General features: G+C 41.5%; 2 protein-coding genes across 10 annotated transcripts; both read left to right on the top strand.

Moving 5' to 3' along the window:
- The first annotated feature begins 26102 nt into the window (after positions 1–26102).
- LOC101067630 (uncharacterized) lies at positions 26103–32743 on the top strand. 2 transcript variants are annotated; one of them, XM_029825785.1, is made up of 6 exons: positions 26103–26315; positions 30441–30655; positions 30742–30811; positions 30925–31015; positions 31270–31379; positions 31620–32743. In XM_029825785.1, the coding sequence occupies exons 2-6, from the start codon at positions 30458–30460 to the stop codon at positions 31973–31975; spliced, it is 825 nt and encodes a 274-aa protein (XP_029681645.1). In that variant the 5' UTR covers positions 26103–26315; positions 30441–30457; the 3' UTR covers positions 31976–32743. The 2 variants fall into 2 exon arrangements, with proteins under 2 accessions (XP_029681645.1, XP_011611455.2); XM_011613153.2 differs by lacking the exon at positions 26103–26315 and adding an exon at positions 29370–29646.
- Positions 32744–39524: 6781 nt separating this feature from the next.
- kcnc2 (potassium voltage-gated channel, Shaw-related subfamily, member 2) lies at positions 39525–100110 on the top strand. 8 transcript variants are annotated; one of them, XR_003885758.1, is made up of 5 exons: positions 39525–40648; positions 89714–90647; positions 92534–92695; positions 94796–96311; positions 97642–99929. XR_003885758.1 is itself a non-coding variant. In XM_029825660.1 (5 exons), exons 1-4 carry the CDS (start codon positions 40094–40096, stop codon positions 95643–95645), a joined length of 1713 nt encoding a protein of 570 aa, XP_029681520.1. In that variant the 5' UTR covers positions 39525–40093; the 3' UTR covers positions 95646–95679; positions 99964–99982. The 8 variants fall into 8 exon arrangements, 7 of the variants coding, with proteins under 7 accessions (XP_029681520.1, XP_029681519.1, XP_029681522.1 ...); XM_029825660.1 differs by lacking the exon at positions 97642–99929 and adding an exon at positions 99964–99982 and having other exon boundaries at positions 95584–95679; XM_029825659.1 differs by having other exon boundaries at positions 95584–95679; positions 97642–99922.
- Positions 100111–102898: the final 2788 nt, after the last annotated feature.

Below are 102898 nucleotides of genomic sequence, written 5' to 3'. Positions count from 1 at the left end.
TTTGAGCCTATAAACAGCAATAAACCTGTCAAATAGGGTGCACATTAAGTGAAGCACAAACACTGCAGCCACTACAATCACTTGTAACAGGTGGGGAACTCACACACAGGAGCCTATAAACAACGAGAAGCATGTCAAACAGACATAAGACTAGGTGAATCACTAAACACTGGAGCCATTGTACTCACCTGCAACAGGTGGGGAACTCACATCCGGAATGTGGCAAGAAGCCGAAGAGCAATAAGGAAACAAACAGACAGATTTCTCTTCCATAAGATGCTCTCCAGTCCAGAAACTGCAATAATGATAGGAAAGTGAAGACTGTTTTCCCGGCTACAGTCTACCACCATCTTTGACATCATCACCCCAATGATAGGTGTACAAAACTAGTCCAAGTGCCAAAAAAGGTCAGCAACAACATGACCTATGAGAAGGTTCAACCACTGGTCTCAAAGCTCAATGAATGTGGAATCCTGACCTTTGTTTGTCTGTTGTTTATCACAGGGTGTCTTCTCTGGTATTGGTGAGGACCGATGGTAACGATGGTCCTTGGGCCAATGTCCATGGTCAACTCCCTAACAATGGGCTCCGTGACAGGTCTAACCTAGCGTAAGCAACTATAGATTCTGGAAATAACTGTTGTGGGGTCAATCGAGCTACAGCGGTACGATTATCAATGGGTTCAATGGTGTAAACTAACCTCAATCCCTTGGTGCTTTAAGATTCTGATATACCACTGAGCTCCATAGATGTTGAATCTTAAGACACCCTTTAGCACAACAGTTTTACAAGAACAACAACTGACCATCCTTTAGTGGAACGCCTCGAACATAGGTCATAATTTTTCTTCTGTGCTCTACAGCAACCTTCTCCCGAGCTCCCTAAAAAGCTATCTGCAACCAGAGCTGATTCTTCTGAATCCACTAATGGAAATCTCCTCCAATAGCTTTTTTAACCTGACCCAACAGAAAGTCAACTGGGAGCATGGGGTCTTGCCCACATATTGGGAAAAAAGGAGATTGGCTGGTTTCCTGATGGAGAATGGTATTATATGTAGCATTTGTTTCTCTCCTCCTCTTCTTTGCTGGGGTCTTGTTTTTTTGAGGTCCTGGTGAAGGCCCAGTCTGGGTAACCACATATTTTGAGAGCTGTCTTAGTATGATCCTGTTCCTTCTTCCTGCCTTGGGATGTGGTGGGTATTTCTTTGGCCCAGTGTTGGAGGGTTTTGATCACTCTGAAATTGTGTTCCAGTGGGTGGTGGGAGTCATACTGAAGGTACTGATTGGTATGTGTTGGCTTTCTGTAGACTTCAATAGTGAGGTTTCTGTCCTCAGTGATCTTGACTGCACAGTCCAGAAAGACTAGACTGTTTCCTTATACATCTTCCAATGTGAATTTTACATGCTCATCTGCTTTGTTGAGGTGATTTGAGAACACTTCCAATTCCTGTGTTCGAATTTTGACATAGATGTCATCCACATATCTGAGCCAATGGTTTTGTGAGGTTCCTGTGAAGGGCCTGGGATCTCCACATATAGACAACTATGGGAGTTGGCAACTATAGGGGATACTGGTGAACCCATGACTTAGTCATGTTTCTGCCTGTAGAAGCCTTCTCTGGACTGGAAATAGGTGGTGTTCAAACACAGGTCCAGCATTGTGCAGATTTGGGCCAGTGTTAAGGCTGTTCTTTCTGGACTGTTCTTGTTGAATAGAAGGCGCTTATGGATGGTGTCTATTGCGTCGGTGGTAGGGATGCACGTGAAGAGTGAGTTGACGTCATAGCCATACCATGGTCTCTTCTGGTTTTAGTCTGAGACAACAAACCTTTTTTCGTAAAGTCTTTTTTTCAAGGGAAGTTTGAACGACCTGCATAATGAGTGGTGGAGCAACCAACAACCAGGTGACCGAAACTTCAAAAAAGTAATTGGCTTCAGAAGCATATAATTATCTGGAACTCCCAAACAGTCAGCTAGAACTAATCAAGCCTCTTGAATGAGAAGAGAGATGTCTTCATGAAACTGAAACAGTCCAGTTACTATGATTGCTAAAACCAGAATAGCTAAGTGGATGGTGCTGATGTAGTGGTCCTCTTACCTTCTATGGCAATACTGAGAGGGGCTGACCAGAGTTATTATATATAGGATTTAGAAATAAGAACTATTTACTGCAATGATTAATTAAATGTGTCATTTAAAAAAAAAAATTCTGTATATACTGTACAATGTACATAACATAAGAGTGTTTTTATTTTTTCCTTTAGTACGTTTCTGTATTGTACACCACGGGCTACCGCTGTAACGTGCAATTTCCCCGATGTGGGATCAATAAAGTCTTTTATCCTTATCCTTATAAAACCTTTGCCCGTCTCACACCTTTATGCTTGTCATCTCACTCCTTTGTCTCATCAAGACTTGTTTTAGCCCCACAAGACTTTGTTGATTCTGGTGGCATTTTGCTATCGGATCGGTAACGTCCACCCAGTCCCATTAGCCACCTAGCTGGCAAGCCTTCCTAAACAGAAATGAGTGGTTTGCCCAGTTCAAGAAAACTTTCAATGGTGGGGATGGCTACATCTCCAAAATAACATGCACACAGTGGATTGCCCAATAGTCAGCTTTGAGCCTATAAACAGCAATAAACCTGTCAAACGGGGTGCACATTAAGTGAAGCACAAACACTGCAGCCACTACAATCACTTGTAACAGGTGGGGAACTCACACACAGGAGCCTATAAACAACGAGAAGCGTGTCAAACAGACATAAGACTAGGTGAATCACTAAACAGTGGAGCCATTGTACTCACCTGCAACAGGTGGGGAACTCACATCCGGAATGTTGTAAGAAGCCAAAGAGCAATAAGGAGACGAACAGACAGATTTCTCTTTCATATAACAAAGAGCTTGTTCTGAAGAAGGCAAACACACTGAACGTGTTCCTCCCTTGTCACAGAGAAGTTGAGGATGTCAAAGACAAACTGATTAATCATGTCAAGAAGAATATAGTTTTCCAATGACTGGAACACCATAGGGGTGTTGGTTAGACCAAAGGATATAACCAGATATTTATAATGCCCCAATGGGTTGTTGAAAGCGGTCTTCCACTCATCACCTTGACAAATCCGGACCAGATGGTAAGCTTTTGGAGGGTCGGGTTGTAGAAGATCCGGGCTCGATGGAGTGGACCAAAAGCGAGTCGAGAAGGGGTGAAGGGTATTTATTTTTGGAGGTGATGTCATTGAGGCCTAGATGAGAGGGTCATTCTTCTTCTGGACAAAGAAGAAACTTGCCCCCCACGGGGATGAAGTTGGTTCAATCACCCAAGCCTCCAGTGATTTTCCAATGTATTTCTCCATGGACTCCCACCCCGGTTGAGATAGGTTGTACAGTTGGCTGGATGGCAAGGGAGCCAAGAGAAGCAGGTTGATGCCTGGTTGTAGGGTCGATGAGGGGGTAGAGAGATAGCATGCTGCTTGCTGAATACATCACCAAGGTTGTGGTATTCGACAGGTACAGTGGAGAGATCTGGGACCTCAGGTAGTGCCTCCGAGCTGCTCGGGGAGGAGGAGAGAGCTGAAGGGAGACAGTTTAAATGACAGGTAGTGAGACTCCCAGTCGACCATGGGGCTAGCCATGGGACACCCAGAACTTCTGGGGAGGAAGACAAATGAATAAAAAAAAATTGGATAGTCTCCCTGTGATTACCTGACGTGATGGGTCATGGGTGCTGTACGATGGGTTACCTTACCATCCAAACCCAGGATGATCTTTGTCTCGGATAGGGTCTTGACGGGGTTGTTGGCTTGCTCGGCCTTATCCTGGTCGATTATATTGACATCAGCATCAATTAAGAAAGAGAGAGTGATGGAGATGTGAAGGCAGAGGAATGTACCAAGAACTGTGAGGTGAGAGGACATTTAACAAGAAGTTTAGTCTTTAAGCCAGACTGGACATCCGGCGATGAAATGGCCTGGTTGCCCACAATCCAAGCTGCTTCTCTCAGAAAATCTCATCTGCCTCTGAGAGCAGGTGAGTCTGTCCCTGACCAGCTGCATGGGGTCATCTGCTGCAGCTGACAGTGATGGGGTAGGCATAGGTTCAAGCGGACTGACCGCAGTTGATGACGTAAGGAGAGAAACTTAGCTGCTGCCTCCCCGCCCTGGACCGGGTGCTCAAGCACACGCCTGAAACGAGTCAAAATGCATGGAGGTGGGAGTCTGGTTCTTAATTACTGCAGTGGCCCACTGCGCAGCCCTCCATCATGCTAAATTAATAATTAAACCTTTCTTAGCCCTGTCAGTAGGGTAAGTGAAGGAGCATTGCAACAAAAAACTATAGCATCTGCCCTATTCACCTGAGTAACAGGAACGGAGACATATGGCTCGCGCTGTGAGGCCAAAAATGAGATGCCGAATGCAGAGGGTGGAAGCTCCGGACAGCGCTAAAGCGGCAGGAAGCTGCTCAGGAGGGGCTGGATTTTCACACCCTAGGAGACTCACATGACGACACGAAAGTCTCTGAGGGAAGCACCATAAATCAGAGAAAAGCTTCTTGTGCTGCCACATAAGCATGACCTGTGCAAATTAAGTTTGCCAAACAGTGTCATTGTCCACCAGGTCCATAATGGTCTGATCGTAATGTTACGCATGCACTTCCGACTCTACCCAAAAAAAACAAAAACAAACAACAGCTGATGGAATTCAAACTAGGCTTTAATAAGCAAAAGAAAGATAATAGTTACAGTGTGGTGAAAAGGTGAGGTTCGTAAAGTGCAGGTTGTTTCTCTGAATGAGAGGTATGTGGTGACCTAGCAAGGGAAGTTGAGAACAAAAGGGGAGTGAGAAAAATACTACAAGATTCAAGTCACAAAAGACGCTACCGAACCAGGTTTACCACTATGATCAAATCAGACAAAATGATCAGAACAGAAGGCAGCAGCTTATGAAAGACTGGCGATTTGTATCCAGCCGCAGGTGTAAAGGTCATCAGCGAACATGGCACAAAAGTGAATCCACCACACTGCCTAGAGAGAAACAAAGAAAACAAACAGCACAAAATACACAAGTCTATGACAAACACACCAACCATAAGGATTGTTTTATTGCAGAATAAGGCTGTTATTCTGCACATAGATTCAGCAGAAGGCAGAACTGTGCAGGTGAAGCTATGATTGGTCGATGATATTTCTCCACAGTGTTGGATTGCAGTACCTCTCGTGTGTCACTGCTCATCCGCATGTTCTTTGAATAAAGACTTCAAGAAGAAAAATGCCAATTTCAAAATGTATTTAGCAATAGAACCAATTCAAGATACAAATATTACAGAGCTCCGGGCCAGTTCATAACCCTACAATAACAGAGTCCATTGCCAGGGCATGAAGTCTGACAACCTAACTATCCCTTGACCCAGTCTTTTATAGAAACACATATGTAAATTATTGATGCTCATTCAGTCCAATCCAGTCCTTCTTCTTGGATGACCTCGTCTTCTTCTTCCCGTCCCATTGGATGCTGACACAGTCCTTGTTCTCCGTTGTCTAACAAATGGCCAGTTCATAGTTTACCTTCTTCCAGAGGAACTTATCAACACCAGTAAACTATGCTGTCAAGTTTTAGGATGTGGTTTAACACTGCCCGTCTGAGTGTCTCCTGCTGATTGCAACTATCTAAACAACAATTGTGTCAAGGAAGGGTCAACTGACCTTTATTACACTTACTAAACATTCTACCATTCCTAACTTCTAAAGTGCTTCTAACAGAAAACAGAAACATATGGTACAACACATGATAATAAAATAAACACAATTCTCTTCAATGGATATACACATATATAGTATGGTATATGTACCTTGTGACGGCTCTGTCGTGCCTCACTGGCTGGCTGGAGGGGCGATTTCCTGGCTGACCTGCAGGGGGAGTGCCAAGCGTTTCCAGTCGACCCAGCATATTCACCTGCTCACCTGTGGCTTATCTGCTGGGATTGGCTGCCTGACGGGTTCAGGTATAAACACCTATCTGGAGAGCGTCAAAAGAGGAGCCTCTCGTCCTATCTGGTGTGCTGCAGTGGAGCTTGTCACGTTCCGTAGCCTGACGGCCGCAGGAGTTTGGGGTTTTCCCTCTTTGTGATTACTTGGACTTTCCTGTTTTATATTCCACTTGGTTCTTTAATAAATATTATTTTGGGTTCGAAATCCTCATCTTTAGTCTCCCCATTTTATGTCATGGCTACCTTGAGCCAAGTATTCGTGACAACGTATATGTTTCCTCGATCGATTTAAAATAAATAAATCTTTCACTTACAAACAAACCAAAATATGAAATTTAACTCAGTATTTCGATTTTCATTTTTATGTATTTAAATTGAAAATTAAACATTAGACAGGCTTGATTAGGTCTGCGCAGCTCATTTATATGTTTGAGTGTATTGTTGTGACGGGTGCAGTTTGGACCCAAATGCAGCACTCTGGAAAGCTGGACCGTAGTACTGTAATGCCTTTTATTAACACACGGGCAAACAGGAACTCAGGCAGACAAGGAAACACAGGAAATAGTCCGTTCTTCAGGCTCCGGGCCCACACAAAGTCTATGGGTTGCAGGCTCGGGGAGTGGGACGAGCAGAGAAGTCAAAACCAGGTGAGCAGACAGGAACCAGAGACGCTGAGGCAGAAGTCGTTGTCAGAAAGCAGGTAGGTTGTCTGGGGAACAGGCAAGGCAGGCAGAACGAAGACAGGCAGCGTCGGTAACGGGTAATCCGGCAGGGAAACAACGCTGGAAAGTCTCGCATGAAAGCAGAAGAACAATCTGGCACTGAGTGAGTGTGAGGCTGGAGAATATATACTGGTAGGTGAGCTGATTGATGAGTGAGGGCAGGTGTGTGATCAGTGACTGAGAGCAGGTGTGTGATCAGTGACTGAGAGCAGGTGTGGTGATCAGAGGGTGTGGTGTGAGCAGGGCAGTGGAAAAGTACTGGGAAAGGAGGGAACTGGGGAAAAGGGGCTGTGACAATTGTAGCTCTTTTCAACACTGTTCTCCTACACTTTGTCTTTCACCAAATCTCACGATTAGTCACAAATACAGTTTAATGTTTGGCCACCTAAAACAAACAGTACCACAACAATATCTGTCATTTCTAAGTGGTAAAAATAAGCATTTTGGGTTTAACCAATTATGCCTATGGCCACCGAAAGCCTGGCAGTGTCCCTGGAGCTCATGGTTAAAGATATGATACGTTACTATAATAGTATAAATGGTACTGATAACTGCAATAATACTGCATTTTTTTCATTCTCTTAGTTAACTATTGAAAATTTGAAGGATCCTGATTTTTTAGCTATCAGTCAAGGCAGAAAAATAACCAACTTCCTGTGGTTTTATTTTTTTTTTTTAATGTAATTTTCTTATTTTAAATATATTGGAAGTTAATGACAAAGTAAAAAAAAAAACTATTTTAAAAAGTCAGCTTTTAAAACTAGCAAAAACACCATTTTCTTGATAGCGACAGGATTTTGTCTACGTGATTCTGTTGGAAATTAATCACTTCCTAAAGACACAAAAATTGCACTAATCTCAAATTCCATCCAATATCAAATCATTACATAATGGACTCCTAATGGCGGTATGCGAAAGATGGAAGATAAGGATAACACAATTGTGAACATGAAATTCAATAGGAAGAATACTGTTTCAACCAGTAACATATTATGCAACCTTGTATTACTACTGCCCCCCCCCCCTTCCCACACACACGCTCGCCCGCATGTGCGCACAGTGGTTGTCCTTTCTATTTACATGGCTTGTTTAGCTGTTCACGTAGATTACTGCCTGACAGGGTGTTTATTAAAAAAAAAAGAGCACATTGGTTAATGAAAGCATTATAATAATCCTTTCTTATTCTGGGATAATATATGAAATGATAATAAAAATATTTTGAGATACATATTGCGGGTATGAGATTATTAATTGACTGGAGCGCTCCCTTCTTAGTACCCGGAGTTACGCCATCTCCCTGTCAGATCGTTGATTGTGCTTCTGATGACTTTCCAGCGTTTTCCTGTTTGCCTGCCTGCCCGGTTCCGACCTGGCCTGCTCCTAACCATTCTATTCTGTCTGCTCCCCAGTAAATTCTGTCTGCTTTCTGCCCAGTCTCGACTCTGCCTGTACCCGACTATTCTATCCTGCTGGTGAATCCGGTCTATTGTCTGTTCCTGCTGTGTTCAGTCAAACTCTGGTGTAGCATTTGGGTTCTCGTCTGGTTTGTGACAAACAACAGGACCTGGTCCAGGTTCGATGAGAGGACAGCCAGTTAGCATGAACACACCAGGTCCATCTCAGAGCGCTGAGAACCTGCAACAGATGAAAAAGCTCATGGAGCAAGAGCTGAAGAGCGACAAGTACAAAGCCAACAGTAACAAAGGCTATGTGTTCACTCTGATGCCTCTGTACGCCATCGGGGTGGGCATGTTTGCAGCATACAAGTTTTTAAAGGTGAAGCAAGTATAAAACATGACAATGAAGAGAGTTTCTGACAGATTATCAACGTAGGGAATCATTTTGTCCTCCTACACGTAAAACTCGTAAAAGAGGCCAAAACGTCCGTGGAGGCAGGTGTGTGTGGCAGTCAGTTACGCCTCTGGTTTTGTGCTTTGCATATCAGTGCTTTCTGTATTCAAACATATTTTTTTGAATATGGGCGACAAATAATTATCATCTTCGTGTGCAGAAAACCAGTTGAACGAGCTGGAACAAAGGCTCGCTCAGACGGAGAAGATGCTCAGTTCCATTCTCACTAACTGGTGAGTGGCTAGTTTGCATATGATCTGGTTTCCAGTTGTGTGAGCACCACTCCTTGTTTAAACAATGGTGTCTGCTTCATGTTTATAATGAAGACTTGAATGCATCTGTTAATGAAAAACGTTAGAATAATCCTTTCCTATTCTTAGATAATATATGAGTAGATGCAAAAATATTTCGAGGTACATTTCGAGGTCAATTACTGCATATTGTGGATATGCAGTAATTGACTGTGGTACCTTGCCGATAAATGGCTGTGGCTTGGAAAAAGAAGGATGAGATTGTGTCTCAACACGAGGACCATCCAGTACCTGATGAAGCGAGGGATGAAAAGTTTGCCCCTGATCATCAACGCTGAGGTTTTTTCTCTCTGGTGCTTAAAAATTCACACATTTTTAATGTTGTAAGGTTTGCAACACCATGAATCAGATTGCGTTTGATCTCTACACATACGACATGCACTAACGCATTCCATTAATTCTATTCAAATGTTATATGATGTGTTCACAAAACTAAAAATCAGAGCATCTGCATTAAGATACGCTTTAAAATCACTGAATTGGTGAGCGCTGTTGTCCTGTGGGCGTAACCGTGAGTCCCTCGGAGCCAGTGAAAAGTCCGTAGTGGATGAACATATAATTCAACAAGGATACATTTACAAGTTGCTCCTATGCCCAATATGTGTATATATGTCCATATTCCACAACTGGAGCTGTTGATACCGACCCAAATCAAACAACAATTTTACTATTAAGGAGGGGTTATTATTAAGGTCTCTTTAATGACAGAAATTTGGTCACATGGTCAACCTGACTGACCCAGCAGCCAGTAGCTCTATCTTTTAAGGACCAAGAAAGCTTTGATATTTTTATGTTCAGTGATAAAATGTCAAACTACAGAATAAAATGTACATGGAGAGCACAGACATCTGCCAAGGTCATTTCCTTCTATATTATGAACTGTGAGAAGAATTATTGTTATTGTTGTTATTAGTATTATCTTTAAATGCTATAGTATGTAGATTTTGAGTGTTGAGGAATGTTGACAGGAGAAGAAGAACATGAGAATGCAAAAGTACTGATGCTGCTTACAACCAAGCCCAGCATCCAGATGGTTGGTCAAAATTAGAGAAGTTCGTTAAAATGGGTGGAGATGTCAGAAGGCAATGAGATATGAGATCTTGTTTGGACAAGATTCTGTTTGCACCAATAAAAGAGGTGAGCGAGCAGCAGACGAACAGAGTTGACAGAGGAAGCTTGAACTGCTGCTCGACTCTCCCTTGCAAGGAACTCCTGTTGTTTGCGTGGTTACTCTGAGTCTAGTGAACGAACAGCGCGGGTGACCAAAACTTCACCCTCACAAAATTTGGTCCTTCGAGCCGGATCCCAAGACCTGGAGAGGAGCGCCGTGGGACGACCGAACGCCGAAGTCTGCGCAGCCGGAGTCAAAAAGACATCCGAAGTGAAAGACCTTTCATCACGAGTTGACGGAAGGCCGGTCTTCGTCCCTCCCAGGGCGACCATCTCCAGTGACGGGAAGAAGGCACCAAAACAACTCAGAGAGAAACCATAGAGACAACGGAGTGAGTATAAGACACGAAAAGCGCTACACAGAAAATACCGCGGTATTACCTGCCTGGTCATCGGGAGAGAAGCAGAGGCAAGATACACCCGCCTCCTCGGAGGTAGAAGCTTGGTGTATACTCTCCTGATTAAAAAAGAGGGGTTATAAGGCCACGGCGGAGGGACTGAACTAGATATCCTGTAGGGATTGAGGGTTGTTCAGTCGGGAGATCAGGCGTCTCCACTCAAATACATAAAAACTGATAAAATAAAGTGCAAACATGGGCAACCAACATTCCACAAAAGGTGCTGAATTCGAAATCCCAGCATCATGTAAACACATGGAAGACAAATATCCAGGTTCATGCTCATATGTTCAGCTGTGGATGACTAAGTTCGATTGGGATGGTAACTTAGACAGGCCAGGCAATATTATAAAATTAAAAGAAGATTTAATAGAATATGGAAAGAAACATCCAAAAGTAAATGTTGGGTTGACACAATGTCATCTCTGGCTCACTGAATCAAAATATAGAAGAGAAAAACAAAATCGAGAAAAAGAGAAACGAAAAATAGAGAAAGAAGAGAATAATAAGAACTCCTTATACCCATCGCTGAGTGCGTAAGTGAGGGCGGAGGACAACGAAACAGGATGCAGGAGTCAATTGATAAACGTGCCTCCCCCGTATATTCCTCCACCTCCTGTTCCACTAGCTCCCCCTCAGGCGGTCCCATTGGACCCGCCCGTAGCCTTAGCCCCCCTTGCTCCAAACACTAATCCTTTTTTGGGCCCCTCTCCATCGGGAGCCCAGTACAGAAATTACCACATGCAGGACAACACTGTGCAGATGTACCCATTGATCCAGGTTGCAAATCCACAAGCCGGTGTGCAGGGTCAAGATCCTACTATCTTGGTGTATAGAACCTGGACTCCAGAAGACTGTAAAAAAGCTTGTGATGACATAACCTCGCCCCAAATGGACGTAGAGTCGTGCATCCAAGACATAAGACAGTTACTAAGAAGTTACCATACTAACGGTACTGAAACCCAGCAAGTCCTCATGTGCGTTAATGGCAAAAAATGGGGCACTGTTAGAGGAGATTGGGTCCCAGTGGATCCAGCCACTCAACAACCATGGCAGCCTGGCAGCCAAGAACTAAATGACAGACTTGACAGACTGTACGAGCGCATGCGAACTACTTTTACTAGACGAGCTGACTACAGCGCCATTACGGCCACGAGACAAAAGACTGACGAAAGTTTTGAAGACTATAGCATGAGAATGAAAGATGTGTTCCGGAAAAATAGTGGAATTCCGTATGCGGAAGAACCAGAAGGTCCCTACCAACAGCAGTTAAAGCAAGCTATACATGGGGGATCAAAATCAGAGATAAAATCATGGGTAGAGAGACAATTAGTTGTTTTCGGAACTTGTACCCTAAGCCGCTATGAACAACATGCTATGCATGCTGAAAGACAATGCCAAAAAAGTAAGAACCAATTAACAGGCATGTTTTTCAATGCCAATCCTTTCCCAAGCCGAGGCCGAGGGCGTGGGCGAGGCCGAGGCAGAAGGGGAGGAGGAGGCAATTCCCGTGAAAATGATCGGTGTCATTATTGTAAAAATTATGGACACTGGGAACGTGATTGCAGAAAGAAACAACGTGACCAGAGATACAATAGAGGACAGCAGCAAGGTTCTAATCCACCCCAGCAATGACTAGAACCAGAAAAAGAAGTCACAACAATTAAAACAAATCAGGGCACAAAATTTGACCAATTTAAAAAAGATGACCTAGAAGATGTTTTAGACTTAGAAACCATCTTCCTGTTTGCTGAAGGCAAACCAGAAATACAATTGACCGTGTTAGGCAATTCTTTAACATTCTTAGTAGATACAGGTGCAGGTAAATCAGTAATTAGAGATCCAATAGCTCTAAAGCCAACTTCTACACAGATTTTTGTGAGATCAGCAAATGGTCTCGTAACTAAAGAAAGAATGTCAGTTCCTGTAGATGTTTGTGACCCTGTAAGTGGAATCACACTTAAAGCCCCTTTTGTGATCTCCACCACATGTCCCGTAAATCTATTAGGAAGAGATCTTATCTCTCAGCTTCAGTTGATGATTCGTACCACACCCCAAGGGATGTGGTATGTAGATAGAATGGTTAATCTGTGGGTAAGGGAAGGAGGGACGTGCAGTAAATATTGGTCACTCGACATTCCCGAAAAGCAGCCCCCTCCATTCTCTGAGCCAATCACTATGATATATGGTAAAGCTCTGTCATACTTACAGCCTGAAGCCCAACTCCACAATCAAGCTGACTTGCATGTAACCATGCACGTGGAGTGCACTGGTGGATTCTGTAAATCAGACCCACACGGCACATCAAGCTATGCAGAGCAGTTTGTTAAACTTAAAGATCCACAAATGATTGTAATTATGCACCTATATGTGTGTGGTCAGACAGCTGTCTGCACGGCAGGAAGTTTTTCCGCCGAAGCAGCAGCGCTATTCAAAGTGTCAGGTTCTGTACCACATGTTTCTATTGCTAAACCGCTTAAGAAAAGATGGCAAGACTTGGGATGTGACGTAAAACACTGGAGCAGCCTGCCCTATAGGCCTAAGGGTGAGGTTGATTTTAATGATCAGTTCCAGGTGTGGCGTATTCCCCTTAAAACATGGTTGCTGACACATCCAGCAACGCACCTCACAGACCAGAGTTCATGAGAAGAAAACATCTTCCTCACGCAGGAGGAAGAGGAGAAGCTGAAAGAGCTTCCCCCTGAATTATGGTCGGAAGGACCTGCAGATGTAGGTCTTATAAAAGGAGCAGAACCTGTAAAAATAATCCCTAAATCAGATTATAGACCATTCCAGAGACAATATCCCCTTAAGACTGACGCACAGGAGGGTATTGTTCCGATATTTAACTCACTGCTTAAAGCAGGAGTCATCAGAGAGTGTCCTGAGTCTCCTGTAAATACACCCCTATTTCCAGTAAGGAAGTCACCACCATCTACCGGCTGGCGGATGGTGCAAGACCTGCAAGCTGTAAACGCTGCAGTGGTCCCTAGGTCTCCCTTAGTCGCAGATCCATACACCCTGCTGAATGACTTAAACCCTGAACATCAGTGGTACACGGTGATCGATGTATCCAATGCATTTTTCTCTGTACCAGTACATCCAGACAGCCAGTTTTGGTTTGCATTTACGTTTCAAGGACGGAGGTACACCTGGACAAGGTTACCTCAGGGCTACTGTGAGAGTCCCACAATCTTCTCTCAGTTAATGATGTCATCATTAGCTAAGTTTAAACCTCCGTGTGGAAGTCAAATCCTCGTCTACGTGGATGACATCCTCATGGCGTCAAAAACAGAGGCAGATTGTTGGTCAGACACACTAGCATTGCTACACTGGCTAGCCTCACAAGGCCATAAATTAAGCAAAAGCAAACTGCAACTGTTGAAGCAGGAAGTGGTTTATCTGGGCCATGTTCTGACACACAATGGAAGAGCTATTCTTGAGTCGAGGAAAACAGCAGTACTTGATGCTCCGAAACCAAAAACAAAGAAGCAGATGATGTCATTCTTAGGACTAGTGAATTTTTGCAGATCATGGATCTTAGATTATGCGAAAATAACTGCCCCTTTACAAGCATTGATGTATGATAATCCCTTAGCAATGACTGATGTGTTAACTTGGACCCCTGAAGCTGAAGAAGCATTTATGTACATAAAACAGGCCCTTGTAAGTGCTGGAGTGTTAAAGCTGCCAGACTATCAGAAGCCTTTTGAGCAGGTTGTTGACTGCAAGGGTGGTTTTATGACTTCAGTTCTATTGCAGAATCACGGAGATAAGAGGCAGCCAGTAGCCTACTACTCCCACAAGCTAGATCCCGTAGCTTGTGCACTCCCGCCATGCGTTAAAGCAGTGGTGGCAGCATCTGAAGCAGTAAAAGCCTCCGCAGGAGTGGTGCTATATCATGAGCTAACTTTGCTAGTGCCACATGCAGTGTCAATACTGCTGCTACAAAGTAAGATAGCATTCCTGTCGCCCGCACGTCATCTTTCCTGCATGGCAGTGTTGCTGTCTCAGCCGAATCTGACGATTCGTCGCTGCACGACCTTAAACCCAGCAACGCTGCTACCCACCGCAGAAGAGGGACACCAGCACAACTGCCTGGATGAGGTCTCCATTACGGTCCTGCCGCGACCAGATCTCAGTGATGTCGCGTTGACTACAGGACAGACACTCTTTGTGGATGGATCATCGAGAAAGGATGACTGTGGACGCACTAGAACTGCCTATGCAGTAGTTACAGCAACCGAGGTGGTGGAGGCGAAATCACTTCCCTCCTCCTATTCTGCTCAAGCTGCAGAACTCGTCGCACTCACACGTGCTTGTGAATTAAGCAAAGGACAAGATGTTACCATCTACACAGATAGTCAATATGCATTTTCCACGCTGTTTGTGTTTGCTCAACAATGGAATTTGAGAGGGATGAAAACGTCGACCGGCAAACCGGTCATGCATGCAGAACTGTTAAAAAAGTTATTAGCTGCAATACAGCAGCCACGTAAAATAGCTGTATGTAAATGCACTGCACATACTAACAACACAGACGCAGTCTCACAAGGCAATGCCTTTGCTGACAGAGCCGCAAAGGCTGCAGCAAATAACAACACACTTCTTGATAATGGTGAGGAAGAATCATTTAACTTAGAACCTGCAGATAATGATATTCTGAAAGAAATGCAACAAAGTGCTCCAGAAAAGGAAAAGGCCACGTGGAAGAAGCGAGGAGCCAAACTGGATGACAAAGGACTGTTAACCATAGGAAACAAGCCAATCCTTCCCCGGAATATGCATAAATGGGCAGCATTAGTGAGCCATGGGCCATGCCATGTCTCAACAGGAGGGATGGCACAGATGGTTAATGAACATTATTACACTATAGGATTTCATACATACTCAAAAAAATTTTGTTCACAATGTGCTATTTGTGTAAAACACAGCCCACAGGGAGCCCTTAAGGCCCCTGCAGGCACTACACCATTGCCAAATCATCCATTTCACACAGTTTTTCTAGATTTTATTCAGCTAACACCATGTGAAGGTAAACAATATTGTCTAGTAGTACTAGATGGATTTACTAGGTGGGTAGAAATCTTCCCCACGGCAAAAGCAGATGCACTAACAGTGGCAAAAGTCCTATGTAGAGAAATCATTCCCAGGTTTGGCATCCCGAAGGTCATCTGGAGCGACAATGGAAGCCATTTTGTAAATGAGGTAGTGAAAACTGTAGGAGTAACTTTGGAAATTGATTTGAAGAATCATCGTGCATACCACCCTCAAAGTGCAGGATTAGTTGAAAGAGTCAACGGTACTATCAAGAACAGACTGAAGAAGTGTATGGACGAGACAGGAAAGAACTGGATGTTTTGTCTCAACCTGGTGAAATTCAACCGATGTGTGAATGCTGTAAATGTTCTGCCTAGTCCTGTGTCTTCCACAGATTCCACCCCCCAGGAACCCATTCAACCGGGCGACTACGTGTGGGTGAAGAAGTTTGTGCGAAAGAGGTGGACCACGCCTAGATGGGAAGGTCCTTATCAAGTACAGCTGACCACAAAGACTGCAGTTCGAGTGGACGGGAAACTGTCGTGGATACACCTTTCCCATTGTAAGAAACAGAAAATTCTTCCAGGTGAAGGCGAGGGAGCAGTGGCGGACTCTCCGTAAACGGCTGACGGCCTGTATAGGTCCAGCAACGGCTGAACCCCGTCGGAACCTGAGAAGGAGAGTTAAAAGGAAATGAAGTTGTTCTTCCTAATTGTGGTGAGTGCTGTGACGGCAGGACTTGTGAGTTTCGGCCTGTGGAACTTCCGACAGGAGGGAGGTAATCAGGGACAGAAAGATGCTCTGAGACAGGATAAAAGCTACGTGCGCGCTAAACGCACCGTAGTTAGCCACTTAGGACATTCATGGTTAGAACAAGATCCAGAGTCCCCACACATTTATGGCTTGAATACATGGTGGCGCTATGCTAATTTCACAGCTCGGACACAGAATCATTCTCGTTGTTATGTTTGTTCTATGCTACCAGTTTCTGTGCATACACCGCGAGTAACTGCTGAACCGATGACAGGGAGTGAAGGACAGTGTTTTGTCCACATAGGGCTCAGCTGTGACACGAATTTCGCACTGAAGTTGTTGGATGGAACGTGGTTCGCTCGCAGCAACTGCACCCAAGAGCCACTACGGACAATGGCAGGGAAAGCCAATAGATTCAGATTCCCTGTGCTAGGTGCGACAAACCACACATCCTGTTATGCACGGAGTGGTGGTAGAGACTTGGGTCGTTACACAAGGATGTCTGTAAAGTTGTTTATACGGCATGCATACTTGGAATTAATGAAGATGTGGAATCAAACTCTACAACTAATCGGTATTATCGGAAAACGTGTTTACAGCAGCATAAAAGTTCCGAGCAATGCGAACAGGAGTGTATTGATGACCCCCGGCACCTCTGTGGTTTATTTACCTTCGATGAATCAACACAGAGGTGTCCAGAAGGTTATAACTGTACATGCAACTATCCCACTTTCACGCCAGAAGACAAAGGTACGCAATTAGTGTTGTGTAGTACCTCTTGTTCGGGGTTGCATTGGCCGGCTCGTGGGATCAGTTGTTACTAGTACTATGCTGCAGGTGGAAGAACGATCTCTACTGGACGACGATGAAGAGGAATCAGAAGAAGAATGGATCAATGTAATACAATATGTAAAAGAACTGTTTAAGATGTCTTAAGCTGTACCCATGTTGAACTCTGAGTGTAAGAAATGTGTTTCTAGGAAAATGAAGTACGTAATGCATTTAAATTTCATGAAAATGTAAAGATGTAATACTGATGATGAAAATCTAGACGCATTTAACGATAAACAGGAGGGAAATGTGAGAAGAATTATTGTTATTGTTGTTATTAGTATTATCTTTAAATGCTATTGTATGTAGATTTTGAGTGTTGAGGAATCTTGACAGGAGAAGAAGAACATGAGAATGCAAAAGTACTGATGCTGCTTACAACCAAGCCCAGCATCCAGATGTATCCTGTTGGTCAAGATTAGAGAAATTCGTTAAGATGGGTGGAGAGGTCAGAAGGCGATGAGATATGAGATCTTGTTTGGACACACATTCTGTTTGCACCAATAAGAGGTGAGCGAGCAGCAGACGAACGGAGTTGACAGAGGAAGCTTGAACTGCTGCTCGACTCTCCCTTGCAAGGAACTCCTGTTGTTTGCGTGGTTACTCTGAGTCTAGTGAACGAACAGCGCGGGTGACCAAAACTTCACCCTCACAGAACAAAGCCCCTTGGATTTCAACCAAGGTTGGTTGAAACAGTATTTAGTATATTGTGGTTTTACATGAACAAGTCCACACTTTGAGGTGAATTTAGAATTATTGTGGTGTATTGATTATCAACCCCATAGATTGGTTGACTGATCAGGTTGATCAGTTTGGTGGTAATGACTGTGGGGGTTTACAGGGCATTGTTGACTCCACCATAAAGTCACCAGAGCCCCCGGAGTCTGAAACTGTGGCTCTGAGGCGCTGTTAGATCCATTATATTAAAGTTATCTCTTATTTGCTTTTACCTTGTTATATTCTTTATTCTCGTTATATTGTTTCTCATTACTTAATGTTTCCTATTATTTGCTAATGCTTAATGTTCATGATGCTTGATATGTCAACTCGAACTTCTCTGGTCAAGGGCGACAGAAATGCAGCGGCTGTTGGAGAAGTGGCATTGACTGGAGACAGAGCTGCAGAGCATGACACAGGAGCTGTTCTTTTAATCTGTCTGATATAGAAGAATGTGCTGTTTGTGAGCTAAGCTAATCAAATCAGTGAAGGCCTACGTATAATCTCACCATTATGATTTACAGTCTCTTGCTCTGTTTGAGACCTGCTATCTTGTGTTTTCCCCCTCCCTTAGACACATTTGACTTCTGTAACTAGGGACCTCCTAATCTCAATAAAACAAGGATGGCGGGAGGTGTGCGTCAGGACGTGTTGGAGATCTGTAACTGAGCACATCTCCCCGTTCTCCTTGCAAGTAAAATTCAAACTGTTGTCTTTGCCTCATTTGTGTTTCTCGTGTTTCAGGTTGTTTGAACCTAATATTTTGGTCCTTCGGGCCGGATTCCAACACACCTGAAGGGTCCAGTGGGTGAGGCTGAACCTCAGGAAAGACTGTGGCCACGGCAGGCCGCCTCAAAGCGACCTATGATACCCTTTGCGGGACTGGGCTTCAGCTCACTGATTGGACCCTGACGGTTGATGGAATTCCAGGAGGAAAGACAACAGTGGTGAGCATGTCTTGAATTCAAAAGTGTGTGCGTGTGTGTGATGATTGTCGGGGACTTAATGTAAAAATTGCGATAGACACTAAGGCAGTGTTTTGGGAGAGAGGAACCCGAAAGTCCTCTGTAAGACGAAATGAGAAACAAACCCTGTGAATACTAGTCAATGGCAGGTAAACAAGAGTACTAAGGGAAGTACCAAGGCAGGGCGAGGGAGTCCTGGCCACGTGAAAAAGAAATTAAGTCACGACAAATCATCCAAAAGAGTGATTGTGAGTGTGAAAGGATTGTTAAATACCACTAGGTATTTTCAATCATACCAAAGCAGTGGGACAGGAAGTGATAAGGCCCTTGTGGATGCAGAGGCAAGACTCTCCACTCGAAAGAGTTGAAGTGAGAAGTACCACAACGGTTTGATTAATTATCACCCCACTGAGATCAACATCCCAGTTTTAGGTCACCCTATGTGCAAGACTGGACCAAATTCTTAATAAAAAAACAAACAAACAAAAAAAAAAACCCGGTAAATTAGGATAAGGCTAACTCATAAAATAAAAAAAATCGTAATAAAAAGCAGATTGAAAAGTAGAGCTAAGAGTAAAAATCGAAATCCTCAAAAGAAAAAAAAAAGAAAAAAAAAGAAAATAAAATGGGGACAAGTAAAAGTAAACAAAGGCCCAGAGATGAATTGCGGTGTAAGGATTGGAAATTCATCGACGGACAAAATCCAAAGAAACTCGCGTATTTAGACAAGTGGATAACTGATTATGGGTTCAAAGGACAGCTAAATTCACAACAAATAACAGCCCTACAAGATGAAATAAAAGAGCGAACTAAAAATAATCCGAAAAAGATGAAAAAATGCGGTTATGAGGATACTGAGTTTTGGTTGCAGTTAGCGTTAAGGAGAGAGAAGGGACAAAGTAAGTTGAAAATGGAGGCAAAGGAGGGAAAGGACGAGGTTGAGAACAAACAGTTAATGTTTCACAGGAAAGAGGATGATGAGACAGGCGCAGTGAGCAGACGCGCGCACAGACAGACAGAGCAGGCAACAGATAAGTCGGCAGAGAAAGGGGAAGCGGATGTAGAACAGAGAGCAGCAGGGGTGGGAGGCTTGTATCCTGACCTTCGTGAATCGTGTGCATTGCCACCAACATATACACCACAGACATTAGACCCTCCACCCACTGATACACTTAAAATTACACGCTCAGCGCACCCCCATGGGTATGCGTGGTCAAAGACATTAGGACAAGCACTGACTCCAGCAGTCCCAAAATTGAATAATCTAAGTGAAACGAGCATTCCTCCAATGGAAGATATGTACCCCATGATTGAAGTAGCTAATCCAAATGCTGAAACAAACCAACCTGTAATGCTAGTCTATAGAACTTGGACAATGGAGGATGTTAAAAAAGCCATAGAAGGTGTGCCTTCCCATAAGGAAGACATAGAACTCTTTATAGAAGGTATGGAAAATGTGAGAAGAGCCTATCACCTTAATGGTGCAGAGGTTCAACAGATCTGGATGGCAGCTCTGGGTTCTAACTGGACTCATGTAAGAGGAGACTGGAATCCAAAACAAAATAATGAGGTGCTGAAACATGATGATGGTGAATTGACAAACAGAGTCAATGCTCTTGTATTAAGAACTCGAAATCGTTTCGCTAAGAGAGCAAATTATGTGGAAATTAACCGTGTTAAACAAAGAGAGGATGAGCTTTTCGAAGAATATCAAGCCAGAATGACTAAAGTTTTCAGAGCAAACAGTGGACTGCATGATGACAACACAGATGCAGGTGCATATAGACAACAGTTGAAAAATGCCCTCCATGCAGGCTCCAGAGAGCCTATTCGTGGATGGGTAGAGCGGCATAACATTAACATGTCCACATGCACACTGGATGATTCAAACATTACACTTACACCAGATTACCCCAAGGTTATTGTGAAAGCCCAACTATTTATTCTCAGATGATGACAGCAAGTATGGCTAAATTTCACCCTCCCAGTAGGAGTCAAGTATTGATTTATGTAGATGATGTTTTATTAGCATCTGAAACCTTAGAAGCATGTAAAATAGACACCGTAGCGCTTCTTAAACATCTAGCAGAAGAAGGCCATAAAGTAAGCAAAAGTAAACTACATCTGTGCAAAACTGAAGTAAAGTACTTGGGTCACAACCTGAGTGCAGGAGGAAGAACTATCATAGAAGGCCGTAAAACAGCTATTTTGCAAGCTCCAAAACCACAAACTAAAAAGCAAATGATGTCCTTTTTAGGACTAACTAATTATTGCCGCAACTGGGTGCCAAATTATGCTGAAATTACAGCACCGTTGCAAAAAATGATGTATGAAGAAGATTTAAAAATGACTTCTTCACTAAAATGGACTGAAAACGCAGCAAAAGCCTTCCGTGACATGAAGAAGCTTTAGTGTCGAGCACAGCTTTAGCTTTAGCCTTAGATTACAGCAAACCTTTGGTTCAGATGGTTGATTGCAAAGGACATTTTATGACCTCGGTCTTAGCTCAACAATGTGGGACTAAAATGAAACCAATAGCATATTTCTCGTCTAAACTTGACCCTGTAGCATGTGCTCTTCCACACTGTGTGAAAGCTGTAATCACAACATCTATGGCTGTGGAAACGAGTGCTTCTATAGTGTTGTTTATACTTAGCCATTAATTAAGTAGGTGATAACTTAGCCATAATTAAGTTAAGAAAATAGGAAATTGTGTTTGTGTGTGAATGGAGGACTAAGCCATTGAAAGAGTTGATAGGAGAACTCTGCTAGTCCTGTGTTTTATTATTTTGCCTCATAAGAAAACAAAGTAAGTTGAGAGACACATAGATGGAACAAAGTAAGTTGAGAGATATAGCCATAGGAAAGACATAGGAAAGGCACAAAACAGATGACAACCACATGACTGCCAAGAATTAGCTGAACAAACTGCAAAAAGTAGAAGTGATTTAGATCAACCTTTAAAAGCTGGAGCATTTTTGTTTGTAGACGGCTCATCAAAGAAAAATGAGCAACCTTAAAAGAAGAATCTATGTATGACCAGCAGGAAAATCTATCCTACCAGAAAATCTGTGTAAATATGCTGCTATATTGAGCCATGGTGTAACACATGTCTCAACAGGAGGGACGGTAGGACAGATACAGCAGCTTTATACAACCTATGGATTTAATTCTTATTCAAAAAATTTTTGTAGAACATGTCTGACGTGTGCGAAACACAATTCACAGGGAAATCTGAGACCCAGGAGAGGAAAATTTCCTGCTCCCCAATATCCATTCCAAACTATACATATGGACTTCATAGAATTAAATAAAAGTGAAGGGAAGAAATACTGTCTAGTCATAATAGATGCATTTTCAAAATGGATAGAACTATTTCCAACAAAAAACCCAGATGCGCTAACAGTTGCTAAAGCACTCTGCAAAGATATCATACCCAGATATGGTATCCCAGAAAAAATTTACTGTGATAATGGTACTCATTTTGTAAATCAAGTTGTTAAAAAGATCAGTGTTATGTGTCATATTGATTTAAAACACCATTGCTCCTATCATCCTCAGAGCGCAGGCTTAGTTGAAAGAACTAATGGCACTATTAAAAACAGACTGAAGAAATGCATGGAAGAGACGGGGAGACCGTGGACACAATGTGTTGATTTGGCTAAGCTCTATATAAACATTACAAGCACTGCAGGCCTAACTCCTTATGAGATCTTATTTGGAAGACCGTACAGGCTTCCTCAGTTCAAAAACTACTAGGAGACAAATGATGAGTCTAATCTAGCTGATTACATGAGAAGAATGTTAGAAAAACAAAAGCAAGGTCATGAGACCTCTGTCTCCCGACAGAAATTCCAACCGGTGGAGCCAGGAGACTGGGTCCTAGTGAGAAGCGTAAAAAAAACCAACAAAAAAAACACTGGTATTCTCCTAAGTGGGAAGGACCTGACCAAGTTCTTTTGTCTACACCTACTGCTGCTAAAATAGCTGAAAGATCAACCTGGGTACACCTCAGTCATTGCAAGAAGGTCATTTCTGTTGAAAACTCCAAACGGGAAGGTGATGCAACGTCTGATAATAGGGTGGACTTAGACGAATAGAGTCTGGGTAGACCCGAAAGTCAGTGAAGGTTTCAGAGCCGCCGACTCACTTAGGGAGGCTACTTCAACAGGTTATGGTCCATAAATAGTGTACCGATTTCATAAACATCACAAGGACAGCAGCGGGTAAAATAAACAAAAGATAATTTTTAGGGGAAAAAAAAGAAAAAAAAAGGGAAATACAGAGGATTGGCTGATGCTGTAGCATATTAGCCTCGGTGCTAACTGTAATCATAGTATTCCTGACAATCACAATAGTTATACAAAGTCTCCAACTCAGTTGAAATCAAATAAGTTAAAATGACTCCCAAGTGGCTGCAGAATGCAATTAAATGTTTGGGAGTGTGTATTTTCTTCATATGTTTGTTTTTATTTGTATGATACCTCTGGAAACCCCCAGGTTTAAGATTGAATGTTACCAAAATACGGCATGACAAGCGAAGTGCAAATAACAACCTAAAGGACCAATGTGGCAGCAGCAGGTCAGCTCTTACGCTGTATTTGACCTGTAAACTTTTCATTCACCTGAAGCTCACCAGCTCCATTATTTCAGCTTCACTTCTTCTTTAACACCTCTTTAATCGCTTGTTCGTTCTGAAAGTAGCTCTGATACAATTTTCAATGCAAAACGATGTTCTTACTGTAAAATGATGTATGTTTTTTGTCTGTTGGAAAGTTCATTTTTTGCACCCTGCTGTTCATGCATGCATTATAGTGTTCTGAAGTTGTGTCTCTGTTATTTATTTTATTTCTGGTGGTGTGGGAATGAGAGACTGTTTGATACAGGACTATGTGCTTAAAAACACTTCTTATGCTAATTTCTGTGTTCCCTACGTCAGCTGGTCAATTAGTCACTCACATGCATAGATTTATGCCTGAACAGATGTCGTAATAAAAGATCTGCATGGCAATCTGAAAATGTTCCTACGTATAATGTTCCTACATGTATTGATGCTATCGGTGTTCCACGCAGTGTTCCAGATGGCTATAAATTAGTGGATCAAGTAGCTGCTGGTTTTGAATCTTCTATTTGTTGGTGGTGTACAATAAATAAGAACGTAGACAGAATCAACTACATCCATTACAATGTTCAACGTTTAGGAAATTGGACTCAGAGCGGTTTTGAGGCTGTTCACAGCCAACTGTCGGCTACTTCCCTTATGGCATTCCAGAACAGGATCGCAGTGGATATGTTGTTGGCTGAGAAAGGTGGTGTGTGTGCTGTGTTCGGAGATCAATGTTGCACCTTCATTCCTAACAACACTGCGTCGGATGGGAGTCTCACACTGGCCATAGAAGGCCTTCGCACCCTGAACAGCAAGATGAAAGAGCAAAGACCGCGATGTGGGACGAATGGATGAATGTGTTTGGGAAGTATAAGACATTGGTTACATCTATCCTGATTTCTGTAGCTGTTTTTGCTGCAATCCTTACCTTGTGTGGATGTTGTTGTATTCCCTGCCTGCGTTCTCTTATTAACCGCCTTATCACCACAGCTATCGCTCCCATGGAAAAACCGTATGGCTGAATCCCTTAATTTACAGACGAGCTGGATTTGACTACAGACTCTGAAGACTACGAGTGAATTGAGCTAATTTTCCCCTGAGTGTAAATGTATTTGTGTTCATAAACATGACTTTGAAAATCTACTGGAAGAGATTGTTAAATGACTATGAGAATTTGAAGCAAATATGTGATAAACAGGAGGGAAATGTTAGATCCATTATATTAAAGTTATCTCTTATTTGCTTTTACCTTGTTATATTCTTTATTCTCGTTATATTGTTTCTCATTACTTAATGTTTCCTATTATTTGCTAATGCTTAATGTTCATGATGCTTGATATGTCAACTTGAACTTCTCTGATCAAGGGCGACAGAAATGCAGCGGCTGTTGGAGAAGTGGCATTGACTGGAGACAGAGCTGCAGAGCATGACACAGGAGCTGTTCTTTTAATCTGTCTGATATAGAAGAATGTGCTGTTTGTGAGCTAAGCTAATCAAATCAGTGAAGGCCTACGTATAATCTCACCATTATGATTTACAGTCTCTTGCTCTGTTTGAGACCTGCTATCTTGTGTTTTCCCCCTCCCTTAGACACATTTGACTTCTGTTGAGAATTGTCTTTATCTTGTTATGTGTTTCACCATATGTTTCTGTCTTCTCTTAGAAGTTAGGCAAGGTAGACTCATTGGTAAATGTAATAAAGAACAGAGACATTCCATTTGCAGGATTGTTGTTTGTTCTATTGTTATCTCAGGAGCCAGTCAGGCAGGGGGTGTCAAACACTCATTGTAAACGCGACATCAGGGGGGTTGATGATCACATTTGCATGAAGAATGGGATCTGGCTACCTGGGAAAACAATGGAAAAGAAGAACTCTACCAACACCAAATGGGACTGGAGGAAGAGGACGAGGCCATCCCAGCAGGGGATCTGGATTGGATTGCATGAACATTGAGAATTTGCATGTGTGTTTCTATAAAAGACTGGGCCAAGGGATAGTTAGGTTGTCAGACTTCATGCCCTGACAATTAACTCTGTTGTTGCTAGGGTTATGAACTGGCCCGGAGCTCTGTAATATTTGTATCTGGAATTGGTTCTATTAAATACATTTTGAAATTGGTACTTTTCTTCTCGAAGTCTTCATTCAAAGAACACGCGGATCGGCAGCTACACTTGAAAGGTATCGCGATCCAACACTTCTGTAACTAGGGACCTCCTAATCTCAATAAAACAAGGATGGCGGGAGGTGTGCGTCAGGACGTGTTGGAGATCTGTAACTGAGCACATCTCCCCGTTCTCCTTGCAAGTAAAATTCAAACTGTTGTCTTTGCCTCATTTGTGTTTCTCGTGTTTCAGGTTGTTTGAACCTAACAGTGAGTAAACCACCCGAGAGATACAGGTCTTGAGTCTGTAAATCTACACTGTGCACTGATGATGTTCATTGTTTTCCTAATACAGACACACTCATCCTCTATGATGTTAAAGGCATTAGGCCAAGATGTTATTTGAGTTTAATGGAAGCTAAATGTTGTATGGTGTCGTCTGACAGTTGTTCACTGACATAAAACAAAGGAAAAAGAAAATTTATGTCATGGTTATTTCTATGGTTACTCCCCAGTGATGAGTGAATTTATTATGTTGGACTTATTTTAGTTGATTGTATTCTCAGCTAAAAAGGGGGATTGTTACGTGTCTGGGGAGTTCTTGGTGTTCTTTGTTTCCTGTGACCTCCCAGAGTGGCGCCATCTAGAGGCTGAGAGAACTGGCGGAACACCGAAAGGCAGGCAGTGCTGGTGATGAGGAAGATTGACGCCACCTGTGGACTCCCGGGGTATCTTAGGATTGGCTCCCCTGTGTCTATCTGACCAATCACCAGCGGTGACCAGCGGCTCTCCTCCCTTATTTCATGGGGGCTCTCTCTCGCTCACGGCTGGACAGGAAGCGTTTATGGAGGGCAGGTGGGACTAGGTAAGGACGGGGTACCCCATACATTGCCGCACGTAGACATTCTGTTTGTTATTTACACTAGGTTATGGGCTGTGACTAGTGATGTCCAAATGAGGCTTCATGAATCTTTGAACTCTTTTGGACCATTGTTTTGAAAATTGGTTCATTACTCGAAGCTTCAATCATTTCGAACGCGGGGGTCATCTGCTGGCGCATTGGTTGTACTGCAGCCATGCAAAGGGTTGATGACCCAGCAAGCGTGCACTTTTGATGTATTATTATGATTATTATTATTATATATTTTAGGAACAGGTGGGGGGTATGGGCCTAAGGTGCTTGGGTGAACTGGTGTGCTTATGCATTTTTATTTAAAATATAAAGTATAGGGCTTTGTTTGTCGTCCAGTACACCAGAGGGTCCTGTGATTGTTCAAGTGGAAGGGCTGACAGATAACGCTGCACCTCCACTATGGCATCAGCAATGGCATTCCTGTCCAACAGCTTCCACAGATCAATGACTTAAAATAAAACATTACATAAAGTTTAGTCCGTACATGAATCAATGCAAATAAATCTATTGATCCAAATTCTATAATTTTTGTACCTTGGGAAGAAGCAGCTGGTTCTGGCTGTGCTGTTGAAGTGGATGGCAGGTCCTCTTCAGTGGGTGCATTCCGCAACAATGCCGCACACCGATTTTAACCGGTGCACAGCTGACTCGGCATTTGAAGGGCTTTGGAATCCGAGTGTTTTATATCTTGGGTCAAGTAATGATGATAAAGATAAGATACTTGTGGTTTCTATTCCACTGAGTTTATCGTTCATAATTCTATTCAGGTTTATGTCTAGGTCTTTTGCCATTTTGTTTGAGTTCTGTGCCATCAGCTCACTCAACGCATGCTTCAGCATTTTTATCAGGGGTATTATTTTGATCCTGACACCCTCTTTTCATGTGAGACCTCTAAGGTGGCAGCATGAAAAGGTGACAGTATCTTCATACACTCAGATGCACACTCAAAGTCATTTTCAGTCAATAGGTCAAAATCTGTGGGCAGAGTGGGCAGAGCAGCTGCATCCCTCTGCTCATAAAAACGCTGCAGCATCTCATAGGTGCTATTCCATCTTGTGTCTACTTCAATTATAAGTTTTGTGACAGGACGGCCCATTTGCACCTGGATCTGCTGCAGCTTCTCTTTAGCGGTGGTGCTTGATTTAAAATAGGTGATCATCCGCCTCGTTTTTGATCTTATATTATCTAGCCCAGGAGTAGCATCCATGGCCTTTTTGACAATCAAGTTTAGTGCGTGAGCCAGGCAGACGGCATGCCACACCCGCAGAATATTTGCTGCAGCATCAGTCACCATGCACTTCACCTTCTCTTCAAGAGCCCATTCCCTTAAAAGCTCTCGAGCAGTTCCAGCGACGTTCTCTGCTGTGTGACTGATAGGAAAAGGCCGAACTCCCAACAGGGTGGTGGAGAGTTCACCTGCATGAATAGCATGACAGGTGACAGCGAGATACGCATCCATGTTGATGGAAGTCCACATGTCTGCGGTCAAGCTGACACTGTCAACATTCTGCAGGGCTGCCTTGGCCTTCTCCTATTCTTCCACATACCTCCTCTCCACCATGGCTTTAACTGTCTGCCTTGATGGAAGGGTGTATGTGGGATCCAGTTTAGCCACCAGAGCACGGAAGCCAGGATCAGACACCACCGTGAAAGGCTGGGAATCTTTCACTATGAAATCCACTAGAGCTTCATCAAGCTCCTGCTTCCTGCTACCTAAAATATGGAAGTTAGCAGAACAAGATTAATTTAGTTAATTAACTAATTTTATACACCCAAACCTGCGCAGTAAAGTTTAAAAGTTACTCTTAATATTGCCTGGAACAGCACCCACTCACCTGGTGGAAACATCATCACAGCAGCACCACCAGCTTCATTCTCATGTTTGGCTCGGTAATGCCTCATCATTCATGACGTGTTGTTATTATATGTCGGGAACAAAGCAAACACTTCACCTGCAAATTAAAAATGAGATGTGTGTGTGGTTTATTATTTGTTACTGTGTGAATAAGAGTTTAAAAATACGTTTGTAACACTTGTTCGGCGGCACCATTTCAAAGTGGTCCCAGACTTGAGATCTCTTCCTGGTTGGTTCCATTGCAAAGCAATAAGAAAGCAAACCGAAAGCAATACGAACGCTAATCGAATCAATCCAAAAAGGTATTGACCAGATAGGCAACGTATTGCGCTGTTTCATCCATTTTTAAACACAACTGAGACCCGCCAATTGTTCAAAGCCCCGCCCATTGAACCGAACCAATCAGCTGATTCAGATAGAATGAAGCAGTGCAGTGGTTTAAACGTCATCAGTCACGTGATTTGAAGCGAGCTCCGGAGCAGTGCTTCAGAAAAACTCTACCGAGTTTTGGGGCGTGGTTCGAAGCCCCGTGTCAGAGGGAACATCACTAGCTGTGGCCACCGTTGTGTTTTTGATGTTTTAAGATGCCCTGTTTTTTTTAACTTTTGTTTTGGCACAGACCCGTTTGTTCCACCTCTCCCTCCACTCCTGATATATGCACGTGTTTACTGTTAAGAAATAAAGCACTATCTTGACAGGCTGTATCAGTCTTTCCCTGGTGGTCTGTTAGTCTTTACGTTAACCCCCCCCAAAAGGGTTTAACAGGGATAACGTGGTGTGTTGATTAACAACCACATAGATAGTATAGAAACTGTTTATTTGGACTGTTGGATATGTGTTATCCATTTCTATGTGAGCTCTGTGAGAGTGTTTGTAGCGCGCATGCGCATTGCACTTTTCACCTTGAAGTTGATTGAGTAAACTAAGAAACAGCACGTCGGTGTCCTGTCTTATCAATAAATATCAATTATTTTGCTGACTTTTATGTTATAAATATGTGACGTTCTTTGTTTTAACTTTTAAAATACTTTGAACTATATAAGAAAGGTAAATGCAGGAGAGGTAATGTAACACTAACCGTTTTCTTGCGTCCTTCAGTGTTTCGATTTAATTTATTTTGAAATTCTTTCCCCGGACATCCTGTTGTTCTTCCTGTTTGAGGAGGCGGAGCGGAAACAGCTGTTTGGAGGCGCATAGTCTGCGCGTCCCATCTATTTATTGGATTATACAGCCGCGGAGCTGTCGTTTGCTCCTTTCGTGTTTGCTTTCTGCTGTCTTTGTCCCTGTCCCGGAGGATGGTTCTGTCCACGTCCCAGCAGACTGCCATGGCCTTCACCGCCGTGCTGCTAATGTTTGTCGTCCTGCCCCGATTGTTTGGCGTCGGGACTGTGGGTGAAAACACGTTTGACCCCCGTTACTCTAGAAAAGGTAAATTAATCTGGATCGGCGAGGAACTGAATGATCTTTGCGTGATGGGCTTTCTGCCCCGACATTCGGGTCCTGTTTATGATGTAAACCTGGTGCACAGGAAGCGTTTGGCGTTATCATTTAAGCAATTCTTTGTTTTTCCGAGACTATAGTGAAAAGACAACACATGATTAGATGTTGGGTTTATGCCACACCCAGTGTTTTCTTACAGGTTTTTTAAAAATAAGCTCTCTTGCTCCTTTAGGTGTAGGTTTATAGTTCTGTTAAAATAAAACCTTCAGTTGGAGCTGTACTGAAGTAGTTTTAACTCAAATTAAGTTGGTACTGAAATGTCTTTTTTTTTTTTTAAGGGAGCAATATCATGACCTCATCAATTAATTAAAAACATTTGACTACACATTCACTATATGCATGATCTCTGATTTCATTAGTTATTTCTTTAACGTTTTTTTCAATGGATTTCTCATAATGAGAACACAGTTACTTTTATTGATTATTAGTATAAATCAAACAACTTTATTAAACCAGACTGGGATTCATAGAAATCTCACACAGCACGTACAAGAAATATAGGAATCAGTACGCAATAAAAAGAATTGCTTCAGGAAAAACATGACTTATCCAGTTATACAGAGCATCAATTGTTTGTGTGCTCCATGTTTTACTATATTTTCATAGTTGAATTAATAAGTGCTCATTGTAGTTAAAATCATGTTCATAGACATCACATGGAGCTTTATGTATACACGCTTAATGACACATGTTTTACAACTTTTTTGGTTTGGTAACAACAGGACCTGGTCCAGGTTCGATGAGAGGACAGCCAGTTAGCATGAACGCACCAGGTGCATCTCAGAGCGCTGAGAACCTGCAACAGATGAAGAAGCTCATGGAGCAAGAGCTGAAGAACGACAAGTACAAAGCCAACAGTAACAAAGGCTATGTGTTCACTCTGATGCCTCTGTACGCCATCGGGGTGGGCGTGTTTGCAGCATACAAGTTTTTAAAGGTGAAGCAAGTATAAAACATGACAATGAAGAGAGTTTCTGACAGTTTATCAACTTAGGGAATCATTTTGTCCTCCTACACCCACAGATCAAGACTGCGGATGATCAGGTGCAAAAAACCAGTTTCGTAAAAGGGGCCAAAAAGTCCGTGGAAGCAGGTGTGTGTCAGTCAGTCACGCCTCTGGTTTTGTGCTTTGCATATCAGTGCTTTCTGTATTCAAACATATTTTTTTGAATATGGGTGACAAATAATTATCATCTTCGTGTGCAGAAAACCAGTTGAACGAGCTGGAACAAAGGCTCGCTCAGACGGAGAAGATGCTCAATTCCATTCTCACACAACTGGACCCGCTCACTAACTGGTGAGTGGCCAGTTTGCATGTGATCTGGTTTCCAGTTGTGTGAGCACCACTCCTTGTTTAAACAATGGTGTCTGCTTCATGTTTATAATGAAGACTTGAATGCATCTGTTAATGAAAAACATTTGAATAATCCTTTCCTATTCTTAGATAATATGAGTAGATGCAAAAATATTTCGAGGTACATATTGTGGATATGCAGTAATTGACTGTGGTACCATGCCGGTAAATGGCTGTGGCTTTCTTCTTGTCTTCAGTGTGAAGTCGGTGGCTCGGGAACAGAAGGATGAGATTGTGTCTCAACTCCAGACCATCCGGTACCTGATGAAGAAGCGAGGGATGAAAAGCTCCCACCTGACCACCACCGGTGAGCTTTATTCTCTCTCTGGCACTTAAAAATTCACACATTTTCAATGTTGTAAGGTTTGCAACACCGTGAATCAGATTCAGTTCGACCTCTACACACATGACATGCACTAACGCATCCCATTAATTCTATTCAAATGTTATGTGATGTGTTCATGAAACTAGTTTGAAAATCAGAGCATCTGTACTGAGATATACTCATTAAAATTACTGAATTGATGGGCATCTTTCACCTACACAGAGGCCTCCTGTGGACGTAACCTTGACGACCTGATTGAGTCTCTTGGAGCCAGTGAAGCGTCCTCGATGGAAGCCTCTCCACTGGACAAGCAGAATTTAGCTGAGTCAGCTGAACAGGTTTGCCCGGCAGCCCCGGAAGAGCTTGAAGAAGAAGCTGCGGTGGATGGTGAAAAGGTGAAGGAGCTTCTGTCAGAAGAAGTCAACACGCCGGCAGAGGAGGTTAGGAGTCAGAAAGAGATGGAGGAGGAGGACAGAGAGCTCATGCCTTCCCTGGATCAGTCATCTGAGAGAGATCTTGAGGATGTTGGACCAGTGGAGCCTGTTTCAGGCCTCAGACGACGCAACAGGCCCGAATGAACTCTAAAAGTGTGACAGATTATTATTTATTATATGAAAGGTATAAAATTCTCCTCTTTATCAACTCTGCATCGAACCATGAACTTTTAAAAGACCCCGACCCATTAAAATAACATATAGATAGTCTTTCTTATGTTGACATGTCAAATACATCTGGACTAATGATATATCTTGTCTTTATCTTTTAAACTTTTCTGACTTTTTAACATCTTTGTTTCAGCCTGATGATTTTTAAACCTGTTTGTTTTAGGCAGTGCTTCCAGCCCTTCAAGCCTTGTAGCGTCTTTTGATTTTTAAATCAGAAATCTCAAAGACAATGTGCTTTCTTATTTAGTCAGACTAAGTAAATGTCTTTGGGGGTTTGTTCTAAAAACCAAAGCAGAAAATGACCTTCAGACTTTCATTTTCTGCAGCTGTGATATCAGATTCTGATGAAAAATCACTGTGATGACACTGATTCTGTGGTTCTAAGAGCTATTTTGGACAACTTTCACAGGGGCTTGTTCATAATTCTCTCTTTTCCTAATACTGGGAAATACCTGAGGTCTCTTTCAAAATGAAATTCAACTATCATTCAATAATATCAACATATGATAAATCACACGGCCACCTGATACAGATTCTTAGCACAGCACTGTTAATGTAACCTTGCTTTTCTTACCTTGATAACTACCCTTTGTGAAATTCAAGCATGAACTCTTTGTCTTTTTAACTTATGAATGGGAACTGACTTCCAAATAAATTTTGGTGTGTAGACACTGCATCAGCTATGTGTATTCATGGGATTTTCCTATGTCATGTCAACAGATGCATGTTAAGAACCACAACATTTGCCTTCATTTGAATGTTTTATTTCAGTTCTTCCCTTTTATTTACATTCAGTGTCTGTTTAATGTAAGAATTAGTTGTCAAAGTTGTGATCTTGAATATCTTTCCTGATAAAAAGTAGGTGATGTATTAGTAACAAAATGATGCCACATAATTTGATAGAAATGAAAATGATCACCCTATAGAGGGGGGAAATCAAAGACACCCCAAAAATGATGCAGCAGACTGGTCCATTTTGCCAAAATCTCATTTTAGCAACTCAAAATGATTCTCAGTAGTTTGTGTGGCCCCCACGTGCTTGTACGCGTGCCTGACAACGTCGGGGCTCCTAATGAGATGACGAATGGTGTCCTGGGGAATCTCCTCCCAGATCTGGACCAGGGCATCACTGAGCTCCTGGACAGTCTGAGGATCAACCTGGCGGTACTGGATGGATCTAAACATAATGTCCCAGAGGTGTTCTATTGGGTTTAGGTCAGGTGAACGTGGGGGCCAGTCAATGGTTTCAAATCCTTCATCCTCCAGGAACTGCCTGCATACTCTACCCACATGAGGTCGGGCATTGTCGTGGACCAGGAGGAACCCAGGTCCCACTGCTGTCCCAGTCAGGGTGCCATTACCTGTAGAGGTCTCTGCGTCCTTCCAGGGATATGCCTAACCAGACCATCACTGACCCACCACCAAACCGGTCATGCTGAGTGATGTTGCCGGCAGCATGACGTTCTCCACGGCATCTCCAGACCCTTTCACGTCTGTCGCATGTGCTCAGGTTGAACCTGCTCTCATCGGTGAAGAGCACAGGGCGCCAGTGGCGTAGTTGCCAATTCTGGTGGTCTATGGCAAATGCCAATTGAGCTCTACGGTTCCGGGCAGTGAGCACAGGGCCCACTACAGGACGTCGGGCCCTCAGGCCACCCTAATGGAACCTGTTTCTGATTGTTTGGTCAGAAACATGCACACCAGTGGCCTGCTGGAGGTCATTTTGTAGGGCTCTGGCAGTGCTCATCCTGTTCCTGCTAACTCAAAGGAGCAGATACCGATCCTGCTGAGGGTTTAAGGACCTTCTACAGCCCTGTCCAGCTCTCCTGGAGTAACTAACTGTCTCCTGGAATCTCCTCCATGCTCTTGAGACCATCTTGCAACGGCACATATTGATGTGCCATCCTGGAGGAGTTGGACTACTTGTGCAACCTCTGTAGCATCCAGGTACCACACCATACCATCAGTGGCCTCAACCTGGAAAGCCATTCCTGTTTTGGTGGCCGGTTCATTGTTGCCCCTCTGATGCAACTGTTGTTGATTTCATTAACAACAAAGCAGCAGAAACTGATTAACAACCCCCTCTGCTACTTAACTGACCAGATCAATATCCCAGAAGTTTGATAGGTCGCTATACTCTGATTAAAAAGTGTTCCTCTAATTTTTTTGAGCAGTGTATTTAAAATAAAGTGATATTGGAGTTGAAACACTACAAAGGTGAAAATGGTCAGTTTTGCGTCATTTAAAAAAAATGTAACATAAAAATAATTTATGGCTAAATTGAATTAAACCCAACAAATATTAGTTTATCTCATGTGGTTTGTAGGTTACTGTTCCCATCACATCCCATTACAGTTTGTTCCATCTCCTGCAGGTGGCGCCACAAGAACACTGATATTTCTGTTGGGCAAACAAGTGAAAACTTTATGAGTGCACATTAAACATGTTCGAAAGCTCATGTGGTTTAAGGTTCAGTTAATTGACTTGTTGCTTTGTGATTGTTTGCTGCGTGGCATCCATGTGTGGGAGCAATCTTGAACGCACCATAGATGATTGTTCTACATTGGTTCATTAATATGCGTAAAGGTGAATTTAAAACCTTGTATTTAGGCTGACTGTTAATCTGTTCAATAGTTCTAAATTAATCTTATTCATCATTGATATTCTGAAAAAATTACCAAGTATCATGCTGTTAGCAGATATTTGTATTGTCCCTTCGTGCTATTTGACCAGAAGACTACATCATCTACAATGGTTCCACTCCAATACAACCAGTTTCTGGAGACAGCAAAAGCTTCTCCATTTTAATAGTATAATCACTAATTTGCTTATTATTTCAATGCATTGATATAAATACAGAATTAAAAATCAGTGATAGCTGCTTAATTAGTTTTGTCTTAGATGTTTATGATACGAGATTTTTTTTATTTTGAACATGCAAGTGCAAAAGACAAATGAATGTGAGAGATGGCTAATAAATAAAAACAAACAAGTAGCTCCACATACATTTTTTACACATAATACAGATGTTCAAAAAAAGAATAGGAAGATGAAAATACTTATATCTTTGTACACCTTGTTAATTGACTCATGTCAATGATAAAATGACAATTCTTGCAATGAATATTAATTAAACATATAGGCTTTATATCCCCCCAGACTCAGCTGAGGAATAATCATCATATTAAAAAAAAAAAGTATTTCTCTCAAACTAGTTTGCCTCTCCTAATTAAGAATGCAATATTTAATCAGCTCAAATTCTCTACTGGGATTCTTACCTAATTGCAACAAAGAGCCTGTATTTAACTCTGTGTGTGAGCGTGCGTGTGTGTGTGAGTGCAAGTGAATAATTATAAAATGAGCTTAAGAGCTAAATTCCTCCACAGTTCCTTTTGGGACTACATGGAACTTTTAAATACACCCCTTTTAAGACTTACATAGGTGGCAAACTCTCCGACCATTTGCACAATGCTGGCTCCTTTAACTGGCTCTCTGAGAATATATATGACAGTCTGCTGTTAGGTTTGAGGGGTTTTAACAGAACCCGAGAGCAGGCCAGAACACGGTGGTAAGAGGGTCCAAAATGAGTTTGACGGGGGGACAACACAAGGAAGCTCGGGAGTCAAGTTCTGCACTTCGTGGGGTCCAGCGGTGAGTCCTCAAACCGGAAGCAGTCCCACTGGACTGCAGAGAACTCAGGAGTCCGACTCAGCACGCTCACTGGCCCAGCAGACGGCATGAAGACCTCGAACGCGCCGTGGAGACACAGAAGGCAGAAGCAGTCCTCCCGGGCTGCAGGGAGTTCAGGTGAGTCCTCAGTCGGAAGCAGTCCTTCAGGCTTGCAGAGAACCAGAGAACAGAAGCAGGACTGCAGAGAACTCGGGAACAGAAGCAGGGCTGCAGAGATCTCAAGAGCAGAAGCAGTCCTCCAAAATTGCAGGGAGCACGGGAGTCGACGTCGGCATTTGTTGGAGGTCCCATTTCGATGGTGCCAGAAGAACCACGTCATCCGCAAAAAGCAGCGATGAGATCTTCTGCCCACCAAACTCAACACCCTCCCCTTCCCGGCTGCGCCTAGAAATTCTGTCCATAAAAGTTATGAACAGAACCGATGACAAAGGGCAGCCCTGGCGGAGTCCAACCCTCACTGGGAACGAGTCCGACTCAACCGTTTATCGTATGGACAGACCAAAGAACCTCACATACCTCTGGAACGCCAAGAGGCTCAACTCCTGGCATGCTCGGTGGGCTGTGTTCCTAGGAAGATTTCGGTTCAGGCTAACATACCGCCCTGGCTCGCATAACCAGAAGCCTGACGCCCTGTCCCGCCAGTTCGCCTCCGAGCCAGGGGAAGCAGACACGGACCCCATATTACCCCTCTCCTGCATCCTGGCAGGTGGAGGAGAAAGTCCGCAAGGCCCTGCAATCAGCCCTGGATCCGGGTGGAGGCCCACCAAACCAGCTCTTCGTCGCGGAGGCAATGCGTTCGTAGGTCCTGCACTGGACCCATTCCTCGAGATTGACCTGCCACCCAGGGAAAACCCTCTCGTTACAGTTCCTCCAGCAGCAGTTCTGGTGGCCCTCCATGGCCTGGGACACGAGAGAATACATAGCTGCCTGCCCCGTGTATGCTAGGGGGAAAGCATCCCATCAGCCACCGGCAGGACTCCTCCAGCCCCTGGGAATTCCTCGGTGGCCGTGGTCGCACATCGCAGTGAACTTTGTCACTGGCCTTCCCCCTTCCGAGGGTCATCAGGTCGTTCTCACCGTGGTCGATCGTTTCTCCAAGTCGGCCCACTTCATTCCCCTACCTAAACGCCCGTGACCAGCAGACTGGAGAGCACCTGGTTCAGCACATTTTCCGGTTCCACGGGTTTCCTAAAGACATTGCGTCCGACCGTGGTCGACAGTTCTGCTCGCAGGTATGGAGGGCTTTCTGTTCTGCACTGGGAGCTTCGGTCAGCCTTACGTCGGGGTACCACCCACAGGCCAACGAGCAGGTGGAGAGAACAAACAAGAGCCTGGAGGACGCCCTGAGGTGTGTGGCGGCTCAAAACCCATCCTCCTGGAGCACCTACCTGCCGTGGGTGCAGTACGCCCACAATTCCTTGATCTCTGCTTCCACTGGTCTGTGATGGCTTCCCTGGGTTACCAGCCTCCGTTATTTGAGGTCCAGGAGGACGCAGTTGCAGTACCTTCGGTGCAGGCTAACATGCGCCGTTGCAGGAGGGTGTGGAGGCAGGTCCGCGCAGCACTCCTGCGGACCTCTCGTCGCTCGCAACTACAGGCCAATCGACACCGGACACCAGCTCCCTCCTATCAGCCAGGACAGAAGGTCTGGTTGTCCACCAAGGACCTCCCACTCCAGGTCTAGTCCCAGAAACTGGCTCCTCGCTTCGCGGGGCCCTTTGAGGTGGAGCGGATGGTGAACCTCACAGCCGTCTGAAGCTTCCTCCGGCGTTTAAAATACACCCCACCTTCCATGTTTGCAAAGTGAAGCCAGTCGCGGAGTCAGATCTGGTTCCCTCCACCCCCTCCCTGCATTGTGGATGGAGGGCCTGCCTATACAGTTCGGAGTATTCTGGACGTCCACCGACGAGGTCGCAGTTTCCAGTTCCTGGTTGACTGGGAGGGGTATGGTCCGGAGGAGCAATCGTGAGTTCCTCGCAGGTTCATCCTGGACAACAGCCTCCTCCGTGACTTCTACCATGCCCACCCAGACAAGCCTGGAAGGACGCCCGGAGGCACCCGTTGAGGGGGGGGGGGGGGGGGGGGGGGGGGGGGCGGTAATGTTAGGTTCCCAGCTTCTGGGAGCTTCGTTGCAGGTTTCTTCCTGACAATTTTGGACTGAAACAAAACTTTTATTGAATTAAATACACCACCGTCATATTTCCAACAACTGCAGTTTTAATGGAACTCTTAAAAATTTTGAATGAAGCCAGTACTGTAACATTGCACGATCCCCATGGGCTCACTTTCTGGGATAGCATAATTTTACATCAGAGTCTCATAACTAAGTCAAAGTGTAAAGTGCAAAAATTATTGAGTGTTGTGTTAAAATACCATTGTGATGCATGCGTGCAGTAGTTCGCTTTCACAGAAGAATCTGCGCATGACAGGAATCTTAGTGAATGAGCTTTCGGATCTGACTCAGCACAGTTTACGTAGAAATGCATGTTTTAATGAGGACAATGATCAGATAATAGAATAATTAATCCAATGTGAGTGTGATATTTTGGTTCTTGTCCATTAGGTACATAAAATATGAGTGTAAAGAACAAACACAGCTGAGCTCGTGCAGAACCACAAGGTGCAGCTCTGCTGTTAGTTCAGACCAAATTAATCTAGCATTTGTTTTCTTCATGATTGCTCAGGATGAATATATGTTTTACCAATACGCCTTATGTCAGGAATAATGATGCATGTAATTATAAGCGAGCTGCATTTTCTTGTGTTGAATAACTCTGAATGAACTCTCATCACATTTCTGAAAATTCTATGATTTCTCCCTGATGCTGTGTGCTGAACGGTGCCATCATCCCCATTGTTTTCTGAAGATGTAATTTGCGAGAGCACAAATGATCTTATCTCAACCATATATATTTGATCAATGAATAACTCCCTCACTAGTGGGAGAATATTAGATAATACAGACCATAAAGTTTGACAGAACGTACAGGCTGCACTTTGGTTAAATCAATTTAGAACCTGTGATGATTGGGCGCACACACACACACACACACACACACACACACACACACACACACACACACACACACACACACACACACGCACACACACACACACACACACAAACAATTCCAAGAACCAATCAGTCACCAGAAGTGACCACTTGGTGGCAATAACATGGTAACATGGTTACCTCTAGAGGGCGCTCGTTACACGGCTTACCTTAATTACAGGACAACAATAAAGGGATATCTCACGCCTTCATTTCATACTTTTGGTTTAAAATCTGAGCATACATATTTTAACTTGCACCTTTTGCATTGTACTTTGCTCCTTTGGGTTTCTCATTTGGAAAAAAAAAAAAGATGTTTAAGCGAACATGTCGGGTAAAGTAAATCTGATAAAAGTTTGTCTGGTCCCCCAGCATGGTTGTCCTTAGAGGACAATGTACTTTACATTCATCAAATGCGTTGTGTTTATTTATTTAACGAACATATTCTCAGTCAATCCTGAAAAAATTGGGGGAAATACTATTCCATTATGTTTCATGTCTTGTTGGCCAATTTAATATTATTAGTTATTATTACTTGTGCGCCTACGAAGAAATAATCGCCATTTTTCTAAAAACAAGCGGAATCACTGCTTCTTCCTATCCTCGTGTAATGCTCTTGAACAAGATGCAATCAACTGAATCTCTTTGTCGGCTGTTTGGATCATGGACGCTACTTTTTTTTTAACTATCTCTCCTCTGATTCGTTTTGTCGAGCTCAAATCGTGACAGCAACCCTGAAGATCAGCGCTGATTCATCTTCCTGAAGTTCTCCCACATTCACTAAATCAAACGCGCAGCATCGGCTTCTGATGTTTCGTGCGAGAGTGAATGAGACCGCCATTCGTTTTATTAATGTGTTATCTCAGTGAAGACTTAAATGCTTTGGAAAGACGAATTCGACGCTGACGAACGTCTGCGCGTCTTGGAGAGGGCAGGGACGCCGGAGACGCGCAACAACAACAGCAGCGCAGCGAGGTTCGAGCCACATCGTTCTTCATTCCGACTGCCGATTGTCTGAACGTAGTTTTGGATACAAACCGACGACCTTGAAATCCTCACCGTCTTATTAAGTGGACCATGGGGGATATTTTGGCCACCGCACGGGAATTCTACGAGAGCGTTTGGTGAGCACAGCCGGAGATGTTGCGCCCCGCAACCCCGGAGCTTCTGTAAGCAGAACTGTGGGTGTGCGCGCGTTGGGCTTGCGGCTGTAAACCTCCAGACTGCACTCACCAACTTAACCCCCCCACCCCCCCCGCTTTCCAACAAGTCATGTCTGATACGGAGCGATGGGCAAGTTTGACGACAACGAGAGAATAATCCTCAACGTCGGGGGCACCAGACACGAAACCTACAAAACCACCCTAAAGACGCTGCCTGGGACCAGATTGGCCCTGCTCGCCTCCGACTCGGACATTGATTCCGTGCTGGATCAGCTGCAACAAGTCCCCGGCTTCATCGAGTACAACGCGCGGACCAACGAGTACTTCTTTGACCGCCACCCGGGCGTTTTCGCATACGTGCTCAACTACTACCGCACCGGGAAACTCCACTGCCCGGCGGATGTGTGCGGACCCCTGTTTGAAGAAGAACTCTCCTTCTGGGGCATCGATGAGACGGACGTGGAGCCCTGTTGTTGGATGACCTACCGGCAGCACCGGGACGCAGAAGAGGCGCTGGACGTTTTCGAGCTCAACGTGGACAACGGCGACGAGGACGAGGAGATAGGGAAGCGCCTCGGCATCGAAGACGTTGCTGCTGACGGACAGGGCAGCCTGTGGAGAAAGTGGCAACCGGTGATTTGGAATCTATTTGAAGACCCCTACTCCTCCAGGGCAGCGAGGGTAAGGGCGCACGGCTGCCTTCTCGACCTCTCAAAACACGCACAACCTTTCCCCCGTATACAGAAAACACACGCACACAAGACTAAGTCTGCATATAAATCTTTGAGAAAATAATACAATTTCAAACTGTTCTGCAGCTCTACTTTTCTACATCAATTTTCTGCTCTCTTCATTCATAATTTGCGAATGTTATCATATCTGTAAAAGCATCATGCTTCCACTTGTCAGAAGCAAATCAAGGTGTTAATGCAGATCCCTGCCTCAGCAATAAAGAGTAAAGTGAGGTATGAAACTGTTACCTTTTCCCCAAATGAGCACAGTGTCTCCTATTGGAATTAGGAGAGATGTATCTGTTTTTCCTTTTTAGTCAGCTTGTACATATTTTGTCTTTTATTCCCCCCTTCAAGCACAACTTGAACGTGTCACCAACATTTCATTTTATTAAGCGAGTTGCGGCATGAATACTTGCTGAATTTTATTCAATATGGTTACATAAAAACAGTAAATGCATAATAATTGGCAGAGAAGTGAACAGAACTGATTTGTCTGCTTTAAACCTGACCTCTGTCCCTTCAGCGGGAGAGTTCACAGCGATTTGTTCTTTCACTGGCAGTCCGACAACACAAGATCAATTTAAACACAAATGTCACAGATACAATGTTTTACCATATAATGAAAGAACACACATTTCCTAAAAACCAGCCCAGTTCATTTTTGACTGTTCTGATTTATTTTAAAGCCCAGATTAATTGTTTTAGTTCATAGGTCATTCTAAAGCATCTTCTTAGAACCAAATTAATGGCCTTTTAAAGTCTTATAGGCAGACCAGGATCCACAGTGTCTTCGCGATGAACCACACATCATTTGTATGAATATTCGATCATGAATATTCATATTAACATCCATTTTAGCTCCTTGCGATTATGGATTTTAGGTTCAACTGAGATTGCTGAAGGATCACAGTCTAATCTTTTATAAAGCTTTTTTGGGGGGAGGGGGCAAACAACAATTCAACGCCTAAGGTCAGTTTAGAGTCACCAGTTCCCTTACCCCCTAAATACAAATCTTTGAATTGTGGGCTCAAGCTGGAGTACCCGGAGAGTACCCACTCAGAGAATGTGCAAACTTGGTGCTACAGTATAAGCCACTGCCCCCCAAAAAATCGAATGACACGAATATACAGATGGAGCCAGTGAATACAGCTCATTGATGAGATAAGAAGAGGGGAAGCATAAAATCTCTTCTTGCTGCCTGGCAACCCAGCCTATACAGGTTTTTACTACTAACCTGTCCAAACACAGAAAGGCTGGTTCTTTTTTTTTTACATGAAACATATCATAATCAAATCCATAAACCATAAACTGTTTGTGACATCCCGTTTAGATGAGCAGAGCAGAAGTTGCCAAAACGGTCACATCTCCAATCCCTAGCACTTGATTTAAGTGAATAGAAGTGCCGTAAAAACCCACCACTCTTCCCGGCAGCAAGCCATATTACAGATCAGTAAAAAAAGAGCGTGTAATACCAATGAGCTACTAAAATAGCCGAGTTTCTTTTCTGCTGTGGTTACATCATTCCTCCTCTTCATTCAGCTACAGTCGGCTGCTGCTTGGGAAGAAGTGCATGAACTTTAAAGCAAACTTAAGGGAAAATGCCATAATTGTTAAAGGTTTGTTGTATTTGTATTTACTTGTTTCTAATCAGTACTTTCGCAGTTTCAGAATATGACAGAGGGCAGCGGTTAAGCAAAAATTAATCACAATTCTAAACATGAACTTGCATTAAAATGCAATTAGTTCTAACACAAACTCACATAGAGGGTGGCAGTGTATGCCATGGAATTCTCACATGTAATCACAAATTAAGAAAAATGAGGGGCAAAGTTTTAAATTGTTCCTTTTGGGTGGCAGAAACATGATAAGGTGGGAAGGGGGGGGTGGGGGGGCGGGGGATTATGACAGATAGAATGCCCTTTTTATTTAGTAAAGGTGATAAAATAATGCAAATTGCATTGTAGGTTGCCTTTACCCTGACTCAACCTACTCTTCTTTATGACTAAAACAAGAAACTTTTTCAATGGATTTAACAAGATTAATGTAATAAGCTAACTCCCAATACATAACATATGATGCACACAAGGGTGCACTTTAGGTACAAAAATGGCTCCATCTTTTCCAAAAATAGATGATAAGGGTGTGTATATATATAGATCAAGGGTGCCCTCTAATGGGAAAAAAATAATAAGTGCCCTCGATGCAATCTTTCTATTGGTAAAACAATGATGGAGTATCCCTGTATAAAACATTATAACTTACTCTCCAGGATCACCTTCCAGTCCTTTAGACAATGTAGAGTACTTGATTAATTACAAAAATAATTGTTTAAAAGTGTATATTACATCCTTTAATCAGATTAGAAATAATGAATTATATTTCTTTGTGTAGTCTGAATTCACTGACTTTGATTCATTTCAAAGGAGAATTTGTCAAGTTTGATACGTGACGCCTCACATATAGAAGGGCGTTGGTGCGGTTGCCTTTGATTTGATGCCCTTTTGATTTTACATCTTTCATTTATTCTCGTGTCCCTTTTGAGCTTTGATAATCAATCAATCAATCAATCAATCTTTATTTATATAGCGTATGTTACAATCAAAATGGTTTCTAGGCACTTTGCAGAATCCCAGGGCCTGACCCCCAACAAGCAACAGTGGCAAGGAAAAACTCCCCTTTAACAGGAAGAAACCTTGAGCAGGACCAGGATGATATAGGGGGACCCTCCTGCTGATGGGGGACTGGGTAGAGAGAGAGGAGAAGGGGGAAGGAGGACAGGTAGAGGAGAGAATAAGTAGAGACGTCACTGACTCTGATTCTGAGACGACTGGGGGCTGAAGCTTGCCACACACTGCACAAACTTCAGTTCAAACCTGACCTTTCCGGCTTTACTTTTTCTCCACACATTAGTATGGATTCTCTCCATATGTCCCAACGTTCCTCAAGCAGGCGATGTTTGCGAACATCTATGGATTTGTATCCATGTCTCATCATCTTTGACCACAAGCATTTTTCTTCATAAATTTGCATTAAAGCATTCCCTTTCACACAGTTGTGACAGAGACTACCTCTGAAGGAACCACCTGACAACCCTTAGAATGAAAATCATGCACATTCAGTATCCTCCTCAAGGACACTTTGGCATTGAGACTGCAGAGGGTCTGGATTGAACCAATGACAACACAAATGACTGTTTTACTAATAGCAGACATTTTAGCGCCCTTCACAAGCTTTAGTGGAAAAAAGCACAAAAGTCTCGTTGATCCCCTTACCAGCTCATCTGGTTGTTGATGTGTCAGCGGTCGTCATTCTCCAAGCCCCCCCTCACTGTTGCTGCTGCTCTCTACCTGATCTCTTTAATCTGCATGCTGTGTCCAGGGTGAGAGCTTCTGCTTAATGTTCCTGTCTGTTTGTGATTCTGTGTATCCTGTATATGTTTGAAGGTGTTTCTCCTTATGTGTTAATCTGTTTGTCCCTCTCATGTCTTTGTAGTTGGCCATTGCTGGATCGAGATGGTAACAACACAGTAAAAACAAAAGGGGAAAATAAAACACCCACCACCTTTTTCATTTTCATTTCCATCTGCGCTATGAGACAGAGATTTAGATGATGCCTGAGTTTGTATTCCCTCTCTACACACCCCCCCCCCCCCCCCCCCACCAAAGCTCGCCACCACAACCGCCCATCCTCCCATGATCCCATCTGGGACCGTAGCTTGCTTTCTTCCACTTAGGAGGTTAAAAACCCAAACCGTTAGGGTGCTGCCTGCTGCACGCCTGAAGACACCAAAGCCAGGCTGCACGCTCAGCCTGCCTGTTGTCATGGTAACATCATTGCTCATCACCACAGCCTGTTTTCATTGAGATTCGGCAGGTCTGTGAAACTGATTGATTTTAGGACTCTGCTCGACCACAAATCCCCATTGCTCGGTAACCCTTTGAGTGCTAGCTTGTTGTTTGTGTGGCACTTAAACAATACCTGCCCTCTTTGCAGCATAGGCTGGTCTGGTCACGCATGTCTCCTAAACCGCTCTTAAAAAGGTGCCCCAGCATTCACTCTGTACTTTTGGTCTCAGGCTAACCAGAGGTGCAAGTTTGTGAGGAACCTCTACAGGTTTTGATACTGCAGAAGGTTGAGAAATGCTAGGAATGCATTGTAAACAAATAGGAAGGCCTTACTGAGTAAACAGAGTCTGACATGTAAACAGCGGCAGTGGGTAGGAAATCAGGGCAAATGGCTCACTGAGTGTGGGTGGTGACAGCCCGCCGCTGGGTAAAGTCATAGCTGCTGCCAGTCATGTTAATCTGCCCTGCCAATCAGCACAATCCACTGCTTCGATGACCTACAGTATAATAGCTTAAAAAAACTGTAGGCTGCAATGCTTGTAATGTGAAAAGAGATTAGGAGGAGACTTTGGTTAGATTGTATTAATACATGCTAAATTTGCTCCCTATCTGGTTTGTCTGATATTAATCAACTGAAATGACTTGGAAGTTTGGGAATAGTTGATTAATTCTTTTAGAAATCAACCAAAAATGCAGAAATTTGGTTTGCAGGGAAAATTTGCTCACTACCGCTTTCTAGCACACAAGCGCACTTTTCAATTATGTGGGAGTTTGAAATTATTACAGAGTCGGCTGAAGCGGCAGATTTGGCAACCATGATGCCGGTCTTACCACGAGACCCTCGACCGTCTCCTTTGGTGCAAAGTTTTCCTGTTGTGATCACCTTAAAACTCTGCAACAGTTCAAATTTTCATAGATGAATCTGACAACTCTAATGAAAAAAACAGAGGTCTAAAAAGTGATTTGCTATATCTGCTTGCTAGACCTGTCAAACTCAACATCACTACAGAATCCCAAGACAAATGTTACGGAACGGTTTGGCAGGCCAGGACCCAGACGCAGAGTGCAAGCAAAAGGTTCTTTATTGGCACAATATCCAAGAAGATCAAACAAAGTAACAACAAAACTCAGGAAAAGTATCAACTGAAAGAGCGAACGAAAAATCACCATTTAAAATGGGGGAAAAAAGACGGGAAAAAAACAACTGAAAAAGGTGACAAGGCACAGGAAAAAACCGACAAAATTAGAGAACAATGAGGCGAAGGACGGGCGATCTCGGGGAGCTGGAGCTGGAGCTAGATGCGCGAACAAAAGCAACAATCCGGCACCAGAGGCAAAGAGGGGAGAGCTTAAGTAAGCACTGATTAGGAGGTAACCAGCTGCAGGTGTGCTGGAGGCTCAGCGCTCTTCGGAGATCGGCCTGCCCCCGGATGCCGCCCAGAAACCAAACCACGACAACAAATCCACAAATCCAATATTCATTTTTATGCAACAGTTTATTAAAAATGTTATGAAAACATGGTTGCGATACACAGCTATAGGGTTATATAATGTATGCCTACACTGATCAGGTATAACATTGTGACCACTGACAGGTGAGGGGATTGACTGTGTTTATCTCATTGTTATGGCGTCTGAGATATATCAGACGACATATTTGTAACATTTTGTCTTAAAAGCTGACATGTTAGATCCAGAAATAATGGCTAACCATAAGAATTTGAGCCTAACAAGGACCAAATTGTGATTTAAAGCACCTCTAGAGTGTTCCTAGTGTCAAGGGCATGTGGGGGGCGATGGCTTCTGTAGCTTAAATTGCTAAAGGTAATGCTGGTTCTGAAACAAAAGGAATCAGTATATATATACAGGCCACTATAGGGCGGCCTGGTTCACAATTGGTTTGAGGAATAGAACAAGTTTCAGATGTTGACTTGGCTTCGAAATTCCCCAGATCTTAATAGAATCGAGCATCTGTGGGATGCCCTGGACAAACGATTCCGATCCATGGCAGCCCCACTTCACAGCATACAGCCCTTTAATGATGTCTTGGTGTCAGCATGCCACAACACAGCTTCAGGGGTCTAGTGGAGTCCGTACATGACGGGATGCCCAAATCCAGTCCTCAAGGCCGCAGACAAGCTGGGTTTTCTGTTCTACCGGGCAGAAATCGCTTCACCCAAGGAACATCGAATCCCAGGCAAAAGGGTTGTCTAAAGGAAGCAAAATCTGGCTCAGCCACAGCCCTCAGGGACATTATTTAGGCACACTTGTTTTATAGCATCAATAGGAAGCAATAGGGCGGGTGGTCATTCTGTTATGGCTGATGGATGTATTCAATATTGTCAGGACTGTAGGACATTTAAACAAAATATTAAACAACACTGTTAGATAACCAACAAAGTTGCACCCGGAAAACACCGACGTTGGAAATTCACTAATTTCACCATAATCCAAAAAACAATTAAAGACAGCAGTTATGACATGTGATATACCAAAACTTTAGTGAGCTTGGGACAGCAGTCAGCAAGATGTGCATTTGACTCTGAAGCACTTTGAAGCATGTATGCATGTGTGACTGTTCCATCACAACACTTTTTGTTCAATCACAACACTTCCTGTTTGTCTCATTCTACTGGTAATCACAATGGTTAATACAGCAGGTCACATGAACATGCATGTTAAGGGTTACGCCATCTTTCTGATTTGCTGTGTAGATTCCTGCAGGTGCATGCTTGGGAAAAACCCCAGCAAAACCGTTTAGTCATTATTTGTATTACTGTGTTGTGTTACAGTTTAATATGTCTGAGAGGTGACAGTAGCAGCGCTTTCAGTTGGAGGACTCGGGTGTGGATTGATTTGCTGTTAGCTAAATTGGATAAGACTTATTGCTCCATTTCCAAATTGATGTCAGAGTGAAGGACTGTTAGACTGAAGACTATGAGGAGCATTGCCAGAGGTATAATGGATCAAGGAACAGACGCGTCTTGTTCTTTAATATCCATCACAGTACAAAAACAGCACAGACAGATAGGTGATGTGTAATTCATAGGTGAGGAGCATGCACACCAATAGTGTGATTCCTGATGTCTTTTAGGCAGCCCTACTAACTGACGCGACATTGAGCTTAATGCTGAATAATTAATAATCACTCTCAAAGACCAAGCACTTCCCAAGGACAACAAATTTACTGAAAGTTTTGTCACCAGGCAGATTAAAGTTACAAATAATAAAGCAGCCTTGCAGACTTGAGTTGGTGTTGGCAAGCCCTTCATGACTGACCTGAGGGATTCATTCAGACTGTTTCTCAATTTCACAAGTAAAACTAAAATCCACTGCAGTTGGTGTTTAAATGTTTAAAATATTTTTGGCTCCATCAAGTTTTCACCTGTTTCTTTTTTTTCTATAACAATCTTAAGTTGCAAAAGATACTGAGTTTAGCCTAAACTGAAGCTCACCAGTAAACAGCAGCAGAGATTCAGCCTCCCGAGCTGCTGTTCCAATTGGAAAGGTTAGAAGGAACATGAGTAGCATCACATTGTAATAAGAGATGGAAAAGTGGTTTGGTATGATCTATATTAAAGCTAATGGCCCGCCTTTCAGAACAGGATGCTGAACTAAAATAAATGTTACAGTCTGACCCGTTTTGTATGTCAGGCGTCAGGATGTCAAAGGTCAAGGCTCGGGCACCATTACAAAAGTTGAGGTGGTTCCGGCATCTGCTTAGATGGCCTCATGACCTATTCAGATGCCAACATAAAGAGGTGGGGGATAAACATGTTTCCTTTTGTAGCCCAATACCTCAATATTCTGGAAAATTCTTAAGAGGGATTAAGTTTTATGATCCAGCCACTTCCTCCTCATGCTTTGTTATCCTGTCACTTGGCAACTGAAGGCTGCATAATCTAATAAATTACCCAGCCTTTCAAACCAGGGAATTAAAGGGATGATTTTCCCACTGCTTAGATCAACACTCATTTGGTAGCACCGCACCCACGGAACCTTCCAGACCACACAGGCAAAAGGCCAGCTGTGGGTTCAGAGATCTGATTACCGCATCCTCAAAGCGATCTCATTTACAGCAGGTGGCACCCTGTATAATAGGGATGGTTGTAGGCTCACCAGCTGTAAAATGTGTTTGCTTTTTAGTCCCTAAAAAGCAAACACATTAACACATGATGTTCATAAACTGGATATTGCCATTTGGCAAGATGGTCTGATTCCATTTGCGTGCCACTGCCTTCGCCTTAGCAACCGCTGACCCGAACGCTGCTCGCTAATCATCTACACTGGATCAAAGGCCAAGACTTTAAAGCGGAGACATGGTTTCATGCAACTGCAGCTCATTTAGAGGATGAACACACAGACCCACACTGAGTGAGAGGCCTAACTTAAAGGATTCGAACTGAAAACCCCAAGAAGCTCCAGCTGAATGCTGAACGAGTCTGCAGCGTTAACATGCATTACTTATGAGCTGCATCTACCAATGGTTAACACACCTTATAAGTGCTTCACAACCCTTTTAAACATCTGAAAAATAGGAATGAATGTCACCTGACCTGACTGTGGAGACCAAAGCTGGATATACAGTATCTCATTACACTATGTCACAGCTACCGTACACACGATCCTGCTTCAACAAACGCTCAGCAGCCAATGAAAATCATCCCTAATAAATAACTGTTTCCTGTTTTCTGTTTGTATCCTCCTTTCCCTCATTTCTGTGACTTAGACCAAAGCAGAAATGCCCTGATTTCTCAAACGTGTAGCTAAGAAAACACGACTTGCAAAGAAACAATGCTAAAATTTCCAGTCATTTTCCGGGGGGTCTCCCTGGATAGCAATATTGACATATTAGATCGGAGCCTCTGCCAAAATTATATCTAACTACAGTTGGTTAGAGAACCCTCTCAGGAGGTTCTGGCCTGGAAACAATAGTTAAATATACACAAGGTCATTGCAACAGCCTCCGCCCTCGGGCACACCAACATAGACTACTGCTCCGAGAAAGGTGTTTTGGAATCTGCAAAACACCACGAGGCTGTTATTGAACCAACCTTATGAAGAAGATTAAGCAGCTGTGAGGCTGATGTAAACATCAGTTACCTTTGCGGGGGAAAGCTTAATAAACTGTGCTTACATCACTTGTTTTCCTTGTGGGATCTGGAACTTGCTGGATTTGACTTTTATTTTGTAGCCTCTGCATTGTGCTGAATAATCCTCCGCTCCTTGCAAACTCCCTTCATTCAGACACGAATGTGACACAAACTGTCAAGATTTGGTTTCTAACTGCTACCGTACATTAAAAAACAATCCCCACATTTGGAACCTACCTAGAATCATTCGTCGTGTGCATGGAATAAAGGAAAGTGTTGCTTTTTGAGATTGTTTTCACATCATATGACATTTTTTAAGCATTTTCTAGAATTTAAATGATTTTTTCACAGAGGCTGACAAATAGGAAGGCTGAAGTTCCCTCTTTTTGTTGCCTAGTCTGTTGTCACAAACTAGCAATGGCTGGTTGGTTACTGAGCCTCTCAGCAGGATAAAGGCAGATTAAACACAGTGTTTTATTGCTTTTATCGCAGGTCTTATCAGTGGCTGTTGTTGCAGAAAGCATGTAATTGTTTTCCATTTGCTCATGTTTTACCTTCCACTATTTTGTTTTGTACTTTTAATATATTTAATTGACATATTCAACATCGATCTTATTGTTTAATATCTCCTAACATGTAGCTTATTCTTAACTTCTAGCTATTTGATTTTGTTACTGATCCATTTAATATATAATTGAGTCCCGCACACATGATGCTGATGATAAATGCTACAGTTGGAAGCTTAGAGCTGGATAATTGCCTAGATTTAAGAAACCAAGGTTAAGAAATGACAGTGTCATTAAATTTTACATTCAAAGAATTATTTTCACTAATTGCCAGAATGACTCTTAATTACAATTAATGGCTGAGACAGGCAGGTGTGGAGCTCCTTCACGGGAAGCTTTATTCCAGATTTTCATTTGAAGAAGTATCTGGATTGAAGTTGAATTCTTCATGAACACAGCCTTCAGAGCAGGACTCTGTGAGCAGACCATGAATAAAGAAGATAGCTCAGATTCATTTTTAATAGTGTGTGAAGGTTGGGTGTTATTTTGCTTCTTATGCATATGGGAAAACCAGATTTCAGTCACAGGCTGCTGTGTTCAGTGTAGTCCTTTCATGAGATGTCTTTAACGACCCAATACTATTAGAGTAACAGGGATTATCATTCTAATGCTTCGATTTCATGTTTTCTTTAGAATGATTTAGTGGATTTTGTGGACTTCAATCAAAGTATTCTAACCTTCAACCCCACTGCCTCTACCGTATTTTCACCACTATACGGCACACTTAAGAGTCTTAAATTTTCTCCAAAATAGACGGGGCACCTTATAATGCAGTGCACCTTATGTGTGCACCGAGTTCCAAAATCAGTAAATGCTTTTCGGCTTGCCGGCTTTGGCAAAAGCCATTTTGGATTCATTTTGTACATTTCGGATACAGAAGATGAGGACTTTGATGGATTTGTGGATGAGGGTAGATCAAAGACTAACGTGAGTACATTGCTAAATACACGCAAGCGTGCATGTTTTAAGCTAGCATATTGGTATGTTTTACCATGCCCGTGCCCTATAATCTGGTGCGCCTTATGTATGTGTTAAATACAGAAATAGCAACCATAGCTGAGACTGCACCATTTAACACGCCTTAAGGTCGTGAAAATACGGTACATTTACATGACACTCCAATAAACAAATTATTGCCTCACTTCTCCATAACTTGACAACTGAAGTACATATAAACCAACTTTTTTAGTGCCCTTTGAATCTGATTAAACCAAAGTTTACATAATGTATGAGATGAAAAACGCTGTATGATTATCCATCGGTTTTTAATATACTGGTCTACCACCGGAATCCAGTTGTTTATTATGTGATGTAATATGTCAACCGGAAAAGGCGCCGTATTAACCTGCCGAAAAGACACGTGATGAAGAGGACATCTTCCCACCAGTTATCTGACTTTCTCCGTTGCATGTAAGCTGGAACAAGGAATGAATTCCAACAAGACGACAAAGTCCAATTCCGAGCATAGGTCATTTACGCTGTGCATGTAAACATGCTGACTGGCCTGGCAGAATCCTTTCAATTAGGAATTCTCAGCTGGACCCAGGATTGTAGACAGAACAGGACCTTCACAGCAGAATACCTTTGTTCTTCACTAGAAGCCACCAGGGGTTTTGCTAGTGCAACGATGGAGTCCTGTACCTAGAGGTTAAAGGTCCCATGCCTGAAGAGATATGTCTCCTCTCACTATATAATTACAACGACCCTCAAAGCTAGCTCAAACAGATAGACTTATCTGCTATACCGGCACGACTGCATATGTCTGATCCACTAGTGCTGCAATGTCACCTTGCAATGTCACTGGATTGATGATGATGTTTTAGACACTTTGACATCACCACAGATGGTCAACACAGCAGATTAGGTGTATTAATGGAAAGCAATTTTAGTTCTTTTCAGAATTCTCTTCCAAAATCTTACAAATACCAATGAATACAGGTGCCATTTTATACAAAATAAGTATGTTTTAATATGTTTGTCAGTTGTGTAATGTGAAATTCTGCTACCATGTTAACCAGAGTAAAGAGCGCTACTATACATATGATTGGATTTGCTTTTCATCTTGGTCATATATTTTGATGCCCTCGTTGATGGATCTTTGGCGGTTGGTAAGAAATTTGACCTAACCTTTTCTGTTTGTGCACGTTCATTGTGGACAAACTGATAACCCAAAGTAGTACACAAATGACTGATTAATATCTACATTAAACTGTCAGGCAAGTCTTTTTCTATTAATACTAATGTCTGTTTCTGTATTGATATGACTCAGAATCTGTAAAAAGAATACCATCTGCAATATCAGCTCTTGATGGTGAAAATCCTCAGTGGGTGTCAAGTATAATAATTCCATTCAAAACATGAGTGGGAGAAAATGCTGAATTATTTTAGCTTGTGAAAAAAAATAAAGCTCATTTGTGCCTTCATCTTGGTGTAAATATTTTCCAGTCCAATGTGATGGGAAATAGAGAAAAGAGGTTTTATTATGTGTGTCAAAGCACAATGCTGATTCACCCACACATGAGCAGTTTAGTCACTGACTCACACTGATTCTAACTGGATTGAGCTCACTACCCTGGGTCATTTTTAGTAAATGGCTTTAAAATGAGTGTAAACTGTTATTAGACAGTTTCAGCTTTGACTTTACAAATCCTTCCTTAAGTTGGACACTTTCGCTAATTGGTCCCACCCAGCGGAAGATTTTAATCATCAGTGATCATCAATGAGTCACTTTTCCCTGTTAATCATGATGTTTACAAATGCATTTACTGGCTTCTTTATTTGAGAGGCAACACTTTGGATTTACAAACCTTTTAAGAGAGTACCTGAGTGAAAATACCTGGTAATCCATGAATTAGAAATTACTGTATCAGTTATATAAGTGTCATAAATAATATGTTTGCTTCAACCACCTCAAAGAAATACATTTTCTTTTTGTCATTTGTGAAGCTTTTCAAGAATCATTTTACATGTGGATAAAAAACAGACAGATTTATGTTGATTTATATCTATTTTCATCCATGTGAACTTCTATCTGTGTTTCTGTGTCCCTCCAGAAGTATGTTGTAGCATGAAACTCGCAAAATAAAGAAAAGTCTAGCATTTTGAGAAGACCACTGAAAATAAAATTCATTCCAGCTGGAATTTATTTATTGCAAGCTTGAAAACTGAACATAAGAACTTGGAAAACAATGCTAACATACAGTATATTGGGCAGATGTAACTCAGTCGGTAGGGAAGTTGGGTACTCTTGAGCAAGATACCGAATTTCAAAATGCTCACATTACCTTCACCCATATGCAGCTGGAATTGGCTCCAGCACCCTCTCCATGCTCCCAAACAGAATATAGCAGTTATAAGTTGGAAAACACTGCTACACTCAACAGTGTGTAGTTCTGCCACCTCTTTTGTGGCCTGATCTGACTGCTAACATGAAGCACTATTGGCTCAGTGCAGGGAGTTAACCAGACATCTGCTCCTGCCAAAGCGGCGCAACCTTCCAGCAGCACACTTGCTGTTATCTGAGGATGACTGTGCCCACCACAGGTTCTGCTGCCCTGAGGGAAGTGACTCTCCTGGGAGGTTTGGAGTCTGAGCAGATGAATGATGCTGTGTGCCAGCAGCTAATAACTACTGGCATGTGGTACAGCTCGGATTACCACCACTGCTCCCCGTCTGATTGAAAGAGGGGTGTTTTAGGTCATCACAAATCTCTGGTTGTTTAATGCTTTTGCAAGTTGCACTGCAGGTGATTAAAGGCACAACTTGGGTTTCATCTTCCTAATGTAAAATATATCAAATCAATCTTTAAATCAATCTTTATTTATATAGCGTCTTATACAAACAAAATTGCTTCAAGGCGCTTTCCAGAATCCCAGGGCCTAACCCCAGACAAGCTACAGTGGCAAGGAAAAACTCCCCTTTAACAGGAAGAAACCTTGAGCAGGACCAGGCTCATGTCGGGGGACCCTCCTGCTGATGGCCGGCTGGGTAGAGAGGGAGGAGAAAGGGGGGAGGACAGGTAGAGGAGAGAAGAGGGGTAGAGGAGAGGAGAAGTAGAGTGAAGGGGAGGTAGAGGAGAGGAGAAGGAGGAGGAGGGGAAAGAGGAGAGGAAAGGAGAGGGAGAGGAGAGGAGAGGAGAGGAGAGGAGAGGAGAGGAGAGGAGAGGAGAGGAGAGGAGAGGCACAGAGCACAGAAACACACACAAAAATACGATATACAATCACTTCAGCGGGGCCGGAGGTCATTATGCAGCTCCGAAGTCAGCGATACCTGTAAATAAATAGAGGGGGGAAGCAGAAAAACTACACAAGAGCATAACTAGTCTGCTTGATGAGGAGGAGGAAAGGAGAGGAAATGAGAGGAGAGGAGAGGAAACCATGACCCAGTGGGGTGACAGAGGCCTGTCAGGTGATCATGTTTCCGGACCCCGGCAGCCTCGGCCTATAGCAGCATAACTAAGATGTGACCTAATGATTAGACGACCCCCTAAGTATGACAATTTGTCTGTCTATGATAGTAACTGGAACTACAGAATTAGTAACAATAAGCTTTTTCAAAGAGGTAGGTTTTAAGTCTGATCTTAAAAGTGGCAATGGAGTCAGCCTCCCGTACCTGGACAGGGAGCTGGTTCCATAGCAGGGGGGGCTGGTAGCTAAATGCTCAGCCCCCCATTCTACTCCTAGAGACTCTGGGAACCACATGTAGACCCACATTCTGAGAGTGGAGCGGTCTATTGGGCTGGTAAGGTGTCACTAGCTCCTCCAGGTAGGATGGAGCTAGGCCTCTGAGGACCTTGTAGGTCAAAAGAAGGATTTTAAAAATTATTCTAAATTTAACAGGCAGCCAATGAAGAGACGCCAGTACAGGAGTTATGTGATCTCTTTTCTCAATACCTGTCAGAACTCTAGCTGCAGCATTTTGGATCAGCTGGAGGCTTCTTAAAGAGTTGTTTGGACACCCTGATAATAAAGAATTACAATAGTCCAGCCTGGAAGTAACAAATGCATGGACTAACTTTTCAGCATCATGTCAGTAGTTTCCTGATCGTTGTGATGTTCCTCAGGTGAAAAAAGGCACTTCTAGAGACTAATTTAATGTGTGAGTTGTTGGACAGATTTTGATCAAACATTACTCCAAGATTACTCACAGACAGACTAGATGCTAGGGAGATACCATCTAGAGTGATCATGTGATCTAATCTATCCCTGAAATGTTCAGGACCAAACACCATGACCTCAGTTTTTCCGAAGTTAAGGAGGAGGAAATTTGAAGACATCCAAGACTTTATGTCTTTAAGACAGGTCTGGAGCTTCACTAACTTCTCTGTCTCCTCTGGTTTCATGTTTCATTCTAAATATAGCTGAGTGTCATCAGCATAACAATGAAAATGTATTCCCTATTGCTGAATAATGTTTCCTGAGGGAAGCATGTACAAGGTGAAAAGGATTGGTCCAAGTACAGAACCTTGAGGAACTCCATGGCTAACCCTACTGTATGAGGAGGGAACGCCATGGACATGAGAAAACTGGTATCTATCTGATAAATATGATCTAAACCACTCTAGTGCTGTCCCTTTAATGCCAATCATATGTTCCAGTCTCTGTAACAGGATGCTGTGATCAACTGTATCAAAAGCAGCACTGAGGTCCAGCAGAACCAGCATAGAGACCAGTCCATGATCTGAAACTATGAGAAGATCATTAGTGACTTTAAGAAGTGCTGTTTCTGTGCTGTGATGAGCTCTAAAGCCTGACTGAAACATCTCAAACAGGCTGTTTCTTCTTCTTTCTTCTGTTAATCTGGTCCAGGATAGAACTGCCTATCATTGCTAAAACATACTTCAACAGGTGTGTTGGGATGGGATCTAAAAGACACGTGGTGGACTTGGATTTCTGAATTAGCCTAGACGCCTCAGAAAAATATACAGGGGTGAAGGAGTTTAAAGGCTCATTGGAGACCCTGTATGTTCCCACAGTCAGCACATCTGGTGAGGGTCCAGTTGTTGGGATGCCCGGGTTAGCTTTTTTTCTCATAGCTAGAACTTTATCAGTGAAGAAGTTCATGAAGTTTTCACCACTAAGGGAAGAAGGGATACGTGGATCTAAAACACTGTGACTCTTGGTTAATTTGGCAACAGTGCTGAAAACAAACCTGGGGTTATTCTTGTTTTCTTCAATTCAAAAAGAAAAATGAGCTGTTCAATATTTTTACTGTGGTAGTGAAAACTGTGTCCTCGCAGACCTCACCTCACCATGGTGATCTATCAGCCAGAGGTGCCACTTTTATTTAAAACTTTTTCATGAGCAAAGTCAGGCCAGAGTGAGATTCGGTTTCCAAAGCTGTAGCTTAAAATACCTCCAGAGTTTTGTCAAGAGAAGGAAGAAAAGAGACGAGCTAAACGGAAAAAACAGAACAGTCACTGTGTGACCAGACTTTTATCACTGTGACCTCAGGTATCATTTTCAGACAGACGCTGAGCTGGCTCTGATTCTGAGATGCAAATGCTAACCCCCACCACCAAGACAGACTATACTCCAGTGTCAGCCACTGAGCACAAGGACACATATATCCAAATACTGTTCTGCTCCTAAACTTGCTAATAGCGATTCCACCTTAGCGGTAAATTATGATGCAAATGCCAGTATGTGTATAAATTACACAACATATTTTGATTTATAGAGCTTTAAGAATAATGGCCTATTCAAAGACAAGGGGTAATTTTTCATCGTGGAAAACAATAGTGTGTCTCTCTTCTATAGTCCTGTGAGGAACCTAATTTTTTATTTGACCCCAGTAAATCCAATAAAGGCCATTATGTGATAAATAGGCTTTAAAAAGTTGTATTAATACTTCACACTTATTTGCAATTTCACCATATTACTCAATTATCAGTTCAGTGACCCAAACATAGTGCATAGTCTGTCTTTGCTCCAATGTCATTTCAGGAGTTATTTAACATTGTTCAGACCAAAAACAGTCACCGAAGATAGGTAGATTTTGAAGAAGAAACCTTTATTGGGCATACAATTTCATTGCACAATGAAATTGCATGGCCAGAGGGAGGGTCAATCCAAGCTGCCGCAAAGTGGTCCGCTGCTACTGTTAATCAACCTAAACCTATGCTGTTGGATGGTGTGAAGGCCCTGGAGAAAAAAGCCCTCACATGGAGGGAGTGCACTAACTCAACACAGAAAGGTTTCAGCTGAGAATTTACTACCTTCATGCAATAATGCTAACTGCTGCGCTACTGTGCCACCATTGAAGGGCTTCAGCCAGTTTTAAGTGCTGTGGTGTGTCTGCTGACACTCACAACTCAGTATGTAAATATTACCCTCGCCTCTGTAGCACCCTCATAAGCTCGCCAATTATTTTATTCACTCTCTGCCAAGCTCTGCCTTGAAACGCATCGCTCTTTCTGTTAGAAATCAATTACCCAGCACTCTGGATAAGTTCTAGAGAGGGTTTCTCTCATTTTAATACAAGGAAGTGCCCGCACTTGCATGTAAGTGGCTTTCTGAATGCTGAAATCTTAATGTCAATGAGAGGAATAGAAGCAATGACTTCACCCGCAGCATCACGTAGAGATGTACAACACAGGATGTGAGAGTGTTGTCTGCCTCCACTGATTGTTAAAGTGCTGCTGCCAAATAGCAGTGGTACTGCAAACAAGATTTTTTACAAATGTGAAAACAGTAAACAAATGCAACCTCTACACATCTTCAAAGCATTTCTCAAATTAAGGAGTTTTTTAACCACCCCACCCACCTCAGCCCACCTTTGAGTCCTTAAACATTGCTTCCTCATTGGAGGAAGGCTTCATACCTCTGACACCTCACAACATCTTCAGTTGAGGTCAGCAGCTCCTCATCGCCACCATACACAATGCCAATGGAGTATTGCTTCCCCCTACTGAGCTGCCGGATGGTGAACAGGAATCTTCTCAAAATGATCCAGACGTTGTCCTCTTTTGCCCCTCCACACTCTCCCATGTCCATCCTTACTTATGGGATGACTCCAGAGTGGTGGAGAGCCCAACTACTCTCATGGAGACTATTTCCAGAAGCCAAGCTGTGCTTTACGGCAAACCCAACATATCTAGCTGGAACCTCGTGATATTGCGCCTCGGCTCAGGCATCTTTCCACACCAGGCAACCTTCTCTAGAGTTACCATCCTTAGAGTTACCTTCATGCAGCGATCCACTCACATTGGACCTGACCCTGTTGGTCCCTCTCATGAATTGTGAGACCATGTGGAGGATGATCCATTTAGGCTCTCCAGGCTGTGCCCACCCAATTGCTCACCATTGTGTCCAAACTCCCACACCTGGTTCCAGAGGTAGGCATTCAGGTGAACCACATTTACTCTAGGACCTGTTTGCCTTGGGTGTCCCTAAAACTCCTGACGACCAAGTTCCTAGGATCACTGGGACAGGCAAGCACTTCACCACAATAAAATGGCAGCTCATTGAGTGGCAAAAAATGTCACAAAGCTTAAAAATATTACACAAAAATGGGCATTTAATGAAACAAACAGACATGTGCAAATGTTTTGCTTTATATCATCCTGTAAATTAAAGTGATCCGGGAAAATACATTAATCCATTACAACATTAACTTAAAGAGAACAAAAGACAATAAATAGATTATGGAATTTTCCAGTACATTTCAAATAAAGCAGCGACATGGGAGTAAAAAAAGAAGCTTCATTTGTTTACTTTTCACCTCAGAATCCAAAAATAAAAAGCTGTCATGAATGTGTCAGCAGTGACATCGGAAGCCAGCACATCTCATCAGCCCTTGCCTTTTAAAGGCACACCAATAGTGAATTTCTCTCGTCATTTCCTCATTGTAATTCACCACAACATCGCTGATTGGAGATTTTTTTATGAAGACATTCCAGCTCAGTCTGATCTCCCTTTTGATCCTTTGCTCCTTGTCTATGAAGGTGGCCTGCCAGGGGACTATGAAATTGGAAGAATCCTGCCTAGACACCATCTGTGCAGCTCTGGCATGCTTGCCTTCACAGGACAACAACCACCTCAATGCTCAGCACACAGGAATGCATATACACCACACACTCATCTTTACAGTACATTTAGATGATCAACAATCCACAGATGCCCTATTCAAAGAACCTGCCTAAGTGCCCTGGCATTAATAATTAAAAGGACTGTGACTGGAGTTTTGAGTGTAAGGATGAAACAGAGATGTGTTTATTTTACTCATAATAGCTCTTTAAAGCCATTTTTCCTGACATGTACCGTACTCTTATCAATCAAGACTGTTTTCTTTGTTGGAGTGCAGAGTGTGTGAAACAACATGGCATTCTCCTAAAGTACCAAAGTACCAAAAACAGCTACATGCTACAATGCCTCAAAGTTTGTTGCTCTCTGCCATTAGTTCACTGTTCCCCACTATAGATGATACCACCAGTTATGTTTTCAAAAGTGAGTACTGTGAAATAAAATTGATATGCAAAATCTAAATGCAATGCTTTACTCTAAATTTCATTAAAGGGTTTTAATCTTTGCACAACCCCCTGTGTAGCAAGGTAATGTGGAAATGCTATTCATGCGTGAAAAGAAATTCCAGTTCTTTTTGTTTTGAATTCAAAAGTTTTAATGCATTTTCCTGAGCTAGCAAGAAATGTCAGCTTTAATCATCGGTCCTTCAATCTTGCCTACTGACAATAATTAATGTAACATATTTAGACCACTGAATAGTAAGACTTTACTTACCGAAGACAGCAGAAACTTTACTTGTTATTTACACAAACTGATTGAATGTTTGCAATTTATTTTCTAAACGGAAATGACCAACATTCCAAATACATTTTTTTTCTATTTTTTGCCAACATCTTCAGTTTTTCTATCTCTTGAGAGATTAAATCTATCCCAGAGTTCCCTGCGAGAGAGTATGTGTGATGAGTCAGTTGTGTGTGTTACCCACACGCAAACAATGACTCAGTTTCCCAATATAGTCAAAAGGTTGTCTTCAAGTTGCCTCCACAGAAATCCAAATTTGCGGGGAACACCACCTCATTTCTACAGTACCTGTCTTATATATATATATAAAGATCTCTGCCTTGCTATTTGAGTCAGCTTTAAACTATGAGAAACTGCAGAGTGTCACTTGTAAACATATCACTCCTTTAAACATAAATCTTGGTATTGTGAAGTGTGCCTCTGGTTTATTACCACCAGGTTCCAAATACGTAAGGATCACAATTTCCAGACTCCCTGTGGACATGTTTTACAGGAACTGATAAACAAAATGAAATAAAGTTAGTGGAACTGCCCAGCTGTATCTTTTAAAAAAAAGCCATTTATTTATATAAGCCACTTAGTGCCTGTGATTTCCCGAGGCAATTTCCCCCAGAAAGCCCAAAGCTTTTTAAAATGTGTTTTATGGGTTCTGACATGTAAAGTAATTCAAGACGTGGTAGGAACAGAAAAATGCCCTTAAAGCTCGTGGCAGGAGACCTGAAGAAGAAAGGAGAAATACTATACAATATGTATATAGTAGATGACTGGGAGCTTGAGAGTCCTGCACAGGATCTTAGCTGTTCATAGCACTGCAGGCTTCTGGACAGAAATGTTGTTTGTGTGATCCGCTGGTGCCACTTCTCCAGCTTGGGCATGACAGGCCCAAAATGCTTTGAAGACTATAGGAATCATTGTTGTCTTCACTCCCCAGATTCTGTCCAGCTGCACTCTTGGACCCTATTTTTTCCTTCATTGTCTCACGTTTTAACTTCCTGATATTGCTGTCATACAATATTGCCACATCTATCACTACGGTGTACCTACTGGCTAGCTTGTTACACTCTAGTGTTATTTACAGGATTTTCTTAGCGCTTTCTTTTCCCAGCCTGACACTTGCAGCTTACCTAGTGTGATAGGACCTCTGTTGTTCTTGTGCCAAGAGCCAGCTGTTGTCTTTTCATCTTTAGTGCCTCTCTCTTATACATTCCATCCAGGGTTCACTTCCAATGATGTTTGCAGCTGTTTCACACTGGATTTCTGCTGTTTCTTTTCCTTTCCAGAATGTGCTCATTTTGGCAGTTAAATAGAAGTTTATGTTATAACCAAGTGCCCCGACGACAAGTTTGCTGCTTATTTATTAGCTTCACGTTGTTAGTTATGGTTTCCAAAGGGGATTGTCTGTAGTGCTGGATTCACATCTTCCAGTAGCCTCTTAAAGGGAACTTTTAGTAACTGCAGAGGGTCCAGCAGGCCTCATGTACAAAAGGTGGATATGCACAAAAAATGCGTACACCCTCACTTAGAATTACCAAACTGAACTGCAGGCTGACTGATTGAAAATGTGCTCTGTTCCACTGACACTTAGCACACTCAGGTTTTTGTGATAACATGAATAAATGTGTGCATTAAAAACAATGGCGTTGGTGCCATTAGAAGATATTGCTATTATACCAGTATGCAGAGAAACAGAAGGACAGGCTCATCAGCTGCTTAGGTTCCCTTTAGGTGTGATGTAGCCAGGAACCATGTCCTACTGTACATGTGCCCCTACAGGTGTTGACCACACTGAGCTTCCCAGACATGGGGTCCTCATCGAGCGCTGGCTGTCCGATCGGGACTGAGCCAATTGACATTGAGCCGAGTCATGCCAACTGTGTGGATTTGAAATATCTAAATTCCCATATACAGCGCAGTTTGACAGGCCCACATAAAGGCACAATTTGCTGCCAGAGCTGGTTTTCTTAATTTAATCGGGCACATTGCTATAAAGCTATCATGAACAAGATGAATTTGTTTATGTCAGGCATGTCAAAAACCCAGTGCTCGAGGGCCACAATCCAGCTGGGTTTTCTGTCCCACCAGGCTAAAAATGCATTCAGTGGGATAGAAAACCCGGCTGGATTGTGGCCCTCGAGGACTGAGTTTGGACATGCCTGGTTTATGTAGACAGGAAGCATTTTCATTTGATCAAAGTACATATTCATGTACAATGTATCTGTGGGGCACAAATGTAATTCACCAATGTCGTTGCGAGGTGGCCTGGATCAACACACGCTACTGTACATTTCTTCTGACCAACATGGTCAGCAACGTGCTACAAGGGGGGATGGGGGTTTCTTGGTAAATAAATCATTTCTTTATCCTAAAATTAATCCCCTGGACAGGGGAATATGAGCCTGGGTTCAGCATCATTACCTGGTTAAATTTAGTGACTTGCTGTTTTTAGCTGTTACACAACAGACAAGCCCGTTATTGTCTCCATGTTCATAGTATTTGTCATTACAGACGTAACATGTTAAAGTGACGATGAGCCTCAAGTTTTCCTCAGGACAAAACTGCATTCACTTAACTGCGTGATCCATGTTAGTGGTGTGTCAAATTCCCAAATGGAAACTGATTTAACTTAATAGAGAATATAACTTGTCTTCTATTTATTAATACCAGAGGATAGCTTGCCATAAATACAATTTTTTCATGTGAGTGTCTCCAACACGTAATCAGTAGAGCTCCAAAGGCAAGACTTTGGAACTCATGGCTTGTTTCCATTAGCCTATGGTGCAGAGAGTGGAATCCCACCCTTTGTATACTCATTTGCATATGTATTTGAGGGCGTGGCAAGAGAGGAGACTGGTACTCAAATATGCACTCAATTCCAGGTTGATTGAGGTGTAAAAAGCAAATGTGCTTGGATTCAGACATATACACATTTTCTTACATCAGAATTTATTTGTGTGCACATACTTGGATTTGACCGTACACCAGATTTAAGTACGAAATCCAAACAAGCCTTTGCACATGAGGCTCCAGTTGTCATGGTTAGTAATAAGTACTTATTTCTCAGATCAGCTGGTTTAGTGTTGTCATGATCGTTATGGGACTTGACACCCAATCACAAATGGAGATGATGACACATCCCCCGTGACCTGGCTTCCCACTGTAATAGTCTCTTCACTCTCTGTCGTGGAAGCAGGTGCTGTTTATATAAATTGGAACAATGGGCTAATGTGATTGTGAGTGGTTGTTTGTTTGAGTATCCTTTCCTACAATGAGATTGCAACTTGTCCAGGGGGCACTCTGCCTCTCAAATCAAATCTAATTAAGTAAAATGACCAGGTATATTGATTAAAAACAAGGTATATAGAAGAAAACAAGATGGCTGTGATAAAAACAGACATTATAATAATCAGTTAAAAGGAATACAGATAAAATCAAGCTAAATTATTAAGCTCTAGATGGTGTTGTGATGATGTTAAGAGAATAATCAACAAAGGTTGAATAAGTCCAAAAAATGACACTATATAAACTTATATATGTTACTGCAATAAAGTGCGATTGTCGCATTTAAGAAAAGGAGATGATAACAGAACAAAATAGTAATTGAAAATTAAAGTAAACAAAGCATTTATTTTTGAGAATATGCACCAGGCAAACAATTGAACATGTTGTCACAGCTGTGACTAGTCAAATACTATGGAATAAAATGACAAAAACATATGCAAAATAAAAATGAAATGCTTGGACTCACCAATACGCATCTTCACCAGTGCCCGCTTATCTGAAAATTAAATCATCCCTCTTTTTTTGTCAAGAAGACCTCGATGGAAGTCACTTCCGCTTATCCATTTCCATCAAATTTATCGTATTTTTTAACAGCCTTGGCAAAAGTGTTCTGCGACTGGTATATGTGTTTCATCATTTGTAAAACTTTGTACCATTTGGTCATTTTTTTAAATGTAAATATGTTTTTCTTTTTAATTTTGTTTCATAAAGTCTAAAAATATTGTAAATCTTAAATATGTTTCAAACATTGTTTCAAAATTTGTTTCAAACATTGTAAAAGTGTTTCATAAATGTTATTTTGAATTGCACCGTATATCTTTCCTGACTACCAGGAAAGAAAAATGTTGCATTATATATTTTTTAAAAAGATTCCCCACTCTAATTTGGTAATTGGACTACTGAAAAGTATTTTTTGGAAAAGTAGTTTTTATTTTTAAGATATAGTTGTCCACTGCAGTGGACACCGGGACACCATACATGTGAAATTGATGGCAACTAGTTAGTCCCAGAGAAAATATCAAAAACTCAACATAAGAATGAGTTTAAATTCCTCCAGAATGAGGAAGAGGCAGGCACCAAAGCTCCACCCAATTACATTTGGTATGAAAAGCCCTACATGTCCTCTGTACAGAGCAAAAGGAGTTAATGGAATAGTATGCTGTGGGTGTGAGATATTCAGATTTACAAATTTGAACGACTGGTAGTCAGGCTACAAGAAACTGTTCAAGGGAATTTTTCAATTAGTCAGGAAAAGCAATATATTTTTTTATATAAAGAATTTATCAAGAATCAAAATATCTGACAAATATGTCCCTGTTCTCTCCTTTCTGTAATGGATACTTATCCTCCCGAGCTCCTTTCCCCTATTATTTGGTAGTCTGCACTTCCACATGTTCAACATCCGTGCACCCTGGCAACTGTTTCAAAAGAGACTTGTAAAACTGTCACAATGGAAATGGAGGGGAGTTTCCCCACATGGACAAGATTAGAGCTTCGGAAAAGGTCATGTTTTACGGGCCCTCCAAATAAGGGTGATAATAGAGGACAAACTTACTGTCTTACCACTGGGTCTTTGTTCCATTAATAACAGCCACACAGAAATGCAAGAGCTCCCAAATGATTAAGAGCATCTCTGGCCATTGTTTAAATGTTTGAAAGCCCATTGGTGTAAACCAATGGGCAGTGCAGCTGTTTTGTATTGTTGTCAAATATGTAACCAGTGGGTATTAATACCATAGTGTCAGTGCTGTCATTATCCTGTCTGGAAACTTGGACAGCAAGCTGATATCACAGTTCAGTCACTCAGTCCTATCCTTTCGTTGGCATCTAATATATCAGTCTAAAAATAGATGTATATCACTATAATATATAAAACATTAAGTTTATGTAATCATATTCAAGTAATGACAAAGTCAATCACTATAGTATTCCTAGTTATCCTTCTCTCCTTATGACACAACAGAAGGGGGGAAAGAATCAACTTTACAAGCATTTTTCTGAAGTACATCATCAACATTAACAAATATATCTCTGAGGTGTCCGTTCAGCTTGATTTTAGATTTACAGTTAAGAGTTTTACTCACCCGGATGCCTCAGGTTCACATCTGAGCCACTGTTTATGAAGAATCAAATGCTGCATTTTCACACATCTTTCCTCACCTCGTTAAAAGCTTCTCAACACACCCTCTTGCGTTTCCAGTGGTGGCTACTTGGTTAATTCTGCATTTCGCAGCATTTACATAATTTAAAAGTGCAGGAAGTATTTGACTACAGATCTCACTATTGCAGCAGATGAATGTAGATTTATATTTTTGACTGCTGAAAGTCTGATGATTTAAAAAAAAAGTGTGCCATTTAATTTCAGACACTTGTGTCTTTAAGTGTGGAAGTGAAACGTCTCTGTATTAGCTACTGCTACGTTTGATATAACCTGTTTTTACAAACCTTGATATCAGAACCCGACACATCTAACATGTTTGCTTACTACTTTGAGGTATTAGGGAGTGGGTAACAGACAATAAGTCAAAATTGCACCACTAACTGTATGACTGGCATTTTACTATCATCTAATTTGTTGTTCTGCCACCATGGTGTGAATACTTAATAATAATGTAAAGAACTCTACATGGACAAAGATGAGTACTAAAGGTCAACATAAAACCAGCCTAACCATGTAGCCTGAAATCAATCCTAATCTGTATTTAAATATATTAGTATGTCTGTGTAAATTCTCAGTCATCCAGGTCATTGTATCCAAGGTAGTTTTCTCTGTCAACTGGACTGGGTTTCTTCTCTTGAAGACGTTTCGCCTTCTATCCAGAAGGCTTCATCAGTTCATATTCAGTATATTAGTATATTTGTCCAAGTAAGATCTCTGCGTCGATTGGACTTGTTAGGGGTTTTTGTTTTTTTGGGGGGATAACTATGACCTGGATGGTTGAGAATCTACACAGACATATTGATATATTTAGTTATGATGAATAGATTTGTCTATTAACTGCCATGAAATGAGAAATACATTTGAATAGAAGGAACATGTAGGTGGAGAATTCTAGAGGAAGCCTGCTGGAGAGAAAACCTCGTTTGTTCTTAAACTGGATGCCCCCAATTTCTGTTAGTTCCACTTGGTTCACCCTTGAATGTGTGTAGGATTGCTCTCCAACACCCTGCTGTGCCCACATGTTATTGGAGTTCTGAGAACTCACTGTACTCTCCAGCTCCTTCCTCAGCAGCTATTTCCAGCAAGAGCAGCAGTTTCACCTGAAAAGTAAGAAGGGCATGATCAGTCAGGTACTGCAAGAACACCGGGCCAGAAAAATATGGCACAACAGGGACCCATTCAGGCCCACACATGTCTCCTGATGTTCTGGCTGCGTCTCAATGACTTTGACCTACATTAACATTTACCATTAAAAGAATATTCTTTCAGCAAGTTAATTTTTAGATAATCCTTAGAACATAGTTCTTTGGGGATGGTGATGAGTGTGATGCATTCTGGGATCAAGTGAATGTGATTTTCCCAACTTTTTCCTTTTTATATAGTTTTCTTTTTTTACTGGTAGACAAAATCTTGTTGTCTGTGCTAATTTAGTAATCTAATCACTGAATATTGTCCTGAAACAAAATATACTCTAAAGAAATTAGAGTAATTTCCCCCCTTATATAAGTGCTGTTGAATTTAATTTATGGCCCACATTCTGTGTAAAGTACTGCCATGCCACTAATTATTTTGTATACATGTGCCCTCATGCACACTTTAAAAACAATTAAAACCCATTTTGGAAAAACAATTCCAAATCTAATACACAAACTGCACAAGATAATGTGCATGGTGAGAACATGTTAGGTTTCGGGTGGGTTTTAACAGAACCCGAGAGCAGGCCGGGACACGGTGGTAAGAGGGTCAAAGAGTTTTATTTACAGGGTTGACAACACAAGAAAGACAAAGGCAGTCCTCCCGGGCTGCAGAGAACTCGGGACCAGAGGCAAACCCACCACACTCTGGCAAAGGAAACCAACCAAGCCAACACTCCACAAGAGAAACCAAACCAACACTCTGGCACTGATTGGCAGATGCACCTACCTTAAGTAGGCGGCAGGATGTAAATTGCCTACACGTGCGCCTGCCTGCAGTGCCAGCTGCCGCCAATCGAGCGCAACAACGCCCCCTGCAGGACAAAGCAGGCACAACCCTGGACCCAAACAGAACTCAAGATAACTTGTGTTTGCATATTCGTTGACTGACACTGAACCACTTAGAGGACTTCGTCACGTGTGTTGATGTGTTCATTAAAGAATGAGCAATGATGTGTTTGTTTAATGAAATTCAACCATGTTTCAATATTTGATCCCATACATATTGTTGTTAGCATATTACATAAAACGAGGAAAATGATCTCACAGCAGGTCTGTGGTTTCATTCCTTGAGCAATCTGGATCAATGTAAAAACAACAAATAAATGTAGTCGATGATGAAATCAATGTGATTGATTCATTCTTTTGTTATTCTGCAACTTTGGCATGTGCTTTGTAGCTTACACTGTATACTGTTAATCCCCCCGAAAATTGGACACATCCTCTCTTCAAGCGGGATGAGACAGGAAGTTCAGTTGTGATATTTCCAAGTCTACCTGGCATTAATCCTGCTTGCAGATTCTTGCTTTTCTTTAGTGATAAAAGCTCTTGTAAACGTAGCTAGCTCTAGCTCAGCTTCCCTGGCCACATAGGTGCATTAAAGGATGTGTATCCCAAGAGCTTTTGCCTTTTTGGTCTTTATTTCCTCTGTCAGGTGTTTGTTGTGCAGCTCATGTGGCTCTGTTTCTTCAACGTCACGCCTCGGTAGATGTGTTGTTGCCTGTATCCATTTATTTTTAGTGCGCTAATGAATCGGTTTAAACGGCTGCCACAAAAGTTCAGACACTGGTCATTTGTCAATGGGAGTAAGTGATTTTGAAAGATGAAAATAGATATTTTGATTGTCAAGTCAGCTCAAGCTGGAACCAGAGGGTCCACCATTTAACAAGCTAGATCAGAGGAGGTAGGTTCTTCATTTTCAGGCTCTCCATCTTTTTCTCCATTCCCACCCTTAGGCATGTATGGCAGGAGACTCCCACAAATGTGTAATAGTACCTGTGAGCGTTGCACAATAGTGGATCCAAAGTCCCCCCAGTCTCATAAATTACAATGGACTTCCAGAAAATTGTGTTGTTCTTGGGTATTTCTCACACAGATTTCTGTATTATGAGTATCTGGGAATGCAACAGAAAATTGCACTGTGTAGAGGCAGCTGAGTACAATGCTTTTGATAATGAATGTTCTGCTTTGACCAGTGACAAAGACCTTTGTGTGTTGACTCAAGAAAGTAAATTGAGGATACCAACAGGTGATGCTCGAGTGGTAGTGTGGCAGGGCTCATGGGACTAATGTTGTGACTCAAAAATGACCCATTTTTTAAAATACATTTTGACCCTTTATGATGCAATGTTGTGGCTCTTTTTTATCCACCTTGTGTTGGGCTCATTTAACACACACAAAAAAATACTGTTCCATGCTGCCTAATTAAAGTGAATGGACACTCTGTCTCTAAAGGCAAATGCATTGGTCCAAAAGGAATTTTAGAGAATGCAACAAAATAAATCAATTCAGATGACTGGTGTTAAGTAGCTCATTATGTAAAAACTCGTCTGGTCGAGATGAATGTTTTCTAACACATTTGTAGTCGATGAAATGTTAACACAACCATACATATTTGACCATTTAATTCTTTGACAAATTAGGGGAAGCTGAGCTTCCCTTGCAGTCAGAGACACTCCCTCTGCTGTATTTACCCCACTTGTTTAAATCCATCTATTTCTTAAAATTTTAGAAAACTTTTCCCATGGAATCCCAGGTTCTGTGGTGAAAGCAGCTTTAAAAGCCCACGTGTGTGTGTGTGTGTGTGTGTGTGTGCTCTAATTTCTGATAGGATGCATTATCTGCCATTCCCAGCAGAATAAAGGCTAGAAACAAGCCCATTAGGCCTAAAACCTAAGTGAAACATTAAAAAACAGGTTGTGTTTTGACCCAAATGCAGCCCAAACACCAACAGGCAAAATATAGTCAAGGACAGAAGGCTGCAATGTTCATCTGGTCAGACATGAGGAGTGGAGGTCAAAGGAAAGATGAGTCAAACCCAGTTTGAGGAAGTGTGCAGGACAGGCTCGCATTGATCCAAAGACAATCTGGCAATGAGGGAGAGAATCTAGGCTGCATTTTAATTGAGGTTGTCAGAGATGAGGAGCAGGTGAGGGCACCAGGCGGATGTGCAACTGGCTGATCAGAAGGTGTGACTGGAAAATTCCATGGCAGCGGGCAGTCCGACAGGGAAGACTAAGACACCTCCTCTGCAGGTGGCGAACTAATCAGGTCATTGCCCCCTTTCGGTAAATTCTGAAGATAAAGGAATGTTACATCCTGTTCTATGGTTTGCTAATGTACATGGATCAGGTGACATTTTTAAAGCAATTGCCTGAATACTTTAATGTTGCAAACCATGGGACATAATGTGTTGCTATAACATGTTGCTATACAAAAAAAAAAGTTCTGGCCAAGACCAAAGTTTAAAGGAATTAAAGGGTTCATTGGAGCCCTTAAATATCTCTGGACTAGTCTGATTGAATTCCCCCCTCCCCCACCAACAGCTTTGTTTTATGCTTTAATTAGTGAGTCAGTCAGGTGACATTGTTGAAAAGAAGTTTGGGGCTGTGTTTGTTTTCTTCAATTAGATAAGAAAAATCAACATTTCTAGCCTTTTTTGTTGGTTGCTTAACTAAGACTATCCTTCCAGGCTAGAGGGTAGCCTTTTATTTTGACAGAATACATCTTTATTTCCTTTATACTTTCAGCTTGATTGTCCTAATCTGCAACTTATACCAAGAATTTGCCATCTTGCGGGCAAAAGTATTGAGGGCAGAACACAGTAAGGCTGTCACAACTTCAAGCTAGTCAACTTCAGGAGGGCTAATATTAGAATTGCTGATCTCTGTTGACACCTGACAGTCCATCTGCTGTAATAAAACTATTTTGAGGAAGAATCCTTTCATTATAAATCCAGTTATCAAAGAATGATCTCAGGAGCAGGTTTTGAGAGAACACTGACACATGTTCAACTTCAATGCCAATGTCAAAAGTCATTAATAACACATTTCTTAAACTAGATTAGTCTGCCCCAATTATTTTACTGTTCTACTGATGAGAACAGTCAACAAGATGTAGTACAGGTTTGCTAGTTATGAGAAAAAGCTGATTTAATAGGCTAAATTACTGGCTGTGTTTATGTAGCTCCTGGTTTCTAAACATACTTACAAATCGAATATCCTGTCTTAAGAGAAGATTTTTGTTAATTTCCTTCTGGGGTTACCTTTAAGAACCAACTGTGAAAGAACAGAAGTGAGGTGATGTGTGAGATAATGGCTACTTCAGTCAGCCTCACTCAATATCAGTTCCTCCTCAGGTTTTGGAGGCCTATGACCTTCAGACAGTTGAGGTTTTGGAAATCACAAACCTCTAGAAGAGTCAAGGGAGGGATGGATGTCGAGAGATTTCATAGCATCTTCCAGATCTAAATTTGAAGTTGCAGGAAAAGAATAGCAGATCAGGAAAAATTGTGTCACTGTGTGGGAACTCTTCTTCCTTTCCCACTCTGGAGTGTAAAATATTGCTAATCCTTCAAATCAAAATTTCCAGGAAGATGACAGTGCTTTCCAAATAGATGCAGCAGACACAATACACAGTTTCTACTATTACTACATGACAGAATGCCACTCACGCTCTGAAAGGCTCATTCATAAACATGCACCCACCCACCCACACACACACACACACCACTGACACACTTGCACACTCATCCTCCATCTCTGTTTCATCTCCTGTCAGATCCCAGAACACCATAGTGTTTCCCTCCCTCTGGCAATTCATTTCATGTTAACACAATATCAATCTGTAGAGGTGCCCTCTCACTTCACACGTCTATCCATCGCTTCATCTCAGTCACCTTCAGGGGAAAACAAATGATAGTAATATCCATCCAGGCCTTGCCACTCGCCCTGCTGCACAAGAACTGACTGTTCCCCCTCCCTTCACAGTATGTGTAGTTTGCCAATTTAACCATATTTTCCAGATAGATATCTTTGCTGCTTTACCTGTTGTTGTTATTATTACCGTATTTTCACGACCATAAGGCGCACTGTAATAAAAGGCGCAGTCTCAGTTACGGGTGCTATATCTGTATTTAAAACATACATAAGGTGCACCGTATTATTAGGCGTATTATTATGCTAAAACATACAGTAAAAAATGACAATGGAAGTAAAACAGTGAGTTTGGACACATTTATTGAACAAAATATTCATTCTCCCGCCACAAAACCATCAAAGTTTTCATCTTCTGTATCTGAATTAAACAGCTGCACTATTTCAATGTCCAACATCCCGAATTCCTCTTCTTAACCATCTGAATCGGACTCACCGACCGGTTCCGACCCGCATATGGTGGCATAACTCGCCCGCCGCTGCCTCATAGATGTTGCTGGGCGCGGTTATCTTGTCGCGGCAGTAGGTGCGGAAGATGGCGCCCTCTCCTGGTGATCCGCGGGCAGCCGCTGCGCCACAGTTGTCCTTGCGCGTATGGAGAGATGCCTCATAAAGCGAAAACACCAAGACGGACCTCCTTGGAAGTGCTCATTGTCCATTTCTTCAGCAATCGCTTTGGCCTTTTGTCGAATGGTGACAGTAGAGACGCCCCTTCCAGTTGTTCACTGTTCCACAACCAACTGTTCCACTCGGTCTTCCAGCTCGGGCCACCTTGCTTTGTTCCCACAGAAACTCAGCGTCGTCTTCCTCACTTTCGTTCACTTTCTTGTTTTCTCCACTCTCTGACCATGGACTCATTTACATTAAAATGTCTTGCAGCTGCTCGATTGCCATTTTCAGCCGCATATTCGATGGCCTGCAGTTTAAAGTAGGCCTCATACGCGTTTACCGTAGTGCACCCACCAAAGGCACACATTAGATTTTGGAACTCAGTCCACACACAAGGCGCTCCATATTATAAGGCGCACCGTTGATTTTTGAGAAAATCTCAGTGTTTTAGGTGTGCCTTATAGTCGTGAAAATACGGTATATTTATTTTTACAATAAACAATTGGATTTTTTATAAACCACTGCCCACCAGTTATTATTTCACTTTCACTTATATTTCTATTTCCTATAGCTGCATCTTCTTAATAAATGCATTTGGTAACTTGGCAAGAGTGCACCTGTCTGGTGCAAGAGTATATGCAGCAGAGATAAATGGTTAAAATCATTAGAATTTGAGAGGCAACGGATTGTTTTGAGGTGTGTTTATGAACAGTGCTGCAAAATTGATTCCCTCATCTATCCTTCTTAGCAGCATCTTATGTTACAGACAAGTTTTCCCAAACTCATCCAAAGTTCAGCCATTAAGCCTGGTGTTGATGCATATCCATTGGGGACTGCTCCTCTCTGTTCCTCAGACGGCAGCATGTGTTTTGGTCTACAAGTGTGTGCCAGAGTGTCTGCTAAATACAGCACTAACACATAGAAACACTGGTTGCTCCAAAATGTCACTTTGTACTGTGAAGGTTGCCTGGCAGTGCTGCGAGGTTGAGCATAATTTAGCACGCAGTCAGATAAAACCGATGCACAAATGCTCATTCTTTATCATGATAACTGGAATCTATCTATCTATCTATCTATCTATCTATCTATCTATCTATCTATCTATCTATCTATCTATCTATCTATCTATCTATCTATCTATCTATCTATCTATCTACGTATCTATGTCTGTCTGTCTCTTTTTTAGATAAATATTGAAAACACTAATAATTAAATTCTAATCATAGTTGCTGGCTTCCGTTCAATCACTACAGATATGTATTGTGTATATTATGAATATACATGTAATTTCCCTGTTAATAGCCTGAATAGTTGATATATTCATATGCCTGCTTTGTACCCCTGGATTTGACAGAAATGCTTGACAAATTGTTGGTAAATCTTTTGACATTTAGCTCATTTTCAGTCATCATAAGAGATAATTTTGTAGTTATCAGAACCTAAATTCTCTCAGGGTGGTTTATATTTGCAGTGGATTTCTTATGCTGTCTGGAGTGGTTCATAGCTGCTGTATGTTGCTGTATGTTGTGATGCAGACTAGCTAATCTTCCAGTCGTTAGCCTATGGATGCGCAAAAGGTTTAGCTTGATAAATGATGATGCTTGACCTCCTTGCCATACTTTCATTCTTCTTGGACTCTGGTGTTTATGGTATAATCATAACAAAAGAGAAAATTATAGCAAGGTTGTTACCTTGTTCATCAGAAGTTTATGCCAATGTGATTTTTGAACTGCATACATTGAAACAAAACAATTAATTGAATTCAATAAAAAATTCAATAAGCATTAAAAGCTAAGTTACCAGCATATCAACAAATAAGAATCCACTGAGTGTTTCATAAATATGTAAAGTGGTGCCCCAATAGTCCAGTTAAAATGCATTTACCCTGCCTTGTTCTTTTCTCTGTATAGTAAAGTCGTTTCAGCCTCTCATCTGTCTCCTCTCCACTCATCGTTCACATATCCCCTGAAAGTTCATGTGATAGTAATGGGAGCTGCTTCATGAATCATTAAGCACATTTTTTTTCTACAATAGAGAGCAATTTGGCTAAATGGATGCCAATGACAAGCCCTTTTCCCCTCTATCCGTTATTATTTAATGAAGCCCAGTCAGGCGATGGATGAGCAGGGTGGTGCCATGTGAGTGCCAACGAGTAATCACGTTCATTACTTTCGCTCCCTATTTATCCCTTTCTTCTTTCATAATTTGTCTTATCTTGTTTTTCTCTCAAGCTTCCATTCTTCATGCTTCCCCTTCAACATCACCAGTTATCCTGTAGCAACTGTCTCTTTAGCTCCACCTCTGTCTCACAGAGGGTTTGTTTCTAATCAGTCTTCTGACAGTAATGTAATTATTGGACTATTTTATTACAGAAAGATTTTGTTAAATGCAATTGAGCTGGCGTGTGATACCAAACTTTACATCCATTGTGCAGGGACCATGGTACAAACCAAATCGAAGCAGGCTGGGTACACTTGTCGCGCCACTTTAGATGTGCTAAATATTTGGTTGAAGGAAGTGAGTTACAGTGATCGTGTAAGTTGGAAAATTCTTTGAACATGCTGATTTGAACACAACACAGAATATTTCAGTATTTCAGCTACCTTACCTTATGTACCATTACATTTCGTGCATATATCGACCTAAATTAAATTCAAAAGGTATTGAACTACATTGGGGAAAAATTATTGCTGAAAATCTGACAATGGTTTCTCTATACACTTCAGTTATGCTTAGATTTAATAATATTGTGTTTGTGCGCTATTATGCCTATCCCAGGTGCACGTGGGCGAAGGCAGGGCATGCCCCTGGATGAGTTGCCAGCTCATTGCAGCGCCCTACGTAAGCATTTGGGGGTTCGGTTCATTGCTCAAGGTTACCTCAGCAGAGCTCTGAGGGCTTGAACTGGGAAGCCAGCCCAGTCTCTTACAGACTGAGCAGTCTTCCATCAACTGTCTTTCAGCAATTATCAAAGAATCTATAGTCTTTAATTCATGCGACGATAATGACATCTTGACCTCACCGGCTCTGTTTCAAAAGCATTGATTCCTAGGAAACTTTAAAAAAAGTTCTTTATCACTATTTTGTGTAATTTATAGACAGTACCTTTGTCAATATTTCTCACGAAAAGACACAAATAGATTTAATGTAGTGGTTACAGATGTCAAACTTCCCTTAAATGATCCCTTAAATGTAAATGCCTGGTTGTTGTATCAGACACCTGAGCAGAGATAATTATTCTGGAAAAGATGGTTGATGATGGACCTTTCTCTCAAACTGGTTGAAATTATATAGCACATTGGCATGAGGTGGTAAAATGAGCTCTGTCTTACATTACAAGACAATAGAATAGTCTTTATTTGTCATCATAATTGAGAGTGTCCCCACAGAGCCACCATGCGCCACATAAAATTAAAGTTGCTAAATGTAGCTCCACGAAAGACCTTAAAAAATAATTCATCTTTTGGCCAGTATTTTGTACATGGTTAACAAAATACTGAACACTCCAGTTTATTGGTGACATTTATTTTAAAATGGGGCTTATGTCAGTTTGAAAAGGTGGCGTTTCACATTTAGACTCGGTTTTTGGCCCTACGATTAACCCTGGTTTTTATTGGCTCGGTTCCAATCAGGATGCAATGTGAGGATTAGCAATTAGCCTGGTATTTAAGGTCCTCCTAAGCCTCACGCTCCCTCTCTGCCAGATTGTCTTCAGCATTCATGTGAATCATTCCAGCGGTTTTCTACGGACTGATCACCTGGTAGCGACCCTGCCTGTTTTTGACCATTCTGCCTCGCCTCTGTTCCGGTAAAAGACCTCCGCCTTTCGTCTCTGACCACAAGTTCGTGGAGATCTCCTCTGGGTTCTGTTTGCTTGTGGCCGGCCAGTCTTCTGCTGCTCGGTTTGCTCCGCCAGCTCACCAGGATCTTCTTTCTGAGCGTGCTGCGTTTGGGTCCAACTGCTCTGCCCATTTCAGAAGATATGACTAATAATCACACTGATTGTCGGGCCCAGCGGGAGTTGTCCAAATGCTAATCTCTGGCATGACGAGACAAACCAGTGATTTGGACTGCCAAAGGGACACGGTCCTGCTCTTTTTATGCTGGTTCCTTAATGTGTTAATTAAAAAAGGAGATTTCCTGTAAAAGCTAACAAATGTAGTGTCAGCATTTTATAAGAAAAGTCTTATTTGCAAACCTGTTCCCCTTTATCTACCACTCATAGGTGTGCTTGTAATTTTGGTTCCTGAAAGCTACTCTAATTTCAATACTGAAACTCCGACTCTGCAGCCAGCCTGGATTACATTCTTAATGACCTTTAGGTTGTCGATGCTGAATCCCACCAGGATTTAACTCATTGGTCCAACTACCGGTACTCTGCCTGCTGCTATACTTGCTCATGGTTGTCTTGCGGGCATTCATGTTGATGAGAATCATAGTAAAAATGGGACCGGCAATTTCCAACTGCCTGAGATGGACAAATTGGGAGTTGGGGGGGGGGTGTATATGCTCTTCAAATAGACATAATGTAATTAAATAAATGTACTTAACAAAATCCGACAGTCACAGTGAGACAACGTTGTGGTTCCAGAAAGTCATCCACCATATTGATTGAAGAGTCTAAATTGTGAAAGGAATCTACTGTGCTGTATTCCTGCCTTTGTGATGCCGGGATAGTCTCTGGTGTCCCCCTAATGTTTGAAAAAGAGATAACAGAAAGATAACAGAAAATGAATGAATTAATCTTTGCAAAACAATAAAAATAATGATGTACTGTGCATATGCTCAAGGGATGATGATGATAATAACAGTAATAATAATAATTATCATTATTATTTGTTGTTATTATTTATTGCATGTTATGTCACACACTTCATACAATTCTGATAACTGAACTGAATTCTTATGTTAAATTATCGTTATAACAATAGACAATATTATTTTGATATTATAATTTCTTTACAATTTGAAAGCATATTTTGGTGGCAGTACAACATAGCCCTAAATATGCAGGTATGTTTATTAAAATATTCAACTTTATTTCAATATTAATTTCAGGGATTTACCATGAAATGTTGTCATTGGTTTTGACACTCGTTGGGAAGCCAGTCGCTAAATGCCAACATTTACAGTGCTTCTTTTTTTATATATTTTAATTTTATTATACAAATCAGAGAGCTGAAGCTTGTTTATAGGGACTGCTGATGCCATTTGTTTTGTGTGACTGTCATGTAAAGCGTACCAGTTTGTGAGACGTGATGACGAGAGAGTCTCAGGTACGAGCCCCTTTTTGAATGTTCTGAAAGCTTTGAGATGTCAAAACATATTAGCATTCTGCTCATGGCATTGTCAGAACTGGCCTTGTCTGTTGTCACAGCGCCACTTACACATTCCTTATCACCATAGCAACAGCGATTTTCCCTATCCTCATCTCTCAGTGAGAGCCACGGCCTCAAAGATGTTGAATAATGCGGATCGGCTGTGGAAATGGATGAATGGACCTGTGATGGGTTTTTCTTTGTAAAATAAGAGATACACTTTTCTGCACAAGAGATGAAAAGAAATAAAACAATTTTGAATACAGACTTGCAATTTTTAGGATGTGAATTGAGAAACTTATCATTTAAGGAAATTGCATAATACAGTAGCCTAGGGACTCCAGACCTTTCACCAGCCAGATTGCATTGGCATGTCTTCTGATTTCTCTCTACCTTTCCACCCAAAATGTAATTCCGTTTACTTTCTTTTCTAATTTCAGAATGGTTGATTTGTTCACTTGATTTTCTCTTGAATTGGGAGCAGTTTACCTGTATAAACCCTTGACTGTTACCAACTGTGCTGAGATTCTTGGTTGTAGCTCCAGTTCTATGTTAAAGCATAGCCTGGTGATGTATTTTCTTGACATTATTTGATTCCTGAGAGTGTAGATATGGGCTCTGTCATGATGTTTTAGTTATTAAAATTGAATTGATTGCAGTTCCTCACATTCAGACACTAATGAGAGAGAGAAGCTCAGAAGTCTTGTCTCGTCTGCTTTATCGCTTTCGGGGTCACAGGGAGGGGACACAATGGGTGAAGGCAGGTCCACCTCTGGATGCGTTGCCAGTTCAATGCAGGGCCTTATATAGGCATCTGTGGGTTCAGTGCTGTGAAGGCATTCTAGGACCCCCCCTACTATCAGAACACCTTCCATGTCTGCCCTGGGAATGAAACCCAGAACCCTCCGCTTCTCAGCCCAGTTCCTAGTAGACTGACCTCCCACCTAGAAAATCAATACACTGGAAAACAAGGAACTTTAGGGTTCCTTGCTTTGTTACAATGGTTGCATGATTGGAGCAAAATACTTGTACTTGCTTATGTTCATCAACAGGTACCCTTGCAATCTAGCCGCAATAATCTTAAAAACATTTCCATGGCCATTGTGCATAGCTGCATTCAACTCAATCAATCAATCAATCAATCAATCAATCAACCAACCAATCAATCAGTCAGTCAGTGAGTCAGTGTAGTATCTGAAGTCTGTGCCTCTATTCTCTGCAGGCCTTGACCTTTATAAAGCCACAACTTGTTTTTCAGCCATCTCAAGATATGTTTTACAGGTGTCCTACAACCCTTGTTCTTTTCATAAGTTCGTGAAGGATATCTTATTTCTTTCCCGTAAAAGGAGCTGATAAGAGGTGATACTCGGGTCCATAGGCTCCTAATTGTTTTTCACATGAGGATGTGTACCATGAGGCCTTACTTCCATTTTGGTAATAACTGCACTCTATCCCATCTTGGTTGGCTATACTGTGTTATGAGATCATCAGAGAAGAATGTGTTTACTTGACCGTATAGGAAGGGACTATTGAAGTAAGCACTTCGGAGATCTTCACCATTTGGCCCACGAAACCTCCCTCAGGCAAGCTGCAGCGTCCGATTGATACCTGACTGTTCTCTCCAATAAACATCTCTCATAACCAAGTCGGTGTCTGCGAAGATTCCTTCCTCATCAGCACCTCTCGACTACCATCAGAAGAAATATACCACATCAGTCAGTCAGTCAGTCAGTCAGTCTCAATCAATCATTATTCATATAGTGTCTGTTACAAGCAAGATTTTCTCTAATCCCCGGGCCTGACCCCCAACAAGCAACAGTGGCAAGGAAAACCTCCCCTTTAACAGGAAGAAACCTTGAGCAGGACCAGGCTCATGTAGGGGGACCATCCTGCTAGTCAAAGAAGGCTGAAAAATGTAGGAAGGGTAAACAAGTGGACCAATCACACGTACGGTTCGCTGTTGAGGAGTTCAGAGTAGAATCAACCTGTTCTGGATGGTCTTGAGTCAAAAGTCCAATATAAAAACATATAGACACCATTCAGGTTTTTTGTTCTAATACTTTATTTATTTATTTTGATGGCCCTAATTACACAGAGTTACACGAATAACTTAGAACTTTGAACCTTCTTCTTCTTCTTCACTTCTTCTTCTTCATCATCTATTCTTTCTTTTTTCCAAAAATGCAATCTTACTTTCTTCTCTATGTGATACGAGTAGCTGCAGCTTCATCAAACCATAAAGCACATCCAGCTGACATGACAGAGACAGCAGGTGTCTATTTGTGAAAATTACAGACTGTAGTAGAAGTTGAGTGTGTATGTCATCGTAATGGTGCGGCTGCTGGTTGTTTTCGTTTGTTTCCTCTCCATTTATAATTCTATCTATATATTTTTAATAACAATAACATAACATATTCATGTATTCAGGAAGACTAGTAAAGAGTAAGCAATTGCTTGCCAACTACATTTTTAATCACAGCAGAAAACGGCACTCACACATACACACACACAGAGATTATTTAAAAACAGATGACGGGTGGAAGGAGCACTTACATTCCACAGTGAATACTCAACCGTGCAGTTTATGCTTTTCTAAATGCACAATTCCCGCTGTAAAACAGTCACATAAATAAACTTTATCCTTTGGTACAAATGCTGAAGTAGTTGGACTGTATCACCCATACCCGTCAAAGACATGTATGCACACAGAACGTTGGAGAAACCCTGCATGACCCACCTGCCAACGGTAAGTTGTTTAATCTTGAGCTGATTTTTACAAATTATTTCATCACTTTTTTTTTGTCTTGTTCTCAACTGATTTATTGTGGGAGGGTCATGGGGAGGATCCACAAAGGGTGAAGGCAGGTCCACCCCTGGATGAGTTGCCAGTTCATCGCATGGACCTATATAAGCATTTGTGGGTTCGGTAGCTTGCTCAAGGGTACCTTGGCAGTGCTCTAAAGGTGTTCTGGCACCTTCCCCTACTACAAGAACACCTTCGATGTTTTGACTGCACTGGGGCTCGAACCGAGAACCCTCCGCTTCTCAGCCCAGTTCCCAACAGAATGAGCTCCCACTACCCTCAGTACTTTTTTGTCACTTGTACAACATGCTCATTACTTTTAAATCTCAACCAGTCTAATAAAATGAAAGGGGAGGCAACATCAAACAAATGTAGTGGGCAAAGACAGTTTATTTATGAGTGAAAACTGTTTTCAGCCTTACGCAGACAGAACTTCAGGGAACTTTTCCTGCTGAATGCAGCTCATTTGTTTTTCTTCAAGCCTTTAGAAAAAAAGGCTCAACACTAACTCCTGCATTTATGACACGGTGACTATGTGACCATCCATCCATCCATCCATCCATCCATTCATCCATCCATCCATCCATCCATCCATCCTCTACCGCTTATCCGGGGTCGGGTCGCGGGGGCAGCATCCTAAGGAGAGAAGCCCAGACTTCCCTCTCCCTAGCTACTTCCTCTAGCTCATCCGGAGGGATCCCCAGGCGTTCCCAGACCAGTCAAGAGACATAGTCTCTCCAACGTGTCCTGGGTCTTCCCGGGAGTCTCCTACCTTCAATTAAACGTAATTTAAATGTCTCGTCTTCAGGTTGTGGAGGCAGCAGCCTAAGCAGCAATGCCCTGACCTCTCTCACCCCAGATACCAGAGCCTGTTTATGTCTCGTTTTCATATTGCTCAATTTTCCATGTTTCTCAAGTAAACGGAAAGCCCCAAACAGAACCAAAGGTTTTGGATTTTCCCACCAAAACGTTTAAGCGGAGGTCTAAGAGTCAGCAACACAGTCAACAACCCTGGCAGATGCAGGCTGGGAGTGTTCAGTCTCTTCCTGTCCAGCAGGATATACGACTCAATTAAATGATGAGATCGTACAATATCTTCTTACCTTCAGTAATATAATTCAGGTGTGGGGCTGTGGTTTTTCTCTTGTTTTTATGTGTTGCACAGTTCAGCACTACAGCATCTGAGATTGTGTTGGACAAACTTTGTAGCAGAAAACTTTCCATCCTGTTTCACGCACATGCAGCATGCATGCCCCAAGAAAAACACCATACCACCAGGGGCAAAAAAAACAATAATACTATTAAATCAGTTAGGCTTACCTGATCAATGTATGACACTTTACTTCAGATTCAGCCTTGAAAACATGGAATTGTTCTCAGAGTACAAGTCATTTAGCTTGCTAACAACAAATGTACACGAGCATTACATATATTGTGTAGCATTCCAAATTGTTAAGGCACAAACCCTGCAATAAACTTAACTCCTTCCTGTTGCCAAATATACGTGTTCTGTATTGATGGAAGGGGAAATTTTTTTTATCCGTTCTTTTTGTTGACCGCTTCGTCCCTTTTGGTGTTCGATGCTAAAGCATATTGGCGAAGGCAGGGTCCACTTTTCAGTGAGTCGCCAGCTCATCCAGGGGCCGACGTGAGCCTTTGGAGATTTGGTACCTTTCTCAAGGGTACCTCAGCCATGTTCTGAAGGTGGTACCTACCCCTGCTACAAGAACACATAACTAGTTTTGTCTGCACCAGGGCTTGAACCAAGAACCCTCACACTGCTCCTCAGCCCAGTCCCACTTTATAAATCTTTATACTAATAGGTTATTTTGTCATACATTTCTACATTTCCCGATCATTTCCACTGTCCCAGTCATGGAGGATGGAGAGCAGCATTTGCTATTGTAAAAATCAGTTTGCAATGGTTCAAATTCAAATTAAAGAACGTGTGCTAGCAAGCTAGAAAAGAATTTCTGAATGATCATGTGGTATTTAAAGACTTGCTATTATGGAAGTTTATATGATTTTTAGATTAATTATTTCAAAAAAATATATAGAGTAAAGTTCTCCAGGTGTAGTGCTAAATATAAAACCCATTTCAAATACTAGCAAGCCTCTTTACATGCTCTCTATATATGATCTTTATAATAAGAGATTGATTCTGAGATGGAAAAACACATTAGCATTAACATAAGATTTCTCAAGTCAGTGCAGGTCTCAGTTTTAGGCAGAGCCTGGAATATTGATGTGCAGATGAAACAGTGAGGTGGTGAGAGAGATGTGTGCTGCTTATTTTTAGTATCATGGTCTCATTGGGATCTTCAAGCAGATGTATTTTTATCTGGCTGCAGGGGATGAACACAGCTTTTGTTTTATTTTGAGTGATGTGAAGACAAGATGTAACTCACGCTCTGCCTGCTGCTCACTTTAATATTTTAAAATCCTTGTTTCCTCCAAGACACAACAACACCACCTGAGAATATTAGACATGTTAGCTTACCATCTCCATTTACAGATTTCTTACTGTCTATTAGTAAAACCACTGCTTATACCACATTTCAGGTATTGGTATTCCAATTTTAAGAAGTACATTTTCTCCAAGCTTAGCTTGAAAAAAAATGTGTTATCATCGCTGTCGCTGATCGCTGTCTTGCATTTTTTCTTTATTCACTTGATAGTGTGAGGTACAAAGGTTTATTTTGTATTAAAGATTGTTTGAGTCTAACTTTGAGGTAGTAGAGATCCATTCCCTGATCTCCTGGAGGAAGACACCTGGCAAGAAACCATCGTTGCAAAACATGCAATTACCAGTGAGAAATCCTGCTCTGATGACCTTTAAAAACAGTGGCACGTGTGGTGCCAACACTGACAGCATGGTGGCAGACCCAAGATTAAGATAAAATGCTCCTTTACTAGTGCTTTGTGCAAGAGTACTAGAGAAACAAAATATACACACATTCTTCAAACGGTAGAAGCACTAGAAGAGACCAAATAGATGTTATTCCCCACTGTTTTTACTCTTTGGGTATCACAGAACAGCTTTGAGTCTAAGCATAAATGAATGCAAGGGTTGATGTATCTGCAACTCAGCTTTCCGATGCACGCACAATCATGTACACTTCTCTGATATAAAGTGACAATATTGTATTTAAATTAGAATGTTTGAAAAATTTTGATAGCCTATTTTTAGCAGCGGCTTATGTTCGCTTGCCAGAAGCTATGGGTTTTGCAGCGCTCCCCCAGAGAGCCGGTTGTCATGTCACAGGGAGCAGTATAATAAGGACAGAGGCAGCGTCTGTGGATGAGGGAACAGCAAATCCTCCTGACATGTGCAGACGTGTTTTGGTTTCATCTTTCGTCAAAGCCTGGCATCGTTTTTCGGCAGCGACTGCCTCTTGATTTTTAATGAATTGCAACGTGTTTATTAAAACCCTTTCTTTCAGTAGAGTGAGTGTCAGTGTGTATGTGTGTGCAGCATGTGTGTGTGTGTCTTAACAAAAATTACAAAAACAACTTTCAGAGCACAACCATGCAATTTTCTTTCCTCTTCTGCTCCCCATTCAGAAATTCCCATCCTGAGCTACCAATAAAAAGGTGCTGTTACCATGGCAGCAGCTGATCAAGAGAAAAATGCGGCTGGGTCTGTGACAAAATCATGCTTTTGTTTGGGAGCTTAACTGTAATGCAGACCAGTTCCTTACTACCCCCCTGATGTTGCCTGTCTCTGATACCCATTGCACGGCATTCAACAATCCTAACCATCTCCTCCTTTATTTTTATTCTACTTTATTAAATAAAAGAAATACCATCCAGCTTTTCTATAGCAAAAGGCAGAGGTGTAAATCAGTTACTTCACACAAGTTAATTATACTGTATATGAGCGATGATTTTTAAATGAGTAGCTAATGGCACTCCATAATGTTGATTACACCATCATCTAATTTTAGAACAAGACCAAAAAAAGTGATGGAACCTGTCAAATACAGACATTGTGCCCTTCCCAGGGCTGTTCCTTTATTACAGGGCATGTCTGGGTAGATATGCACAGTTAAGGCACGGCTGTGAGAGCAGTGATCAGAACGTTCCAGGATTTGTCACGTACTCTCTTAAATGTTCGCTACAGACAAGCTTTATGGGGAAGTTTGGAGTTAGAATGCAAATTATTCCACCATCTTCTACAGGGTCTCTTCAGCAGGAGAGTATTTTCTAGGTGTTTTATAGTAAAATGATGTTAATGTTTTTAATGTTTCCTCAAGAATCACTTGCTTTTAGTGTTTAGTATTTTTCTCTCGTTCATTTTGAGCTATATTGAGTTTAGGGTGTGTCATTAGAAAACAAAAATCACACTCCCCTTCATACTTAAGAGGAGAAATTCTTTACTATTTATTTGTCAGGACCCAGGTTGAGTAAGCAAAAATCTCTTTTAAAGTGAACATTTTCACCACATTTTTTATACATATTCCTTTAAGATGGTGAGTTCTCTCTGGGGTATCTATGCTGTGAGATACACACCTAGACTGGTAATGCTCTGTCGTTCCTGTGTGTGTGTGTGTGTCTGTGCCTGTGTGTTGATGTCTGTGTGTCGCAATGTTATAATGCATAACCGATGTTATAGGAAGGAAACTAGTTAATTCTAGGAAAGTGTGTAAATCACCATTTTTGCTATTTTCTGAAGCTGTGATTTCACTCCTGATTTTTTTCCCTCAGCTTTTAAAAACCTTTTTAACCCCCACAATATGTTCACCGACTGTAAATTATTCCTTGAATAATAGCTTTTTGTCTTCAAGCTTAGGTATTGGAATGGTGAGGATTTATTAAAAACTTTTATTTTCCTGATTGGTTTTGTCCCTCTTTCGTTTCTGGCTTCCTAAACGGCAAAACTGATGTCATTAAAACAATGTCCCGTCTAGTCTATTTGACTTCTTTTTTTATGAGCACTTCACTGGTTACCAGGCAACCTGTAGGGATGGAGTCATTGGAGATTTATTTAAAAAGAGAGGAGAGAATGGGAGAGATGCTGTCTGATGATCAGTGCTGGTCCTTATGGTTTTGGTAGTTGCTGTGCGTGTGTGTGTGTGTGTGTGTGTGTGTGTGTGTGTGTGTTGCTACATTTTTAGTATGAAAACATTCATTCTACTAACAAGTTGAGGACATTTCTGGGAAGTCAGGACATTTTAGCTAGTCGTCACAGTTTCAAGGGACTGTTTGAGGGTTACGACATAGTTTTGAGGTAAATGTTGGAACTGGGTTTAGGTTAGGATTAGGGGGTTAGGAAGAATGGGTTGGTTGAAAGAACCTCGGTTCTGGATTATCTCTGAAAGATCCTCACAAAGATAGAAATACAAGGATATGTGTGAGTGTGTTTGTGTGTGCAAGGGAGCGTTCCTTTAAAGCGACACAAAACCACAAAGTGGCAAACAGAAGACAGCAGGTGGAGGGATATACACTTTATCATCACTCCACTAATGTCGTAATTAAACAAAATTGCAAAAACAAAATTGATGCTTGCATGCAGTTTCTTGCATGAAACTTCAAATGTTCAACAAAGAAAATAATTTTAATTACATGTACAAATAAGGCAACATATTGGGATATTTATTATCATATGTCATTTTATTATTACCATATTCATGTTGGAATACTGAAGCCATTCAAAGTAATTTAAATACCATCATTTAGTTTACTAATAAGTTTATTTGAAAATTCCATATCTTCCTGAAAAATCAAGCATTAATCATGGTGTTATTGTAATACATTAAGGAATAATATTCAGAGTGCTCCACAGGATTCCATGTGTACTGAACATGTGTGTAAAGAGTTAAAAAAATAAATAAATAAACAAAAGAAAAACCGTCTTAATCCAGATTAAACTTGCATCTGAGCAATCTTGCACCAACAGAATGCACACCAGATTCAATCTTAAACCCCCAAACCCCAAAGGTTTAATTATGTCAGTGTGCAGATGTGTGTGACAGCACTTGTGCTGATTAGAGAGGGGTTTAGATCATGTTAGCACCTCTGGGGGTCCCCCTCAGATTGATGTGGTGTTTTGCGGAAGGACCCAAACTGAGCGGTGGCTGTGAAAAAAAACAAAATCCATGTCAAACAAATGGAGGTAATCAAGGAGGTGAGGGCAGACCACTAAATGATAGGATCAACCAACAGGGCATTTTTTGAAAATGAGCCTCAACTGAGTGTAAGGCTATATAGTTGGAGGACGTCAAGGTCCCGTTCAACATGTAGGTTGATCCCCACGAAGGTTGTTTTGTTTTTGGCTTTCCGACGGAGATTTACTACAGAACTCCCACTATTTCACTTCCCACTATGGTTGTTTTAGAACAGCTCATCTCCCAAAAAAAGGAAAGGTTTTTCACCCTTTTTAATACACATTACATCACACAGAAGTATTTCAACCACTTATTCCTGGCTAAGATGTTGTCATCTTCGGAATAGTTTGGCACTATGTAAATCCAGCTTTATTTATATACTGCATTGCTGCCAGTTCAAAAGGATCAGCCAACTTGTTGACAGGTCATCCCTTCCATATCCCTTCCACTGCCATGCCGATGCCATTTCCAGGCCGATGCCGATTCCATGTAGCTCCACAGCCCTAAAGCGGTGAATGGAATCCATGAAAAGATGGTCTGAAAATGTTCCTCTCATCTTTTCTCCTAAGGACAGTTTAAAAATACATGGGATTACAGAGGTATTTAAAAAAAGATGTGATTGTGAGTAGTAAATAAATAGTCAAGTCAATTATTTGAGCAATACTTGAAAACAGTGTCAGAGCTAAATGTTGTGATACTTAGCATGAGCAGCTCTGCTTGTACCGCTTAAAACAGCATAATTTTAAAGTCACAACATGAAATGCAAAGTTTAAAAGCATTAGTTGTATTTTTTTTTAAGTCACCTTGATTAGCTGTATCGTTAATGGTACTAGTTCCCTAAAATTTCAAGCTCTTAATTAGCTCCATTAGACTTGAATGGCGATGTAGGATTGACCCATGTATTCATCACCTCAATCTTTATCTGCGCCAATGAATAGGAACACTGTTAATCTAAAATGGTGGCTGAAAAAGTTCCAATGTCCTTTAGATAAACACATGTCCATTGTTCAGAGTTGAATCACCTGTGCTACATCTGTCCATTCTATGCGTGGTTTACTTATTAAGTATGAAGAATGGGTGAGATTTAAAGAAGCATGTGCCTGTTGTAAACTAGAGTAGTACCTTTACATTTTTTATGTGTGTCATTAATAACCTTGGTGTCTGAAAACATGGTGTTCATGCATGTATGTCCTTTTAAGCCATATGATCCGAGGTTTCTGGGCAGTGGAGAGTTGAGAAACATCATTTGCAGGCACATGTTGATGTAAATTCTGGCAGTTTATTTTATCAGTCATGTAGAGTGGTGGTGTTGAATTGAGTAATACGGGATGATTTAAATTTATCTTTAAAAGCCCTTGAACCACTGAATACTGAGGAAAACCATCAACATGGCCACACATTGCTGCTCCCACCAATGTGTGCCTAAAATATCCTCATACACGTGCTATCATTTTGGAATGTAATTTAAACCGGAGCCTGCACAGCAGCATGCTAGTCAGATCAAGTAGTGTCAAGTTCCCCCACACGCGCCATCAGATGGTTACTCAGAATATTTCATCCTGAAAACCTGTAGGATATCTGCTTTACAGTAGCTGAGCAACAAATTAGATATTTTGGTTCTGTTCTCTCGTTGGAGGTCTTTGTGGTATTCTGTTTTATTCTCAAACAAGGATTCACACCTGAATATAAGGGAGTGTTTAGGAAGCAGGTGGCACAGTGGACGACTGCCCACTTTAAATTGCCCAGAGGTCTGAGTGTTGCCGTTGCCACTGACTGGTGACCCTAAAAAAGATATCATTTCATTTCAGCTGATGTGTTTTCGCTGTCACAGCACAGGTTTGTAAGAGATCTCAAAAGCACACGTTGTCTGGTTTGCATCCACCTTCAACAGATCTGTCTCCTGAGGAAGACAAGGACTCAGTCGAGCAGAGATGTGCAGTGAGAAGATTGCGTTAATGCCAACATGGAGGCCACACCCTGACTACTTTGCAAAATGACTCAAAGAGATGGAGAAAAATAGGGAAAATAGAAATTAAGAAAGATTTAGGTGTAATCTGACAGCACCTACTTGAATTATTTAAATCCAATTTAGTGAAAAACAGACTTTTAAAACAACAAAGACGGCTAAAACATGAAAAAACAAGTTTTAATGAACAATTTTCAGAACAAGGCAGACCCGAACAGGAATTATGTCATTTCAGTTTGTGCAAGTAATGCAATCCAAAAACAAGACAGGATGTGACAGAATGTCTTCCGAACTCGGTAGGCAGAGTCCACAGATGGAAGGAAAGTGGGAGCAAGATGAAAATGGAGCACACTAGAGTACGCCACATGTATGGAAAATTGTATTTTTCTATCTCGGTAAATCTTCTCTGTCTTGCTCTCCATATGAAAAAGAAAGAATTTTATGGGTGGAGCCAGAACGCAAACTCTGAATCTGACAGTCCCAAAAGCAGATGGCATAGAAAATAACAAGCAATGTGTTTATTTAAAACTGTTTTTACACAGTTGGGTACAATAAGCATTAATATGAGTAAGTATTACAATGAGTATTAGTATGTTTTCAAATGTTTTCAATTTATCAATCAAAGTTATACATGTGTCCTGTATATTTTTTTTTATAACTTTTGTGTTTTGGTTTCATATCTCTTGGTTCTGTACAGAATCCCCATTTTACAAGTCATTTTAATTTCACTGTATGGGCAAAGCAAGAAAGAAGAGGGTAAGAAAAAAGAGTTTTAATTGCAAAGAAATTGAGAATATCAGGTATAAATCCAAATCTCTTAATTTGCAAACGTAAAATAAATAGTGAAAATATATAGTAATATAATACATCTGTTTTCGCTATAAATTTTTGTCTTCCTAGTGCTCTTTTACCCTTTCAGATCAAATCAAATCAATCTTTATTTATATAGCGTCGTTACAATCAAAATTGTTTCTAGGTGCTTTAATCCCAAGAATCCCAGGGCCTGACACTTTAGCAAATTGGATATTGCGCGACCTCACTGCTTCTTTTCCCTGTTGCCTCACATAAAACTGGGAAGCGCATGGGCTCCTAATAAAGTACACCTTTTTATGCATTCCTGTATATTGGCAATACACCTGGAGTTACCTCCTAGCACCCAAGGGCATCTCCTGATTTAAGATCGTATCCAAGATAAAGAAAATAATTGTTTGATTCTGCTTTAGGTCTCTGTTAGTCTTGGTTGCTTTTCAGTGCATTAGCTGAAACCATGTAAATGTTGTGCATGTATAAATCTACCTAAAATATTTTGTTTTTATGCTTTATCCATCCGCCTTGGTTAATTTGGAATTAAATCATAACCGTACTTTTGCCCAACTCCACGAAGAAGAGGATGGATGGACATACCTCTACAGGGGAAGGGGAAGTGTGTATTTACTTGCTGTTGTGAATAGGTGCATCTCTCCTTACAGCCCCGATTTTTACAGATGAACATGCAAAAATGAAAATTCAATGAAGTGCATGTAGGTAAAAGTATCAGGATTGTCTTATTTCAACTGTCTCAACTGTCCTTTTTCTGCTTTGTCTTTCTTTCAGTTTATCGCCTTTGCATCTCTGTTCTTCATTCTGGTTTCCATCACCACCTTCTGCTTGGAGACTCATGAGGCTTTTAACACCATCATCAACAAGACGGACCTGTTGCGAAATGGCAGTGCACCAGACTCTGGCCCACAGTATGAGATTGAAACAGACCCTGCACTTACCTATGTGGAAGGTGTTTGCGTGTTTTGGTTCACAATTGAGTTCCTTGTGCGTGTGACCTTTTGCCCAGTCAAATTTGAATTTTTTAAGAGTGTTCTTAATATCATTGACTTTGTGGCTATCTTGCCCTTCTACCTGGAGGTAGGGCTAAGTGGACTTTCTTCAAAGGCTGCTAAGGATGTGCTGGGATTCCTCAGGGTGGTGCGATTTGTTCGTATCCTGCGCATCTTCAAATTAACTCGTCATTTTGTGGGGCTAAGGGTACTCGGCCATACATTGCGGGCCAGCACTAATGAATTCCTGCTGCTAATTATCTTCCTTGCTCTGGGAGTTTTAATTTTTGCGACCATGATCTACTATGCTGAAAGAATTGGTGCCAAGCCAAATGATCCCACGGCTAGCATTCACACCAAGTTCAAAAACATTCCTATTGGATTTTGGTGGGCTGTGGTAACCATGACAACACTGGGATATGGTGACATGTATCCACAGACCTGGTCAGGCATGGTCGTGGGTGCACTCTGTGCTTTGGCTGGCGTGCTAACGATAGCCATGCCTGTTCCTGTCATTGTCAATAACTTTGGTATGTACTACTCACTGGCCATGGCCAAACAGAAATTGCCCAAAAAGAGGAAAAAACACATCCCTCAGGTTGCGCAGGGGGCATCCCCCACCTATTGCAAGGCTGATCTCAACACCACCTGCAACAGCACCCAAGGACACCTGTGCCACGTCAAAGGGACCAGGGTATTAGAACGCAACCGCTCAGGTAAGACATTGGGTTATGGAGCAAAACAAGTTCAAATGTTAATTCTAGGCTGCACTTGATATTGAAACTCAGTAGATATAATCCCAAACAGTAGGTGCAGGCAAGAATGTTTGTGGGAAGTTAGAAATGATTTAATGATTTAATAATTTATTTGGGACTCCATGGAGGGTCTGTACATGATTCTAATGAATGAAATACTCAAATAAATATGCACATATTGAGTTCTAATGCTTTAAGCAGCTTCACAAAAATATCATTGAATGCTAAGACACAATACCCTGGGGGGCACTATTTCAGTACCGTCGTGCAATGAAATTTTGTGATGTTGGGGTGAAACAATATAATACAGTAATCAATTTAAAATATGCTTGTAGTAGTTGATCTTTAAACATGAGCTCTTTGTTCAGTTCAGATATCCTTTGTTGTTCATTTATCACTTACTTCAGTGTCATGAGGGATGCTGGCGCACCAGTCATGTAGTAGGAAGCCATCCACACATCTGCCTTCCACAATTTTCTGAAATGATTTCATAAACAGCAAGTTCAAAGCTACTGGAATTTTACAGGAGTTCGGGAACAAAATTTGAGTTCTTACAAATTCGACTGACTATGTTTGGATGGACAAAGAAAAAATGAAACTCTACCAACAGTTTAGAACATTTCTTGAGAATCCAGTCTCCAACCCTGTCAGGACCAGGACTTTATCTTTATTTTACATGGTAGAGGAGTTCTTTTTAACATTTGCCCGTTTTACTTCTCTGACAGAACATAGAATCTACTTCCACTGTACCATAGCAAAAGTCAAGACATTTAGCAAGTTATGTTGGGGCAAGTGATATACTGATAGACTGTAGAAAGAATACACTGGCAGATGTTCACAAACTACAGCTGTGTCTCGCCAGTACCAGTCCCACATTGATAAACTAGTTACATCACATAAAAAATAGAAGTGGGGACAGAAATAAAAGTCTAACACTGTGGTTAACCTCTCACACATTCCCTGTTAAGTGTGTGCTAGTCCAAACGCAGTACCCGCACTAAAAAAACATGACAGGTATGGCTCTTATTGTTAAAACGAAAGAAACACAGGCAATGCTGGAGGAGTCTAGAGGAATGTTTAGAAAGGTCGAAGAGAGCAAGGGAACAGACGAGTGAAGGCTGAGCATGGCAAGCAGGGCTGGAGAGAAAAAAAGAGGTGAATAGTCGAGAAACAGGAATTCAAAAAACCTTCAAAGGTTTTTCGAAGCTGTTGGACTGGCACAGAATAGTTACCACAGAAGAAACAATGACAAACAATGGAGTATGTGACAGTAAAGCGGAATTTACTACTGCAGGATCTTGATGAACTAATGAGTTGGAGCTGTATGAGTAGAACATGTGGCAGAGTGGTTGGAGAATTAAGTCAGTCATGCCCAGCCTGCACAGACAACAAAAACCAACAGGGAGCACGAAAGGCAAAGAAACACTAAGAAAAACACAAAGTAATAGCAAAATCTAGCACATCCTAGCATTAAAATTTTTTTATCTGAATTTTAAGAAAAATGGCATGGTTTTTTTAATCCATTTCATGAAGAAATTTGTTGCTTCCATTCGACAAATGAATCTATTGTGTGAAATGTGCTGTGGTCATTTATACTATAACTTTATACTATATACTATAATATATAAAGCGAATCACCACAGTGTTTATTGTAGGAGTTTCAAGAGAAGTTGGCCAGATAATCACAGGACTTATACTGACATAAGTTTGAGAACTCAAACAAATATAGTCAGTTGATGCCACAAATGGCCAATTAAAAATATCTATTGCATGCCAGCAGCCAGACTTCAGTATTGGAAACCAGTACTCATCAAGTAAGCTGTGGAAAATTCAATTTCAAATATCAGCAGATTGCAGTGGGGGGAGTGACCTGACCATGTCTCCAGAGGAGAGGACCCCCATCCGAAGGTCCAGCACGCGTGAGCAGGACTGCCGGAGTGGCGGAACATGTTTTCTGCTTGCTGCTAGTGATTACACCTGCCCAGCGGATGGAGGGCTACGAAAAACAGGTACCTCCACATGCACAATCCCCTGCTTGTCAGTTCAATTTAATTACAGGGTTGAACATGTTAAATATTGGATGCACATATTGTTCAGTGTCACCATGGTGTATGTTTAAAAAATTCATCCTGTGACCACTACATGTCATTCCTATTCTAAATAATCCAGGCAGCTCTTCTCACACTAGCTGCTCCATTGTAAAAACAAACATAAAATGTATGAGAGCACTCACAGCTGATCCGTAGCCGTAGTAATGGGGACACTAACGTCCTTGGAGGTGGGAAGGCTGTTTTAATCCACTCAGGTAAAGTAACTTGTGGCTTTCGGTGACAGCAAATGTGTCCATGCATTTAACTCAGAACCCTGGCTTCCGTCACAATTTATTGAGGATTTCTTGTTGCCGTAAAACACTTGAATAAATTTCTAAGCCGGGTTATTTTTTGTTTGTTTGTTTTCCTGTTGTCAGGTTCATCAATAGCTCTGATAAAAGTTGATGTGGATTTTAATGATTTGCAATATAGAGTCTGCTTGGAAATTCTAATATATATCGATTTATATATTTTTAAAAATCTATATTATTTCTCTCTTTATTTTTGTCCTATTTCAGACAGTGTTGATTAACACATTTTAATAGACAAATGTAATTCAGGAAACCTGTCAAGCGATTTTACCAAGCAAGCACTAAAAAATAGATTGCGGTTTGTCTTTCTACTTCGGCAAAATCCACAATGGTACTGAGCTTCCAAAGTTAAAATGAAAGGTGTATAGCTTTAAATTGCTGTCAATCAAAAAGGGATTCAGCCACTCGACTGATCCTACAATTAGCGTGCAGAATCCCAGCGTCCAGGCCAGTCAATGCCAAGCCCAGAGACACTGAGCATCCAGGGTGGGGTGAAATCATAGCATTTTTCCAATGACAGTTAAGATTAGTTAAGTTAGTTAGTTAGAAGTTAACATATCGGATTAAGCTGATTCGGAAAGAACTTGTCTTCGAGTTGAATTTGTAGTAACACGTTTGGAGTTAATCAAATATTAACAGTACATATATGACCAACTCATTTTTGACATTTTAGGGGAAGCTGAGCTTCCCTTGCAGTTTCAGAGAAGCCACCTCTGCAAGTTAGTCTGTCATGTGATGCATTTACAAGCATGAGCTATTTGATGTATATGAGAAGTTGACTGCATTTCCAGTCTTCAAACTTTACTCTCCGCTCTGTGTATTTAACAAAATGAAGTCAAGTGTCCAGTCAATGCTATCTACTACCAGGAAACTCTAGTTTGTCGATACACATTATGTTTGGTGTACGCATAGGGGAAATGACCTAAGGTGTTAATCTGAGCGTGACTAGTTGTTTTTATGTTAGCCCTGAGATGAGAAGAAAGCTGGACTCATCATGTTGATTGCTGAGCTGCAATGCTTTCATGGTCACTGAAATGGTTTAGCAGGCGAGGCGAGGCGTGTTTGTTCTTACATAGATGTCTGAGCAGCTGTGCCGTCATCTCTGCTGCTATGGTTATGCTACCCTGACAACTGAACAAAAAATATCCCCTCCCTGTTACCTGTGGTCTGCTAGTGAATAGGTTCTGAAACAGAGCACTGGTTTATTTGCCACCTATCCATGTCCTCTGCGGAATGGTGCCAAATGCAGTATGGCACTGAAGCAACAGTTTTCATTAATGGGTTCCGCAAGAAAATGGTATTTATCTCTGATTTAGTTAGAATGACCAACCAATTCAACAAAGCAAGTTCAGTTTCTCTCTTTTCTGCTCTGACTTTAGTTCATTAGTTATTATTGTGTTAGTGAAGACATGTTATATTACATGTTGAATTTTGAATATGAAACAATCTCTACTACACAGGTTCTACACACTTATTTAGTCCAAACCCCAAACAACATGCCGATCGGCTTCAAAGTCATTGTGAGAAAATATGATGTGCATGCACTCACACTATGTTGCTCTGTCTCACTCCTATCTCCTGTTGTCTTGGTTGACTGGGCTGGCTTGGACTTGGATCGTTGCCTGCCTCTCTGTGTTCATGTCCTGCTCCTGCACCACCACCACCACTACCACCACCACCTCTTTGTTGCTCCACCACTCATCTGAAGGCTATGAGAAATCACGGAGCTTAAACAACATAGCGGGCATGGCCGGTAACACCCTAAGGGTGTCTCCTGTGACCTCACCCTACGGATCACCTTGCCCGCTGCGGCGTTCTCGCTCCCCTATTCCCTCCATCTTGTGAGATGTCCAACTTTGAGCCACTTCCTAACAAACCATCCCCATTTTGTACTCCTGTATATGTGAACTTGACACGTGAAAGAGTACTTACCTTTGTAGCTTTTGCAAATTAACCAACTTGAACAATGTTGAAAAAGCTATGTGCTGTGCTGTTCCCTCATCTCACTTTTTTTTTCTTATTTTGACATTGTAAGATTTGCAATGAATAAAAGAAATAAAATGTAGAAAGTGGTTTTAGAAGTAGCAGCCATAGTATTTGAAGAAGGATATGTTAGTGATACAGGACAGTAGATGTTGCTATATTAAGATACTTTGAAAAAGGCATGATTCCAAAAAAAGGACTGTGTCACTTTTATTTTACTTCATGAGGTTTTTGGATTTATATCTTGCTAGTTTTTGCTTTGGGGGCGGGGGGGTGTTTGAAGCATTTTTTTGTAATTATTACGTTATTACACTAAGAATTAGGGCTATACTTGCATTGGGTCTCATCTTTGCATCAGCTTCACGCGATATACTCAAAATATAGAATACCAAGTGGGTGTCTCTCTGCATCCATGTGCCTTTTACCTGAGGCTCTAATATTTATTGATTTATTTTGCTTTTTGTGGATGGTGCAAACAAAGCTGTTGACATGTTTCTGGTTGTCTGCTCACAGATATCTGCAAAGAGGTTCTCTTTACTGATTTCACACAAGCAGAGAACAGCATTCTATCCTAATGGCTTTGGGAAATGGCACCACCATGGTAGAAAGGTAAATTTTTGGATGGGTGAGGGTCAGATTAAAATGCATAACCCTCTTGCAGTCATGGACATAAATAAGAGATGTGATGGTAGGTGTGTTTTGCTCAAGTTCAGCCGTTCAGTCTGAGGATACCATAAAATCAGTTATGTCTATGTATTTTAGAGTGCTCTCACACTTGATATGGACCCCTTGAAAAGTTTGTTGGATTCAAATTGGGATCTCAGTGTGTATCATTCATGATTCGGTCTGTTTTCTGTGTGAAAGCTTCTCCTTCTTTTGTGAGCTATGACACAAGTTCACATACCCAATACCCTGAACTTGTTTTTCTTTTTACAGCTTGTTGATAAGATTGTTTTCACAATAATGTGGCGAGAAAAGGACACAAATTCTGAACATTTGGAAATTGGATTTGGGCCAATTGATTTGAAATCTGATGGAGCTGATTTTTTTTTTTTTTTTTTTAAAGCGTGGCCTCATTCTAAACAGCAATGCTACTGTGATGGCTCTCTTCAACACAATTATGTGCAAGCAGAAATCCTTCGTGGCACCCCAACAAGAAAGAAGTACAGCAGCAGATATGAGGAAAAAAATCAGATTCTGGCCACTTGACCTACAGTCTGAACATAAAACTAGAGAAATGGGTAAAACAAGAAAATTTATATTTCTTTTTACATCAAAACTAATAAAAGTAGCTCAACGTGTGAAATGCTTATCAGATTGTGTAAATAAACCAGCCTTTTTAACGAATTCAACATACTCGAACCCTTTCAAATTCTCCTATCACTGAGGTAAAATTCAACTGGTTAAAATAAAAATAATATCATGACGAGGTAAAGCAAGGATCAACATGAAAAATAGCTTATATGAACAGAGATCACCTGCTGGAGCACATTCGATGAGGTGAACGGTTCATATTTTACGATGCTAAATAGCAGGAAATGGTGAATAATTGAGGTGAGTGTTTATAAAAGGGAATTGTAAATTCAAATAATAATTGCTGATTTGATGCAATGTAGAGAATCTGAGAAAATGCCGATACCTACAGTAATGCTGTTCCTTACTTCTTGTGCAAGTAGCTAAAAGCTAATAAGTTAAAGCTGAATGGCCAGATAAAGATGGTTTAATACTTTAGCAAGTGATTAAGTCATGACCATGACTTGAGCTTGTGGTATCCTAGTACATAAATACGCAAAGGAATTCTCTCTCCCTCCCTTTTTCATGAAACAAATAAAGTTAATTGGCTAATTCAAGTGCAGGCAATGTGAATGTCTGTAAAAACAGAAACTTGGACCTAATTTATCACGTTCATCTTTTCATCACATGAAGAAGTTCCACAAATGGTTGATAGCTAATGTATTGTTATTCATTTGTTTGGCACCTTGGCTTTAAGTATAATTATGAAATCAGCCATACATTTGGATTTAATTTGTTTATTTTGTGCAACTTATTCACTACCATTCCCCCACAAAACATGAGTATTGAAACCCTATATTAACAGTCATGTCAGATCTCATAGAACATAGTTTGTCACTCATTCCCACGTTTAATGACTGACACCTATTAGTTTAAGGCACATTACAGCTTTGGCGGTGGCAGACATAAACACAGAAAGCCGTTCTTCACACTGTACTGTATTATACTGTACTGCATTCTACTGTACTTTACATCACGCCCATCTTAGGAGCAAATAGTTGCCAAGCAACTGGCTCAGCGAGATACATTTTTGACCAAAAAATAAAGAAGGTGAGAATTAAAAGAGGCTCTCATAAACATTGTCTAGATAAAGTTATAAGGTCTTCCCCGATCCTCCCCTGCACTATACAGTGGACTCTAGTACAGTATAGAGTGAAATGTCTGTTTTTACTATGTTGTTAATTGTCTGCATAAGTTAAAAATATTCATAGTGAAATCATGATCAACAGACAGATTATGCCTTTTTGATGTTTAGGGATTTGTTCATATTTTATCTAGACCATTCATTTCCCTTTTGAGTGACGGCGGGATGAAGTAAAAGAACCTGACGCTGTACAAGGACCCCTTTTGGAACCATCAAGCCACGCCCACAGGACTAAATATTGTAGGCTCCCGCTTGTCCAGTGGCTCAACAAGCTGGAGAAGGACATTCATTATAACCAAATCCTGTTTTGGAACTACATAATGAACAAAAACCCAGAACTAACTGGTTCTTAATAGGCTGTCTATATACAACTGCTTATGTACATAAGAAAACAACAAGGCACATCTGGGCTGAGCAGCTCTGTCCACACATCTGTCTTTTTGATGAGACGTCAGGTAAAGCCGTGGTTGGTTGTGCTGTGACACTCAATCACTTCCTTTGCTTTGGCAATCCACCCACTCACCCACGCAATAACTGTATTAAGATGTATCAGTTGAGGCACTTTGTGTTTAATAAACTGTATTCATATACGAAATTCAACAAACATGATATATACAGTAGTAGAGAGAGAAAAATTTGCTGTTGAATAAATGTGAGATTATGGTCTTCTCTGCTTTTGTTTCCCTTGGTAATTTTCCATATAGGTTAATTGCTCTGCAGTGTGTTATAATGTGTGTAAGTGTGCTTGGGTATGGTAAATCTCCAGGGCAGGATCTGCAGTTTGAATGGTGAAGTTTAGCAGACACCAATGAACAGAATTAATGCTTTCACTCTTCCACTCTTAGTTTTAAGCAAAAGAAAAAAAAAAGTCGTGTAGTCACCTTTGAAGCTCCTTTTTCCCTCCCAAGGTGCCGAGCATTAAACCATGCAACTTCACTGTACAAGCTGCTGCAGATCTCACAAAACCAAAACTGTCTTGCTTGTCATGACTCCTGGTTGCTAAAAAAATAGAACACTTGATTCTTCCAAATGTTTCTTTTTCTATCTTGGTCAGTTTGAGCAAAAGTGTAGCAGAATCTCCAAATAGGAGCTTCTACATGGGCTGCATCTCACAGTAGCATTCCCATATAATTCAAAATAATTCAATCAGACTGGCAATAATCGCTCAAAACCAGAAAGCAACGACCCACACTGTGATTTAAGCAGCCTGTTAGAAGATGATGGCAACAGAGGGTCCCTTCAGGAATTTGTTGTGTTGCAGTCATCGTATTTAATGAAATGCCACAGAAACATGCATCATGCTGTTTCTGTAGCCTTTCATGATTTTTCTGCAAATTTAATAGTATTTATAATTCTCTAGGGAAACTATGTAAGCAAACCCTTCCTTGGGCACAATTACCAACATCTATCTCTCAGAAACAGCGATGACAAATTTTGATTGTGATGGAACACACATATTGTCAAAACACACTTTTCAATCGAGACAGTCCAGATCAATCACTGTGCCATTATCAATAGCACAATCATTAAACATCTACGATGTCAATGTTTACTGCATGTCCAGTGTGCTCTAATTTCACCATTAAAACAAAATTGCTTTAGCTCTTATTGTAAATTCAGGATCCATTTATTTTTGCATATTTTTGTTTTATATCAAACTAAAATTAATCTTGGAATCTTTGAACATTCCCTATTTTTAAAAAATGTTGATCTTTTATTTATTAATAAATATTCCAACAATTTCCACCTGTCTAAAAGCATTTAAACAAAACAGTTATATATTGGTCAACCCCCCCACCCTGAAAAAAATCTTTTCAAATTACAATAGACTGCGAAATCCTGGAGGGACCGGAACAGTAAAGAACAACAGGTGGCGCTACTTTTTGTGTTGTTTCTGGTTGTGATCTGCAGTGTATTAGCAAACTGTGAAGCATAACCCTGTCCTCCCACAATCCCCCACTGTAGTACTGATGCTGCTTTAGTCTTTGATAAAAGAAAAGGGTACCATTATTTGTGTATCTTTAGGATGTTTTATTTTTTTTTGAAGCCAGAATGTATTTTTGTGTCTTACTAATGAGTGCATTGGTCTTAACTATAAACGTAATGGTAGTCTGATGTTGTGCTTCCCCATTTGTCTTCTAACTGTCTGGCTTTTGAACCGAAGCCATGCTTTGTATGTTCTAACTGTGAGGAAAACTCTGATTTAAAGTCTGTATTTGTGAAGCCTTATCTTAACATTTTAAAGTGCATGCTGAAAAACCCAAAAATGATGTCATATGTAAAAAAATAAATACGACATAATATATATCATGTTTAAAATGTGTATAGAGTAAAGGTAAATACAGTGTGACAAATTCACATAAACTATTTATCTTTTAACGGATTCTTTCTTTCATTGTCTCAACTCTTTTCTTCCTAATGACTTTTTGGGTTTAAATAAACATTGTGCCTTACAGAATGTGGGGTGTGACGGCAACAGTGGTCCCAGTAGTGATTGGGCAGTAACTATGGCTCCAGCAAATACCAAGAACAACATCAGAGATCTCTGTCCAGAAGAGCGCAGTCCTGGGAACAGCTAAGATCCTGCATAGAACCCTCAGACTCCCAGGACTCTGGTACAGGACACGAGTCTATAGGAGGCACTGCCCACACAAATTCTGCTCTTTAGCACCAATTATATTGTTGATGAAATGTTACTTTAATAAGGTTTTCACACACACACACACGCACACACACACACACACACACACACACACACCTATTAAAGTAACATTTCATCAACAATATAATCGGTGCTAAAGAGCAGAATTTGTCATCTAGACTGATTCCATATATTTTGATTTAAATGTTTTAGCTTTAAACATTTAAAGATATCAACATGCAGGTGAACATTAACATTTCTGTCTTTTCGGATTGTTTAAGTTAGATATTTCTTTATGTCATTTTGCATAGATCACCTCACAAACTGCATATGTAACCTTTTCCAAAAATTGCCAAGTTAAGGAAGGATTGGCATCCAAAACACTTTTTTCCCCAACATCGCATCATAGAATTCAATACTTCAATTGTCATTGGGGCTTGGGTCAGGCATGTGATGGGTGATAGGATTCTGCAGCAATCTTAGTCCATTTGAGGATAATTGTTGTGTGGGAAGGTTAGTCATATTTATACATATAACTCCTGTTATATCCTAGGCACCATCAGAGATTAGTCTGGAGGGTAGATAGTAGTCAGTCAGAGGGCACCTGGTATTGAGAGTCAGTGTGGGTTCCAGTAGTTCTGGATTTCCTCAATGTATCATTGACATGGTGAATTATCACATTTGTGGACCTTGCACAAACTCCAACCTGCCAAAACATCAAATCCATGGGTATAACAGTCTGGGTACATATTGTGTAGCTGAAGAGAAGGGACTGTACTTTTGCATCAGCTGCCAAAAACATGTGTGGCACCCACTTTGAAGTAGAGGATCTTCACACCAGCAACATGGTGGAATTCAGCAAGGGATGCTGAAGCAAGACCCAGGTGCAACTCACACCTGGCCTTTTCCTTCGGTCAACATCTCAGCTCAATGCAAACGCCATAGTTATAATGTAAGTCTTGTATTATGACATAATGATGAAGTTGTTTTATGATAGGGAATATGTGTAGGTTGTTGTCGGGCAGTGCATGTGAGACAAGATCATGGGTTGGTTGATCTTTAACTGGTATTATACTCGTGTCTGTATAAGATGGCCAGTACCAGAATTTTATTGCCAGATAAATTATAGTAATCTGTGGGATATTGAACACAGTAATGCAATCTGCAATCACAGGCTATCCGTATCTAACATGTATAATGTCAGTCTCTCACCAAGAAATGTGCCCAATCATTGTCCTTTCACCACATCTCTCTCCCCTGGCCATTAATTATCCCTTGGACGTTCGTAGGTGTAATTGTACACATTTAGAGTTTCTTCCATGTTCCTATAGGTCAACCGCTCTCCTTCTGTCTACATCACTTCCAGTTCAGCTGGTTTTCAGATGAAGAAATAAACTCTTTCTCACAAAAAAGACTACTGTATAATGTGAGCCACTTTCATGACATACTTCTGATTTCACCACTGGCTAAGGAGAGTCCGATTTCCAGACTTTTCTCTGTGTACAGATAATATTGGACTCTCGGATCCACAATCTCTTCTTTAATCTCAGTCAGGCAGTAATCAAGTTTGGTACTCTAAATTAATGGCCCGATTTGTTCCATTCAAAATGCATATGGCCCAACACTTGCAGCTAAAACCTGTGTACTCTTCGCAATAGTGTGAATTTGACCCTGTTTGAAATGTCAGCTGCAAACTTTTGAATTAAAGTGAACTCCATCATACATAACTTGTGAAGCCACTGCACTCCATGTTAATTGGTGGGAGCTCAGTTTGTTGTTGAATCATTTTTACCAATAGTTACTTGTGAGTTGTCAATCATTTTAAGAAAAACTTGGAATATCTCTTTCAGTCTTTTCTTCCCAAAAATATTGCCAATGAAGAAAGGGTCAGATAAAAGGTAATATTAGAACTCCTTATTTATAATGTAACATCAGTGCAAAATTCGCCACACCTGACTATAATATAATGTGCAAGAACAGGACAGGGGTGCCCACTATCTCTGTTTAGTATTTACCAGTGAAGCACTAGCAAATGCTATGAAACGGGAGTGTTGGGGTCCAGGGTTCCGGGTCGTGTGTTGTTGTGGTCCTGTTTGTTTCTTCCTGCAGGGGGCGTGGAGGAGCTGATAATTTGCCACACCTGGCGCTGCAGGCAGGCGCACCTGCCGGCCAGCTACATCAGGCCACCTATTTAAGGATGGAGCGCCTGTCTACCAGTGTCAGAGTATTGGTGTTTTCAATGGTAAAGCTGAATCCTGTTTCCTCAGCATTGGTTGTTTGCAACTTGTTGATCACACTTCTCCCTGCTTGTTTGAGGTCTCCACGCTGCCCTGCTGGAGTGGAACAGGACCTGACTCCCTTGTTGGCTCTGCTCTGGAGCTCTCTGTGCGCCCCGGAATACTGGACAAGTGCTTCCCTGCAGTCCAGGAGGACTGCCAAGTTGATCTGTTAATAAAGACTTGCTTTTGGACTTTTTCCCACTGCGTTTTTGCCTGCTTTCGGGTCCTGGAAAAAACCCTAAACCTTACAGGGAGAAGGCACAGGAATACCTGAAAAACACTGAAAAACTAAAACAGCTAAATAGTGGAAATTTGTCATTAACTATGCACCAATTTAGCTTCTATTTTCTTAAATTATTGATTGTTTTCATCTTGCTGTTACATACTATGCCACTCTGGAACCATTAGTGTCCCCTCCCATGCTGCGACAGAACTGTCTGCCCCAACTATTGCCTCCTCACTGCTGTTGTA

The sequence above is a fragment of the Takifugu rubripes genome, chromosome 18, assembly GCF_901000725.2.
Source record: "Takifugu rubripes chromosome 18, fTakRub1.2, whole genome shotgun sequence".
NCBI lineage: Eukaryota > Metazoa > Chordata > Actinopteri > Tetraodontiformes > Tetraodontidae > Takifugu > Takifugu rubripes.
The sequence above is the reverse complement of the archived record's forward strand: the minus strand, read 5'-3'. Positions and strand labels throughout refer to the sequence as shown.

Bases quoted from the DNA above. Each gene is read 5' to 3' on its own strand.
- kcnc2 (XM_029825656.1), top strand. From the start codon at position 40,094: ATGGGCAAGTTTGACGACAACGAGAGAATAATCCTCAACGTCGGGGGC. The intron at 40,649-89,713 runs GTAAGGGCGCAC...TCTTTCTTTCAG, and splicing joins ACTCCTCCAGGGCAGCGAGG to TTTATCGCCTTTGCATCTCT. The intron at 90,648-92,533 runs GTAAGACATTGG...TTCAAATATCAG, and splicing joins ATTAGAACGCAACCGCTCAG to CAGATTGCAGTGGGGGGAGT.
- LOC101067630 (XM_011613153.2), top strand. From the start codon at position 29,514: ATGGTTCTGTCCACGTCCCAGCAGACTGCCATGGCCTTCACCGCCGTG. The intron at 30,656-30,741 runs GTGAAGCAAGTA...CTACACCCACAG, and splicing joins CAGCATACAAGTTTTTAAAG to ATCAAGACTGCGGATGATCA. The intron at 31,016-31,269 runs GTGAGTGGCCAG...TCTTGTCTTCAG, and splicing joins CTGGACCCGCTCACTAACTG to TGTGAAGTCGGTGGCTCGGG.